Genomic DNA, 118,071 nt, shown 5'->3' on the forward strand with positions numbered 1-118,071 from the left:
CTCTTGGTGAATTACTACAGCAGGAGCTCTCCAGCCTCGCCAGCGGCCCTACAGAGGTGGTGCCTCAGTAAAAGCCGGCTGTGGCCAGGAAGGACTTCCTACCTTAACCCATAGCCTAGATGCAGGAAAAAAGGAAGGCGGGGGGGGGGGGGGGGGGAGTCAACAATCCTTAAGCAGGGAAACCCACCAATCTCTGGGCTTCCCGCAAAACCCCACCAATCCCTGAGCTCCCCAAAGTCAGGACTTGAAATCCCACCAATCCTTAATCTGGAACTCTCTGCCCTGAAAAGCTCCACCCCTAAGAAATCCTATCTAAGCTCTGCCCTCTATTTAATTCCGTGCTGTCTGCTCCTGGGAACAGAGGGCAGCCACCCCTGGATTTGTTCTTCACACCCAGGACCCTCCAATAAATCTCTTTCATGAGATTTTTCAAGGCAGGATCATATCAGCATCCAAGCAGACATTATGCAGAAGGAGCTGAGAGTTCAACATTTTGTTCTGAAGACAGAAGACTGGCTCCCAGGCAGCCGGGGGTGGGGGTCGGGAGGGAGTCTTAAAACCCACACCCACAGTGACATACTTTCTCCAAGAAGGCCATACCCACTCCAACAAAACCACACCTCCAAATAGTGCCACTCCCTGGGCCAAGCATTTTCAAACCACCACAGGCTGTCTGGGGATAATCTGTAGTGGGCTCCCTCTAACACTAAAAGCCCACCAGTAGGCACATAGGAGGAGGAGATAAGGGTTATCTTGCTAGTTCAGGCGTGATGGGTACTACGATTGGGTGTTAGTGCTGGAGAAATGAGGAAGGCATCCTGGTATAAGTACACTGGTGTGCATTCCAAGGAGACCACAAAGAATCAAGGACTTCCAGGTTCAAAGTCTTTTATAGAAAACCGGTTTGGAGGCAGGGGGACCCAGGCTCTGTACTTGTTTGAATTGCTGTGACTCTCCAAAGCGAGAGGTCATACATAATGAGAGATTGACCCAGACCCAGGCTGAAAGATTTACAGCCCTGGGAGTGGAGAAAGAGATTTGCAGGAAGCCATATGAAAATGGGATTGGAGACACGTAGATTTCGCACCTCTGCCACTGACTGCGCCAAGCTTCAGAACGCCAACCCAGCCCTGGCCCGCGGGGCGGAGATGCTGGGCGGGCCGGGCACACTTCGCAGTAACGCGAGTCGGGTTACGGCGGAAGGGCGGCCGGGCGGAGGGAAGGAGGAGGCCGCGCGCAGCGTCCTCTAGGACTAAGACCAGGCGTTCCAGGAGGTGGCCTCGAGTGGAGCCTCAGCAGATCCTCAGCACCAGAGAAGACTACCGCAGACCCGAAGCCCTCGGAGCTTCCAGGGAGCGCGGGAGCGCGGGGGCGGTCCCACGAGGCTGCAAGAAAGGCGGGATCCAGGCCGCGCGTCCACTCGAGTGCAGTCGGCGTCTCTTGACCATCCCGCCCTCCCACCCCCCGCGGCCCCTGCAGAGCCGATCCGGAAACAGCCGAGCGGATCCGGAAACAGCCGAGCGGACCCGGAAGCGGGAGTGCCATCACCAGTGAGTGCGGGAATCCGCCGTTTGGGCTGAGACGATGGCAGCTGCGCCAGCAACCCTAGGTGAGAATCGGGGGCACCGGCGGCCAGGAATCGGTGCGGGAGTTGCGCCGCTGCGCACGTGGGGAGCAGGGGGCTGGGGGCGGAGCCGAATGCGACTGCTGGCGGCAGCCGGCCAGCGCGGAGGCTCGGGAAGGGGGCGGGGCACAGCGCCCACCGGGGTGGGCGTGGCCTACACGGTGGGTGTGTCTGTGGGTGGGGCAGGTAAGGGGGCGAGGCGGGGCCACTGGAAGGGATTGGACGGTCGAGCCAAGTTAGTTGGGACTCCGGGAGGGGCAGGACCAGGGGAATGGGATGAGGTCCTTGTAGATGGAGAGTAGGACTGGGTTACTGGACTGCTGGGTGGCCTGAGGTGTTAGGAGATCGGCAAGCCGTGGGAATAAATCTTGGTCACTGTCCCCCCCACTCCCCGCTCCCCACAGCGCTGGATCCCCAGCCCCAAGAGAAGCAAAAGGATGCATCCGAGTCAAGTGAGCTCAGTCGGCTTCGTGCCGAACTGGCCGGTGCCCTGGCAGAAATGGAAACCATGAAGGCTGTAGCTGAGGTGAGCGAGAGCACCAAGGCGGAGGCAGTGGCTGCAGTGCAGAGACAGTGCCAAGAGGAGGTGGCCTCCCTGCAGGCCATCCTGAAAGGTGAGGCACCCGCTCCCAACACAACCCACCCGACAGCCTGTCTGCCTGCGCCCCTCTAGCAGGGAATGCAGGGCGAGGAGGGCTTCAGATGAGCTTCAGGTAGCTCAACAGAGAAAAGACTGTGTCCCAGAACCTGAGTGCCCCTTTCTATTTTGCAGAGAAACACCACAAGTGTTGTCAGCAACTCTTGTCAGTCACAGCTAAGTGTAGCAATCATCTTTACCCATGATACCCATGGGTATCATTTCTTGTTCTTGCTGACATAAGATCAGCCCAGAATACGAGCCAGAAACTTCGCATTTCTCTGAACCACCCTCATTTTCCTCTGGGCCTCGAGGCTCGAAACTCAGCCTGTTGTCTCTGAGCTTAGTCCTATGATTTCCCTTCCTTCCCAGGTATCCCTACAGCACCCTACACAAATACATGCATCTCCTTCCTTCTCCCCCTCTGTCTCATGGCCTCTGTGGATTGGGAGACACCAGCTTTCTTGGTCCCAGGTCCTCTGCCTTTTCCTGTTCTCCTCTGGGCAGAGGTTAGAGTGTCCTCAAGGATGTCAGACCTGCCCCTACTCTGTTTCCTGGCAGTAGTATTACTATGGCATGCTCTATTGGACTGCTGCTCCAGCCCCTCAGATCTCCCTCTATGGTCTGCCCTTGACCTTGGATTCCATAGTAAAGGGCCTGAAATTCCCTTCCCATCCTACCAGGCCTGGGAGTTTTATCTGTAATCCCAGCTCTGAAGGTTGGAGATTGGCATATCCCCAATAGCTTGCTGGCCAGCCAAGACAGAGCGCTCCAAAGTCAATAAGATACCTTATTGGGTCCAGGACAGCCAGGGCTATACAGAGAAACCCTGTCTCAAAAAAAAAAAAAAAAAAAAAAAAAAAAAAAAAAAGATACCTTATTGGAAAAAATAAGTTGGAGCAAGTAAGGAAGACACCTGATACTGACTCTGGCTTATGTGAGTGTGCACACACAAGAGAAAAAGGAATAGCCTAAGTTGTAACAGTGACTGCTCTCTATTGAACACTTACCATATGCCAGAGACAGAGCTAAATACTCTATAAAGTAAGCTTTTTTCCTTTTCTTTTCTTTTCTTTTGAGGCAAGGCTTAGGCAGCCTCATACTCTGTATGCAAACAACAACTTCTTCTCCTTCTTGAGTTCAGGGTCTCTCTCTCTCTCTCTCTCTCTCTCTCTCTCTCTCTGTGTGTGTGTGTGTGTGTGTATGTGTGTGTGTGTGTGTGTGTGTGTGTGTGTGTGTGTGTGTGTTGAGATGTAGGAGTGTCATACCATGACATGGTACACATGTTGGGCAGGAGGACAACTTTGCAGATTCATTTCTCTCTTCCCACCTTTCTGTGGGTTACAGAGATTGAACTCAGTCATCAGGCTTTCATGACAAGCACCGTTAACCACTGAACCATCTTGATGGCCTTAAACTCCTGAATGTCCACCTCCCAGGATTAAGGCATGTACTACCACGCTGGGTTTTATCCAATACTGGGAATCTAACCCAGGGCTCTGTGTATGCTTGGGAAACACTCTACCAACTGAACTACATCCCCAACCCTGTTTTATTTTTTGTTTGTTTGTTTTTACTGGCAGGATCTCCCCCCCCCCTTCCCTCTTGCTCTGGCCCCCTGCTCTGTAGGTTTTTTATTTGTTTCTCATTACCGATGGTTGTGAGCCACTATGCGGTTGCTGGGATTTGAACTCATGACCTCCGAAAGAGCAGTCAATGCTTTTAACCTCTGAGCCATCTCACTAGCACTACTGGCAGGATCTTACCACTGTAACTAAAGCTAGCTAGAATTCATTTTATTGTCCAGTATGGCCTTGAACTCAAAGGTAAACCACCTGCTTCAGCCTCCCAGGTACTAGGGTTTGGAGTAGGAGCTACCATCCTTGGCTGTATATAATCTTTATAACAAGGTCTTTGAGAAAGGAGTCATTAGCTGACTGTTTACAGAAAAAGCACAGAAACACAGACAGGCTAACTTTCACAGAGTGATATAGACACATAGCAGCAGATTTGAACCCAGGAAGTCTGGCAACTTCTATATCTAATGTTAGTATATGTTAAGTTAGTGGGCTGGGACCAGTGAGATAGCTCTGTGGGCAAAGCCTGATGACTTTACAACCCCAGAACCCACAAGGTGGAAGGAGAAATCCTCCTCTCATGCTGGTCTCTGACCTCTACCCTTACAGCAGAAACAGAACCAAGCCCTGAAAATTATCCTCTAACCTCCACATGTGTGACCTGGCACAAGATCACACACCTACACAAATAAAATTAAATGTGTGTGTGTGTGTGTGTGTGTGTGTGTGTGTGTGTGTGTGTGTGTGTGATTTTTGTTGTTGTTGTTGTGATGTTTTGTTTTTTCAAGACAGGGATTCTCTGTGTAGTAGACCAGGCTAGCCTGGAATTCAGAGATCTGCCTGCCTCTTCCTCCAGAGTGCTAGGAGTAAAGGCCTGCACCAACACTCTCGGGCAGAAATAAAATAACTCTAAAAGTTTCATATAGTTTGTGTATGTGTGTGTGTGTGTGTGTGTGACCCTGACAGAGGACAACTTGTGGGAGTTCCTTTTGCTGAGTGGGTCCTGGAGATGGAACTCAGATTATTGGTCTTGGCAGCAAGCACCTTTATCTACTGGACTATTTTCCTAGCCCATAAATAAATCCAAAATAAGTAAATGAGCTGGGCAAGGTGCTGCACTCCTTAGTCTCAGTACTTGGGGGATATCTGTGACTTCCAGACCAGCCTGGTCTATATAGTAAATTCCAGGCCAGCCAGGGCTACATAGTTAAACCCTTTCTAAAAAAACCAACCAAGCAAGCAAAAAATACCTCAAATATTGGCCAGGCATGCTGTTGCATATCTATAATCCCAGCACTTAGGAGTCAGAACCTGAAAGATCTCAAGTTTCAGGCCTGCTTTGAAAAAAGACAAAACAAACGAATAAGTAGCTGAGAAAATACAAAAGGTTAACGTGTACTTAACATCACTGCCATCTGCCGCTAATCTGTGGCTTAATTTCCAGACCTCTGAGTATGACGCCTTGAGAGCCATGTATGTCACCTTTTTTGCCTTTCCCTTCACCCTTTGCACACCATTATACTTGGGCTCTTCTGGTGTGCCAGCATGCCCAGACACATCAGCCCATGCTGGTCCTGTAGCTCTGTTGTCCCTTCTTCTTCTCTACCAGCACCCTGTCCTGTCCAGGCCCAGGGGACACCCCCACTCCATCCCCTGGGATCCACAGCTTAGGAATGGACCTTCTCACCCCACATCACACTCCTACTGTTGTCATGGCTGTGTTCACCAAGCTGTGAGCACCAGGTGGTAGGCCTGTCTGGTTAATCCCTGTATTTATAATCACTAATATCAAATATTGATTTTCCTTCTTTCTTTCTTTCTTTCTTTCTTCCTTTCTTTCTTCCTTCCTTCCTCCCTCCCTCCCTCCCTCCCTCCCTCCCTCCCTCCCTCCCTCCCTCCCTCCCTCCCTCTCTCTCTCTCTTTCTTTCTTTCTTTCTTCTTTCTTTCTTTCTTTCTCTCTTTCTTTTTTTTCCCCCCCAAGACAGGGTTTCTCTGTGTAGCCCTGGCTGTCCTGGAACTCACTCTGTAGATCAGGCTGGCCTCAAACTTAGAAATCCTCCTGCCTCTGCCTCCCAAGTGCTGGGACTAAAGGCATGTGCCACACTACCTGGCTCAAATATTGATTGTCCCAGACATAGGAATCAGAATAGTTAACTAGATCTTCAGCATTTATACAAATAACTGGGCAGTTTGTGTTTCTGCAGATCAGATTGTTCAATTTTTTTTTCTGTATGTATTTGTACAAGTATGTATATGTATGTGTGCATACAATGTGCACATGTGCTTGCTTGATGTGAAAACCTGAGGCCAGTGTCAGGTGTCTTCCTCAATCGCTCTCTGCCTTATTTATTTACTTAGTTATTAATTAATTAATTTATTTGCAGCAGGGTCTCTTACTGAATCTGGAGCTCAGGGTTAAGCTAGGCTGACTGACCAGCAAGCCTGTGTCTGCCTCCTCATCTCTGGGGTTACAGGCACACGCTGTTGTGCATGTTTGTTTTAACCTTGATTTGTATTTTATGTGTATGGGTATTTTGTCTGAGCATACATCTGTGCCTGCAGAGGTCACAAAGGGTGTTGGATCCTTTGCAACTTGAGTTATAGGTGGCTGTGAGCAGCTATGTGGATGCTGGGAATTGAACCATGAGTTCTCCAGAGAAGCAGCCTCTGAGCTTGGTCTCTTAATATGGTACCTGGGGTTTGCACAAGGTGAGCACTTTACCATCTGAGCTGGCTCCTAGCCCTACATTTGTGATACATTTCCCCTAGAGTTTAGTTTGGTTTGCTTGATTGCAGGCCTCACCATGTAGCACAAGCTAGCTTCAATTTTGTAATCTTCCTCCCTCAGGCTCCCATGCACCGAGATTACAGGCCTACCATAATTTGTTTTTGTTTTTGTTTTTGAAGCAGTGTCTTTCTACATAGCCCTAGCTCTCCTGGAATTGGCTCACAGAAATCTCCCTGCCTCTGCCTCCTGAGTACTAGAGCCACCATGCCTGGCTTTCTGCTACCACAATTGATTCTTCAGTTGTACACTTTACCCCTGAGTAAGTCATAGCGAAAGTGACAATAGCCATAACAAGAATTCCAGCTTGCTGGATGGTGGCAGCGCACACCATTGATCACAGCACTCAGGAGATAGAGTCAGCCTGGTCTACAGAGCAAGTTCCAGGACAACCAGGCCTATGTAGAGAAACCCTGTCTCTAAAAAAAAAGAGAGAGAGAAAAAAAAGAAAAAAAAGAAATCTAACTCATACCACAATCAGTGTCTGCAGTTTCTGTCATAGGCTGTGTGCGGAAGCAGAGCCTTGAACTGTATCTGACATGTCTTGGGGTCCAGGTCTTGTTTTAGCCACAAAATCAAATATAATATCACACTGTTCTGAGAGAGGGAAGCAGGCATTTGGGGACCGTAGATACTACCCATCAGCCAGCTGTTGGCTATTTGGAAACTGTCAGTGACCAGTCTGCCCGACTTGACTATCTTACAAAGCATCATTTAGTCAGCTCTCCCATTCACTACAAGCTTCAGGCTGTGTCTCAAGGTATTCCGTCTGTCCTTGGTTTCCACCATGCCAAGGCTAACCATAAAGGTCACTTGCTCATATTTGAGTGAATGTGTTACCAGTGATTTGCAAGGAATGCTTTCGATTTTCTCTCCTGCACACAACAGAAAAATCTCCCGCGAAGGGACTTTTCCACTTGGGTTATGGGGAGCCGTAGTTTGTTTTGTGTTTGCTGTGCTTGGACAAGGTGGACTCTGTTTTTGTTCTTGGCCCTTCTGATATATTGCTTCCTTTGTTTTTACTAATAACAAGGCCTCTGGCAGTGGTGGCTCACACCTTTAATCCCAGCATTCAGGAGGCCAGCCTGGTCTGTAGAGCAAGTTCAAGGATGGCCAGGACTGTACCAAGGAGGAAAAAAAAAGCCAAAACCCAACCCAAACAAACAAACAAAAATTAAAAAATAATAGTAACAAGGCCTCATACTTGGCTGTTTTTAGTAAAAATATCCTGTGGTCAGTTCTTCAGTTGGGATATATCTGAGCAGTATATTGTCCAATTGGTCCTCACTATATGCCAGATGTTTGACATCTCCTATATGTCCTCTTAGTTCGTCAAACACTCAGGGTCACGCACTCCTTTTTGCTACTGAGGACCCTGGGCGAGAGGTGCTGAGGTCTTGCCTGGGGCCATTTCTGCCCAGCTCATAACTACTGTGGTTGATCACCTTGGAGAGGGCAGGCACCAAGTACCCACCCTTCCTGCCCACAGACTCCATCAGCAGCTACGAGACCCAGATCGCAGCCCTGAAACAGGAGCGGCAGCAGCAACAGCAGGACTTTGAGGAGAAGGATCGAGAGCTGGGCCACCTCAAACAGCTGCTGGCCCGGGCCCACCCTTTGGACTCCTTGGAGAAGCAAATGGAAAAGGTGGGGGTGGGACAACGGCCTGCCCTATCCCTGGGGTTTGAAATGATAGTGAGCGTTGTTGTCCCATAGCCTGTCATTGGACACAGTAATGATTCTGGGTAGAACACAGAGCTTCCCCATTGTTGAAAGCTTAGCAGGATCCTTGCTACAAGTTTATTTACCTCTAGAAACAAGGTCAGTCATGCAGAGGAAGGAAAGTAACCCTTTCCGTGCCAGACACTGTACTGAGTGCTCACCTGTTTGAGCTCCTGCAGTCTAATGCTTTCTTAACACTTATTAATCACAATAGGAAGCTGGGTGTGGTGACAGATACTGGCAGTCCCAGCTGTTTGGGAGGCTAAGGCAGGAGGATGGCTTGAGACTAGGGCTTCAAGAAAGCCTGGATAACATAAGACACTTAGTGTTTGTCTCTCTGCCTCTCTGCCCCTTTCCTTGCCTGCCCTCTTCTCTTTGAAACAGGATCTTACTGTGTAGCTGAGGCTGGCTTTGAACTTGGCAAAGGCCTCCTGCCTCAGCAACTCAGTGCCGGTATTTATGGGAATGCACATCCATAGCCAGCTAGAAACCTGGAGTGTGTGTGTGTGTGTGTGTGTGTGTGTACATGTATGTGTACATGGGTACATGCATGCAAACATATTTCATGCGTTCTAGGCAAGCACTCTTTATTTTTTTAACACCTGCACATTGTGGTGCATATCTATAATCCCAGCATTGGGAAATCTGGGCAGAAGAATTATGAGTTTAAGGCTAGCCTAAGGGTACATAGTAATTCCTCCATCTCAAAGACAATAAAAAGAATTAAAGTCTGGGTGCATATATTTCCATATGATCCCTCTTATTAGCGGTATGTGCTCATACCTTATTTGATCTCACAGAAGCTTTGTGAGGTAGGTATTTAGTTAGAACCCAAAGAAACAAGCGCTAGAGTATATTTCCTGCCTATGAAAACAAAGACCCAACAGGAGCCCAGGGCTAGACTAGGGCTGTGGTTCAGTTGCTAGAGTGGTTGACTAGCATGCAGGAAACCCTGGGTTCAGTCCCAGCACTGCCTAAAACCCTGCATGGCGACACTTGCCTATACTCGGAGGAAGGAGGATCAGAAACCCAAGTTCAAGGCCAGCTTAGGATGCAAGATCCTACCTCAAAAATCAAAACAAAACCAGGGCCATGGAAAGAGAGGCTTTGACGTACTGCTTCCACTAGGAGGCGCTGTTTGCAGGTTTGGAGGCCGGCTGCCCCACACTCCGCTGGACTGTGTAGTTGGCCTGTGCACAGCGTGTGTGTCCCAGGGCTTCACATGGCTTACCCTGTCTGTGGCACATGGAATGTTAACTTAGTTTGTCTAAGGAGAGTTTGGGGGGATTCAAGAGGTTGAAATGGAATCGGTTGAGAAAGGTGGTAACAGATGAAGCATGACTGGCTGTTGCCTGGAGATGTATCGGGGTGGGACCGGTTTTTTGTTGTTGTTTGTTTTACTGACCCCATGCGGATCCCAAGCTTGAAAGGAGACAACTAAGAAATGGTCCTCTTTATGATAAGGACAGGAGGAAGGGCAGGGGTGTCAGCTCAGTCTTACGAGAGAAAGCCTGTCGGGTACGGGCTGCATGGGATTGGAAACCTACAGCAGCAGTGGTTTAAGTAAGATAGGAAGTTGGTTTGTTTTGTTTTTCATCCTTTAAAGTCCAGACTGATGGAGCAGTTGAGCCAGCCGTTAGAAACTCAGGCTTCTGGGACTGGAGCGAGAGCTCAGCAGCTCAGAGCACTCACTACTTTTCCAGAGGATCCAGGTTCAGTTTCCCCGCACTTAACCTGGTGGCTCACAACTGTCCGTAACCGTCGTTCCAGGGAACCAGCTGCCCTAGTCTGGCTTCTGAGGGCACACGCAGTGTGTGTCTATATGCCAGCCAAACGTGCATATACATAAGATGAAAAATTAAAAATTTTTAAAAGAGAAATGTAGGCTTCTGTATTGCTGCTTGACTGTAGCTGGTAGGTCGCCTCACAGTCCAAGGTGATTGCTTGAATGCCAAGCAATCATAGCCACGTTCCAGCCAGCAAGATAGGATAAAGAAAGGCACACCTTCTTATAAGGAGATGGTCAGTAAGTTCACGCATGGAGCTTGTGCATACATCTCATATGTGATCACTTTTAGTTCCAGAGCAGCTGAGGTGTAGATGGTATCGGAAAACTGGAACCATTTTCAAACTGTGCCCAGTTAAAATATCTGAGGTCCTGTGATATAAAAAGGTGCATGTTGAGGCCAGGGGGGACTGGGGTGGATTTGTCCCCCAAACACTTCCATACATTTATGAAATTCTCAAAGAATAAGTAAAAACGGTTTTAAACGATGGATGTTGCGGAGGAATTTTGTAAGAATAAGAGGAAAGGAGGAAGCCAGTCATGGCCTTGGCTCCTTTCCCTGGAAGCACTTAGAGCCCGCGTGTCCTGGAGTCTTGAGTGGGTGGTATAACCATCAGGAAGGATGAGAACAGTTAGTGGGCATTGTTCATGATCAAGGGGCTGTCACTTCCCAATGCCCCCGTCGCTCCAGGCTCATGAAGACTCGGAAAAGCTTCGAGAGATCGTGTTGCCCATGGAGCAGGAGATTACCGAGCTGAAGGGGAAGCTGCAGAGGGCGGAAGAGCTGATCCAAGAGATCCAGGTGAGGGCTAGCCGGAGGTGCCGAGGGAAGGAGGGGTGCCCAGGACGCTGGCCCTAGCTTCTTCCCTGCAATCCTCCCTAGAGACGACCACGGCAGCCTGCCTCCCTGCATGGCTCCACAGAGTTGCTCCCTCTGTCGAGGAACCCCTCACCCCCACTGGAACCCTTGGAGGAGCCGAGCGGAGACGCCGGCCCAGCCGCCGAGGCCTTTGCCCACAACTGCGATGACAGTGCCTCCATCTCTTCCTTCTCCCTCGGTGGGGCCGCCGGCAGTGCCTCCCTACGAGGCCCCCAAGGCCTCAGCCCTGAGCAGGAAGAGACTGCTTCTCTGGTGTCTACTGGCACTCTGGTCCCTGAGGGCATCTTCCTGCCCCCTCCTGGGTACCAGCTTGTTCCAGATAGCCAGTGGGAGCAACTGCAGGTAGAGGTGAGTAGACTGGGCTAGGTTCTGTGAACATTCCTGTCTCCCTGGATATATGTGGGCTTGCACTAAAGAAAGCTACAGTGGAGAGGCCAGTGGGGTGGGGTGGGGGGAGGTCCCCTCCCAGCAAGGGAACTTCGGAAGGGCACGTGCACGGGGTGCTGGAGAAGATCAGCAGCTGGGCCGGTGTTATGTTATGGTGAGAAGTGTCAAGAACAAAACTGAAAAGAGTCCGAGTGTGGCTCAGTGGTAGAGGACTTGCCTAGCCTGTGCAAGACCCTGAATTCAGTCCCCAGCAGAGGGGTGGGGAGGAGTGCATTGCTCAAAAGATGACTGCTGTAGAAATTATTTCATCTCAGCCCCAGCCAGGGCTTTCTACCCCGCCTTTGACCCTTTAGTTCCAGATAAAAGACACACACAGCTTTTTTGATTTACAATAAGCCTCTAACAGCACAAGAGCTGGGCGCTTACCTACCTCTAGGTTGTCAGAATCTACTTTCCTATCGATAAGCCCGGAGTCATTGCTTACTGCTTACTAAGTCTCATCTGGGCTGCGCTTAACTCTGACTGGCCAGCCCTCAGAGCCCTGTTTTTATGGCTCGCCTCACCCATGGCTGCTTCTCCTTCCTCTTGCACCTCTTCCTCCCATGGTTCTCGGACCCCAAACCTGGGAAACCTAAACCTATGTCTCTTTTGCCGAGCGAGCTATTGGCTTTGGTGTCTTGTTTGTTTTTTTTTTTAAGATTTATTTATTTATTTTATTTATTATATGTAAGTACCCTATAGCTGACTTCAGACACTCCAGAAGAGGGAGTCAGATCTCATTACGGATGGTTGTGAGCCACCATGTAGTTGCTGGGATTTGAACTCCGGACCTTCAGAAGAGCAGTCGGGTGCTCTTACCCAGTGAGCCATCTCACCAGCCCCTTGTTTGCTTTTCGAGACAGGGTTTCTCTGTGTAGCCCTGGCTGTCCTGGAACTGGCTTTGGTGTCTTTATTCACCAATCAGAAATAATTTGGGGGCAGGGTCACTTAGGGTTTAGTGCAGACTCCAGGTCTTGGGGGTCCCACACTTCGCATTACAATACACAGTAAAAGTCAAAACCTCCACAGATAGCAGCAGAGACGGAGATGAAATGTCTCTCTCCGTCTTCCCACTCAGGAGAGCAGCGGGACCTCCTGAGGGATGGATGGGTGGGGAAGGGAAGGGTAGGTACTATCCCTGCCAGCAGAGCTGAAAAGTGAGTGAGGTCTGGGTCTGGCAGGGGCGGCAGCTGCAGAAGGAGCTGGAAAGTGTCAGCCGGGAGCGGGATGAGCTGCAGGAAGGACTAAGACGGAGCAATGAAGACTGTGCCAAGCAGGTGAGTTCAACCTCCGTGCCAGCTCCACATCATCCCCTGGCCTCCTGCTGCTGCATCCCTCTCCTTTCCCACTCTTTCCTCCTCAGATGCAGGTGCTCCTGGCCCAGGTCCAGAACTCAGAGCAGCTGCTCCGAACTCTGCAAGGAACTGTGAGCCAGGCCCAAGAGCGCGTGCAGCTGCAGATGGTGAGTGGGCCTGGGGTAAGAGGAAGGGTCAGGACCACCCAGGGCCCCAGAGGGCATGGAAAAACAGGACATCGGTCCTGCTGTCCCCCCTCCTGCTGTCCCCCTCTTCCACCCACCCCCCCCCCGCCCCATCCGGCTGCTCTCACTAGGTGAGTGAAGATTTTGGGGGCAGCCTGACTGGTCAGAGCTGTATAATCTTGAACTAAACCCACAACCTTGAAGTGTGCTCCCTACTGTCTGTGAGCTGAGCCAATGGAGCCTAGGCTGCAGAGTCAGAAGAGCCGAAAGAAAAGCGACACTGAGCAACCCCACTCCGAAGCGTGTGAGGGCCATGTGGTCAGACGAGAAGTCAGAGATCTGGAAATGTGTCTATTGCCTCCTAGTTTTAAAGTTGGCAATTATTTTAGTGCTTAAAAAAGCGTGTTTCGGGCTGGTGAGATGGCTCAGTGGGTAAGAGCACCCGACTGCTCTTCCAAAGGTCAGGAGTTCAAATCCCAGCAACCACATGGTGGCTCACAACCATCCGTAAAGAGATCTGACTGGAGTGTCTGAGGACAGCTACAGTGTACTTACATATAATAAATTTAAAAAAAAAAAAAGCGTGTTTTGAGAGAAACAGAGAAACCCTGTCTCGAAAATAACCAAAAAGAAAAAAAAAAAAAAAGATGTGTTGCTGCCAGAGGTAACACAGACTTACCTGTCGCAGCTCTCAGAAAGCTGAGATCAGAGGATCACCAGTTTAGGCCAACCATGACACACAGTGAGACTCTGTCTCAAAGCAGGGGATGGGTGTGGGAATGGGAAGGTGTGGGGGCAGGGAGTGCAGCTGGAGAGATGGCCTAGCACCTAAAAGCGCTGGCTGCTCTTTTCACAGGACCCAGGTTTAGTTCTCAGCACCCATGTGGCAGCTATAACTATAGTTTCAAGAGATCTGACATCCCCTTCTTGCCTCCATGAGCACTAGGCTCACGTGCGGTGTTTAGATACACACACAACACATATATAGGCAGACACTCATGAACATGAAACAAGCCTTTAAAAAATATACCATTTAATGAAATACCCACAGTGGGCTGAGGCTGCCAGTGTGTCCACAGACACACAGACAGAATCTGAAGAGCTTAGAGACTGAGAGGGGAAAAAAAAAGTTTCTTCTTGAACCAGTCGGTGAGGGTATACAGCCTTAATCCCAGCATTCAGGAGGCAGAGACAGGAAGATCTCTGGGTTTGAGGCTAGCCTAGTCTACATAGTGAGTTCCAGGAGAACCAGCAGGTCAGGAGGCCAGGGCTTTCTAGATGTCAGTCTAGCTAGCCATGGGATTTGGGGGTTAGCCTCTGGGACTACAGACACCCATCTGTCTAATTGCCTTGTGCTTTGAACTGTCCCTAGGCAGAACTGGCCACTTCTCACAAGTGCCTGAGCCAAGAGGTTAAAAGACTGAATGAAGAAAATCAAGGGCTCCGGGCTGAGCAGCTGCCATCCTCTGCCCTTCAGGGCTCAGAGCAGCGGGAGGACCAGGACGAGGCCCTGCCAAGCTCCATACAGGTAAATCACACCAAAAGCCTAGTGTCAGCAAACTGTGGCTGTCTCCTCTTCAAGGGGACCTGAGGACAGACCCTGCTCGCTTGTATTAGCTGTATCTGGGACTTACTTTCTTCATCTGATGAATAGAACCATACTGTCTTCCCAGGATTGGCATGAAGAAAAAGAATTAAAAAGTGCTGGCCAAAGTGAAGGGGACAGTGGTTATGTTTGCCATTTTTACTGCACCCCTTACTGTCCCCACTGCTGGGGTTAGCCACCATACCACAAGTGCTGAACAAGCACTGTATACTTGGAGCATACTTTGAACCCTTGACTTTTTTTTTTAAGATTTATTTATTTATTTATTATATGTAAGTACATTGTAGCAGTCTTCAGACACCCCAAAAAGAGGGCATCAGATCTCATTGTGAGCCACCATGTGGTTGCTGGGACTTGAACTCAGGACCTTCAGAAGAGCAGTCAGTGCTCTTAACCACCCTTGACTTTTTGAGACAGGATGTATCTCTGCAACAGGCTGGCCTCCTGAGTGTGGGATCACAGGTAGGGCCTGCTGGCCACACAGCTGTTTGCTGTTTCTCAGCGACATTGGGTCCTGAAGATTGAGTTCCTCAGAGTCTTTGTACCTGTCCTCCATGATAGGCTCTGGTTTTTGTTTGTTTGTTTTTCGAGACAGGGTTTCTCTGTGTAGCCCTGGCTGTCCTGGAACTCACTTTGTAGACCAGGCTGGCCTCGAACTCAGAAATCCGCCTGCCTCTGCCTCCCGAGTGCTGGGATTAAAGGCGTGCGCCACCACTGCCCGGCTAGCTCTGTTGTTTTAATGTATAAATAATTTGTTCATAAACTAGTTAAGTCAACTAGTTCCTCTTCTACCCTGAGAGTTATCGCTGACAGCCATGCTAGTATGACCCCGTATCTTCAGTTTCTCGCTTTCCTGTTCTTGTTTGGTTGGTTGGTTGGTTTGGTTTGTTGAGATGCCCTCCTATAGTCCAGGCAGCTTGGAATACCCTGTATGCCCAGGACGCCTTAACGTCTGATTGTCCCACTTCCACCTCAGGAGAGCTGGGGTTACAGGCCCACACTACCATCTCTCCTCAGGTGTTTGTTTGATTGGTTGGTTGGTTTGGTGTGGGTTTTTTGTTTGTTTGTTTGTTTGCTTGCTTGCTTGCTTGTTTTAAAGGCAGTTTCTCTGTGTAGCCCTGGCTGTCCTGGAACGTAATCTGTATACCAGACTTGCCTTGAAATCAGAGATCCACCTGCCATGTGTCCTGAGTGCTGGGACTAAAAATGTGCACCACCACCTGGCTCTGTCCTCAGTTTTTACATAATGCTATAAGTCAGCCCTGGGGCTTTATGCCTGTGAGGAAGCACCTTAACAACAGAGCCACATCCCAAGTCCTCCCTATCCTTCTTACTGCAGTTTTCGTTACATGCATGATGGGGTTTATCTTGAGTTCTTTGGAGGCTTATAAGTATTCTGAAACTTTCTACACTGTTTTTGAAAGTCGTCTTCTTTTTTATTCTTTTTTTAATAATACTTTCTCTTTTTAAAGATTTATTTATTTATTATATGTAAGTACACTATCACTGTCTTCAGACACAACAGAAGAGGGCGTCAGATCCCATCACAGATGGTTGTGAGCCACCATGTGGTTGCTGGGACTTGAACTCAGGACCTTCAGAAGAGCAGTCAGTGCTCTTAATCACTGAGCCATCACACTAGCCCTCTTGAAAGTCTTCTATATCATGTGGTAGTTATAGTCTCTCATTCCTTTGTCCCCCTGTAGATCCACAGTTTACTACCCTCTCTGACTGTGGCATTTGGTTTCCTGGCTGTTTTAACTCCCTCTCCCTCCCTCTTCCCACACTCTCTTCTTCTTTTTTTTTTTTTTTTTTTTGTTTGTTTGTTTGTTTGTTTTTTGAGACAGGGTTTCTCTGTGTAGCCCTGGCTGTCCTGGAACTCAACTTTGTAGACCAGGCTGGCCTGGAACTCAGAAATCTGCCTGCCTCTGCCTCCTGAGTGCTGGGATTAAAGGCGTGCGCCACCACTGCCCGGCTCCTTCCCACCCTCTCCACCTGGCCAGTAGTTCCTGCTCTCCTCTTCTGCCCTGCACCCAGCAGGCCCCTGTGTCTCTTGCAGGAGCTACATCTGCTGGTGCAGAATACCAGGCAACAGGCGCGGGCCAGGCAGCAGGCACAGGAGCATGAGGCTGAGCGCCTGCGCATTGAAATTGTGAAGCTGCGGGAGGCACTGGACGAGGAGACAGCAGCCAAGGCCAGTCTGGAGAGACAGCTGAGGGTGCAGCGAGAAGAGACAGGTAAGGGAAGACAATCAAGCTGCCACAGGGCCTCCTGGATCAGGTATATGGGCATCAGGAGGAGGTGCACTGGAGATTCAGTCCTGATCTCTTCTCTCTCACTCCTACAGACGTGCTGGAGGGTGAGTAGGATCAGCACCTTGTGGAGGGTTACCACAGTAGGGCTGGGACCATGTGGGCCTGACCTCCAGTCTCCTTGCGCCTTGACTTCCCAGCCTCACTGTGCAGCCTGAGAATAGAGACGGAGCGGGTCCAGCAGGAGCAGCGCAAGGTGAGTGGTGCCGGTGGCCTGGCTTGAGTAGTACAGCTATGTGGTGATGGCTCTCCTCACACCCTTCATGTCTCCCTCAGACCAGGTGGCAGGAAGCCCCGCAGCAGCCACCTGGCTCCAGCCAGAGGAGGCCAGAGTCTGGTGGTATTGAAGGGACACCAACGTGGGTCACCCCATGGCTGTGGCCACCCATCTAGCCCCAAGATGAGTCAGGCCCCAGCTCCACATCTTGTCCTTGCAGGCCCAGCTCACGGATCTCCTCTCAGAGCAGAGAGCCAAGACACTCCGGCTGCAGGCTGAGCTGGAGACCAGTGAACAGGTGCAGAGGGACTTTGTACGGCTGTCCCAGGCCCTACAGGTATAACCTGGCCTTTCCTACCTGGCTGGTATGGCTCTGAGTGACTTGTCCTGGGTCTCACCAGGACAGTCCCTAATTAGGATCAGTCCTTTTTCTAAGTCTAGCATGGTCTTTCCCCCCTGAGCTAGACCTCATAAATATGGATGCTCTCTTGCATGCCTTGCTGTATGACAGATTCATGCTGTCAGCCGCAGCGATGGCCCACAACACCCAGACTTCAAGCCGAGCCCCTGGGACTCATTCCTTTCCTTGACCCCATGTAAACACAGGTTGATTCTGTGGAGCTGACTTGGGGCTGGCTGGTCAGGCAGGGACGATTTCCTCCACGGGGCTTTGCCTATCTCCCACCCAACCACACAGGTACGCCTGGAGCGGATCCGCCAAGCAGAGACTCTGCAGCAAGTGCGTAGCATCCTGGATGAGGCGCCCCTCAGGGACATCAGGGACATTAAAGACTCTTGAGGGGCCAGGCGAGAGGCTTCCCTGCTGGGGAAGCTGCCCCTTTCTCTACAAGAACTATGAGGCATGGACTGCAGGTCTCAGAACTGGAGTCCCATCAGCTGCAAACCTGGATGGTGGTGTCCCTAGGGCCACTACTTCCACCCAGGGTGGCTGGGCCTGCCCTCAGGGATGATACCTGGAAAAGGGTCCCAGCCTCCTTCCAGAACCAAAGTGCAGGCTGAGCCAGGTGGCTTTCGGGCTACCATGCTCCCTCATGGATCCAGCTCTCCCACCCTGTCACCTCAGGCCAGTAGCCAGTCCCAGTCTCTGGCACGCCCAGCTTGTGGCTAGAAGCTGGTGGATTCAGTGGGCTCCTCGCACAGAGGCCCTGGGACATACAACTGCTTTCTGGACTGTACGACACTAAGGTATTTGTCCGTAGGCACCTGAAACAGGCCCCAAGATATAAGGAAGCAAGGCCAGACTTTTCTGTCATTTATTTTCAATAAATAAGCAATCAGCTAGTCAGTTGCCTTGTGCCTGCAAGCCCCGTGAGTTCGGGAAGGGGATTTACAAGGTTCGGAGGGAGAGCGGGTTGCTGAAGGGGACGAGGGTGGAGGACTTTATTTATAAACAGAATTGAGGGGGAAGAAGGGTCAGTGCCTCAGCTTTGGCTGAAGATGCATGGCTATTGGGGTGGGGAACACAGGGCACAAGGGCTGGTTACTTCCTTCTTTCGTCTTCTGGATCTGGAAGAAGAAAGGCAGGGGATGGAGCAGGCGGGCACAGGAGGGAGAGCTGTATCTCCTTGCGCATCTCCTGCACACTCACCTGGAGGGGCCTAAGGGCCCCTTTCCCTACTCACCTGTGATGTGCCAGACCCCAACCCGCCCCCCAGCCACCACCGCAGCCCCAGCAGCAGAGACAGCCAGCGCGACGCAGCGCAGCGCATCCCAGCCCAGCAGACTGGACGGCCAGGACACAGCCTCACAGCTGCCAGTGCCCACAGTAACGGCATGGCCCTCATGTGGAAGCGGGCAGTGGCAACAGCAGCAGTGGCTCCAGGGAGAGCTGCGAGCGCGCGCAAGTGACCGCAGGGGTGCGCATGGGCTGGTGGTGGGCGAGCGGCAGGGTACAGCAGCTGGGGCAGGGCGGGTAGGGAAATACCTGTGACACGGTTCAAAGACATGGAGGAGGGGGGTGGTTATCCTATGGCCAGAGAGGACAGAGAGAGGCCGTTATCAAGAGGGAAGGAGGCCCTCGGAGCCAGGGGGCTGAGCAGGTTGGGAGAAAATCCCACCAGTCATAGCTGGAGTGGGGACAGGGCTTGGGTTGCCCTCCCTGGGGGACACTGGTCCCACCAGGGCTAAAAAGAACTTACCTACCTACCTACAAAGGAAGAGGGGGATAGATGACTTATGGCGCGTGTTCGCAGCGCAGAGGGCAGGGGCTCTGCTCAGGACTGGGTACAAGGAAAAAGGGATGTCCCTTACCCTCCAGATAGTTCCGAGCAATGAACTTGAGAAGCTCATCCAGCCCGATGACTGGCAGTGAGATCTTGAGGACCATGAGCCACTGGGTAAAGTCCAGGGCCCGGAGCTTGAAGATCATCTGGGAAGAGGACAGCAGGCATCAGGAATGACAAGTGCTTCCTCAGAAGGAAAGGGGGCCAGGGTGGCATAAAATACCACGCCCTGTGAGCACCCTGTGGACACATGCTCTGCATGGGCTCCCCCGGGGCAGAGAGGTGACAGCTCACCGGCAGGGGGTCGACATAGAGGATGAGGAAGTGGAGGGACATGGACAGGCAGATGGAACCCAGCAGCCAGATGTTCACCCAGGGTGGCATCCGCAGTAGGGACTGGTTCTCAGACAGGCTAGAACAAAAGGCCAGGCAGATGGAGAGACAGGGATACAGAGAAAGATGTGGTAAGGCAGAGTGGAGGGAGAAGAGAGGCGGGGAGAACATGAAGGCACAGGGCCCACCCAAGTGGACAAGGCCTACCTGTTGAGAGCATTGCACATCTCGATGGTCACCAACACAGACAAGGCCATGGTCATGGGCTCGGGGGCCTCAAAGACCTCACAGTCCAGGCCATCGAATTCAGGGTTGTGCTCAGTGCACTGCATGAAATGAGTCTATGAAGGAAGAGACAGAAGCCTGAGCTCCACAGAAGCCTTCGGCACACCCTCTCAGGGCCCACCTCCCCAGCCTCCTTCCTACCAGCTGATGGTAGCTGACATGAGGCCCGTCCTCTGCATACAAAAACCACCAGGCAGCTGCTCCTACAGTGGCTGCACCCACATAGCCTGTGGTGGGGAGAAGAGAGGAGCTGGGGTCAGGGCTGATGAGTTAAGTATCAGGAAGACCTCACACAGCTGGAGACAGCTGGCTTTGGGCAGCTTGAATTGGGAAAAGCTGGTATCAGGGACGAGGTTGGTCCCAAAGGCTGGGAAAGGTGGTTGAGTCCCTTCTTGCTTACCCCCAATTGCCATGTAGCGGAAAAAGAGCCAGCCACTGATAAGAGGCTCCTTGGGACTCCTGGGGGGGCGGTCCATGATGTCCAGGTCAGGTGGGTTGAATCCCAGGGCAGTAGCCGGGAGCCCATCAGTCACCAAGTTCACCCAGAGCAGCTGCACAGGGATCAGAGCCTCAGGCAGCCCCAAGGCTGCTGTCAAGAAGATACTGGCAGAGGAAGAAAGTCATGCATTCATTTGTTTCAAGTCCCATGATCAACCCCCTCAGCCCTGGGTTGTTGGTTTTTTTTTCTTCTGGCTGCTCACCAGACCACCTCGCCCACATTGGAGGAGATGAGGTAGCGGATGAACTGCTTCATGTTGTTGTAGATGGCGCGGCCTTCCTCCACGGCAGCCACGATGGTGGAGAAGTTATCATCGGCCAGTACCATTTCAGAGGCCGTCTTAGCCACAGCAGTACCAGATCCCATGGCAATGCCAATCTCGGCCTTCTTCAGAGCAGGGGCATCATTGACACCATCCCCTGTCTGAAGACGGAAGGAGAGAGTGAGAAACTCCAGGTTCCAGATGCCTTCTATTTCCCCTCCTCAGACTCCATGCAGAGTCTCCCCCCACACACACACCCAGCATGCGTGGGGACACTCAGAGCCTTGACCCGGGCAGCCCTCTGCGACTTCTCACCATGGCTGTGATCTCATCGTAGGACTGCAGGTACTCCACAATCTTGGACTTGTGTGAGGGCTCCACACGAGCAAAGCAGCAGGCGCGTCTGCAGGCCTCCCGCTGCTCGGCCAGGGGCAGATCGTCAAACTCACGGCCAGTGTAGGCACGGTCTGTCACTTCCTCATTCTCCGAAAAGATGCCAATTCGTCGGCAGATGGCAATGGCTGTACCCTTGTTGTCCCCAGTGATCATGATCACTCGGATCCCAGCATCACGACACAGCTGGATAGAGCCTGTGACCTCCTTGCGGGGTGGATCCAACATGCCCACAACACCAACAAACGTCAGGTCCATCTGGAAAGATGGTGACATGTTGGTCAGGGAGGAATTTGGGACAGACAGGAGGAAGTTCAGAGGAAGATGGGCAGTACTGTTGGTGACGCTGGGGCCTGCTGCCTTGGTACCTGGTGTTGGACATCAGTAGGACCTTGGAAGCACAGGGCCAGAAAACATAATTCCTGCAATCCTTATAATGCCTGCCCTGCATAGACTGGCAGTGCCAAGGCCTGCTGCAAAAAGCCTGCCGAGTCAGAAAGTGATGGCACACACCTCTGATCCCAGCACTTGGGAGGCATAGGCAGGTAGATCTCTGTGAATCCGAGGCCAGCCTGATCTACAAAGTGAGTTTCTGGACAGCCAGAGCTGTTATACAGAGAAACCCTATCTCAAAAAAAAAAAAAAAAAAAAAAAAACAGACTGACTGACTGACTGACTGACTGATTTAAAAAAGGAGAGCTGGATCTGGGTGTGGTGGGTACACCTGAGGTTCCAGCACCCAGGAGGTCAAGAGGAATTCATGAATTCCTGACCAGGGAGGGCCAGCCCTGGCTGCATCATGAATTCACGATCAGGGCCAGCCCTGGCTACATTACAAAACTCTATCTGAAAAACAACCACAGCAAAAACCAAAACAAAGAAAAAATAGAAAAAGAAAAGCTACATATTAACACAGTGGCTTGTGTCTCCTAGCAGAGCCCTTGTTGGCCAGTCACTCTGAGCACACCCTGTTACCTGGCAGGCCATAATCTCCTATAAATGCAGGCAGTGAGCTTTGGGGGTTATTCAGAGTCCACAGCAAGAAGTGCATCAGTTGTCTCAGACACTGCACCGGGTGACAGTGATTCCCACAGAGCACGGTTAATGCAGACTGTGGCTGCAGGTGCGGCTGGGACGGAGCACACCTGCCTGCCCTGGGTTCCAGCCCCAGCACCACACTGGGCAGCACTGGACTAAACGACCCTGTCTTCTTTTCTTGGCTTTTGTTTTCGTTTCTGAAACGGAGCCTTGCTTTCGAGGCTGGCCTATCTCAGTCTACTGAGGGCCGAGCTACTGAGTCTGACTGGGCTAGGTGTTTCATGAAACCGTCACACCTTCATGCCTTGTGATTTGGGGATCCACAGGACACAGCCGTTCATCTGACACACTGTACTAGGGAATGAGAATCATGGCAGCAGGCAAGAGGGAGCCACTGGGGAAAACTGTCTCAACACAAGTCCCAGGACAAGAAGAGACCCTTCGTGGCTCACCTCATACTCCATGAACTTGGCTGAATCATCCAGAACCATCTCCTCGCGTTTGGGGGGCGTGTCGCGGGTGGCCAGCGCCAGGCACCGCAGTGTGTCCCGACCAGTGCCCCACTCCTTGATCACAGACATGATCTTCTCCTTCACGGGGCCTGTCAATGGCACACGGGTCGTGCCAACACGCACATAGTTACAGCGGTCGATGACCCCCTCGGGGGCACCCTAGAAAACCAGAACAGAATTCCGAGATCCCTGCCTGCCTTCCAGGGTTCAGAAGGCCGCCATAGGAAAGGGCCCCAGCGTAAGAGAGAGAAGATCCTGACCTTGACAAACATCTTGTTGCCCACGGCAGCCCGTGAGGACTTAGCTGGTGAACAGTAGACAGACATAGACTTCCTGTCTCGGGAAAATTCCAGGGTGAATTCCTTCTTCATGAGTTGGCGGATCACCTGGGAGGCAGAGACCAGATCCCTTTAAAACAGCCCCAAAGCATCTATGGTGGAGTAAACTCTACACTGAGGCCGGGCCTAAAGCAAAGTCTGTTACAGACAGGACAAGCGTAGAAGTCCTGGACTGGGGCCTACCATTTGGACAGTGGGCTCTTCTTCCTATTTGTAGTGCTGAGGCTAGAACTCACGGCTCACACATGCCAGGCAAGTGCACTACCACGAGCCACACCCAAAGCTCAAGTGTCCAGTTTAAAGCACATCAGAAACAGAGTGGCCTTGCACGCTGCTGCCCAACAGAGCATTCAGTGACCAAAGAAACGTACAATCTGCCCCGTCAGATGTGGTGCCAGTGGGATATGTGGCCAGTGAGACCAAAACTCTTGAAACAGGGTCTCCAGGTTGGCATTGGACTCACTGTAATTCTCCTGCCTCTGCTTCCTAAGCACCTCTATTTAATTTTAATTTAAACAACACATGTATTGTTAGACAGTGTAGGCCTAGTACTGAGCACACGGTGATAAATAAGAGAGAGCCAAGGCCAAGCGTGGCCGAGCATGAATTACACCTGTAACTAAAGCTGGAGGAGTGCTGTGAGCGCAAGACCAATCTGGCCTGTGCAGCATGGCTTTATCTCAAAACAAAACAAAAGGAAAGGAAATAATGGCAGCCTTTATTTGCCAACTATATTGCAGATGGGACTAAGGCTCTAACTCAGTGGTAAAGTGCCAACCTAGTATGTAAGAGGCTTGGGGGCTCAGTCCCAGTATCACAGATAGATAGATAGATACGTGCATAGATATATATATACAAACTCTTTACAGAATCAAATAGAAATAACAAGAGCCAGGGAGGCAGCAGTGAAAACATTTGTCTTATCAGTCATGAAGCCTCAAACTTAATACTTAACACTGAAAAACAAAAAAACAACTTTCATTTTTTTTGTGATATTAAAGCAGAGATGGCTTAGTGGAAAAAGCGTTTGTGACACAACCTGATGACCATGCAAGCCTGAGTTGGAGTCCAGAACCACCGTGAAAAACAAAAAACAATTCCCAAAAGGTCTCTGACCTCCACATACACACCATAGTACATGAGCTCCCAGCTACATATCATACACTCCCATTGTACACAAATACAGAACAATAAACAAAGCAGCCATGTATATCTCACATATACAAGAAAGGAAAATTTTAAATTAATAAAAAAATTGTTTTTGTAAAGGAAAAAAATAAGGCTGGAGATATGGTTCAGTGGTTAAGAGCACCGGCTGCTCTTCCAAAGGACCCAGGTTCAAATCCCAGCACCCTTATGGCAGCTCACAACTGTTTGTAATTCCAGTTCCAGGCGATTTGATACATTCACACAGACATTACATGGAAGCAGAACACTAATGTAAATAAAATTTAAAAAGAAAAGGCAGTGGTGATGGATCCCTTTAATCCCAGCACTCAGGAGAGAAAGGCAGCTGAATCTCCGAGCTCAAGGCCAGCCTGGTCTACAGAGTGAGTTTCAGGGCAACCAGAGCTATAAAGAGAAACCCTTGTCTTGAAAAAAGAAAAAAAAAATTGCCTAGCACATGTAAGTTTCTGGATTCCACTTCCTAGGACCAACGACAAAACAGAGAGATAGAGGAAAGCCACCCATGGATGTACATACTGTTAATGTCAACTCTTGAAGGCTGAGGCAGGAGGATGTCAAGAAAGAGAGATGTGGGTAGCATTATACTCAAGAGACCAGCAAGTGGTCACAGCAAGAGCCCAATGAGTGCCAGTACTGTCCCTGTCCCCTGGAGTGGACCTCACCACCCTGTGGGATGGACGGCTGCACAGCCCAGAACCCACACCAAGACCTGAGAGCGGACAGAGACCAAGGTGCTGTGGCTTCTGTCCAACCTTGGGTCACACAACAAGAGGAAGTGACCTCCCAGGGTATTGTAGCCAGACAGCACTAGCTGTATGACTGTGGGGAAAGGGGATTTCACCAGAGCTCAGCCTGGATTAGAAAAGCAATGGGTAAGACCACTGGGGTTCCAGTACAGACACAAGGCTTTGTCTGAGTTAGCCTAGATCTTGGGGCTAGGCCTATGGAGGGCGTCCCGACTCACCGAATTGCAGGCGTTGGCCCGCTCCACTTTAGAGAGGCTTCTCACTTCCGTGTTGAATACGTTCATCTTCTCCACCAAGGTGGTGAGAGCAGTCTCCGTGGCCTCGCCCACCTTCTCATAGACACCTTTGGTCTGAAATGGACAGAGGAGGAAGAGGAAGTGCGTGTCTAGATACCCTGTCCCCTGTCCTCAACCAACACATCTTCGTCTGGATGGAACGAGAAGAAGCCAACCACCCCTTCTTGCATTTATGTTTGCTTCCTAAGACTGCTTTCCACGGGATTGCCCAGGAAGGAAGCACGGACTCAGAACTGCAGAAATGGAAGGGTCAAGGCTTCAGGTGGGTGGAGGGGGAGGTAGAAGATTACCTCATTAAAGTCCAAGGAGGAATCATTGCAGAGGGCACAGATGGTAGCGAGCTCCACCAGCCCATCATACTGCCCTGCTCGGACTGGCTTATCATTCTTCAAGCTGGCATCAAGGTAGGGAGGAAGGCAGGAGAGAAACGATGGAAAACAGAGCATGATGAGATGCAGAGAGCGGGGAGAAGCAGACAGGCATTGGGAAGGAGAGATGGAGGATTGGGTGGGAGAGATCAAGGTTGGGAAAGTAGGGAGAGAAGAAGGAAGAGGGAACGAACAGGAGATCGTCCCCCGAGAGACGTGGGGGGATGCACACAGCACTAAGGAGATTCCTACATGACTTACACCTCTCCCTCAGGAGCATAAGTAGAGCCAGTGATGGAGAACTCGTTCAGTGAGCAGACATCCCCATCCACCTTGTCAATGATGAACATCTGCAGGGAGAAGGACCACACAGATATTCCACATCCCTGAGCAGAGACACCTCTAAGTCCAGACTAAGCAAATTTCCAAGCATTTCCCCCCAATTCCCTTCTCCTTGACCCTCTCTGTACTGTTCCCTGTCATTCCTTGTTTTGCAATAATTCTTCATGTTCTTCATCAGTGGCCTAAAAAAACAACGGTTACTAGCTGGGCGGTGGTGGTACACGCCTTTAATCCCAGCATTTGAAGGCAGAGGCATGTAGATTTCTGGGTTCAGGCCAGCCTGGTCTACAAATTGAGTTCCAGGATAGCCAGAGCTACACAGAGAAGCCCTGTCTCGAAAAAAACAAAAAAAACAAAACAAAACAAAACAAAAACAGGTTACTGAACTAGGTGCACGCCTTTAATCCCAGCTCTTGGGAGGCAAAGGTAGGCGGATCTCTGAGTTCTAGGCCAGCTTGTTTACAGAGCTAGATCGAGGATATTCAGGGATACACAGAGAAACATTGTCTCAACAAAATGAAACAATACCACCACAGTTACTGAGGGCTACCCTGGGCCCTGCTCAGGTCAGTCCACAGATGTGTGTAACAGGTGTAGTGGGACTGGGGCCAAGTGCACCGGTGAGCAGCGGCTTATTTATGTCTCTAGTCACCGGCGGGGCTTCCTGCAGGAAGAGCTAAAAGTGTGGGTTCTTTTGCTATGACATTGTGCTGTAACTCATTTTTATAGGACAGGAGCCACGTCCTACAAGCCTGTGGTCTGGCTGTGAAGCCTGTGTGTTAAAAGAGAGGTGGAGAACATGATATTCAGGCTGGCAACTCAATCTGCCAACGTCCACTTCACCTCCACCCCACTAGAAACACTTTGTTCTTCACCTTTTAAACATTTCATTTATTTCCTTATTTTTTTTTTTTTGTTGTTGTTCATTTACTTTTGGAAACAGGGTCTCTCCTGCTACTCACAAGACTGGCCTGAAACTCCTGGAAATCCTCCTGTATCAGGCCTGGTTACTTACACCAGGCATTCATTCATTCATTCATTCATTCACTCACTCATACATTTCTGTAGTACTGGGGCTAGAACAGAGGGTCTTATGTAACTAGACTAGCTCTCTGCCACGGAACTAAAGCCCCAGCCCTACAGAAAAGCCATTTTTACATCAAAGACACATTATTCCACAGAACTCTGTTTAGGGCAGGGGAGGAAGGCATTAGTGGATAACACCTAAAAGCCCTTGAAGCCCAACATGGTAGTATAGACCTGAAATCCCAGTTCTTGAGAGACGGAGGCAGAAGAATTAGGAGTTCAATGCCAGTGTCATCCTGGGCTGCATAAGACCTCATCATAGGAAGACAGGGAAGGGGGGAGGAGGGGTAGATACTCTTGGATAGCAGGAAAAAAAAAGTCAAATCTCTCTCTTTTTTTTTCCCCTGACGTGTAGCATTTCCTTCCTACATGGTGAAAGGAGATAATTAATGCACACACTATGCACACACGCTCTCTCTAAAATAAATAAATAAATTAGTGCCAGGTGGTGGTGGTGCACATCTTTAATCCCATCACTTGGGAGGCAGAGGCAGGCAGATCTCTGAATTCAAGGTTAACCTGGTTTACAGAGTGACAGGGCAGTCAGGGCTACCCAGAGAAACCCTGTCTAGAAAAACAAAAACAAACAAGCAAACAAACAAACAAAACAGGTGAACAAAAAATAAATAAAGGTTTTTAAATTTTCTAAAGAAATGCTGTTGAGAACTAACATGATCAGGCTCGCTGGCCCTGTCGTGCAGTGGAGGGAGGGGTGGGGTGGGGGATGGGGTGTGCTGGCTGCACAAACAGAAGTTAAAGAAGTTAGAACCACACATACTTGGATTTGGAACCCAATTCTGCACACCCCACCCTATGAGACAAAGTCTCACTGTTGCCAGGCTGACCTCAAACTCGTCAAAGTAACTGACCCATGCCCCCAATATCCCAAGTCCTTGGGACTCCAGACACACAAGGCAAGCTCTAGCTGGCCTTTAAATATGTTTGCAGGGCAGGCCACATGCACAGTGCTCCTGCCTTCGCCTCTTGCCCAGGGAGTGTAGGCATGCACTACTGTGACCAGCTCTGCTATTTACAAACTTTCTATCTTTTGGTGGACCCCCTAAATTGCCCTAAACCTCAGTTTACTTTCCTGAAAAGTGAGGTTAAAGAGACTGTCCCTGAATGGTCTGATGTGAAGGTCAGAGAGGTATATGGCCCAGGGACCAGGCTGTAGTGTTTAGGTTTTGTGGTTTTGGTTTTTTGTTTGTTTGTTTGTTTGTTTTTGTCAACCTGACACAAATCAGAGTCACCCAGGAAGAGGATACTCAACTGAGGGGTTGCCTCCATCAAATTGGCCTATAGGGACATTAATGACTGATGTGGAAGGGCTCAGGCTACTGTGGGCAGGGTCACCCCAGGCAGGTGGTCCTGGGGTTATTAAGGAAGCAGGCTGAACAAGCCAGTGAGCAGTGCTCCTTGTTCTTCTACAGTCTCTGCCTCAAGCTCTTAGCTTGAGTTCCTGCCTCGACTTCCCTCAATGACAGACCGTAAGCTCTAAGAAACAAACCCTCCCCTCCCAAAGCCGCTTCTAGTATTGATTTATCACAGCAACAGAAAGCAAGCCAGTGGACAGCGTTCTTCCATGGTTCCTGCCTCTGCTCCTGCCTGAGTCTCTGCCCTGACTTCTCTCCATGACGGTCTGTGACTGGGATGTCTAAGCCAAATAACCCTTCAACTCAAGCTGGTTTTAGAGTTTTATGAAAAGAACAAAAGACAAACTAACATGGTTCTTCCCCTGGTGGTATTTAATTTACCCTCTGGCATCCCCCAGGCCATGCTAAGAAGCCCACCTTGAGAGAGCACATTCCACCCCCAGGCAGGCTTCAATATAGCCTCTGCTTCCCTGACCTTGCAAACTGACATCTGGTTGGTGGTGAGGGTCCCTGTTTTGTCAGAACAGATGACAGAGGTACAGCCCAGGGTCTCCACAGAGGGCAGACTCCTCACGATGGCGTTCTTCTTTGCCATCCGGCGGGTACCCAAAGCCAAGCAGGTGGTGATGACAGCAGGAAGCCCTGTGGGGACAGAGATATCATGAGTGAACAAAGCAGGGGGAACAAGGCCTACTGTGGCTGCTACCTAACAGTCACCAGAGCTATCAGGTCCTTCTCCAGGGGACCCATCATAGTTATTTTATCTGGAGTTACTCCTTGCTGTGAGATAGCACATGAATAAGAGACGACTGCCTTACCTTCTGGGATGGCCGCCACAGCCAAGGCCACAGCAATCTTGAAGTAGTAAATGGCACCCCGGAACCAGGAGCCCCCATGGACAGGATCGTTGAAGTGGCCAATGTTGATAAGCCAGACAGCCACACAGATGAGAGAGATGACCTTGGACAGCTGCTCCCCAAACTCGTCAAGCTTCTGCTGCAGTGGAGTCTTGTCCTGCTCGGTGGCAGCCATCTGGTCTCGGATCTTGCCAATCTCAGTACTCACACCAGTGGTGGCCACGATGCCTACAGCCTTGCCGGCTGCGATGTTGGTACCCTGGGAAGGTAAGGGGTAGGGTCAGGCCTCTTCTCTTCTTCCTCTGACTTGCCTCCCTCTGACACCCAGGCCCTCTGGCTGAGTATGACCGCTTACTGAGAAGAGCATGTTCTTCTTGTCCTGGTTGACAGCTCGGGGGTCAGGGACAGGGTCTGTGTGCTTGATGACAGACACAGACTCTCCTGTGGAGAAAGGGCCAAAGAGTCTCAGGTGTTGTCACGTGCATCTTCTTAACATCCTGACCCCTTCCAATCAGCAAGCAAGCACTCCGGTAGAGGTCTTGCCTCTGGAGGAAGGTGCTTGGGACAGGTAGGAGGTCCATTGCCTTTAGAGTTAAAAGACACTGAGCAAGCCTAGTGTGCTATGTGACTTTGGTAGCTTGACTTCCATTTGCTCCCCATGTCCTGGTGGGAACCAAATAAGGCCGGTGGGTGTGGAGCGTCTGTCTACTGCATAGCACATTCCTGGAAGACAGAAGTCCTCACTACCGGTGTGGCCACCCCACCAAGGACAAGAACTCAGATCCTCCTCCTGTGGGCTCAGTTTGCACTGTTTCCTTCCCAGAGTTTAAAGTGTATCCAAAGTCCACACTCTATCCCCAGAATCTCTCATCTGAGGGCTTTTGGGAACATTGGAGAAGATAAGACAATTTGCATCAAGGTTGAGTTCCTATGTCTGTATAGAAGGTGTAGGGTGGCAAAGGCTACGGAATAGAGTCAAACATCCTCTCCCATGCTCCTGTGACAGAATGAAGGCCATGCCACACTGATAATGCTACCTTAGAAGCAGAAAGAGGTCCTCCTGCAGGATGTCCTCTTTCACCTACCCAAGACCTGTTCTCTGTCTACCTAGCTCCTTCCTCATATGCCCTCCCACCTGAGTCCACCTACCTGTCAGGATGGACTGGTCGACCCGGAGGGTGGTGGATTTGATGGAGAGGATGCGGATGTCTGCAGGGACTTTGTCCCCAACTGCAGAGAGAGGGGTGAGTTCAGCTAGGAGCAGAGTTTACATTCTTCACCATCTATCTCCTTCCTATCATCCATCCTTCAGGTCCTACAGTACCCAGCCCTGCCTTTCACAGGCCTTCAGCACAAGATTTCCCATCTTGCTCTACCCCCACCCCAGATGATACTATTCCATTGTCCGACATTGAATGTGTCTCTTCCCACTGGCTGTGAGCCTGTGAAGGAAGCCCACAGAGTTCCTGGTGGGTAGTATGTGCTCACGAAGTGTATCCTCAGTAAAGGACCATTAGGGACAAGCCAGCTGAAACCCAGAAAGAGAAGCCAGAGGAAGGTAAAGAAAGAAACATAGTGATGTAACTCAGAGAAAAGAGGGTGACTTGGAAGATCAGAGAGCGAGGCTGAGAAAATCCAGGCCAAGCGAGAGTGACAGTGGAGCCTGAAGCTGCAGAGTGCACAGAGGGACTTGTGAGGGAGCGTTCCTGACTGCAATGCAGGGCTTCACAGATGGGGAGTGGGAAGCCAGACTATGAAAGCCCCACCTTGGGAGGTGCGGGGGAGGACACTCTGCCAGACTAGAGAGGCCTTCTGGGGGACACACACACTCCTCCTCAGGTCTCTGCCTAAAGCCACCTTGGTCCCATGGGTGGAATTGGGGCAAAGTTCACTTGCTTTCCTTTCTCTTGGTTTCTAAGGTCCCTCCTCCAGTGTCAGAGGAAGCAGGAGGAGGGAAGAGGTCGGCAATGGAGTCAGACCGAGACACTTGTCACTGAAGCCCAGATGGTATTTATAGACATTCATGGCACTGACCCCAAACTGTCACCATAGCAGGACTGCCCTGTCATGGAGCCGAGGGGTCTTCAGCCCACCAACTTCCCACCCTATGCTTCTCCTGGTGGTGACATGGTATAGAAGGTGACACAGCATGAGGGACAGAAGCTTAGAGATACACATTCACCAGGCTAGGGACTGAGAGAGGTGGCAAGTCCTACTCAGGTCAAATATAAAAAGCGCTGAAGGGGGCAGAATCCTAGTAATCTTAGCTACCCAGCCGCACCCCTCCCTGAGCGGCATTAAGTGTCCCTGAGGGGGCAGGGCCCTCCTTGAGCGCCCTCCTCATAGGTCCCGTGCTCCTAGCTGGGAGAGAACTAGAACCACCTTACATGGTGGTTGGGGTAGTCATCCCCCCCACCCCACCCCCACTCCCTTCAACTCTCATTCCTTCCCCTTTGAGAGGCCTCAAGGACACTGAGGGGTCAAGACTGAAAGCTGACCACTGGTGGGTGGAAGGAGAGGGGAGCCAGGCCCGGGAAGGGGTGGAGATGGGGACATTGGCTGGGACTGGCTTCCACCTGTTGCTTGCAAGTGTTGGTTGAGGGGAGGGAGGACGGGGGTCTGTCTGCTGCCTGGGGACAGGACTAGCTGTTCCTATTGAGACTCTAGTGGGGAGGGTGCTGTGGCCTGCATGTCCTGGAGTGACCCCTGAGGAGTCTGGGATGGAGAAGCAAAGCCACCATCCTCATAGATAGCAGTGTCAGGGCTGGCAGGTCCCCTGACCCAGGTCTGCCCTTCTGAACCATCCAGACCAGCACTTACCGGCCACCTCCACGATGTCCCCAGGAACGATGTCCCGAGCCTTGATCCTTTGCACTGACTTTCGGTCAGCCCGATAGACCTTTCCCATCTCGGGTTCATATTCTTTCAGCGCTTCGATAGCGTTCTCTGCATTCCGTTCCTGAGGAGGAGGGCGGACAAGAACAAAGTCAGAGAGAAGGTCCTGGAACAGGGTATATGCAGGAAAGGCAAGGGACACAGAAGTGGAGGAGGAGGAACAGGGATCCTAGCAGAGATAGGGCTAGTAGAGAAAAGACTGGCTTATGCAGGTCCAGCTGACAGGAGGGGCAGACAGAACCCCACATACAGCAGGGCTGCGTTTGTTGTAGAAAATGTGGCGGTGGCTAAAAACAAGTAAGAGGGGTTTGGGCCGAGAAGAAAGGGATTTAAAAAAGAAAAGCAAAACAAACAAAAACAAAACAGAAAACAAAGTAGTGATATGAGTGGAAACAGAAGCCAACTAGTAATTTACTGAATGCCTACTGTGTGCCATGTCTACTGTGTGCCATGCACTTCCAGTTCCTTTTCAATTGCATCAAGCCGGAGGGGCACAGTTATGAGTCCTGTTTTTTTCTTTTTCTTTTTCTTTTTTTCTCTCTCTCTCTTTTAAATCAGGGGCTCTTTATGTAGCCCTGCCTGACCTAGAACTCTCTATGTAGACCATGTGGGCCTCAGACTCACAGAGCTCTTCCAGCCTTTGCCCCTGCAATTGTAGGACTAAGGGTATGTGGCACCACATCTGACTTTGCCCCCTCTCCTTTTCTTTCTCTTTGTAGTGGGGTTATAAGTGTGTGCCACCCTGCTTAGTCCTCACTAGCTTAGAAAGAACTAGAGAGACTCCTGCCTCTGTCTCTGGGGCGCTGAAGGGCTCTGCCACTACACTTAGCTCACTAGCCCTCTTTTACAGGTGAGGAACCGGGCTTAGGGATGTGGTCACACAGTAAGCAAATGAGTCTTTCAGCTTTTTCCAACACTCCCTACCGAGAGGACCAGAGGAGGGGGCAAGGCTGGGGGAATGGTGTTGGAGACTGGAAGGAAACGTGGCCCCTTGCTCAGTGTTGAAACACGAGGTCGAGGTCGGAGGAGTGGTCAAAACTAACCTGCCAAACCCCCACAATGGCGTTGGCAATGAGGATCAAGAGAATGACAAAAGGTTCCACAAAGGCAGTGACGGTTTCTTCGCCTTCCTCAAACCAGGCCAGCACCTGAGAGAGGACGGGAGCTAAGGGGCCTGTGGGAGGCTGAAGCCCCACATTTACCGGAGGCTCCTCCCTTTGCCACAGAGCCGCCAGCACACAGACCCAGCCATCCTTGGGCTGTTGTGCAGACTGGCAGTGCAGCACACACATACACTTGGGGATTACCTGGGAAGGTTTTCAGGTTTCCCTGACCAAACTGTTGGCTTGTAAGCAAACCTCTGGGGACACCCAGGGTCAACCACCCTTACATCCACATCCATCCCACAGGGACCCAAGCCCAGTAGGAAAATCCCTGTGATCCTGGAAGGGCCCAGCCCACCCCCAGCCCTCCCTCCCATACCACCAAAGCATGGAAGCTCCAATTTCATGAGAGAACAGGAGGGAGGTAGGGTTACAGGCCTCCTGCACCCACCCCACCCCAGCTGTTACCACTGCCAGGCAGCAGTCACAGGCAAAGGCCAAGGAGCAAATCTGAGGCAAGAGGGGAGGCTCTGCCAGCTTAGGCTCAGGAGCACATGCAGCCTCCACAGTGTTGGTTTTGTTTGTTTGCTTGGTTTTTTTGTGTTTTGGGTTTTTTTTATGGTTTTCTCTCCTAGGTCTTATTTTCCAACTAAGATGCTAAAGAAATTCTAAAAATGCAAGATGGACTGCAGGGATGGAGGGTGACAAGCAGCCAGCAGCAGGAGCTATGAATGCTGGAGATGTAACAAGGGGATGGGGTAGCCTAAGGCTCTGAGGGACCTGGAGACACCGAGGTAAGGATGAATTAGGCTGGATAAAAAGAAGTCGGCACCAAGCTCCAGGCCCAAAGGAAGTGGCATGTGGTCCAACCTGGAGACAGCTGAGGGGTGAGGGGTGGAAGGGTTGGTAAGGTCTGCAGGGCACCCTGGCAGTCAGTCGCCCTTGTACCAAATCTTTCTCTTAGTCAATCAGTACCACAGGTTGGAGAGGGCAGGGCAGGATCGGTGACGCAGAGTAGGGGACCAACCAGGACAGGCTGGGAGTGACAGTGGCCCCATAGTAGACATTGTAACCCTCACTGAAGCAGGGAGCCTATGCTTGGGGGGGGGGGGGTAACCTGAGCTCTTGAAGCCCTTGAAGCTGGGAGGGTGGCTTAGCTTCAGTGTTTTGGCTGAGAACACTCTCAGGGCTTAAAATAAAACCTCTCTGCAGGGGAGGAAGCACCCCAGCACCCCACCCCCAGCTCCTGCCTGGAAAACAGGGTGGTCAGGGCTTGGACGAGGGCATCCAGGATGGTAAGAGCCACAGGCTGATCCCAAGGCCCACATCATACTCAGACAGCACTTACAAAGGAAATGCAGGCAGCCAGGAGAAGAATCCGCACAAGCAGGTCTTCGAACTGCTCTACCACCAACTCCCACAGAGACTTGCCTGGGGGGTGGGGGGACAAGAAGAGGAGTCCCAGGGTTAAGGGATGAGTGTCCGTGGATGGGGATGGGCCAGGGTCCAGAGTCTAGAGTGCCCTGGTCCTCTAGGTTGATAGGCAGCCCAGCTTGGCATGAGAGAAAGAGATGAAACAGCCCAAAAGGCTCTTCAAATCTGTGGCAGCTGTTCCAGGTGGGGAGGACTCAGGGAAGGTGTCTGGAGTCTTGACGCTTAAGCTTTGAGGAAAGGCTATGGGTCTCAGTAAGGAGAAGGCGGGGAGTCGGGGATGAGGGGCATAGGAGGGTCAGGGTAACTTACCTTCCTCAGCAGGGAGCTCTACCCAGGGAAAAAGAAGAAAAGAACAAATTCAGTGGGGGCCCATGCCCCATGCCCCCACACCCCAAACTCTGTGGCTAACATAAGAGAATCAGGGTATCAGAAGGGTGTCCCATGAGGCTCAAGGTCACCCTATGAAACCTCCCCAAACTCCAGATTTTAAAACTTTTCTTTAGTATCCTCCTTCTTCTCCAGTCCTGCTCCACCTTATACACTTTGGAAGAAGCAGCTCCCCTGACAGGGGTAGGAGGGCAGCCATACCAGCTTCTCCTCGGAGGGATACTTACCATTGGGGCCGTATTTTTCCAGATGTCGCTTAACTTGGTCTGGGGTAAGGCCTGTGGTCTCGCTCACCCCGAAATAGGACAAACATTCCTCTGTGGACTTGGAGTGCGCGGCCTCCATTGTGCTCCCTTCCTGGGGGCCAGGGGGTGATGTGTTTCTTCTTAGGGGCCTCTCACTTGTGGGGGGACTTCTTCAGCTTATCCACCTGCCTGTTGATCTGGGCTCCTTCCTTTTTCTTGCTTGCCCCCCCCAGATTCTTCTCCTTTCCACGAAGTTCTGACCCCAGTCCTACTTGCGCAGCCGGCCACCCCCCCAGCCCCCAGCTGGTCCTTATGAGGGAGTGGGGGGGGCAGGCTCCCCCTTCCTCCAGGTCAGGGATTGGCTGGCTGAGACCCCAGCAGGAGGGGTCAGGAGAGAGAGAGGTTTCTGCTGACAGAGAGGAACAGTGGGGCTGCAGCCTGAGGTGTCACTCACAAGGGACGCAAAGGTGGCCCCAGCCTCAGAGAGGAGGGGGGAGTAAAGTCACTTTCTATCATCCGCTACTGACCCCACCCCCAGTTGCCTCAACTTCTCCAGTTACACTAAATTCTCAGTTCCAAGCCCACCCCTGAGCAGATCTTTCCATAAGCCCTCTTGGCCCTTAGGCCTTATCACTCCTTAGCCTGGTCTTGACATCATGAACCCCTTTCCACTGTCACAGTCTCCTCCCCTGCCTAATGTGTTTGGTTAGCAGAGGAAGTTCTCCAAGCCTTTTGGGGGATCAAAGGAAAGGGGAGCGCATCTTTGGGGACAGAGGAAGTAGCTCTAGAGAGATACAGGGAACCAGGGAAGGGAGATAGTCAAGGGGACAGTGCAGATGGTAACCTTACCCTAGGGAGGGGTTGCTGCAGCCATCAACAAGGGATTTAGTGTCCAGGCCCTGGTAAGCAAAGCCAGGACTGTCTGTCTCTCCTAAACTCCCCCCACCACTACCGCTTTAGCTCAGCCTCTGGGAACACAGCCTTTAGCTCCCCTGTGAAACTGGCAGGGAATCCCCCCCACCCCACCCCGAAGAAAATGGGACACCCAGGCAGCCAGGTAACCCAAGAGGCTACGGAATGTGCTGATGGAAGAGGGGGAGGGATGGGTGTTTCAGGGTGGGGCAGGGGGAGTAAGGATCTCCCCACCCTACACTAGCCTTCAACCCTAGGGCTTCATGGTGACCCCCCCAGAAGTGTGGGGTTCTCTGAAACTCTCACCCTGATGCAACAGCTCACAGAGGGAATGGGGATCAGGGCTGGCAGGAGTGCTCTGGAGCTGGGCCAGCCCCAAGCCAGTGACTGAGAGCAGGACCCCTGAGGCTGGATGAAGCAGAGGCTCTGGAAGGGAGGGGAGAAGGTATGGAGAAAAGGGGACAGAACAGAGTTGGGAGCAAAGAGCACAGACTTCCTAAGCCCAAAGAGAAGAGGGAAAAGAAACAGCAGGGTTCGGGCAGTGGCAGTCCTGTGGGCGGGGCCCCAGAGGCTGGGTGCAAAGCCACAAGTTGTTGCTGAAGGGCTGGCCTGGCCTGGGTGTCAGCTTCCTCCAAAGAGCAGCTGCTCTGAGCCACCCTTCCCCACCCGCTTCATCATTGGGGTATCTTTTGATTTCCACCCAAGCAGCTGCTGGAGGAGGAGCAGCCGGGGTATATGGGCCAGGCTGCAAGCAGGGGGAAACTGAGGCAGTAAAGTTTCCATGGGACTAGAGATAGAAAGGTCAGTGAGGACCAGCAGCACTGTAGCCCTGGAACACAGGTCCCACCTCTACCCAGGCCTCAGTTTCCCTGAAAGAACCAAGGAGCAGGTCCCACACAAGGGCTCCAGTGCACAGACAGAATGATAAGGCAGCAGAGCCCACAGAACAAAAAGAAGCCCCACTTGTTGGGGTGACCACTGGCCAACACCGAGAGATAGAAATGAAGGGCTGAGCCTCGGATTCATCCTGCCTTCTGCCCAGACTTGGGGGAGGGGTGAAGTCAGGACAAGGTGTTCCTTCCCACCCTCTTTTCACAGTTCCCACAAACCCCTCCCTCGAGGTAGAGTCCTGCTGTGACCCGAGGTGGTAGGGCTTAGACAATGAGTGAGAATCTAGGGGTCACATAAACAGGCATTTCTGCCTGGCCCAGGACCCTCCATCTGGGGCCAGAGGCAGGCTCAGCAGCCATGATGGCTCAGGCCCTAGCTGGCTTCCCCCCAGCAGCACCTGGAGGAGTGACAGGGGTACAGGCTTCCAGCAGCAGGAATGCCCAAACATGGAGAGCGAGCGGGAGCAGGGACACTGAGCTTCAAAGCAGTTGAGTGAGGAAAGAAGGCAGGCTTTACAGGACACTCCTGCCAAAGAGGCTCTCTGAGGTTACTCGGTTCTACCTCTCCCAGCTTCCCAGAGAGATAAATGAAGGCTGGAGAGAGAAAGCTACCGGCCCAGAGGCCTAGAGCTGCAGGACAACACTTTTGACCTGGGGTGGGAAAGAGCAGATGAGGTCATTTCACAGACTACTTCCCAAGGCACCAAGACTGATGGTGTCCTTGCTCCTGAGTTCTGAGACTGAGGGAAGGCCTGGCTCTGAGAGGCATGAGAACAGAGCCTGGCCCACTCCCAAGTTCCACATACAAGACTTACTGGGGGGAGGGGGGTCTCACTGTCTCCTAGAAGATCTAGCCAGAACAGGTTAGTCTAGGGGTATCTTTTTGCCCACCTCAGGATGGCAAGTCCCTGAAGGTGGCAAGGCATGGGGGGAGGGGAGCCCTTGAACACCAGTTGCCATGAGATTAGGAGGGGATCAGGCCTTCCCACAGAGGTGCTACAACCCTCACTGGCCATTGGCTAGCTCCAACAATCTCACTTGGAGAACACAGCACCGAGGTCTCCAGCTGCCTTCCACCCAACCTCCACAACAGGGCCAATTCAATCCCTAGTCAAGGCCACGATTTGGGGAGCTCCAGGGATGATGTAAAGTAAGAGCCAGCAGGCTTCCCCCAGTCAACCCCCATCCTCGGTAGCCCGTGAGCTCAGCTGTCTCCTGTCCGTCTCCTCACAGAACTAACACAGGCCCAGAATAGCAAGGTCATGAGCGTGGGTAGGGCCTCCTGGAGGTGGGGCAGAAGCTGAGGGACAGAAGATCGGCTGTTCCACTTTCCCAGGGGAGGAGAGTGACACTGGAAGGTGGCAGGGGGAAACACAGTAGGTGGGAGTCATCAGATCCTGCTTGCCTCACATTCACACACACACACACACACACACACACACACACACACACACACACACACACACACACACATATCCCACCCCTAAGCTGGGAAGCCAGGACACCCCCGTTGGAAAACACAGATGCAGTGCAGAAAGATGTGTTTAGGACAGGGTCTGTATTTAAAAATGGGAGTTTGATGGTAGTGATCAGTCACTCCATGCCAACCAACAGCTCGGACCTCAGAGGAGCGGGGTAGTAGGGACAGGGAATGTGCAGAACTGGACCCAGGCAACTGGAACTTGAGACTCTCGAGGGAAGCCTCGAGACGAGTATTTAAGTCAGACAGAAACAATTAGGCCAAAACATGTCTGCAGCACCAACTAAGCTGAAACGTCACATGACACAGAGGCTGTCAGGGCCCAGAGTCGCTTGCCTTGCCTTTAGCTTCATACAGCAAACGAGGCAGCAGCAGGCCTCACAGCCAGGACAGTCCTGGTCCTGGGCCCCTCTGTAGACTGCACCGCTACAGTCAATCTTCCCCAGCCCTGCGACTTCAGCATTTCCTGCCTGCTTCATTCCTACGGTAAGAGTTTCACTCAAAACAATTCAGTGAAGTAAAGGCCTTTGGTGACCCCATCTTTCACTATCTTGTCCCAATAAAAGAACAGACTGGCAGGGCGTGGCAGTATAATTCCTTCAGCACACAGGCAGCTGAAGCAGGAAGATCGTACGTTTAGGTTACATAAGACACCGTCTTAAGAGATACCATCACCCTGAAAACAGAACATGCTGGAACCCACAAAAGTACTGCTGAGCTCTACATTGAAGCACTCAGCAAACCAAGGGGACCGGAGCAGAGAGGTGGTTCTGAAGGCCTTGACTAGAGGATGAAAAGGCCTGGACCCAGGCCAGCTCTTTGGCCTGAGCTCAAGAGACAGCTTTATCCGCCCATCCCAGGTCCTACTCCAAATATCAGCCACAGCCATCATGATGGAACTGAGATAAACCCTTTATTTATTTATGCTTTTCCATTTTGTTTAAAACAACAACAACAACCTTAATATAACTGACAGCCCTTCCCCCTCACCCTTGGTTGGGTTGGGGGTTATTAGTGGGGAAACAGCCCCCAGGGATGGGGCTGACCATAAGAGCCCCTCAGGGAGGTAACGGAGCCCAAGTCCTTGGCCTGGGGCAAGGGCACCTGTAGTGTGTAGTAACTGGGGACTTAACAGGGCTCATGAACCTCAACTTGTACCAACATACACACCCTTGGCTGACAAGGGTCAGGAAGCATGTAGGGAGGGGACTCCCACTTTCCTCTGTGTTCCTACCCAGCTCAGTCTCACAACTTAAGGCTGGGAGCAGGAAAATGGAGGGTGGGCAGGTATCTCACACAAATGAGTACTGATTATTAATGGCTCGGGGGTGACCCCCTTCTTCTCCGTTGCCCCCTAGTGGTAGCTGCTGGAGCTGTACCATTAGGGACACCTCCAAGTCCCCACTAGAGCCAGCACCACCCTGAGCCTCAGTGCCTGGTGCTATGGCCTCTTCCAATTCAACCATGGGGACCAGCTCAGCCACGGGGACCAGCTCTTCCTGGACCCCTCCACTGCCCGCTTTCTCTTTCTCTTGCCTCTCTTTGGCTGCTGCGGCTGTGGCTGCCGCAACTTCTGGCGCCCCCGACGCCTCTTCTGCCCCAGGATGTGGGGGATCTGTCCATGGAGGGGGTTCAGAGGGCTGGGCTGGGTCACGGGAGGTGCTCCGTTCTGGATAAGAATGGTGAGAAGACATTGCTTGTGGAAGGAAGTGAGTTCTTATGGTGACCTCCCCTTTGCTTGTCCTCCCCAAGGAGCCATGTGCTATCTCCCCCATGTCCCATCTCCTGAGCAACCCCCCTCCATGGAAGATGAATCATGGGCGGTGGTGAGAGGACCACACTTACACACAGTCACTCGCTCCGAAGGGCAGGAGGGTGGAGGAGGCATCGGGGTAGCATCGGTCGCCCTCGCACACCCCTGCATGGCTCCCAGCCTGCTCCCGGCCTGGGGGAGGGGAGGGGAGGGGCAACGTGGGGACAGATGGGATGGTGGGTGGGGGAAAGTGAGAGATCAGACAGGGACATCAGACATCAAGGGAGGAAGGAGGGGATCAGGCCATGAATCCCCCAAAAGGCCAAAGACAAGGCCGAGGAGGATGGGTCCAGGAGACAGACAATGATGGCGCGGAGGGTCCAATGGAATGGGAATGCAGCACCCAGCTCTCCACTGCCCCTGCCCCAAGAGGAGCCTCTGCCTGCATCCTGTCAGCCTTCTGCTTCCCTTCTAGGTCCCTGCCCAGGTACCTGACTGCCCTGCTCCCCACTAACAGGGCCTTTCCTCCACCCCCCCAACCCCGTCTTCCTGGCACACACACCTCACTTCTTGGGTGCACGGGCACCTCCTCCCCTGCAGACCTGCTCTGCTCACCCTGCTGCCGCTGGGAGGGCACATAGCTGACAAGGACAACATCACTGGAGCCTCCAGACTCCAGAGGGATGGGGTGCACCCGGAAGTGCTCAAGCATATCGAAAATGGACTGGAACCACAGATGTTGGACCCGGCACTGTCCCTCCTCATTTAGTGACAAGCGCAGGTGCTGAGGGCAGGATGACAAGTGAGGTGGGAGTTAAAGTCCCTGTCAGTTAGACATCCTTCCTCCCCTGCACAATGGGATCCCCAGATCCCCAGATTCTCCTTCAGGGCCACTCACCTTGGCCTTGCCCTGGAAGTTGAAAGTGAGGACATATTCACCACGCCTTGTCTCACTCTGGCGTACCAAGAAGACACCATGGGAGCCAGTGCCTCCTTCTAACACTAACTGGGCAGCTTTGAGTCGAGAGAGCATGCCGTGGAACCAAGGATAGCCTGAGAGGGGCTGATCCCCCTCACCCCCCTCTGACTCCCCTTGGAACAGGAACGATCCTTCAGGAAGGAGAGAGAGGGAAAAGCAGGTGTCAGAGGCCTCTCCCTAGCCCAGTTTTCCCCTTGAGACACCAGGTCACTGGTTCTTCCCCGGCTTGATCCCTCCAGTTCCAATACAGGATCACAAACCAGACACAAATACACATGCACCCAATACCTGTGGCTGCTTCTGGAGTATCCAGGGGAGGGTAGGGGGTAGAGAGGGGATGAACTGTCCCTGCTGGAGGCCCCTCCTCAATGGGAATTCGAGGAGGCAATTCTGGAGGAAGCAGTTCCATCGAATCAAAATGGGAGGCAGCAATGGAGGCAGAACTAGGGGAGAAGGACGCCGATGGCCGGTCTGAGAGGCCCCCATAAGCTCCTGAAAGAAAACAGAGGGACCAAACTTGAGAATGACACAGGTTCTGCTCCTGCAGGCCTGGGCTCCTGCCATCTCCCCATTGGCTGTCCACTTGCGTGCCCAGCCCCCGTGCCTCTGGAGGAGCGACCCTGATGGATTGTCACGATGGTTCTGACTTACACTGCTTGTACGGCTGAGGGACCAGGGTTATTTCGAGGAGGTCCTAGAATCCAAATGTGCCTATGTCTTTTCTGAATCAACAGCTGAAAGATTATTGCAAAGGTTGGTGGGGTAGGGATAGAAGCCCTGAAAAATGTCCACATTAGAAAGGAGCCCTCTGTCTCTTTTAGACTAGAACTATCATCTTGAAGCACATCAAAAATGTCAGGAGGTCCATTCCTGTACCGAGGGCCTCCGAAGACTGAGGCTACAGCTTGCAGGTCAGCCTACAGCAACAGAAGACTTGGGAACACGCTCCAGTGACTGTCATCTTGTGATTGCCTAGCAGGAGCCTTCCCCTTCAGGCCAGAGTCACGTGACTTTCACCTGCGTTCTTCCCTTTCCAAGCATCCTGGTGCTCACTCCCATGTCAGCTCTCAATAAGGTTCCTGGCCCTTGAAGCTACTCTCATCTCTCACCTCGGTACAACATTCTGTCAGTTTCATCTCCCTTGTTCTCTTCCTCCTGAGTTCCCATGATGCGCCCTGCTAGGAATGCTCAGAAGACACTAAGCAGACCACCCCCCCCCCCCTTAGAAACCTGCTTTTTATTAGGAATAATGTCTTACCAATTCAGTTAGAGTTAACCCATGGAGACCAAAGAGCCCACTTGAAATACCTGAGTTCCCCATCCACCCCAGAGCCTAGCATGCAGCCAGCGATACACTAGAGCCTGACTGAGCATCTGTCAAACATCAGGCCTAGACCAGCAGACACATCACCACACTGCTTAGAAAACAGCCACGTCAGAACCTAGATTAGCACAGCAGCACGTCTTTGTCGGCAAACTCAGGAAATCCATTTCCTCCCTGTGGTCTCGGTTACTTGCAATCTGATGTAAGGTCTATGCTAGCTCTAACAATCCAGTCTGTAATAACTTTCTTGTTGACTGAACGCAGCCCTTGTGCCAGGCACTATGAAGCCAAAACTCAAGAGCCAATGGTCAGGAGAAAAGGGTAGAATAGAGGCAGTCTACAAGGTGAGCTGAGCCAGACAGATATTTTTCTGCATGTGTCAGTGTTTGATCAGGATGAAAGAGGAGGTGCGCACTTGGAAGGCAGAGGCAGGCGGATTTCTGAGTTTGAGGCCGGCCTGGTCTACAAAGTGAGTTCCAGAACAGCCAGGGCTACAGAGAAACCCTGTCTCGAAAAACGAAAGGAAAGGAAAGGAAAGGAAAGGAAACGAAAGAAAGAAAGAAAGAAAGAAAGAAAGAAAGAAAGAAAGAAAGAAAGACAGACAGACAGACAGACAGACAGGAGGTACAAAGGCCACTGACATATGCTGAGATACATGACAAGACTGAAACAAAGATGTCCACTAAGTACTCTGGAAGCCTGCTCAAGAAAACCATTACTTCATTCTAGACAGAGTGGTGGCCTACTGGAAGGTGGCTTATGAAAAAAAAGGTAACAGAGCTGAGTGTGAAAGGTTGGTTATGGGGCCATGCAGGGTGGTCACTGTAATGATTTTAAATGGCAAACTGTGACTTAAGAGTTCATGGTATGTTCAGAGACAAAAGACAAGCAGTCAGTAGGTCATAGGTAGAGCAGCTAGGGAACAGAGCTGGCCCAGCAGCTCACACGGGCTCGACCTTACCCTGCGACAGGCGGTCGTTACTCTCGCTGGGTCCCAGCAGCAGATCCTGGCTAGGCAGACTCTCTGAATGATTCAGGCAGGGCAACTCCAGGCTGTCTGTGTTATCCTTTGTGAAGAAGGAGGTCCCAGGGGCCAGGGGAAGGGTCATGGGACGGGGGCTGATAGCAGGACAGGGTCTACAAAGACAGGGAAAATGGCGCTGGGGAAAGTCACCAGGAGAGACAGAGGTGCCATACCACGTCCAGATCCCTCAGAAAGAGGCAGGCTTCTTACCCGGGGCTTAGGCATTCCTGGATGTCAGACACCCAGGCCTTCACATGAAGCGCATCACTTGTCTCCAGGATGTACTCTGAAGGGCCTTCTACCTACAGGGCCAAGAGGTGGAGCTTTAGCAAGGGCAGTGGGTAGGAGGCCTACAGGCCACATCCAACCCTGAGGAAAACAAGAAACCACAGCCCCAGGAAGACTCAAAGCCCCCGACATATACTCATCCTGCTGCTGAAGATATGTGCCTAAGTCTATCAAGAGCATTTTCTCAAGCACAGGTACTCTCTGGGGACAGAGCTTGGGGTTCCTACCTTAACCACAAACGTGTTCTCCCTGTCAGGCATCTCTAGGGCTGTGGCTGTGCGGACATCAGTAATAGTAGAGCAGGGAATGCTGAGACGGGGTCGGGACGCCTACGCGGGAAAGGGAAGAAGAATCAGTTTTTGGTGTGTCAAATCTAACTGTATCTCCCTCCATTCACCTACCCTTCCTTCCTAGGTAAGGTGAAAAAGTAATAGTTCTTTGGTCTCAGATCCCCCCATGGCAACTGAGAGCCCACAGTTAGCACTGAACCCAGGACAGCAATATTGTGTATGTGGGTTAGTAACCCCACAGCTATCTGCAGAGCTGAGCCTCCTCTCCAGCCACTGTCACTTTCAGCTACCCACCTTCCTGTGGGCTCACCTTGGGTGGTACAAAGAACTCCAAGCGACTTCCTCCTCCTCCTTCTCCTTCACTCCGGAGCAGTAAGCGACACTTTTGCCACTGAGGCTGCCCTCCTCCTCCTGAGGTCAGCCCAGCTGCCCCTCCTCCACGACCCACTCCTGCTGGGTCAGGGGCAGCCTCTTCAGCCCCCATGAAACTCAGCAGCTCTTCTCTCTGTATCATTCCTGCTCCGTCTTTCAGGGTTCCCCCTCCACGACTTAGCCTCAGCCTCTCAAATCGATGAGTCCATCTCTCCCCAGGGGATGTGCCATCATTAGCCAATGCCCTACCAACTGTCCCAGCACCACCCGAGGAGTTGGAGTTGCTGTTTCCACCTAGAACTGGAGGGCCGGATGTGGTCTCCAGAGGCCCAGCTTGGGAGGGCGAGTCAACGGCACCCCGCCACTGCAGGATGCCTCGAACAGAGCCTCTGACTGAACGGCCCACTGAGCGGAGGGAGAAGCGCTTCTTGAGCTTTGGCTTTGAGGATGTTGTAGAGGAAGGGACTGAGGAAGGAAGGGGGCCAGCCAGGTCCTCAGAAGATCGAGAAGGGCCCAACACTGCTAGGGGCCCACCCACCCTGCAGCTCTCAAGGGACAGGTCGTGTGATGGTGGGATTTCCACACCAGGGCTCAATGGAGCCAGGACAGGTGGGGAGAGTGAGCCCGAGGCCCGAGCCACCTCGGCTTCGAAGTGCTGCAGGAAGAGCTCAGCAAAACGGCCAGAAAAAGCGGCCTCTGCTCCCGGCTCTGCATACTGTGGGTGGGAGGCCAGGTAGAGGCGAAAACGTCGGGCAAGATCCAGGGCAGCTGCCCTCGCATGGGACTCACAGAACTCTTGCCAACTTGGGGGAGGGGGTGGTGGCAGCGCTGGCGGAGAAGGGAAGACCCCATCCTCTGGGGAAGGGGCACCATTCATGATGGGCCCCAGGAGGAGGACAAGGGAAGCCTGCGGGGAACAAATAGGGAAGCAGCCAGAAGACACGGGATGTGCGGCAACAGCTGTAGAAAGAAGAGGCACATACACTGAGTTACTGTAGAAGTGAGATTGAGTTATATCTCAGCCCAGGCCAGGGACTCCCCTCCAGGCTCCTCAGAGAGCAACAGGCGAAGAGAACTAAACTGTTTTGCCCTCTTCAAGATCAATAACCCTCATATACCCCAGGGATGAAGGATGCTAAGCCCAATCCTGCTGCCTTTGTCACCCCTCTCCCTGTTGTGGGACCCAGGAAAGGGCCTTGGAGCATCTTACCCCACAGGGGACTCTTAAGATCACTGCCATCCCTTCTCTAAGACAAAACCTTCCCTAACTATCACACATTTTAAGTGTGCCATTCCAGAGGGCTCTACAAGGTCATTTTACCTTTCCTTAGACAACTTACTAACCTCTTACAGATGAGGAAACGGAGATTCAAACAGAGATTCAAACAAGTTCCAGAACTCAGAGTCTACCGCATTTCCCACTGCACAGTTCTAGTCTCCAGGGATATGCTGGACCAGCCTCGACCACAGCTCCCACTGCTCTGTTCTCAGGGGACCAAAGGGTGCAGGGATTACACCCTTTAAAGACCTTGCATCATAGGTCCAATGAGTGGAAGTTGGACTGAAGGCTCAGTTGTCTTCGAAGCTGATCCTATAACCCAGCACTTAAGCCCTGTGGGAAGACTTGGATTGGCTGAAGGCCAATCTCTGGGTTGCCCCTACAGTCTAGGGCTGAGTGATAGCAGCGCTAGAGAAAAAGAGATGGTGTGTTGGGTCAGGACAAGTCTTTACTAGCCACAGAAGTAAGGCATCGCACGGAGCCGGGGCTCAGGAATTTTCACTCCCTGGGGAGTGTACCTGTGAGTTTTGGACTCAAGCCCCAGCTCAGTCCACCTGTTAGCTGTGTGAACCTAGCTTTTGTCTCTGTAAAACACAGTTACTAACCGCTACCTGCTACAGTTGTCAGGAGAAATGAAATGACAAGGAACATGTCTATGCTTTCCACAGTAAGCACACAAGACATCACTGCCACTGTAACTATTTTTTATGGGGGAGGACAGTATGATGGGTCCCATTTGCGCTCCAGAAAGGAAGCGCTTCTGCGGGTGCCCCAACTCTTACATCACAGCTAGAAAGTGACAGAGCTCCATATGTAATTTACAACCGGTGGCTCTTTGGTGAGTGGTCCTGCCCTATGATCGACTGAAAGGAGACACCTCTGGACGGCTCAGGAAAGTCTACCCAAACTATCAGTGATGCCAGCCTCTTCATCAAGCCTACAACCAAGCTGCAAGTCAGAGACCCCCCCCCCCTCCCCTTCCTCCTTGGCCTTTCCTACATACTCCGATGGCTCCAACCACAGGGACAACTCCAAACCAGGGAGAAGCAGCCAGGAGATGCGGGAGTCACAGAGCACAGGGGAATCGGGGCCAAGAGGCGCAGGCACGGCAGAGACAGTCCCCAGCCAGAGGCTACCTCGGCTCACACAGGCCCACCCAGCCCTCAGCACTACTGGCCGACCCAGCCCCCTTCAGGCCCGCTGACCCTGCGGTTCCTGGACTGGTGACTCAGTTTCTCTTCTGCCAAGACGGCTCAGTCACAGTTTTCCGGTGCACCTGCCTCTTGGCTTAGTTCTGACATTCCAGAAGGGCGGGTGGTGGAGGGTGCAGGCTGCGCTCCAGGTTCGGACCCTCCGGGCCCCGTGGTTAATCACTCGGACCCGATCCTAGTCGTTGGACACCCTCCACAAGCCCCTGGGCCGGAGCCTCCGAGGGACCAACTATCTGCTGCCCTCTCGGGAGCCGAGCACCCCTCCAGCCCCGAGCCCCCACGCCCACCCCCGCCCAGGCTTCTCAGACGACAGGGTCGAGTCCGGAGAGGAAAGAGGCACTTGAAGAGGGGGGTTCCGGTTCCGGTCCCACCTGCATCTCGGTCCCCGCGCTTAGCTCCGGCGGCGGCAGCGGCGGCGGCGGCGACGGCCGCAGCTCCCGCTCCCTGTGCCCCCCGCCTCCGCGACGGGCTCCCAGCACGCGCTTCTGCGCAGGCGCTGGGACGGGTTCCCCGACGCGGAAGGAAGCGACCATAGAGAAGAGCAGTAAGAAGGAGGGCACCTTCGTATTCACTTCCGCCATCGTTCTCGGCGCCGAGGTTTTCAGGAGCTACGCCAACACAGGTCTCACTAAGCTCCCGTGGCTTCGGCAGTTGTACCTAAAAGGAACCACTGAGGCAGCTGTGGGAAGGCGTTGGGTCCGTCATCCGAAGCAAATTCTAGACAAAGGCGAGAAGTTAACCATAGAGAAGCCACTTGAGCGGAGAGAGTAGCCGCCCACTAAAAGAAATCAGCGAGATGATAAAGCTCTTTGAAGAGCTGGCTGCAGCCTAGAGCGCCTGGCCCTGCATCGAGGGGTACACGGACACCGCCCCCAGGGATCTGGCGAGCGATGTAGCGGTGACCTTGGGAGGCCGAGTGGAGTGGGCGGAGCCTGAACTTAACGACCTTGGTCTTTTAGGGGAAAGGGACAAGGTGGTCCTGGAGGGCTCTACCTTAGACGGGAACTAAAGTTGGGACAGCAATAGTGAGGTCAGTTTTGGACATGCTTGCGGGTCATCAGTAGGTACATAGAGATAGAGCTTGAAGTTCAAGAGAGGCTTCAGGGCAAGTTAGAGGGATGACGAAGTAAGGTACAAAGTGCTGTTGAGACCTTGCGCACAAATACCTTCTAGCAACCCAAGCTCGCATTGATCCAGCGTCACTACAGCTGAAGTAATTGAAAAGGCCAGAGTAGATTGGGATCATTGACAGGGCCCAAAAGATTATGTCTATAGCTTGTCATCTGTGATTGTACTCTACTCGTGCGGTCGGTCGCTTTCACCCACAGAGGGGCTCTAGTCTTCTTGGTGTGGCAAGATGGTTTTCCATAGATTCAAATTTAAATCCTAATAGTTAAGCAACTCAGTGTAAGGAGTATCACTCTTTCTAAGATCATCAATAAAATTTTCAGAATTAGGCTAGTGAGATGCCTTTTCAGTAAAAGTGCTTGTGTTTTCTATGCAAACCTGATTAGCCAGAATTCCCTCCCCATAACCCACTGTGGAAAGAGAAAGGATGTTGGAAAGTTGGCTTCTGACTTAGAACATGGCACACACACCACACATGTGTGATACCCCCCCCCCATCACATACACATAAACAAAGTGGTAATAAAATGTAAATAAGTCACACTGCTGGAAAGAGAGCTAAGTGATTAAAAGACTAGCAGCTCTTGCAGAGGCCCCGCAACCACATGGTGGTTCAGAACTGACTATAACTCCAGCTCCAGGGGATCTGATGCCTTATGACCTCAACAGGGACACGTACATACACGCAGGCAGGCAAAACGCACATATAAGATAAAATAATATTAATTTTGGAAAATTTAAGCCAGGCAGTAAGGAGCAATGCCTTTAATCCCAGCACTTTGGAGGCTGAGGCAGGTGGATATCTGAGTTCTAAGCCAGCCTGGTATATACAGCAAGTTCTAGGATGGCCAGGGATAAACAATGAAAACCATGTCTCAAAATTTAAAAAAAAAAAAATTAAAAATCTCCAAAGCCAACTAGCTGACTAGATCAAGTGCTATCCTGGAACCCAGAGGCAAGTGACCCAGAAGATGGATATAGATAAAGAACTTGTTGCACATAACGAACGTTTGTCTAGAGGTGCCATCTTGCCCCCATGGAGTTAGAAAATCTTAGAAAAAAACAGACAAGTTCTGGTGTACTCAGTCTTTTGTTTTTAAAAGATTTTTTAAAAATTATGTTCCATATCTGTGTGGTTTATCTGTATATAAATGGCCCACTGCAAGAGTACCATGTGCTCCTAACTACTGAACTCTCTCTCCAGACCTGTGGCTTAGCCAGTCTTAAATCACCCAGGCTGTATCACAGCACTAGGCACCAGCTCAGGATTAACTTTGTCAGGTCTTCATTGCCAGGATTATCTACCTTTGTTACCATTTTAAAGGAAGAGGCAAATGTAGAGATCCCTTTCCTGTGACTGTTTCCCACACCCTCCCTCTAGCGAACCTAGTCATCAACTAGCATAGACAGAGTTCAAGAACACAAAAGGGGGCTGGTGAGATGGCTCAGTGGGTAAGAGCACCCGACTGTTCTTCCAAAGGTCCGGAGTTCAAATCCCAGCAACCACATGGTGGCTCACAACCATCTGTAACAAGATCTGACGCCCTCTTCTGGAGTGTCTGAAGACAGCTACAGTGTACTTACATATAATAAATAAATAAATCTAAAAAAAAATAGGATTTGAAAAAAAATTAAAGTTACAAGTGATAGTCTCTATAAAAAAAAAAAAGAAAGGTACACACACACACAAAAAAAAAAGAACACAAAAGGGCAAATGGCTATTGATAAGTTTGGGTATGTTCTGTCTAAACTGTCCGGCCTTTTGGAAGTGGGGCAGGGTCAGTGTTGAGGATCAAACCCAGGGCCGGGAACGTGCTAGATATTTTGCTGCTGAGCTACTTCCCAGAACTCAATCAGAGTTTTCGAAGTGATTGAATTAGTCTGATATTGTAGTCGCTTGGTCACAGGCTTGGTTGGTGTGCTCAGTAAACTGAAGTTTTTGTTTGTTTGTTTGTTTGTTTGTTTTTTATTAAAATACCTATCTAAACCTGCTATAGTGACCTGAGCCTTTAATCCCAGCAGGCAGTCTGAACTCTATGGGTTCAAGGTCTATTGGTCTACATAGTGAGTTTAAGGACAGCCAGAGCTATTTGGTAAGACCTTGATTCATAAAATAATAAACCAAAACCAATATAGTTGTATTCCTGTAGTTGGCTACTGTATCAGCACAGGGAATGTTCTTGGGTAAGTAGGTGGAGTTGTCTATTAGAGATGGAGTCATAGGTTGAATTGCACAAAGCAGTGTGGTGACCAGACAAAGGACGTGTAAGGGACGGGGCCTAGGACATCAGCAGAACAATAAACGTTTAGCAAGTAAACAAGGAAGGATTAGAAGGAGCTGGGTTGTATTTCCCAGGAACATTAGAAATGAGATTTGTGTTCTAGCAATTTGTTGGAAGAGAGGCAAAGGAGATCCACTCCCCCCAAAGTGCTACTAAAAGAAACCAGGAAGGGATCCAGCTAAGCATGTGGTACCTAACAGTGAGTAAGTAGTTGATTTGCATCTACAATATAAATTATTCCTCAGATTTGCCCCAGTTATAGGAAAGCTAGGTCTTTGACAAACCAGCCTTCATGAGCCACTGACCTACGGCTACCCTGGAAGGTGTCAGTTCCTGGGCACTTGGGTTTTTTGGGTTTTTTTTTTTGCTTTAAAAAAAAAGATTTATTTCATATATGTGAGTACACTGTCACTGTCGTCAGACACACCAGAAGAGGGCATCGAACCCCCATTATAGATGGTTGTAAGCCACCATGTGGTTGCTGGGATTTGAACTGAGGACCTCTGGAAGAGCAGTCAGTGCCCTTAACCATTGAGCCACCTCTCCAGCCAGCGCTTGTGTTTTTAAGACAGAAGCCTCCAGTAGCCTACATGAGCAATAGATACTGAGCTAAGCAAGATGACTCATGCTTATTATCCTCAAACTGAGGAGGCTGATGTAGAAAGAGTGAAGTGAGTTTGAAGCCAGCCTGGGCTACTTAGTAACTTTTAGGCCAGCTTGGACTATGGAGTGAGACCCTGTCTTCAGGAAGTAGAGCCAGGCATAGTGGCACACAGGTTTAGTCCCAGCATTCTGGAAGTAGAGGCAGTCAGATCTCTGTCGGTTGAAGACCAACCTGGTCTACACAGAAATGTCTGGGTCAACCAGGCATGCATAGTAAGACCCTGTCTTGAAAATAAATAAAAAGGGCTGGAAAGATGGCTCAAAAATTGAGAGCAGTTGTTTTCCTTGCAGAAGACTTGAGTTCAATTCATGGCAGATACAAGGTGGCTCATAATCAACTATAATTCCAGTTCTACATACACACACTCAGGCACACACATAGAACAAATATTAAAAGATGAATAGCACACGCCTTTAATCCCAGCACTCGGGAGGCAAAGGCAGGTGGATTTCTGAGTTCGAGCCCAGCCTGGTCTACAAAGTGAGTTCCAGGACAGCCAGGGCTATACAGAGAAACCCTGCCTCGGAAAACCAAAAAAAAAAAAAAAAAAATTAGCCACGTGTGCTGGTACACTATAAGTGTTTTTGAGACAAGGTCTCACTGTGTAGTCCTATCTGACCTAGAACTCACTGTGTAGACTGGAACTCACAAAGATCTGGCTGTCTCTGGCTTCTGAGTGCTGAGATTAGAGATATTCAACACTGTGTCTGACCTAAACAAAATTTAAAAAACCAACCAAACAAAAAACAGGCAAGCAAATGAAATTTAATTTTTTAAAGTTCCAGTTGCTGAGTGTGTCTGAGCACAAGGTTCCATAGACATCAGGGAACAACTTTGAGGGGTCAGTTCTCTCCTCCTGCCACGTGGGCCTTGAGGATTAACTTGTCAGGTTTGGTCGTTGGTCCGGCGATTGGTACCTTTACTGGCTAAGCCATCTTGTCAGCTCGACTTTAGGTATTTAGGTGTCGGTTCCTGGGTCCCTGTTTTATGGCATAGGTCTCCAATAGCATGAGTTATAATATTTGAGCCAGGTACGATGACTCATACGTGTAATCCCAGCACTTGGGAGGCTCATACAGAAAGATCAAGGTAAATTTGAGGCCAGCCTGGGCTACATAGTGACTTTTACGCCAGCTCAGACTGTATAGTGAGACCCTTTCTCTAAAATAAATAAAATGAGGGCAGGAGAGGTGGCTCAGTGGTTGAGAGTACTGGGTGTTCTTCCAGAAGAGCCGGTTCAATTCCCAGCCCCCATGTAGCAGCTCCAACTGTCTGTAAATATAGTTCCAGAGAATCTGACATCCTTTTCTGTCCTCTTGGAGCATGAAGTACACACATAGGACAGACAGACAGACAGACAGACAGGCAAAACCCATACACATAAAAATAAATAACCCAGGCAGGTATAATGCACACAGCTTTAATTCCAGCACTTAGGAGGCAGAGGAAGGTAGATTTCTGTGAGTTTGAGGTCAGCCGTGTCCGTATGAAAAGTTCATCCCAGGCTAACATCAAGACCCTTTCCCAAATAAATAATAGCTACATTGGGTAGTTCATAACTATGTGTGGCCGGGTGTGGTGGCACACGCCTTTAATCCCAGCGCTTGGGAGGCAGAGACAGGCAGATTTCTGAGTTCGAGGCCAACCTGGTCTACAAAGTAAGTTCCAGGACAGCCAGTGCTATACAGAGAAACCCTGTTTCAGGGGGAAAAAAAACAAAAAACAAAAACTATGTGTGACTTTAGTTCCATGAGAACAAAACTAGAGTCTCCACTTGACTCTTAGGGTACCTGCATATACTTGCATACTCATGTTCACTGGAGGACTATGCGTGAAAGTTCAGTTATGGCATCAACAACCCTGGTGTCTACCAACAAAGGAATGGATAAAGGAAATGTACTATGGTTGGGACAGCTGACCCCCCCAGTGCACCTAGGTTTAATCCCCAGTCCCCACACTGGGGCTCTATAACTAGAGTACCCGGAGGTCTGGCATTCTCTTCTGATCCCCAAGGCTGCTACGCACTCATGTGATCCACGAGCATACAGACTGGGAAAACTCACACTAAGACAGAAAACGTGTATGTGATGAGGGCTGGAGAGATGGCATGGGATGCTCTTCCAAAGGGCTTGGTGACTCCCAGCACCCACATGGCAGGTCACAACAGTCTAACCCTAACCCTCTGTGAGCAATGAAGTTTTTAAGCCATAAAGAGCAAAGTTGTATTGTTTTCAGGAAAATGCTGATAACTGGAAAGAAGCACTAAGTGAACTAAGTCTCAGGAGGACAAAAAGCTGGTGTCGGTCCCCTGGGTCCTAAGTTATACAAAGATACACAAGGAGAGCAGACGGCTTGAAGTGAGACAGACCTGACTGGGAAGAGCGAGGGCTGGAAATGCTCACAGTACTCTAGCTGTACGAAAATGTCCTTAGGGCTGGGTGTGATCCTCCACCTGGGAAGCAGAGGCAGACAGATCTCTGTGAGTTCAAAGAAAAAATGTGGGCTTGGTGGGCTGGAGAGATCGCTCAGTGGTTAAGAGCACTGACTGTTCTTCCAAAGGTCCTGAGTTCAAATCCCAGCAACCATTATGACAACTTGTGACCAACCCACCTTAAATGACAACAAACATCCACCATCCACCCATCTCATGAATGAGGGTATTGTTCTCCTAAAGATTGATTCCTGCTGTCAGAAAGCAATAGCATTACTGGAAGTGGGGGTGGCTAAGAAAATTTGGGCATTGTTAAAGCTAACTGTATCATTTGCTGTCTAGACTCTGTGTGATAGAAAGTGCAGGCATTAACTGAAGTCCTGGATGGAACAGTCTGTGAGGCTGGACCATCATAGCTAGGCATGTGAAATTGTTCTGGATGCAGAGTTTTGAGGGAACAGCTTCTGAGGCAGCCTGTGAGGAGGCTGGATCGCCTGGGCTACTTGTCATCAGTGTCTGGTCCTTTTCTGTTGTCCATTGTATGATGTATTTATATATATATATTAATTTTCCAAACTCTACAAAATGAAACATGTAATCTAGTGATATTTCTCTAAGGTGTCATTATCAAATATAATCTGTATTCTTAACTCAGCCTAAGTTTATCTAGCATTTCTATGGGCTGCTATTCTACCTCTTTGTCACAAGGTGGCGGTATAGACTTCAGGTTGGATTCCTCGGAAGTTTTGTTCAAAGGATCATTAGATCTCTCTGTTTTATCGACTCTAATCTAGCATTCAATTTTTCACCCCTCTCTTTATCTAGGTCTGTTTTATTCTGATCTTTCTTAAAGAGGATATATAAAATTGTGAACACTACTGACAATTATTTCTGTGCTGATAATCGAAACAAAATTATATGGGATCGAAATGCCATTACCATTGTGACCTCCATTTTAAACAGAAAATAATTTCTTCTTAATCACTAACTCTCTCCTTCCTTCAGAGACTTTAGCTTTTAAGCACACTTACAAACTATCTTTATTTATATCCCCTTTGCTCTCCTTTCTTTGGAGACTATTCACATTTACAGAACATTTTTCTTTATTTCCCTTTCTCTCTCCTCCCTTTGGAGACTTTATGCAGATTTACCGAACATTTTTTATTTATTTCTCTTTCTTCTTCCTTCGGAGACTTTATTTTTTAATATTCAAACTCAGTATTTCTTTCTATGACCGTCTCTGTTCAGTTTCTTTTCCCTTTTACTGTTTTCAAATTTAATTCATTACCCTTTCAGAAGTTTGGGACTTCAGCCTTTTAGTCTGGACTTGGAGATCAGCTTGCTGGCCCTGGTGCCCTTCTGCGGCTCAGCTAGCTCCCTGCACTGATTGCCGGCTCCGCCCCTCGGCTTGGTCTAGCGGGTTACCCTACCGGTTCCGCCTAGTGCCAGCCCTGGACATGCCTCTCCAACGGACTATATGCTTCGTGGCTGCAGGCTTTTCCTAAGGGCGCTCGCCCCGCCCCGCCCCGCCCCGCCCCGCCCCGCCCCAGCTCCAGAAAGGTGGAGCCAGCAGCTGCACCAGGATGCGGCAGACCTGAATTGGGCTGCAGTCTCTGGGAAGTTATTCTAGCTGGACCATGGCTCAATCCGCCCCTCCGCGCCAGGGGAAGTGCACTGTTCTCTATCTGGCAGCCGGCTTTGCTGCTCAGCAGGGGTTTTTAGGGGAACCACCCTCAGCCGGTAGCCTTTCTGGATTTCCCAATCCCACCTTGCGCCTACCTCAGAGACTGTCACTGGGAAGCCGTGTTGCTTCAGGAAGTACTTGTTCCCAGCCTTCCATCCACGACTTTTGCAGGCTCTCAGCTCTGATTTCTAGCTCCATCTTCAATGCACCAATTATCACCAGACTGTCTCTAGCTGCCAGCCACCCAAGTAATGACACAGAGACCATTTATTAATTATAAAAGCTTGGATTTAGCGAGCTTGTTCCCAACTAGATCGTAAATGAAATTAAATCTTAAATTAACCCGTTTACACTAATCTATGTTCTACCACGTGGCTCACTACCTCTCCTCAATACCAGTACCTGCTTCTTCCTCCACATCTGGGTAATGAAACTGACTAGCAAATCTCCCGCCCAGAGTTCTTTCTAGGAGTTCCTAGCTCTGCCCAGAAGTCTAGCCTATACTCTCCTGCTTTGCCTTAGACCTTTCAGTTCTGTATTAAGCCAGTGAGAAGGTAAAGGAGATGCTTACAAAACACCGAGAGAAAAGGAAAAATACCTTTCCACACTGCAAACGAGATTAACCCAGGTGTCTACCACAGAGCTAAATAATAAATTGTTTGGGGTGGGGGATGGAAGGCCATTCCATTTCAAGATCATCTTCCAAAAATGTTAATGGTTCTACACACACACACAAAACTTTCTGTTATTTTTTCAAAACAGGGTTTCTCTGTATAGCCCTGGTTGTCCCAGAACTTGTTCTGTAGTCCAGGCCAGCCTTGAACTCAGAGATTTGCTTGCCTCTGCTTCCCAAGTTCTGGGACTAAAAGCTTTCACCAGCCTGGCTCACAAAAACCTTTTAAAAAGTTTTAGTTTAGGGGCTGGTGAGATGGCTTAGTGGGTAAAGAGCACCCGACTGCTCTTCCAAAGGTCCTAAGTTCAAATCCCAGCAACCACATGGTGGCTCACAACCATCTGTAATGAGATCTGACTCCCTCTTCTGGGGTGTCTGAAGACAGCTACAGTGTACTTACATGTAATAAATAAATAAATAAATCTAAAAAAAAAAGGGAGAGAGAGATATCAATTGCTTTAAAAAAAAGTTTTAGTTTATTCATTTATTTACTTACATGTGTGTGTGTGTGTGTGTGTGTGCACGCGTGTGCGTGCGCGCATACAATGATGCTCATGTGAAAATCAACTGTGGAATTTGGTTCTCTCCATCCAACCACATGGGCCTCAGGAATTGAACCCAGGTCATCAGGCTTGGTGGAATCATCTTTACTCACTGAGATATCTCACCAGGCCCTCACCTTTTCATTGGCTTTCTTGAGGCAGGATTTCCTGCATCCTACATCAGTCTCAAATTCCCTATATAACAGAGGGTGGCATTGAACTTTCCACCTTCTTACCCCCTCACCCCCCAAGGCAGGCTGTCTCTGTGTAGCCCTGGCTGACCTGGAACTCACTCTGTAGACCAGGCTGGCTGCGAACTCAGAAATCCGCCTGCCTCTGCCTCCCAAGTGCTGGGATTAAAGGCGTGCACCACTACTGCCCAGCCACTTTCCACCTTCTTGTTCCTGTCTGTCGAGTGTGCTCCTGCCCGTCAGTGCTATGCCAAGTGCTGGGACTTCAGCCATCGGCTGACTAAACCAACTCAGTCAACAGGGTCTCCAGCGAAGGAGGGAGGATTAAAAAGAAAACAGACAATTAGACAACACTGTAACATGACTCCAGTCAGTTCTGAGGCTGAAGCAGGTTTATATTTTTCCCAGTCTGCTTTTATATCATTTTAATTCCATGCAGATAATAAGGTCAGTTCTAGGTTAAGGAACAAGCAAGGCAATAAACTAAATACTGTGATCAGTGTTTCAAGGGGCTTCTCAGGATGACCAAGATATCTGAGCCTACTTCCCTGTCCTAGTCCAAAGTCAAAGTCTTGCCTGAAGCCCACTTCTTTGTTCTAGCCCCCAATCAGATTCCTGCCAAGTTTCTAGAAGCAGCCCCAAAAGCTCTCCACAATTGGCCCAGCACCAAATTGCTCTAAGTCTATAGCAAAATCAATGCAAACCCAGGTCTAGAGTTCTATTTAGTATTAAAGCTGCAGATATAAGACTCAGGCAATCTGAGACACTGACAAACCAGACTCTGTTTTGTGTGTTCCTTCCTTGCATCTTTTTTAGTTGTTTGGGTTTTTGTTTTGTTTTGTTTTTCAAAAGAGGGTTTCTCTGTGTAGCCCTGGCTGTCCTGGAACTCACTCTGTAGACCAGGCTGGCCTCGAACTCAGAAATCCGCCTGCCTCTGCCTCCCAAGTGCTGGGATTAAAGGCGTGCGCCATGACTACCCAGTTTCCTTGGAATTTTTTTGAGGCAGGGTCTCATATTCTAAACTGGTCTTTGCTTTACAAGATATGGAGGATGGGCTGGAGAGATGGCTCAGAGGTTAAGAGCACTGACTGCTCTTCCAGAGGTCCTGAGTTCAATTCCAGCAACCACATGGTGGCTCATAACCATCTGTAATGGAATCCAATGCACTCTTCTGGTGTGTGTCTGAAGACAGCTACAGTGGACTCATATAAATAAAAATAGATAAATTAAAAAAAAAACCCAAGAGGTGGAGGATGACCTTGAACCTTGACCCCGAGTGCTGGGATTCCATGCTGCCCCCACGCTGGGTTTAAACCTAGTCCTGGAAGTGTCTAGCCTCTGTACAGTCTTATCTAGGCCTAGTGCCTTCAACCTCTGAGGCTTACTTACTGATGAATAAACTCACCTCTTCATAGCTCTCTCTGAAGTCTGGCTGGCTAGTTCAACTTAACAGTTCTGGCTCAGACTCCTCATCAAGCTGACTGATTCACTCTGGCTTTTCTCAGTTTCTCCTGAATTGTTCTGCTTGGCCTCAAACTAACACTCTGGCAATCTGTTCTGGACTTCTGGCTCCTTCTCACTCTCTGGCTCCTTCTGTCTTCACTGTGTCTAGCTTGGTCTCTTTCTACAACCTGCTCCCTGTAAAACTGCCTCATTTCTTCTCTCCCCCCCCTTTTTTTTTTTGGTTTTGGTTTTTGGTTTTTTTCGAGGCAGGGTTTCTCTGTGTAGCCCTGGCTGTCCTGGAACTCACTTTGTAGACCAGGGTGGCCTCGAACTCAGAAATCCTCCTGCCTCTGCCTCCCAAGTGCTAGGATTAAAAAGGCCTGTGCCACCACTGCCCAGCCTGGATTCGTTAGATAAAAAAAAAAAAAAAAAAATCACAAAGACTGAGGGGAGTCTAGCACAAGATTCCAGTAACACTCTATTGTCCTTTATCTTTACCTTTTCAGAGTTTCAATCTGTGCTCAGGCCTTAGGACTGGACTTCCTGCTGCAGTGTCTTAAGTGCTGGGGTCACAAGTGTGTACCTGTATCTCCTTCCACTTGATTTTTAGAAGAGATGTGATGTAGCTTGCTTGTGCCTAGACATCTCTCTAGGGATGGAATGAGGGAATCTACAGCATTTGGAAAAGATACTGTCAATTAAGCTGATAGGGTAAATTTCAGAAAGAAAGACAGAGTTAAGAAGCTTCTATTATTTGTGAGAGTTGAAGAAGCTGTGCGAAAAGATGAATGTGACAGTTAAAAGTCATTACTATACTTACACTTATTCATTAGGGGGCTGGAGAGATGGCTCTGTGGTTTAGAGCACTGACTGCTCTCCCAAAGGTCCTGAGTTCAAATCCCAGCAACCACATGGTGGCTCACAACCATCCGTAATGAGATCTGATGTCCTCTTCTGGTGTGTCTGAAGACAGCTACAGTGTACTTACATAGAATAAATAAATCTTAAAAAAAAACAAAAACAAAAACCACTTATTCATTAGGGAACAAACATTTGCTGGGTATACAAAAGATTCAACTAACAGTAAAAAAAAAACTTCCTTTAATCCCAGCACTGAGACAGGAGATTTCTCTAGAGCTGGAAGACCAGCCTGGTCTACATAGGCCAGCCAAGGAGACCCTGTCTCGGAAGGTAGTGGGGAAGAAGGAAGAAAAAGGAAAGAAAACTGCTTGTCAAGCGTCCAAAGGACTATTGGGGGAGGAGGGTTTGACTTCAAAATGTTAGAAAGCACAGGATCCCTGCAAGAGATATGGGGGCAGTTATTTAATGGCCAAGGACTGGAACTCCCGGGACTCCATCCCTGACTCTCGTTAATTTTGCCTCTTACAGGCTGGGAGATCTTCTCTCTGGACCGAACCCAGGCGAAGCTAAAGCCTGTCACAAACTGACCCAAGCCCGCTGCCCTGGAAACCACAACACCCATAAGCCTTCGGGGGCGCTCGTGCATTATGGGGCGCTCCGCATTTTCCTCCTAAAGCGGCCCCCTCAGGCTGAACTGTGGAAATTCCCCATCGTCCCCCGCGAGACACCAGAAACCCCCTCTTCCGCTCCATGCCCGGATATCAGTGGCCGTGGCCATAGAAACTGTCTGCTAGAGGCTCCTAAACTCGCTGTCCGGACCCTCATTTCCGCCGGAAGTGATCTGCAGTCCCAAGTGCCCGTCCTTCCCTGCACGCGCGGGCCCCGGGTGCCTAGTTCCCGGTCCCGGTCACCGAGTACTACCACAATGGCGGCAGCCACTCTATTGCGAGCGACGCCCCGCTTCAGCGGTGAGGGGGCGGGTTGGACGCAGGCAGCCCGGAGTTGCGAGGGGCGCGGAGGGTAGCTGGGTTCGGATCCCTGACTCCCAAGTGCCTTTCCCCGCAGGTCTCTGCGCCAGCCCGACCCCATTTCTGCAAGGTCGGCTGCGGCCGCTGAAGGCTCCCGCATCACCCTTCTTGTGTCGCGGCCTAGCTGTGGAGGCCAAGAAGACTTATGTACGCGACAAGCCCCATGTGAATGTGGGTACCATCGGACATGTGGACCATGGCAAGACCACCCTGACTGCAGCCATCACGAAAAGTGAGTAGGGTTGGGTTGGGTTGGAGGCGTCGGGCAATGTCCTGTCAGCTGGAAGAGTCAGAACTAGAGCGTAGGGTGGGTGTCTTGTAGTCCGCTGAACTTTAGCATGGCTCCAAGAGACACTTGGGACGAAGGCTGGTGGGAAGATGCAGGAGACAGGTTTCCCTGTACAGGAAGAGCTCTGTGAGGCATAAAATGAAAACTGTGAATGGTTTCCATCCAGTGTAGAGTGGTCTGTAAAGAGATGCTGTCAGCGAAGAATTGGAAGCGTCTGTGATGAGCACACACCTTAGGAAATTCTCTCACTGTCTTACAAAGTTATCTTTCCTAGAATTACATTTGAGATTTCCTAGAATTGAGATTTAACAGAGATTTATCCTTCCAGATTGTTTCTGTATGAGGGGTTCAGGCGTGTGCCCCGAGCCTTGTCTGTAGCTCTGACCCTGAGTTGAGAGGTGTGTTCTCTTCCTCCGGTAGTTCTAGCCGAGGGAGGTGGAGCTAAGTTCAAGAAGTACGAGGAGATAGACAATGCCCCAGAGGAGCGAGCTCGGGGCATCACCATCAATGCAGCCCATGTGGAGTATAGCACTGCTGCCCGACACTATGCCCACACAGACTGTCCTGGTCATGCAGATTATGTTAAGGTGAGGGTTGCTGGGGACAGCCAGCACCTGCTTCCGTTCAGTGGAGGTGTGAGGGGGGGAGGTTATAAAATAGTGGCGGTGTTTGAATATAAGAACAAGGATTTGTGGCTGTGGGTGGTGAAGACATGGCAGAGAGATGGAGATCTTCACAGCTACTTCTCATTAGAGGATGCATGTTGAAGAGGTCCCTGAACTAAGCTGACCTTCTTCCTCTTCCACCCAGAATATGATCACAGGCACTGCCCCCCTGGATGGCTGTATCCTGGTGGTGGCAGCTAATGATGGCCCCATGCCCCAGACCCGAGAGCACTTACTGCTAGCTAAACAGGTACTGGGGTCTGAGTGGGATGGACATCCGTGAGACGTCAGATGGCTCAGGAGAGTTGCTCAGTCTCTTGTCTTGCCTGCAGATTGGGGTAGAACATGTTGTGGTGTACGTGAACAAGGCAGACGCTGTCCAGGACTCAGAGATGGTGGAGTTAGTCGAGCTGGAGATCCGGGAGCTGCTCACCGAGTTTGGCTATAAAGGAGAGGAAACTCCAGTCATCGTAGGCTCGGCTCTCTGTGCCCTTGAGGTGAGCACAGCACAGGCTCCTGTTGGTAGAGGACGGGGTAGAGCTTTGCTCTGTACCTGGAAACTTAGCATCCTGTGATAGGAACAGAAGTTTCAAGGTCTTGTCATGTCTCCAACAGCAACGTGACCCTGAGCTAGGCGTGAAGTCAGTGCAGAAGCTCCTGGATGCTGTGGACACCTACATCCCAGTGCCCACCCGGGACCTGGACAAGCCCTTCCTGCTCCCTGTAGAGTCAGTCTACTCTATTCCTGGTGAGGCCCGTGCTCACGTACACCACTCCTCATAGGGGTCATCTGACCCTGGGTGACCAATAACCCATCCTGTTTCTTTCCAGGCCGGGGCACAGTGGTGACAGGTACATTAGAGCGTGGCATTTTGAAGAAAGGAGATGAGTGTGAGTTGCTGGGACATAACAAGAACATCCGCACTGTGGTGACAGGTATGAGAAGATTTCAGATCCAAGGACGTGGTCAGAATGGTCCCTTCCCATGTAGCTCTTATACCTTCATTCTGCCTCAGACCCTCTTCTCTCCTGTCTTCTTCCTTGTAGGCATTGAGATGTTCCACAAGAGCCTGGAGAGGGCTGAGGCAGGGGATAACCTGGGTGCTCTGGTCCGAGGCTTAAAGCGCGAAGATTTGAGGCGTGGCTTGGTCATGGTCAAGCCAGGCTCCATCCAACCCCACCAGAAGGTGGAGGCCCAGGTGAGGGCTCCAGTGCTGAGTGGTTTCCCTTGCTTAGAAGCAGGACTTGTAGCTAAGCCATTCCATCCTTACTGCTTCTCTCCTCTAGGTTTATATCCTCAGCAAGGAGGAAGGTGGCCGCCACAAACCCTTTGTATCTCATTTCATGCCCGTCATGTTCTCCCTGACCTGGGACATGGCCTGTCGAGTCATCTTGCCTCCAGGGAAGGTATGTTGAGGCTGGGGGGGATATAAAAGGAATAGAACTGGGCTGTGGTAGCCCATGACTTTAATCTTAGCAGCTGGAAGGCAGAGGCATGTGAATCTCTTGAGTTCAAGGCTGGTGTAGTTAGTATACAGAGCTAGTTCCAGGGCAGTTAGGGGTACACAGCGAAATCCTGTCTCAAACACAAGAAGGGCTCAGGAAAATCCTGTTGACTAAAACTGCGTAATACCAAATTCCCGATTATGGTCCCTTTACTTTTTCCATGCTGTTTGCGTGTGCCTAGCAACTAAATGAAACGTCCCAGATTCTTCAACCTGTTGAGCTTTCCCATGATTTTGAGCCCCATGGGTGTCAGCGGTTGAAGGTACACAGTGAAGGTATCCTGATTGCCTTGCGCTTCTCCTTCTATTAGGAACTTGCCATGCCTGGAGAGGACTTGAAGCTTAGTCTAATCTTGCGGCAGCCCATGATCTTAGAGAAAGGCCAACGTTTCACCTTGAGGGATGGCAACAAGACCATTGGCACTGGCCTTGTTACTGATGTACCAGCCATGACTGAGGAGGACAAGAACATCAAGTGGAGCTGAGTCTGGACTTCTGCTCAGGTTATTGAGCTTCAGGCTGCCCTGGTCAGCGTTCCCACTGTGGGCATAAGGCTGCCCTGGTCAGCATTCCCACTGTGGGCATAAGGCTGCCCTGGTCAGCGTTCCCACTGTGGACACAGGCTGTATCCAGGCAGAGTACACCTCTGGACATTTCTCCTGCTCACAATGAGTGGCCTGTCAGGAGAGGGAGGCAAATAAAACTGTCCCATGGATAACTCAGCTTGTCTTGTGTCTTCTGTGTGGATGTGGAGGAGCGCTGGATTTGAGTACTGCAAAGCCATTTGAGTTTCCCTAGCGTCACATCCATTTCTGGCATACAGGGCAGGCAAGCTCAGGCTCAAAGCCATTGTCAGTTCTTAGACAACTTGAGAAAAAGTACCCAATTCAGTGAGCTTTGTGTGACTTTACAGCAAAATACAACTGTTGTGTTCCCAGATTGGGGACAAGTTTGGTTATCATTTGGAGGCACCATGGGCTCAGCTCAGGTGCTAATCGTTTCTTTTGCTCTTCTGTGTCCACTAGGTTAATGGCTGGCTTTTGTGTTAAGTACAAACTTAACCTTAGCAGACTTGTATCACTTGTATTGTGTGCTTGGTCAACACTGCTTCCAAGCAAAGACTTTTGAGTTCATCTCAGTGGTAGAACATTTGCCTAGCTTCCTGGGCTCAATTCCTGGTACCAAATATGCAACAACCAACCCCCACCAAAAAAAAAAAACCCAAACCATAGCTAGCTAGGCATTGTGGCCTGTAAGAAGCTGATAGGATATATGGGAAAACCACAGAATCATCTAGGGCAACTACTGATGTCATAAAAATTTTGAGGTACCTACCCAAAAGTGACAAAATAGAATCTTCCCATGAGTGTTTAAGGACAGGAATAGCTAGCAGTACCCTCCACTTCTCCACATAGTGAACACCTTGTGGCTTTCCAGTTTCCCCTGCTTCCCTGTGCCATGTGTCCTGAGGGCAGTATCAGCCTTACTTTGTCCCTTTCTCTCACCCAATACTGTCATGCCCAAATTCTGGGGGCTTTTCTCTGCCCTCAACACAGCACATGTTCTCTGTATTATGGCCCAAAGGTCCTACAGCCCACTAAGGACTACCCAAGTCCTTGGCAGGCTCAGATTACAAAACTCCAAACTATCTCCTATGGAAGGGGAAATTTACTTTTAAGAATCAAACCCATAGGCAGGTTAAGTTAGTTTAAAATTTTATTTTTTTATTTTATTTTTTTTTAATTTTTTTATGTAATAAAAAGTAAAAGTCCTTGAGGCATCTGTCTGTTGGTCTCACACAGAACACTCAAGTTAATGGAGAAGAACAGGGGGCCCAAGTCTGAGGTTATAAATAATAGAAAATAAAAGATCTTCCGTCTCCAGGGGGCGGGGGGGAATAGATGAGAGGATGGGAGGACAAGACTGGGTAGGACCCAGCTGGGGCAGAGCAGGAACCTCCCCCACCCCCGTTGGACCCCAGCCCGGCCCACTTGAAGGACCCCTCCCATTCAAGGTGCTTGGCAGGAATTCCCCCAACTCCCCAAGGGAAAGGGGTTGGGGACGGGGCTAGGACTGGTCCCAGCTGCTGGGGGGAAGAGACATAGATCACTCTTCCCTCCACTCATGGAGGTCTCAGGTCGCGGCCAGGACAATCTTCAGTTCCCCGGGGGGTGGAAGGGGAGCTGCTGGGAGGGATGAGATTGAACTGGTTGGAGGGGAAAGAGAGAGAGCAGGAGCATTAGAACCCGAGCAGCTGTCCCTCTGTCAATGCGTCCAGGGGGTGAGGGGTGTGGGGAGGAGCGGCCTCCTCGAGGAGTCTCAGGGGACTGTCAGAAGCACAGGTCAATCGCTGTTTCCCAGTAGGCCAGAGCCCTTACTCAGTTGCCCAGCTCAGCCCCCCACGCCCCAGTCTGGCCCTGTCTGCTGCGCTGACCTTACCTCGGCTAAGTCAGGAGACAGTCGGGGTCACTGAGAGCTGGGGAGGCAGTGGGGAGGGGGGCTGCTGGATCACAACTGAGCGAGGACGGAGGGAAGCAAAGGACAGAGCCAGGAGCAAGCCCCTGGCGGCGGCGACTGTGGCTTCTGCCCACCCTACATACTTCACAGACAGGTGTGGGTCGGCGGGCGCCCTCTGGGACAGCCCTGCCTCCAAGACCCCTCAATCCCCACCCAGAACCCGTGCATCCTGCCCCACCTGCAGCCCCTCAGCTCTTCCATGCCAAATTCCCCCAGCTAACGAGAACTCACGAATCCTGTCATCGGCTCCTCCTGGAAATCCAGGCGCCTGGCCAGGCTGCTCACCTTGGGGGTGTCCGATGTAGGGGTAGGGTGAGGGTGTGGAAGCTGAGAGTGCAGGCACCCCACTCGGGGGCACCGCGCCTTGGGGGGGCCCCCCATGGCCCTGGGGGGGGTGCAGCAGCATCACCTGGGGCGGGTGGGGAGCCCCAGGGTGTGGGGGCGGGGCTGCTGTGACTCCAGTTTGGACATGGGCCTGTAGAAGAGAATTAGTTTCAGTGCCCCCCAGCTCAACGAGAGGTTCTGAGATCCCTTATCAAAGCAGCACTGCAAAGTGGAACAGGTACACAACTACCCTACAACAGCTCAGTTCATTCTCTGGCAAAGACACAGAAACACTAAACCCCTGGGTTCCTACCTGGGTAACATGGGCCATGTTGGTGAAGCCGTGGGGCAGCTGCTGGTGGGGATGGATGGCATACACAGCAGCTGGCTGGGGGAAGCTGCTTTGAGGGGACTGGGCAGAAGGTCCCGGTGGTAGAGAAGGTGGCGTGCCTGTTAGGGCCCCTGGATGGTACAGATTCTGCTGTGGCTGTCCACTGCCCAGGTGAGGGGCCTGCCCCGCCTGGTGCTGCCAGAGTAGAAGTGAGGTATGAGTGCCACCCATTCTGCTATGCAGACAAAGCACAAGCTCGCTCATGCCACTTCTCTACTGGAGAATGACCCAGCTCTTTTCAAGCCCTCTTCCAGCCACCCATTCCTGGGTCAACCACTCAGACCTCCCAACCAAACCCCACATTCAGGCACCTGAACGGGACTGGGGGCCGCATGCTGGGATTGTGGCTGGCTCCCAGTAGGTGTGGTGGCCGGCTGCGGCTGGTGGCCATGGAGCTGCGTGGCATGGTGTGGATAGGATTGGTGAACAGTGGCTGCAGCAGGAAAGAAGGGAGACCGAGTGCTGAGCACACCAAATGGATACATATATCCTGGTGACAAAGTGGGCACCACAACTCACCATAGAGGGCTTGGGGGGTAGGCTGCTCTGCAGCAGGGTACTGAGGAGTGGAGGACGACACGATGGCCTGGGGATGGCTTCCCGATGTCAACATTCGTGGATTACTTTGAAGCATAGGGGCGAACACCGGCTAAAGAAACAAAACAAAATGCTAAGCAGACCTGCTTGGAACGTCCTGTCAGCTTCCATGTGCATAGGAGCATGAGCCTCAGTAGTGGTTTTAAAGACAGTAACCACCTTAATTCAGAGGGAAAACCCGAGAGCAAAGGTTCAATGTCCTGTTACAGGAATTCAAGTGGACACTGCCAACCCCACAGCCACCACTACTCAAAATAACCCTGCTTCCCCCCATCAGGTTGGATTTCAGGTGTTCGTTACCTGTGAAGGGTAGTGTGCCATGGGCTGCATCATGGCAGGCTGGCCTGGGAACTGCTGTGGGTTGTAGGGGATGTAGGAGGAATAGGGTGTGGCAGCCACCAGGGGTGGGCCAGCAGCAGCAGCAGCAGCCTGCATCATTGGAGGGGCTGAGGCTGGTTGGTGTTGGTCAGAGCGCTGAGGAGGAAGTGAGCCTGTGGGTGGAGAGTAAACAGTACAAAGCTCAAGCAGCGTTAGCCAAAAGGTACTAGGCAGTCCCAGCTCTTCTTCCCAACCCTGCTCACCTTTTGCACCCCGGTACTTGCCCTGCTGCCCAGGCACGGAATTGGATACAGGATATGGATACATCTGAGGCGCCTGAGAAAGATCTGGGGCTCAGCAGGTGCTCAGAACAGCCTGAGCTGGACAATCAGCACTTTTCTTGGGCTCACTCTCTCCTACCTGTACAGCTGGTCCCATGTGGATCTGAGGTATATATGAGATGTACTGGGGACTGTAGAGCCCACTCTGGCCTGCTGTCAGCACCGGTATAGAAGGTGTTGAATGAGTACGGGGCCCTGGTGAAGTTGGAGTACTGGTAGATTTGTTCTGTAAGAGACAAGAGGAGATATTTCTGTAATCCCACTTCAGCCTTTTTAAATCCACCTGTGTCAAATATATCCTACACTTTCCCTAAGCGCTTCATAGCAAATCACAAGATGGACATTCACAAACTAAGAGAGCTCTAAGTGGTTGTGTGAAATCTCGAAGCCCCATGAGTACATCAGTTAAAGCCACGTCAGCTGATTCCTTGGAGCTCATAATCCTAACCCTCACACACCCAACACACCAAATAGTAAGACCTAAAGTAACTTGTCAGAATCAATAAGCAGCCTTCATCACTCAGCCCTGGAGATGTCACTGTTTTTCCCAAAGCAGTCCAACTAACTGCTCCTGCCCAGACTGACAGTGCCATCTCACACTATGGGACAGCACGCTATCCTGACAGTCAAGTCCTCTCCTGGAGTACTGCTCTACTGTCCCCTCAAGGAGACCCAAGTCTACAAGAAATAGTCCCAGCTTACCACAGACAGCAGAGGTTTTGTTGGATTGAACTCCTTGGCGTTGGGGTTCAAAGTAGACTTCTTCACTTGTCTGTAGAGAATGTAAACCAACTGAGTCGTGCCCTTCCCCAGCGGGTAAGCACCAAAGATCTTCACACCACCCACCACTAGCACTACTTACTCAGTAACAGGGCCCTCCTCTTTCTCATCCCCCTTGATGAGGCCCACTGGAGGACTGCCGGTTTGGCTGGGACAAGGTGCTGGGAGCTGCTCTGGCCCCTCAGTCCCTCCTACTCCTGCCATGGGCACTTTGTCTTCCTTATCCAATATGGATTCTGTCTTAGAGGAGACTGGGGATCCCATAGGATCTGAAGTCAATAGACCATCCACCTCTTTCTCCTTTCCTTTGGCCTCTTCTTTCAAGATCCGGGAAGGAAATGGATCCAGGCCCGTCTCAGGGGAGCTACTAGGTTGAAGCTGAGAAGAAATAATTCACATATTACAGTGTGCACTCCAGACCCGGGCTTTTACCTCCTCCATTCACTCTTGCTGAACTCATCGCTCCCATTCACTTTGCCTGTGCCTTACACATCCCACAGCTCCCACAGCTTAAATCCCAGCTCCTTCCCATGCTTCACTCACCTTAAACTGGGCCCCAAATTTTCTCAGTTCTTCCAACTGAAATCGTTTTTGTTCATTCTGAAGGCCAGGGACTGAGAAAAAAACAGAGAAATGAGAAAATACGTTTTTTTCCCCCTCTGAGGAGTCACACAGGGCTAGTTAGTAATCCAGAAATAAGAAACCAAAGAATGAGCTGTTAAGAATCTTAAAAGATAAACGAGGGCTGGAGAGATGGCTCAGCAGTTAAGAGCACTGACTGCTCTTCCAGAGGTCCGGAGTTCAAATCCCAGCAACCACATGGTGGCTCACAACCATCTGTAATGGGATCCAATGCCCTCTTCAGGTGTGTCTGTATTCATATACATAAAATAAATCTTAAACAAACAAACAAACAGATAAATGAAATCGAAGGGCAAATGGACACTACACTGCTTCCAAAGGGAAACGCTCCCTCGAGTAAATGGGACTACAGAGTAAAGTTGCCCTCACCTTTCCCAGCTATGCGGGCCAGTTCTTGGGCTTCCAAATTCCTACTGGGCTCCTTGGTTGGGAGTTCTTTTACTGAAGAAAAAGAGGCAATTAGATCCTGCTCTCAAGTCATACCCACAGTTCTCCAGCATTTACAACCGGTTCTCACCATCTGTAGGGGTCAGGGAGAGTTTTGGAGATGCCGGGGAAATAGAGCCTGCACCAGGATCCACAACTGATGATGTCACAGGGATGGAGGCAGAGGACGCCACTGCCGAACCAATGGGAGGCTCAGGACAGGAAGCTGAGACTGGGGCAGGGGCAGCAGACTTGGGAGACCGTGGAGGGTACATCCGGCCCACTGGAAGAAAAGGGAGAGCTACACGATAGTTATTGCTGGCCAGGAAGTAGTGCATATAGGGGGAAAACCCATAGAAAATTTACAAGCTTTTTTTCACCTAGAGGCACAATTTCCTGTGTTAAGCCCAGGGCAGGTAAGTAACACAAAGGCAATGGTTTCTCTGGGTAGTTCAAAAAGACTGGAAGTGGTATAACTTCTCCTGTTCTAAAATGCTGGTTAAAAAAAAAAGTCTCAACAAAACACCTGATAACCAGCTACAACCCATAAACTGACATGTTAGAACCAAAGAAAACTAGAGTTCTTTCTCAAAAAGATTACATTAAATCCAGCTGAATGTCTTTAACCCCAGCACTTGGGAGGCAGAGGTAGCTGTACCTCTTAAGTTCAAGGCCAGTCAGCCTGGCCTACAGAGTTCCAGGACAGCCAGGGCTACACAGAGAAACTCTGACTTGAAAAAGACAAAAACAAAACAACAAAAAAAAACTGGAATGATAAAATCCAAGACCCTGCCCGACACCAAGCATCTACAAACTACCGCCCAGCATTTCAACAACTTGACTCAGTTACTACTGCCTACCTCCACAAACTACCCAAGCCTGCAGCCAGCCTCACTGAAGCTCTCTACCTGCAGATGTTGGAGGAACAGAAGCTTCTCCAGAAGGCCTATTGCTGGGTGAAGATAAGGTCTTGGCACCTCTCAGAGGCCGCTGTGCCTTGGGGGACATGCGGGAAGGACCTGTTTTTCAATGTTAAGAAAAAGAAATGTCTGCTCATCACAAGAACACAATACTTCATCTTGCTAACCACTTAAAATCCTATTAATCACCCTTCCCACTTTTCTACCACAAGTATTTGTTAACCTACCTCCATTGATACCACGTGCCTCAGACCCAGGGCCAGGACTGCTGTTGTCAAGATGGTGAGGGCCACGAGGTGGCAAAGAGCTAAGGCCAGGGCGCCCTCCTCGAGAACTGCTGCATCGAACTCCTCCCCGGGGACCTTCTCGAACTCGCTGAGGCAGGGGGATATACTTCCCCTCCCTGGGGAAAGACTTAAGTAAGGACAGGAGACTCCCAAATCCACACATTTTAACAACATTAACCCCCACACCCAACTCCAGTGTTATCACACTTGACAGTTTAATGTAGCTATGGGTTATGACATTATTCTCCACCCACACCCAAGAGGCCAAGAACACAAGTTTTACCACTCTTCACCTTTCAGAAAGGCCAAGGGGACACTTGAGATGCTAAGCATACACAGCTTCATTTTGTGATGGATCAAACAGCACACACAAATACATTTAAAAAACCCAATAAGCTCTACTGTTGCTGCAAATTACCAACTTTCTAGGGTTCAGTCTAAACCACAAAACTGGGATAACCTACACTCAGTAAGATGGCGAAGTTTAACAATTAACTGTGTATAAAAGCTCTTGGCCCAGGCCAAGATCCCACTGTAACCCACAATGGTTACCTGGATACCAAGCTGGGGCTCTCCCGCCCAGACCCCTGCCGCTGAACAGCACTGTGCTTCTCCTCCTCTGTTCTCCCATCGTCATTTTCCATAGCAATCCGTAGGCGGTACTGGGGACTAGACTCAATCTCTCGAGCCAACTGGGCCGCTCGAAGCTCCCGCTGCCGAAACTCTTCAGAGTTGTCCTTTTCTAAGGGAACCCTGAGAGTGCACCCACATAAATCACCATCCCAGTGCGAGGAAACAATGAAAACACAATGAAAAAACACACTGCTGTAACTAAATCACTAGTTCAAACCTGTGGCATTTCAGCTAATAATACTTCAGGGTTTTTGTTTTTTAGTAGCATTAAAGGATGAACCCAAGGCCTTACAAATGTCAAACAAGTGCTACACTACTGAATTTATCCCCAATTCAGTATATAGTCAAGACAGCTGATAAATCCTAGGCAAAGCACCAGGTATGTTCTGATTCTGATACTTTGTGGGCCCAGATTAGGTCAGGCTGGCCAGCAGCAAGCACACCCCCACCCAGCTGGTTTTCGCTTTTCCGGCAGGAGAACTACAAAAGGTTGACCATCACACTCATCTTTTGTTTGTTTGTTTGTTTTTGTTTTTTTTGAGACAGGGTTTCTCTGTGTAGCCCTGGCTGTCCTGGAACTCACTTTGTAGACCAGGCTGGCCTCGAACTCAGAAATCCACCTGCCTCTGCCTCCCGAGTGCTGGGATTAAAGGTGTGCGCCACCACGCCCGGCCACATTCATCTTTTTAAAGGCTTGTTGAGGACAGAGCTCAGGTCCTGATGCTCATATAGCATGTACTTGACGACTGAGCCACATTCCCAGATTAACAAAAGTTGTTTCTATTCACAAGAAAGCAACTCAACAGGCAAACCAGGAGGGAATACTACTTACAAACCAAGAAAAACACTAGGCAACAACTGTTTCATTCAGAGATCTGCCTTACTAAATAAACAGTAAGCCCCCACACAAGCTCTACACACCAGCCACCCAACTTCACCACCCTCAAACTTCCAAAATGCTTACGTGTAAGAAGATAGACTGCTGTCATAGGTGGTCTTCACTCCATAGTTCTCCTCATTAAATTTGAACATCTCATTGGGATCCCATCCATTAGACTAAGAGAACACAAAGAATGTTTAAAACTCAGCAAAAAAAAGGAAAAATGGCATGCCATTTCCTCTCCACCATGTTAAAAACTTCAACTCCTGTACAAACTATACACACTGACATGCATTCAGTGACAAGATTTGTTTATGAGAAATGATCCTCCTGTTTCCACATTCTAAACTCTGCAATTACAGGTGCTATCATGGCTCTCTATATACATGCGTTGGCTTAAAAATAAATAAAAAATAAAAATAAAAAACCCTCGGGGGGCTGGAGAGATGGCTCAGTGATTAAGAGACTGACTGCTCTTCTGAAGGTCCTGAGTTCAAATCCTAACAACCACATGGTGGCGGCTCACAACCATCCGTAATGTGGACCTGTTCCTGTGGGATTGTAGGTATGTGAAAGTCTGAGGACGATCTGCGAGAATCTGTTCCTTTTCACCACTTGGCTTGGTGGCAAGCACCTTTATCTGACCCACCTTGTCAGACTAATTTAGAACTCTAAGCTCATCGAAGAAACAGAATGAAGAAGCATGGATATATACAATAGTCCTCCTATACACCTCCATTTCTCTCCTCTGCTTTTCTTTAAAGACTTTTTGTTATGTAGCCCAGATTGTCCAGGACTTCACAATTCTTCTGCTACAACTTCCCCAAGGCTGGATTAGAGGTATGGGTTATACTATGCCCACCTTATACTTTTTACTACAATTACAAGTGCTGCCACGGAGAAACTTTAATGGTTTTCAATGCAGAGGATGGGAAAACTGACCAAGAACAACCTCAAAACAAAAGTGAACAAACATAGCCCAACAGAAAATAATGAACGTCCACATCAGCAACCCATGTTGACCACAACTCAGCCCGCCTGTTCTCAGGAAGGGAGAACATACCATATCGGATTCCAGATCGTAGTCGTCACTGTTGCTGTCACCGCCCTCCCAACGTTGAAGCACCTTCTCTTTGTGTTCTCCATTCACCTTAGAGTTCATGGCAATGGCTGAGTCAGTGAACTTATCTGTTGGCAGAGGGGAGCAACAGAGTCAGGTGATGGGCCCACTTCTCATCCTTACTCCCCACCCCATGCAGTTTAACAAAATGAAACTAAGAAACACCAGATTTAGTTTATGGGAGCAGGGAGAACTATTGAAACAGGTCTATCTAGATGGGGTGGTGAATGCTGGTAATGCGAGCACTCAGAAGCAGAGGCAATTTGATCTCTGCCAGTCTAAGGAGGCTAGCCATATATACAAAGACCCTTCCTTCCTCAACAGAAAAACAAAGCCCCAATCTAATCTAAAAGCTAAACTTGAAAACATGAAAAAAGGAGTACCTACACCGCTAGACACATTCACTCGACTCTATCAGGCATCAAGCTATGTGCTCAAGAACTCAAGTCACCTCTACTGAAAAGTAAATCAAGTCAACGTGTTCAACCTGCGGGCTAGCTCTCGTCAGCTTCTTGACACAACAGTTCAGAGCGATACCTTTAGTAGCATAATTGAAGTCAACATTTCGGAAGTGGACAAGCAGAACGTCGCTTGGTTTAAACACCATGGTGTCCACAATGTCTTCCCGGCGAGGCCCACCTGCTGGCTCAGATGCTTTCCGATGCACCGCGTCAACTGCCAGTTCAAACTACAAAAGCCCCAGTCCAACATGGCAGGGTCAGTATCAGAGGGAGAAGATGGATTCGCTCTTAAAGCTTTCTAGTCTTTCAACGTCAAATGCCCATGTCACTCTGTATTTCCCAATGTCAACCAGAGAACTTAGCAAAAGCCTCAAAACTGCCCGCTGTCACCCAACACACACTCTCAATCTCACTCTCCTTCACAGCTTCAGAAATTCCTAATTTGAGTACACTGACCTTTGAGCTCAGAGTCTTGAAAATGCCCTCGTAAGTGGTGCCATTTTTCACCTTTACGTCACAAGTAGAACCCTAGCAAGGTGAACCATTTAGTCATTTTAAGAAACTGAAACAGCATATTCCTCAGACACCCAGGTTAAAGCTGTTACTTACCACTACAGCTGTCAGGAAATGCAGCATCCTGGAATTGTTATAGACACCTTCAAACACCTGTCACACGAGAAAAAAGTAAAGGGCAGCAGGTGAATACTCTCTTCTCAGATTGTCCCACACTGTCTGTCTTCCGAGTGTCTTTACAGGAGGAAAAGAAGGCACTCACGGGTGACTGTGGGGGTCCCTTTCCGGTGGTCTGTCCCCTATTAAAAAAGAAAGAGAGAAATAGTTTTAATTAGTAGTGAACCCTAGACCAATGTACCAGGTCAACTTGCTGATTTAGGCTATAGACTGATTAACAAGCAAGACTTTTCAAGTTCTCACATTAAAGAAGAAAGTAGGCATTAACTGCTAAAACATTTTCTCCGAATTCAAGATTTTAAAAAAGTCAACAAAATATTCAATAAACAATAGCTGTCAAATGTTCCTAACAGTCAGTGCAATACAACCTGACTTCCTCTAAGGGACAGTCCTTCACTCTTCCGATAAACCACTGCTATAGTATTAAACCAACAGCACACTTCAGCTGTGAAGGCGAAAGCCCGGGCATCCCAAACGCAGCACCTCTGAGCTTAGACACATTACCTCCCAAAGGAAAAAAAGCTTTCAGGAGCCTTGGATTCCAAATCCCAGGAGAAGTATATTCTCCACACCCCACCCTTTCGCCCTCATTATTTTCATTCAGCCTGTTACCCACTCTGAAGGGATCCCCAAACGCCAGGTAACACAGCTCCTCGACGGCTGATGTAACCGGCAGTTGAGGAGGGCGAGGAGGGGGCCGTTGGCTGGGCTGGGGGACCGCGCAGCCGCAAAAACCATCCACCGGGATGCCTCGCCCGGTCTGCGCCTGCGCACTACAGCCCATCGCGCTCCACCACCCGCTCTAGAACAGAAGCCACTGCGCCTGCGTCCAGTGCCTCTTTCTATCGCATTGACACACCGAGAAAAACCGAGGGCACCCACTCCCCACTCACCGACACCAAACGCCCCTAAACCCTCCAAATAACCCCTCCCTCCTCCGCCTCTGCTCTACGTGTTACCGGGGCAAGCCAATGCCCGAGTCATAAGACAGCATCCGCGCGCACGTACGCCCGGGGAGCGCGCGCGCAGGAGCTTCCCAGCCCGCAGTCTTCCCAGTAGCCGCTGCTTCCGCGCCCCCGCCCACCCCGTCCCCCTCTCACTGGCTACACCGGGAAGAGGAGGGAACAATCCGCTCCCAAGTCCCTCCCTCCCCATTGGCCAAACTGTGGGCCGCGCGCCCCCCCCCCATTGGCTACAGTCGGGGACCCCTTCATGCAGCTGACTCCCCATTGGCTGAAGCCGGGGACCGCGAGATCCTTCGTGGTAATGGAGCTAGGGACCCCATCACCTCCTCAACCCCCCCAACACCCTTTGCCGACGGAGCTGGCGGGATGCGCCCCGCCTCCCCTCAGGGCCCAGACCCCCAAGAGGTGACTAGGCCCAGAGAGCCGAGCGCTGCCCCCAGGCTCCTGGAGACCTCCCGGAGAGCTTTCTCTCCGACCTGTTGGCACGAGGGTCCACCCCCTCCTTCACGGGGTCCTGGGCCCCCAAGAGCCCCCTCAACAGCTCCAAGCCGGGGCGCTGCCTCCCGGGCTCTCCCTAGCCAGGAAGCCCCGTCCTCACCTGACGCTGCCGATAGCCACTGCCCCTGGCCTTTCTTGATGCTGCGGCGGCGCTGACGCCGCTAAGATGCTTTCGGCTCCGCGGCGAAGTCCGCTGCCGGCAGCGGCTGCAGGCCCCAGGCACGGAGAGACCGCTGCGGGAGGCCCCGGGGGAGCCGCGGTGGCGGTCAGCGGTCCCGGGAGGCCGCCGTTGGGAGGGCTGGTCCCGCCGGGAGACCGGCGAGCCACGGCCTGTTGCGTGGGGGGCGGCTGCTGGGGTTGGGAGGTCTGTTGTGGCGGCTGAGGCTTCAACATGATGGCAGCGTCCGGAAGAGAAATAAGAGGGAAGGGAAAGAGGGCCTGGGGCCGGGCCCCTGCTGGAGAGCGCGGGAAGCGAAAGAGATCGCCAAGCAGGGGACCCGCCGTTGGCGGGCGGGGGGAGCCCCGCGGTGTCAGGGGTGGATCGAGAAGACGGCGGCGCGAGGAAGCGCCGCGAGGCGGAAGGGGAGGGGGGATCTCGCGGGCCGGTGGACAGCGAGAGGGCGCGAGCCGGCCTGGCGCGCGTGCGCGTCGCTGGAGAAGGAGAGGGAGGAGCGCGGGCGGAAGCGCCGGCGGGGGAGGGGCGCGGGGAGCGCCGCCAGGCGGTTAGTTCCGGAACAGAGGAGAGGCTCGAGCCGTGGCTCCGACCGGCCTAGCCCCTGGGGCGGAAAAGGAGCCGCGCAGGCGCTTAGCGCACCTCTAGGTTCTGAGCCACCTTAAATGCTGGCGGCCGCGGTTGCTTCACAACGAGGGTGGGCGGGGCCAAAGCCGGGAAGGGGAAGTGCCGGCGGACCCGCCCCTCCCACGCCGCCAGCGTAACGTCAGAAAGTCTCCGCGGTGGTGTGAGGTGTCACGTCGTAGCGTGAGGTTCTTCCGCCACTGGGTGACCGGTGGGCGGAGTCTCGGGAGCAAGAGAAAAAAAAAAATCCCTAGGACTGGAAAAACCTAGTACAGGTAACTTAAGGCAGGTGGGTTTTTAAAGGTGCTGCTCTCCATCTTAACTGCTTTAAAATATTAATGAGCGTCAGAATGACTATTCTGAGCATATGTGCATCCCAACAAATGTGCCCAATTCTAAATTGAAATTCAGTGATTCTTTCAGGGAGAGCGACCCCCTGAACAGTAGCAATACAAGCCGTCTGAAAGCCAGACTGACTAAGAGTATATTACAGAATCCAGCTGCATAGCAAGACACGGTTAGAAAACCGTGGTATAGTGCTTGCCTATTAAGGCAGCCCTCATTCAAAATTAGGGCAGCTATGGTGCTTCAGAACTTTAATTCCAGTACTAGGAAGGGAAGGTAGGAGGATCAAAAGTTTGAGGCTATCCTGCATTGTATAATAAATATCAGGTCAGCTGGGCAGACCCTGTTTCAAAAGGAAAAGTTGATGGAAAAGTCCATGCTTTGGGTAACTAAGCCACTCAAAGCTCAAGCTAGTGGAAGATTTATATAATTTGAGCAAAGGTACTTGGTAAAACACAGAGGGCAGGAAAATGGATTTCTATACAGACGAAATGGATCTGACAGGACATACGAAAAAATGGAGCTTGATTGGAGCCTGAAATCCTCACTCTATAGCTGTAGCTGGCTTTTAACTCCTTGTGTATACCATGGTGGTCTTAAAACTCACAGAGATCTGTCTGCCTTCTGAGTGCTATGATTCAGACATAAATCAGCACAGCCAGACTTTGTCATGGAATGTTAACCTAAAATCCCTTTATTGATAACATAATCCAAAAATTAAATCTAGGATTGGGTAGACACTAAGAAATTGAATATAGCAGTACAGATGAGTCCAAATCTACACTTCAGATTAATAACCCATCATAAGCGGAAAAATGGAATTAATTTAAAGTCATCCTCAAATATTTAGTCTGAGGCCAGTGGGTCAGGTGAGAGTCGGCATACACTTCCTAAAAAGTATAGGAGCAGGGGAAAGATAAATAGGTCATTTGGTAGCAGTGTACAAAATAAAAATGTATGTGTGGGTGGTTTGCCTTGCAGGTATGTTGGTGTAGAGTGTGTGTGTGTGTGTATGTGTGTTGGTCTTGAAGGCCAGAAGCAGGTATCCGGTCCCAGGGACTGGAGTTAACAGTGATAAGAAGCCATGCAATTGTGTTGCTGAGAATCAAAGCCAAGTCCTCTGGAACTGAGCCATCTCTCCAGCTCCCAGATTTTTAAATTTTATCGTAGGCATGTGTGTGCTTGAGTGCATTATGCATACCATGTAGGTTGCTAGTGGAAAACTGACTTCCAGGCAGCTAGGGTGAGGGTCTTAAAGCCCACACCCACAGTGACTATTCCACCTATTCCAACAAGGCCACACCTCCAAATAGTGCCACTCCCTGGGCCAAGCATATTCAAACCATGACAAATGTGTATTGTTTTCCAGAGAACCTGGGTTCAATTCCCAGAACCCATGTCAGACAGCTCATAATTGCCTGCAACTCAAGCGCCAGAGGGTTTACTGCCTCTGTTTTTTATAGGTACCTACAAACTTGGCATCAACTCACACAGACAGACACATGGATGATTGAAAATAAAATCTTAAAAAAAAAAAAAAAGAAAAGAAAATCTTTAAGGAAAACCCCTTCAAGCCAGGCAGTGGTGGCACATGCCTTTAATCCCAGCACTTGGGAGGCAGAGGCAGGTGCATTTCTTGAGTTCGAGGCCAGCTTGGTCTATAGAGTGAGTTCCAGGACAGTTGTGGCTATACAGAGAAACCCTGTCTCGAAAAACAAAAAAAAGACCTCTTGAGTTTCATTGACGTGTTAGGCAAGCAGGACCCACACTCTCCATTTACCGCCTGCTGCCGTTGTTCCCTATGAGCATTTGAATTTGAAATCTGTTTTTAAAATTGAGACAGGGTCCGGGCGTGGTGGTGCACGCCTTTAATCCCAGCACTCAGGAGGCAGAGGCAGGCGGATTTCTGAGTTCAAGGCCAGCCTGGTCTACAGAGTGAGTTCTGGGACAGCCAGGGCTACACAGAGAAACCCTGTCTCAAAAAAAAAAAAAATTGAGACAGGGCCTGGTACAGCCACCACTTGCTCCACTCAGTTAAGACTTGGTAGAGACAAAGGACCATTGATCTCCAAGGACATACTTCTTTCTGTTCTGCTCTGATGCCCTCCTTGGGCCATATCCAGGTCACTCAGGCTGTGTGATAAGTGGTTTTAGCTGAGTTTGTCCTGTCTAGATGCCACTCTCTTTGCTTGTCTTAGGTAAGGCATATGGGCTCATTGTGTTGAATGCTGGGATTGCTAGTCAGATACAATTTTTAAGCAGCTGGTGCCCAGTGCTGCTCCTTGTGGTTGTGGCTAGTCTCATCCTGTAGCCTCCAGTGGTCTTAACTCTCCATTTTATTTACTCTTATTTTATGTGTATGAGAATTTTCTCTGTGTGTATATTTGTGTACTGCATACACAGGTGGTACCTTCAGAGGCCAGAAGAGGGTGTCATATATCCTAGGACTGTGATTACAGGCTGTTGTGTGTTACTATATGGGTGCTGAGAATAAACCTGGTTTCCTTTTAGGAACATCAAGCATTCTCAACAGCTGATCCATCTCTCTAATCCTTCTATCCCCTTCCCCCACACCCTTTATTGCTATGTAACCTAGGATACCCTGGAACTCTCAAGAGATCTGTCTGCCCTTGTCTCCCAGGTGATGGGATATGTGCTTTTATCCCAGCCCTCAGGAGGCAGATCTCTGTGTGTCCCAGGCTGTTCAGGATACATAGCAAGACCCTGTCAAAAACAAAAAGTAACTGAAATAAAATAAAAACTTCCCAACTTGGAAGAGGGAAGATTTTGTATATCAACTAACACAGCCTACTAGCGGAACCTTTTAGGTTGGGGAAGCCCTAAGGTCTGTTGCTGTCCTACATCAGGTAGCATGGAACTCTGCAACAATGTAAACCTCCACCAGCACTGGCAGCAAGAGCTACCTGAGCCTCACTGGAGAGACAGTCCCACCTGTGCTGGTGGGGATAAGCCCCTTTCTTGAGTGTCTCCTCCACTTCCTTCTCAAGCTCTCCCATTTCTTTCCCAGTAGACATCCAGGCTCAGTCTCCATAGTTACAACCCATGGGGCAAGCAGTGACAGAAGCAGCAGATGACTTCTTAATTTATTTTAACTTTTATTATTGTATGTTGCCCTCCCTTTTCTTCTTTCTTTTTTCTTTCTTTTTTAAGATTTATTTATTATTATATGTAAGTACACTGTAGCTGACTTAAGACTCACCAGAAGAGAGCATCAGATTTCATAACAGATGTTTGTGAACCACCATGTGGTTGCTGGAATTTAAACACAGGACCTTTGGAAGAGCAGTCAGTGCTCTTACCCTCTGAGCCATCTCGCCAGCCCCCTTCTCTTATTTTTTTGTGGCAGGTTCTCACTGTGTGCCCCATGCCAGCCTTGAACTCTTGATCCCCCTGCCTCAGCCTCCCAAGAATTGGGATTGTAGTCGCGTGCACAGCTGAGGATTCTGGTTGTCGACACTTTAACAACTCCCCTACCATCTATTTCCACTCTGTTCCCTGAGAGTCTTCATACTCTCAGGAGTCACATTAGCTTTTTCTGGCACCATCCATCAAGTTCTGAGTCACATTGTACTGGACCTGACTCTCCTCAGCCTCTGCTACCCTCATCTCATCTCCACTCGTTCTGTAAACGCAGCCTCAAGGTCAGTCTCAGGGCTTCCAGAAACTCCAACGCAGTCCTGAAATAGCAGTTGACCAGGAAACAGAAAGGGATAAAATTTAAGAATTTAAAAATTGCAAGGAAGGCTGGGAGGTAGGAAAGTAACGCATGCTTTTAATCCCAGCACTTGGGAGGCAGAGGCAGGTGGATTTCTGAGTTCAAGGCCAACCTGGTCTACAGAGTGAGTTCTAAGACAGCCAGGGCTATACAGAGAAACCCTGTGTAAAAAACAAAAAACCTTGAAAAAAAAAGTTTTATGCATAAAAATCTGAGCTTGGTGTTGTAAGAAAAATGCTTCAGGAGGCTGGTGAGATGGCTCAGAGGTTAAAAACACTCACTGCTCTTCTGGAGGTCATGAGTTCAAATCCCAGCAACCACACGGTGGCTCACAACCATCCATAATGAGAAACATAATAGTAATAATAATAATAAACCTATGGGCCAGAGCAAGCGGGAGAAGGGAAGGTGGGGGGCGGGGGGATGCTTCAGATATCATTTCTAACCTTTCCATCAGTATCTTTTTTTAAAAATCCCTTTTTCTGTGTGTGGGTTTAGCACCATGTGCCTGGAGTGCCAGATCTCTTGAAACCAGAGTTGCAGATGCCTGTGAGCAGCTGTGTGCATATGAGAGTTAAAGCTGGGTCCTCTAGAAAGTTAGCAAGTGTGCTTAATCACTAGTCCTCTCTCCAGCCCCCTCATCCATATCTGGACTGACCAAAATACGAATGTCCCCTGTCAAACCACTCCAGTGAAAAACAGCCTGTGTAATCTCAGACCACACCTCCAGACTTAGTGTAAAACCCTACTATGAAAATCTGTAAATCCACTATGTCATGAAGAACCCACACTTAATCCTCTATTTTTTGGTTTGGTTGGTTTTTGTTGGCTTTGTTATTGTTGCATACATTAAATCTAAGCACTTGGAAGGCAGAGGCAGGTGGATCTCTGTAAGTTGCGGGCCAGCCTGGTCTAATTGGCAGGATCTAGGCTAGTCAGGGCTACACTGTGGGGCCTCCTTGCAAAAGAGGAAAAAACATTTTTTTAAACTGCGTTTTGCTCATTTGTGTATGGAGGACGGGCACACCATGGTTTCAGTGGAAGCCAGAGGATGGGTTACAGAAGTTGGTTCTTTCATCCCACATGAAGGGTTTAGGGCCTGGCACTCAGGGCGGGTGGTCTTGGTGGTAACTGCCTTTGCCTGCTGTGCTGGTTTCCACGGTTCCTTGTTAGATTCACACAAATCTGCAAAGGCCAAGTTTTCCTTGAGAAGAAACTTCCCTGATTTCACGTTTGCAGCTCCCAACCCCCTATGATTGCCTAGTGCTCACTCAGGGCGGCAGTGTAGCCTTGTCCTCAAGGCTTTAGGAGGTCTTCGGTCGCTACTGCTCACATCTATCCTTTTCTCACTGTGGGACCCTCATCCACAGTGCTGCTTCTCATGGCTACATTAGAAGATGTATAAAACTGGATGGCTCATCGGATTAAAACGCCTGTGGCCAAGCCTGACAGCCTGAGGCAGATCATGGGGTTCACATGGTAAAGGAGAGAACCTGCACCGTGCACCACCACATTATTTCCCAGCCCCCAGGTCCCCAGAACAACAACAAAAAGATATTTTTTTTTAAAGATTTATTTTATTATTATATGTAACTACACTGTAGCTGTCTTCAGACACACCAGAAGAGGGAGTCAGATCTTGTTACGGATGGTTGTGAGCCACCATGTGGTTGCTGGGATTTGAACTCTGGACCTTCGGAAGAACAGTCGGGTGCTCTTACCCACTGAGCCATCTCACCAGCCCCAAAAAGATATTTTTTAAATGCTTGGGATCAAACCCAAGGCAGTGCACTTGCTGAGAAAAATCCTACTATTGTGCTGCATTCCCAGCCCTTTGTTGTTTGAGGCAGGAGTTTGCTGTGTAACCCAGGGTGATATTGAACTCTTCAGCCTTCACCTTCCTTTTCCTAAGTACTGGGAATTGTAGGTGAGCACTGCCATGCACAGCTAAGCCCCTAGCTAATTGTCTGTGTTCATGTGTGTGTACATGCACACGTGTATGCAGATACATGTATGTGCACTTGTGTGGATGCATTCACGTGTGTACATGTGGAGGCCAGAGGACAACTTGGGGATCCCCATGTTTTTTCCTGAGATAGGGTCCCACTGGATTGGAACTCCTATCACCCGGGCTGGTCTCACATCCCCTATGTAACCAAGGATAACCTTGAGTTCCTGAGCCTCTTGCCTCCGTCCCCCAGCTGCTGGGGTTGCATGTGACCACTCCTGGCCTTCCGGGTGCACCGTAGCCTATCCACATGGTATGCAGAGGCCAGAGCAGGGTAATTGGTATATGCATGACCTCAAATGTTCACCATTTGTTTTTACTGAGAATATTCAAATATTTTATTTAACAATATTCGATTAGTTGTTGCTAACCACAGTTGTACTGCTATCCCACTGAGACAAAATGTCCTTGCTGTGCACTGTGCCCCTCTACCCCTTTCTTCCCTCAGGCTCTGGCAACTCTGCCACAAGCTCTGATTTGAGGCTTCTCCACAGTGAGAACATGAGATCTTTTTGTGCCTGAGTTACAGTCCTCTTTAGTTTAGTTTTTGTAATTTTTCTCCTTCTTTTTAAAAAATGTATATGTACACGTGTGTGTGTACATGTTTTGAACATGCATGTGTGTAGGTACACAGCATGCATGTGGAGGTCAAAGGAGAGTGTTGGGTGTCAGCCTTCACCTTCTTCCTTGGGGATCCCCATGTTTTTCCTGAGATAGGGTCTCTGACTGGATTGGAACTCCTATAACTCTGGAGACAGGGTGTCTTGTTTGCCACTATGCACACAGGATGCTGGCTTCTGTGCCATCAGAGGATTTTTTCTACCCCCCACTGTGCTGGAGGAGCACTGGGCTTACAGGCTCGAGATGAGATGCCATGTCCAGCTTTCATGTGGTTCCAGGGGTTCAGGTGCAGGTCCCCCTGCGTGCATGGCAAGCACCTTAACTGCTGGGCCACTTCTCCAGTCCTATCTTTATTTTTTAGCTCTGTCCCCATCTGCTCTCCAGAGCTGGATCTTGTTTTGAGCAGAATGTTGAGATTCATTCACTCGTTTGTTCATCAATGTTAACTATTACATGTGATGAGCTATGGGAAGCAGAGGGAGCCTCAAGTGAGTGTGTGCTGCTGATACAGGCATGACCATGTCAGTGAGCCCACAGACCCATGAGAAAATGGCAACGCTTTTCTCTGGTCTGTGTACAGACATTGATAGTGTGTGCAGAAGATGTCCACCATGGCTTTCGCCCCCAACATATATTTACAGCCTGAAGACCGCTCCCCTAAAGAGCCTGGCCTCTGTTCAACTGCATACACTAAACATACTAAACACTCAGAGAACCAGCTTTCTGTACATGTGTCCATTCTTCATGACTTCATCCCCTCCAGCCAGCTCAAACCTCTGAGGCTACAAGCTAGCAATACATCAATTGTATTGATTAATTGTGACAGTTGATACTAGCCATCATTGCCAAGTGATCCTACTTAAGGAGAAGCAGTTATCCTTCAAGCAAATGACGTTTTCCTTAAAGGAAACTCTTTTCCCTAATGGCCATTTTGGTAGAAATGTCAAAAGACCAGAGTGCCAAGGGAAATGTAGACACTAAAGGCAGTTCTTACAAGATTTCAGATAGGAAGTCAAATGTTTCCTGGGAAGCGAGCTTAGAGGCTATTGTGATTTGAATGAGTAAAGTGTGACTTTATAGACTCCAGTGTTTGACCGCTTGGTCTGTAACTAGTGGCGCTGTTTATGAAAGGTCAAGATCTTTTTCTGAGGCCTTGATGGAGCAAATGAGTCATTGGGCTGGACCTTGGATCTGGCTCCTTCCTGTTCACCCTCTGTAGAGTGTGGATACAGTGTAACCCACCAGGTTTCTGCTCAGCTGGCCTGCCTTCCTACTGTAATGGACTGTATCCCTCTGGAACTATAAGCCAAAATAAAGCTTAGATTATTTCAATCAGAATATTTTATAGTGACAGGAAAAGTAATTAAGACAGAGGTCAGCCATGTTATATTCTGGAAAGACTCTGGATATATTCTGCCCATGTCCTGAAACTTTGTGAATTACCCACAGTGGGTGCTATGAAACAAACTCAGTTCTTAAAGATCAGGAAATGCTCTTGAGCCATCTCTCCAGCCCATGTCCTAAAACTTTGAATGAGACATGTTAACTTTCCCTAAGGAGACATAGCTCCAGATAGGGCACTAAGGCAAACCAAAGTGCCAGTTCTATCAACACCCAGCTTAGTGAAACAGTGAGTTTATTGGGGTTACTTACAGGTATAAATGAAGGGTTAGTTATAAGGGCAAAGATGACCAATCCCAGTATGGGTGGTGACTGGTGAAAGCTGTGTCCCTGGGTGCTCCCTAAAGGACTTTAAAACAGTGCGGTAGGACAGAGTGCCCTCTTCACAGCAGTACTTAGAACTGGTATAACCTTGGGTAAGAGCCTGGTGAGTTTCAAGACTTTTCCTATGACTAGGAAATTGTCTCTGCAGTCCTCTGTCTTTGTTTACTTTTTGAAAAATTTTTTTTGGTGGGGATTTTTATGTTTGTTTTTGAGACAGGTTCTGTGTGTAGCCCTGGCTACCCTGGAACTCACTCTGTAGACTTAGAGCTCTGATTGCTCTCTTCCCCAGTGCTGAGACTAGGGATGCCTGCCATCAAACTTGCCTTACGTTTTGAATCTTTTTTTTTAAATTACTTTATGTATATGAGTACAATGAAACTGTCTTCAGACACACCAGAAAAGGGCATTGGATCCCATTACAGATGGTTGTGAGCTACCAGGTGGTTGCTGGGAATTGAACTCAAGACCTCAGGAAGAAGAGTCAGAGCTCTTAACTGCTGAGCCATCTCTCCAGCCCACTTTTTGCCTGTTAATGCTTCAGAACATAATGTTTCTATTCAAAGAAAACTGCTCCACAACAAAGGCTACATTTAAAATTGCGGGTGCTGGCTCTGAAGGTGAAAGAAGAGGCAACGGGCTAAGGAATGTGAGCAACCTCTAGAGGTTGAAGGAAATGTGGAAATAGGTTCTCCTCTAGAGCCAGAAGGAACTCAGGCTTGCCAGCTCCTTGACTCTAGCCTTGTTAGCCCCAACACAAGGTGATGAATTTGTACTGTGAACAGCCACAGCCGGGCATGGTGGCACACGCCTTTAATCCCAGTACTTGGGAGGCAGAGGCAGGTGGATTTCTGAGTTCAAGGCCAGCCTGGTCTACAGAGTGAGTTCCAGGACAGCCAGGACTACACAGAGAAACCCTGTCTCCACAAACAAAAACAAACAAACAAACAAAAAAGAACAGCCACTAATTCTGTAGTGACTGTATTTTTATTTATTTATTTATTTTTGGTTTTTCAAGACAGGGTTTCTCTGTGTATCCTTGGCTGTCCTGGAACTCACTTTGTAGACCAGGCTGGCCTCGAACTCAGACATCCGCCTGCCTCTGCCTTCCAAGTGCTGGGATTAAAGGCATGTGCCACCATGCCCGGCGTGACTGTATTTTTTTTTAATTTTTTATTAGGTATTTTCCTCATTTACATTTCCAATGCTATCCCAAAAGTCCCCCATACCCACCCCCCTACTCCCCTACCTACCCACTCCCACTTTTTGGCCCTGGCGTTCCCCTGTACTGGGGCATATAATGATGATATCACCATCACCACCATCATCATCACCATCACTATCATCTAGACAGGGTCTCAGTATGCAGCCCTGGTTGGCCTGAAACTCACAGAGATCCTCCAGCTCTTGCATCCTGAGTGCTGGGGTTAAAAGTGTGCAGTACTACCCCTGGCTCCTTGGTTTTGCTTTTGAATGAGCGAGTTTATTGAGTATATAGCAACAAAAGCAAATGAATAAATAGTAAGCAGCAGGTAGAAATGATAGACAGCAAAATATCAAGGCACATGCTCAAATCATCCAATATGGCTAGAGCAACTCTATTGAAAAAAAATATATATAGGGAACGTCCTCCATTGGGGCTTATAGAAATGAACCAGGAAAGCCCTACTGGAGCGGCAAACTGGAGTTCCAGATAAAGAGTCCCTGGTGGCAGAGTGCTCCCTTAGGTGAGACTTCCAAGTAAAAGAACAAGTACCAGCAGATAGGTAAACACCATCAAACCTGGGGTTTACCAAACAGCTGTTGGCTGTTTCAAGGATAGGATGTTTGAGCTGTCCCCACTGTTTTTCACTGTTCCTGTCACAGAGCCAGGGGTACATCCCCATCCCTATCTCTGGATAAGGGGTCTTTTTAATTTAGTTTAATTTTTTGACTTTTGGTTTTATTTCTAGGACAGGGTCTTACTGTGTAGCCTTGACTGGCCTGGAACTCATTATGTAGACCAGGTTGGCCTCAGATTCAGAAATTTACCTCCATGTGCTGAGATCAAAGGCATGCACCATGACCAGCAACAAATGGTATTGGAGGATAGGTGACAATAAGTGCCCTGGTGTCTTAGCACTTGATGCTCTTACCAAGTAATACACATTACTTATGGTTACTGTTTACTGTTCATCCATTTACAGTGTGAGAGAGGAGAAAGGTCAGGAAGCAAGCCTGAGAGCGGCTTTGTTTGGTTTTTCAAGATGGGGTTTCTCTGTGCAGCCCTGGCACACTCACTCTGTAGACCAGGCTGGCCTCAAACTCACAAAGATCCACCTGCCTCTGTCTTTGGAGTGCTAGGGTTAAAGGTGTGTCCTACTGCTGCCTGGCTGTTTGATAGAGTTTACAGTGGCAGATGAGGGGAGGGGGACAAAGAAAGCATTAAAGGGAAACATAGGCTTGCCTTGGACAGGGGCTTTGACAGCAAGACCCTAGTCTTCAGACGTCTAAGGTACAACAGTGCAAACTCATCTGAGAAAAAGTTCATTTGAAAAGAGAGGTTCTGGGCTGGTGAGATGGTTCAGCGGGTAAGAGCACTGACTGCTCTTCTGAAGGTCTTGAGTTCAAATCCCAGCAACCACATGGTGACTCACAACCACCTGTAATAAGATCTGACAGCCCTCTTCTGGTGTGTATGAAGTCAGCTACAGTGTACTTTTTTGTTTGGTTGGTTGGTTTTTCAAGACAGGATTTCTCTGTATAGCTCTAGCTGTCCTGGAACTCACTCTGTAGACCAGGCTGGCCTCAAACTCAGAAATTCACTTGCCTCTGCCTCCCAAGTGCTGGGACTAAAGGCGTGTGCCACCACTGCCCAGCCAGCCAGTGTACTTATTTATAATAATAAATAAATCTTTGGGCCAGAGGGAGCTCAGACTGAGCGAGTAGAGGTCCTAAAAATTCAATTCCCAACAACCACATGAAGGCTCACAACCATCTGTACAGCAGAGAGGTTCTAATCAGAGCCTCCCCCTTAGCAGGGCCACCTAAAGAAATGTTTCAGACAGGCATGGTGGCACACGCCTTTAATTCCAGCACTCGGGAGGCAGAGGCAGGCGGATTTCTGAGTTCGAGGCCAGCTTGGTCTACAAAGTGAGTTCCAGGACAGCCAGGGCTATACAGAGAAACCCTATCTCAAAAAACCAAGAAAAAAAAAATGTTTCCCCAGATTCAACCTTAAAAACACAGCGGCTGTAGCAGCCATGGTTCAAAAGGAACATAATGAGTCTAGAGCAGAGCCTGGCATTGTCCTCACTGTGCTGGTTTTACAGTGTTGGAAAGAAATAATGTCCGTGTTGCACAAAGGAACTCATGAACCAAGTAAACAACAAGGAGAAGAAGGGTGCACCAGAACCCAAACTGCCTGGGAGCACGCTCTGCCACGTCAGCCTGTACCTTATTCCTAATGTAGATGGTGACCGTGTTTCTTCTCGTTGTTCTGGGTTGACCTCACAGCCTGATGTGATGAGCTAATTGGAGCAGAGGGGAAAGGAAGGTCCAAGCCTTTCTCGGGCTAACTGCCTTTGTTGGGAAAAAAACAAAAAACAGAAAAAGCTGACAGCAGTCAGGTAGAATGCCAGAGTTACAGAGTCAGAGATGGCACCAAGGTCCCAGAAATCTGATGAGGGCAGGTGACATGCAGCACACTCAGATTCCTTGCGTGTACCTCTTGAGGGGACTCACTTTGTAGACCAAGCTGGCCTCGAACTCAGAAATCCGCCTGCCTCTGCCTCCCGAGTGCTGGATGTCTGTATGTGAATCTGTGAGAGTAAAGCCTACGGTGCAGGGTGCTGGGACTGTTAGAAACCGGGACTTCCACCAAGGAAAGCTGCAGGCATCAAGTGGAGAGAGCCAAGAGAGAGCTTGTATTGTGAAGAGCTAGAGGAGCAGGGCTACCCATCTATTGGAACCTATAGGATGCCATGGTGGGTCCTCAATGCTAGACATGGGGCTTCATGAGTTGGGTGTTTGTCCTGTTTGGTTTCAGTCATGCTTCAGGCTGATCTTCCTTCCATTTGAACTAAGACTGCTTACTCTGTGATGTATAATATAAATATGTAACTTGACATTTTTGTTTGTTTTACTTTGCCTTATATATTTATTGAGACAGTCTCACTATTTGCCTTGGCTAGTCTTGAATTTAGTGATCTGCCTGCCTCTGCCTCATGAGTGCTTAGATTGAAGGTATGCATCACCTGCCTGGCTTGCTGTTTGTTGTGACCCTCCCTGCCTTGAGGGGACCGCATAAAGGGGGCGGGTTTAAAGCCCTGTGAATACAAACAGAAATGACGAACTGCTGAGAGCAGCTTCAGAGAGATGATCGACTTTATGTGGGGTGAATCAAGGGCTATATAGTTTTGGGGAATCAGGTAGAAATATCCAGGGTGGGCAAAGGTCATTGGCTGAAAGCTAAGGTTCAGAGATGCCTCATTAGCATGGGGAGGCATTCCAGGAATCTCAGGTGCTTGTTGAACACATTCTTATTTCAAGAAAGCTGGCTGAACCAATAACCTAACCCAAACTAGGTCACATTCCATAGAAATAGAGTATGTGGTCTGGGACACCCCCCCTCCCCAGATTGAGAAGAACAAGCCCCCACTGACAAAGGGAGTCCACATTTTACACCAAGCTCAGGGCTTCCCAATAATGTCAGACTTCCACCTTAGCAGCAGGGCTCTCTGACATTTGTTTAATAAAGAAAAACAGGCTGAGTTAGGGTATATGGGGTATACTACAATCCTAACACATGGCAAATACAAACTGAAGAATCAGGTGTTCGAGGCCATCTACATAGTGAGGTTAGGCCAGCCAGAGGTAGGTGAGACCCAATCTTAAAGACAAGAGGAGAAGAAAAAAACAGAAAGAAAAAGGCAGTGTAGATGTGTCTAGAGACTTGGAAGTTTGACTGTCCTATGTTCTCCAAAAAGACTTTGAGAACTTGGTTGGAGATTTGGAGGTTCTAGCAAATACACACAAGCTGCTCCTGTGCTCTATTTAAAAGTATTTATTCTAAATTATGTGTATGTGTGTGGGTAAGTGCATATGAGAGAAGGTGCCTCAGAGGTCAGAGGCACCAGACACTCATGGAGCAGTTGGTAGCTATCTGATGCGAGTACTGTGAATTAAACTCTGGTCCTCTGCAAGAGTAGTCTACACTCTGTACTGCTGAACCATCTCTCCTGTCCCTGCTCACATACCACTGACTAAAGAGCATTCTTCTCTATTGGGAAAGATTGGCCACTTCAACTGAGTGGACAGCTTCCAGGAGGATGCTTTTGTCCTGGCAAGAGATGAGGGTATCTGCCGAGCTAGCCAGATCAACTAAACCAAGACCGTGCGAGAACTGTTGAGACTTTGTGGACTCTTAGAGATAGACTAAGTACTTTTGGCATTAAGAAGGAGCATGAGGGGCTGGAGAGATGGCTCAGCAGTTAAAGAGCACTGACCTCTCTCCCAGATGTCCTGAGTTCAATTCCCAACAACCATATGGTGGTGGCTCATAACCATCTGTCGTGGGTTCTGATGCCTTCTTCTGGTATGTCTGAAGACAGAGACAGTATACTCATATAAATAAAATAAATAAATCTTGAAGAAGAAGGAGAAGAAGTAGAAAGCATGAGACTTTAAGGTCAGAGAAGGACTGTTGTGGGTTTTTTTTTTTTTTTTTCGAGACAGGGTTTCTCTATAACCCTGGCTGTCCTGGAACTCACTCTGTAGACCAAGCTGGCTTCGAACTCAGAAATCCTCCTGCCTCTGCCTCCCAAGTGCTGGGATTAAAGGCATTCGCCACCACTGCCCAGCCTGAATGCTAGGATTAAAGGTGTGTGCCACTACAGTTTCTGTTAACTGCTGCTGCCACCACCACCACCCAGCAATTGTGTGGTTCTTTTTTTGTTTGTTTGTTTGTTTTGGTTTTTTTGAGACGGGATTTTTCTGTGTAGCCTTGGCTGTCCTAGCACTCACTTTGTAGACCAGGCTGGCCTTGAACTCAGAAATCCACCTGCCTCTGCCTCCCAAGTGCTGGGATTAAAGATGTGCACCACCACCTCCTGGCGTGGTTCTTTTAAGAAGTATTTTATTACATCTGTGTGTGTGCCACAGTGTCCACAGAGACCAGGGGACATTAATGGTGCTCTTTCTCCCCTTCCACCATGTGGGTCCCAGGAATCAAACTCAAGTTGCCACATTTGGCAGAAGGCACCATTACCTGCTGAACCACCTTAACAGCCCTTTAAACATCCTTAGTAGAAATACTTGGGTGAGCGCTGGCCGTACTCCTCACTGGCTGCAACACTCAGGAGAGCCATCCTTGAACTCACCTGGGAAGCACAGTAGAGAGGGCCTTGCTGCTGTGGGTTTGCGTGAAGCAGTTCCAGGTGCATGAGAGCCAGGCCCACCTCAATATCCACCATCTATGAATGGCTGGAGCAGCTGAAAGGGCCACTCCTAAGATTCAGAGCTGCAGGATCTCCATGGCATAGGGCAATGACAAAATATGCAGGAGGAGTCCCAGTGAGGATCCATATTGAGTATTGATAGCATAGCAGAAGGCAGAGAGAGGCCTCGAACTAGACCAAGGAATGACTCAGGGCAGAGAATGTTTTGTCCACTGTGTATTCAAATGCTAATTTCAGTATTCCACAGTGCTGGGCAGACTGGACTTTGGTATTGTTATCACTAAGAAGCCTCTCCTGACTCATAGTCTATAAACATTTTCTCCATCACCTTTGGTTAAATGCGCTGAATAGCCAATAGCTAGGCAGGAGAGGAAAGGGTGGGACTTACAGGTCCAGATGGGGGAGGGAGGGGAGGAGAGAGAGTGGGATCTCAGGTGAGGACCACTGGAACACAGATGAAGAAGGAGGTGCCAGAGCAAGACTAAGATGGCAGGTGAGAGGCCACGGGGCTAGGAAGGAAGCTGGGCCAGCATTGTTGGGTTAGAATAGTTTAGAATCTGCCCAGCTATAATGCCTGAAGTTTTTTTTTTCTTTTTCTTTTTTTTTTTTTTTTTTTTTTTTTTTTTTTGTTTTTCTGAGACAGGGAATGCCTGAAGTTTTAAATAAATATAAATGCCTGCCATTATTCAAAGCAAGGGCAGGTATAGAAAAGTCCTTACTTTTACATCTGGTGCCAAACGTTTGCTAGAAAATCCAAGCTTAGAGCCTGAGTCAAGTCTGAGGTGGAAAGGTTTCCTAGTGAAAGGGGAAGGAACAGGAGACAGCGAAAGTGCTTTGCTCCTTTAAGAAGCCCCTACTAAGCAGAAAAGCTAGCTCCTCTACCAGAGCTTCAGGGCCATGTAATTTTCTTCAAGCACTGCAGGGTTCCAGAAAAAGGTTAGAGTGTGCACTAGAGAGAAGTGGCCTGAGGACACATGCGAGTCGGGCCAAGGGGTGTGTATGTGTGAGTGTACTTGGCACATGTGCTTCTGTGAGCCAGGGGGGTCTCCCACACAAGGTAAAGCTGTGACCCCATGCTGCCTGGGAAGCTACACTTCCACCCAGAGCTGAGGCCAGTCAGTTCAGCTGACCTAGCAAGCCAACAGTGCCCACAGGCATACAGAGCCTGTGAAGCCCGGCTTAGAGGACAGGCTCAGCACAGCATGGCAGGTCATGTGGGCCCACACTGCTGGGATGCACCCATGAGTGAGACACTGCAGCTATGCAGTGGCCTGTGAGGGTGGAGAAGCTGGCAAACAGCCCACAGCTCCAGACTTCTTCACTGAGCAGAAGGGTTGGGGCAGTCTGAGCTGTAGGCTAAACAGCAGAGGGAGCATTGGAGACAACATGCAGAAGAGACCTGAGCACCGACAAGCCTCTGAGCTGGTACAGTAACTAGCAATCTCCAAATGTGAGTGCTTATATAAGCCTAGATACAGAGATAAATAGTAAGTTTGGAAACAGTAAGAGAAAGTCTCCAAAGAAAGGATAGAGAAAGAAAAATAAGTAATAATATTCTTAAATATGCTTAATAAAGTGAAATCTCCATAAAAAGGAGAGAGTTGAATTAAAAAATATTTTCCATGTTAAAAAATGAAAAACATGGTAGAAGAGGGCTCTTGGACACTTTATAATTTCATTTAATTATGAGCATACTAATAATTTTATTTTCAGTAATGACTGCAATTTTATATATCCTTTTTTATATTTTTATTAGGTATTTTCCTCATTTACATTTCCAATGCTATCCCAAAAGTCCCCCATACCCTCCCCCCTTTATATATCCTTTTTAAGAGAGATCAGAATAAAGCAGACTTAGAGAAGAAAAAGATAGAAAAATGTGAGAGTGGAGGCAATAGAAAGGAGATTGGGCTCTACCTGCAATCCCAGATCTGTACTCCATTCCCCAGGCCACAGCTCAGTCTGCCTGCCTCCCTAGAAGCTTGCATCCCTGGAGGCCTGTTGCCATCAGGACAACCTACTATATCTGCAATACAAGAGGCCTACTGGCATTAGGGACTACCATCTCTACCTGCAGCCCCAGAGGCCTGCTGCCATCAGAGTCTATCAGGCCTGCCAACATCAGGGACAACCAGATGGCTGAAGGCCAACATAAGAACACAATCATCAAAAGCCAGGGCAATATGGCACCACCAGAACACAGCTATCCTACTACAGGAAGCCCTTAAATCTAATCTTATGAAGATGATAGAGGCCTTTAAAGAGGAAATGAATAAATCCCTTTTAAAAATTATAAGAAGTACAATCCAGCATGTGAAAGAAATGAATAAAATTGTTCAAGACCTTAAAATGGAAATAGAAGCAATAAAGAAAACACAAACTGAGGGAATCCTGGAGATGGTAAACCTAGGGAAGAGAACAGGAACTACAGAGGCAAGAATCACCAACAGAACACAAGAGATGGAAGAGAGAATCTCAGGCATAGACGATATGATAGAAGAAATCGTACATCAGTCACAGAAAATGCCAAATCTAAAAGTTTTAAAACAAAACATCCAGGAAAATTGGGACACTATGAAAAGACCAAACCTAGGAATAATAGGAGTAGATGGAGATTCCCAACTCAAAGGACCAGAAAATATCTTCAACAAAATCATAGAAGAAAATTTCCCTAACCTAAAGAAAGAGATGCCTATAAACATACAAGAAGTTTACACAACACCAAATAGATGGACCAGAAAAGAAAGTCCTCCCATCACAAAAAAAACAGAAAACAAACAAAAAAAAAAAAACAACAAAAAAAAACCCCCACAAAAATCTACAGAACAGTGAAAACATAAAAGCAGCAAGGGAAAAAGGCCAGATAACAGAAAGGCAGACCTATCAGAATGATAACTGACTTCTCAACACAGACTCTAGAAGCCAGAAGGACCTCTACAGACAGTAGTCAGTCCAGACTACTGTACCCAGCAAAACTCTAAATCACCATAGATGGAGGAAACAAGACATACCACGACAAAAGCAAATTTAAACAACATCTTTCCATTAATCCAGCCCTATTCTAGTAGGAAAACTCCAACACAAGGAGGGTAACTACACCTAGGAAAATACAAGAAATGAATAATTTCACACCAGCAAAACCAAAAGAAGAGAATCACACACACAACCAACACTAAAATAACAGGAATTAGTGAACATTGGTCATTTACACCTCTCAATATCAATGGACTCAATTCCCCAATTAAAAAAAACACACAGGCTAACAGAATGGATGTATAAACATGGTCTATCATTCTGCTGCATACAAGAAATATACCTCAGCAACAAAGATTGATACCATCTTAGAACAAAGGCCTGGAAAACAGTTTTCCAAATGTATGTACCCAAGGAATAAGCTGGAGTAGCCATTCTAATATCTAATAGAAAATAGACTTTAAACCAAAAGAAATCAAAAGAGGTGGAGGGCACTTCATACTCATCAAAGGAAAACTCCACCAATGACATCTCAATTCTGAACATCAATGCTCCAAATGCAAGGGCACTTACATTTGTAAAAGAAACATTACTAAAGCTGACACCACACATTAAACCCTACATGTTAATAGTGGTAGACTTCAGCACTCCACTCTCACCAATGGACAGGTCATCAAAACAGAAACTAAACAGAGAAATAATGAAATGAACAGAATTTATGAATCAAATGAACCTAACAGATATCTACAGAACATTTCACCCAAACACACACACACACAAATACACTTTCTTCTCAGCACTTCATGGAACCGTTTCCAAAATTGACCATATAGTTGGACACTAAGCAAGTCTCAACAGATACAAGAAGATTAAATAACACCTTGCATTGTATCATATCACCATGGATTAAAGCTGGACTTCAACAGCAACAAAACAACAGAAAGCCCACAAACTCATGGAAACCAAACAACTCTCTGCTTAATGCCACTGGGTCAAAGAAGAAATAATGAAAAACTTTTTAGAATTCAATGAAAATGAAGGCACAACATACCCAAACTTATAAGACATGATGTAAGCACTACCAATAAAAAAGTTCATAGCACTAAGTTCCTTCATAAAGAAATTAGAGCCGGGCAGTGGTGGCACACGCCTTTCTTTAATCCCAGCACTTGGGAGGCCAATCAAACTCAGGGCTGAAATCAATAAACTTGAAACAATGATACAAACTTTTTCAAAACGCTACTTTTAATAACGGTTCTTAAATATTTTAACCTCCCTTCTATCCCACCACCCAACAAGGTAGTGGAAAAGAAAGGTTATTATGATATGGGGGGGAAGTGGACCTGTTTAGCACTGGCTCTTTGGAGTAAATCCCATCTGCTTTGTTAGGAAATTAGCAGTTCAGTTCACAGGTCAGCAGTGGCAGCTCAATCTACTCACAGACACTTCACAGATATACCAGCAGCCCTGTTCAGTAGTGTTGGGGTGGCAGCAGTGGTGGCACAACCTAACAGGCCTCAGCCAAATCAGCAGGAGGGACCAAGACCACCAGGGGCACAAGGGGAAGTTCTCCACTGTGCCTCTCTTAACAAAGAGAAGATCAGGAAGGATGTGCATTGCAAAGTTAGCTCTATAAGCAAGCCCCTCTTACTGTCCATTGAGTCTTGTTTATACTCCCTCCAAACATCACGTGTCCTACACGAGTCTGGCCACACCATGTGTCTTGTCTCAGTATGTGAGTCTTTCTTAGCAAAACTCCACATGAGTCCGTATCAGCTGACACCACTCTGTCAATCATCCCAAATCTGCGAAATGGCAAGAAGCTGCCAGAACCACCACAAGTTTTTTGGTGCGTTTTTCTTTATGGAGCCATACAAATGGAGCTCAACTACGAAATGGAAGGTGGACCAACACATGAATGTCATTAGCGAAGAATCATCACTCGTCCTCTCATGTACTTGCTTTAGCAAAACATCCTTTCACCTGTGTCTGCTTCAGGAAAATACTCCCTCATGTATTTGCCTCAGCAAAACACCATGTGACACAACTGACTTTTCAAAGAACCCTTGAGTTCCCAAGAGCTGGTTCTTTGAGAAAATCAACAAGATAGACAAACCCTTAGCCAAGCTAACTAAAAGACAAGAGAGGGGGGAGGGAGAGGGAGAGGGAAAGGGAGAGGGAGAGAGAGAGAGAGAGAGAGAGTTTTCAAAGAAACAATCAGAAATGAAAAGGGAGACATAACAGATACTGAGGAAATTCAAAGAATCATCAGGTCTTACTTCAAAATCCTATATACTCCACAAAATTGGAAAATCTAAATGAAATAGTTGATTTGATTTTCTGGATATGTTCCACTTACCAAAGTTAAACCAAGATTGGGTAAACATTCTAAGGAGTCCTATAACTCCTAAGGAAATAGAAGCAGTCATTAAAAGCCCCCCCAACAACAACAAAAGTCCAGGGTCTGCTGGTTTTAAGTGCAGAATTCTACCAGAGTTTCAAAGAAGAGCTAATACCAACAGTCCTCAAAATATTCCACAAAATAGAAACAGAAGGAACATTGCCAAACTCATTCTATGAGGCCACATTCACCCTGATACCTAAATCACCCTGATATACAAAGACTCAGCAAAGAAGCAGATTTTCAGACCAATTTCCCTTGTCAACATTGATGCAAAAAATACTCAATGAAATGCTCACAAACTGAGTCCAAGAACATATTAAAACCACCATCCATCATGATCAAATAGGTTTCATCCTAGGGATGCAGGGATGGTTCAATATATGGAAATCTATCAATGCAATCCACCATATAAACAAACAAATAAAAAATATGTTCATCTCATTAGATGCTGTAAAAGCCTTTGACAAAATCCAACACCCCTTCATATTAAGTCTTGGAGAGATCAGGGTTACAAGGCACATACCTAAACACAATAAAGGCAATATATAGCAAGCCAATAGCCAACATCAAATTAAATGGAGAAAAACTTAAATCCACCAAAAACCAGGGACAAATCAAGGCTGTCCACTCTCTCCACAGCTCCTTAATATAGTACTTAAAATTCTAGACAGAGCAATAAGATAACTAAAGGAGATCAAGAGGATACAAATTGGAAAGGAAGAAGTCAAAGTATTGCTATTTGCAGATGATAAGATAGTATATATAAATGACCCCAAAAAATTCTACCAGAGAACTCCTACAGCTGATAAACACCTTCAGTAAAGTAGTTGGATACAACATTAACTCAAAAAAATCAGTATCCCTCCTATATACAAATAATAAATGGGCTGAGAAAGAAATCAGGAAAACAAACCCTTTTACAATAGTCAAAAATAATATAAAATACCTTGGTGTGTCTCTAACTAAGCAAGTAAAAGACAAGTATAACAAGCACGTCAAGTCTCTGAAGAAAGAAACTGAAGAAGATCTCAGAAGGTGGAAAGATCTCCCATGCTCATGGATTGGCAGGATTAACATAGTAAAAATGGCCATCTTACTAAAAACAATCTACAAATTCAATGCAATTCTCATCAAAATTCAACACAATTCTTTACAGACCTTGAAAGAATAATTCTCAGTGTGATGGTTTGAATATGCTTGGCCCAGGGAGTGGCACTAGTAGAAGGTATGGCCCTGTTGGAATAGGTGTGTCACTGTGGGCATGGGCTTTGGCTTTAAGACCCTCATCCTAGCTGCCTGAAAGTGAATCTTCCACTAGCAGCCTTCAGATGAAGATGTAGAACTGTCAGCTCTGCCTGCACCATGCCTACCTGAATGTTGCCATGCTTCCTGCTTTGATGATAATGGACTGAACCTCTGAACCTGAAAGCCAGTCCCCACTTAAATGTTATCCTTATAAGAGTTGCCTTGGTCATGGTGTCTGTTCACAGCAGTAAAACCCTAACTAAGGCACTCAGTTTCATATGAAAAAACAGAAAACCCAGGAGAGCTAAAACAATCTTAAACAATAAAAGAACTTCTGGAAGAATCACCATCCCTGATTTCAAGCTATACTACAGAGCAATAGTAATAAAAACTGTGTGATATTGGAATAGAAACAGACAGGTTGATCAATAGAGTCAAATTGAAGACCCAGGAATAAACCCACATACCTATGGACACTTGATTTTTTTTTTTTTTTTTTTTTTTGGTTTTTCGAGACAGGGTTTCTCTGTATAGCCCTGGCTGTCCTGGAGCTCACTTTGTAGACCAGGCTGGCCTTGAACTCAGAAATCCGCCTGCCTCTGCCTCCCGAGTGCTGGGATTAAAGGTGTGCGCCACCACGCCTGGCTGACACTTGATTTTTTACAGTGAAGCCAAAACCAGACAATGGAAAAAAGAAAACATCTTCAACAAATGGTGCTGATCTAATTGGATGTCTGCACATAGAAGAATGCAAATAGATCTATATTTATCTCCATGCACAAAACTCAAGAGGATCAAAGACCTCAACATAAAACCAGATACACAGCCGGGTGGTGGCGGCACACGCCTTTAATCCCAGCACTTGGGAGGCAGAGGCAGGCGGATTTCTGAGTTTGAGGCCAGCCTGGTCTACAGAGTGAGTTCCAGGACAGCCCGGGCTACACAGAGAAACCCTGTCTCCAAAAACAAAAACAAAAAACCAAACCAAAACAAAACCAGATACACTAAATCTAAAGAAGAGAAAATGGTAAATTGCCTCGAACACACTGGTACAGGAGACAACTTCCTGAACAGAACACCAATAGCTCAGGCACTAAGATCAACAATTAGTAAATGGGACCTCATGAAACTGAAAAGCTTCTATAAGGCAAAGGATTGTCAATAGGACAAAATGGCAGCCTACAGAATGGGAAAAGATTTTCACCAACCTTGTAGCTGACAGAGTGCTAATATCCAAAATATATAAAGAACTCAAGAAGTTTCACACCAACAAACCAAATAACCCAGTTAAAAAATGGGGTATTGAGAATTCTCAACAGAGGACTTTCATCTTTTTTTATTTTTTTTTAAGATGTATTTATTTATTATATGTGAGTACACTGTAACTGTCTTCAGACACTCCAGAAGAGGGCATCAGATCTCATTATGGATGGTTGTGAGCCACCATGTGGATGCTGGGATTTGAACTCAGGACCTTTGCAAGAGCAGTCAGTGCTCTTAACTGCTGAGCTATCTCACCAGCCCAACAGAGGACTTTCAAATGGCCAAGAAACACTTAACAAAACATTTAATATCCTTAGGTCATCAGGCAAATGCAAATCAAAACAACCCTGAGATTTCACCTTACCCCTATCAGAATGGCTAAGATCAAAAACTCAAGTGACAGCACATGCTGTTGAGGATTTGGAGAAAGGGGAACTCTCCTCCATTGCTTGTGGGAGTGCAAACTTTCACATCCATTCTGCTAATCAATTTGGTGGTTTCTCAGAAAATTGGGAATAGTCCTACTCAAGACTCAGCTATACCACTCCTGAGCACCCAAAAGATGCTCCACCATATGACAAGGACACTTGCCTTGTTGTTCATAGCACCTTTATTTGTAATAGCCAGAATCTGGAAATAACATAAATGCCTCTCAACAGAAGAATGGATAAAGAAACTATGGTTCATTTACACAATGGAATACTACTCAGCTATTAAAAACAAGGACATCATGGATGGAACTAGAAAATAACATCCTGAATGAGGCATCCAGACCCAAAGAATATGCATGATATATACTCACTTATAAATGGATATTAGCCATAAAGTACAGGATACCCATGCTATAGATCCAAAGAAGCTAAATAAGATGGAGGGAATAAGAAACCCAAGGAATAAGAAGAAGGAAATAAGAAGCTCAAGGGAGAATGCTTGAATCTCACTCAGAAGGTGTAAATAATAAAATAGTGATCAGAGATGATGGAGAGAGGGAATTGGAGAAGAAATGGGTAGGGGAAGGGGGCCATCTCTTTTGGGGAGGGAAGGCCAGGAGAGTAAGACACGGAAAACCAGCAGCTGGCAAGAGGTGTGGGCATCTCTAGGACATGTCAGAGACCTGGGATGGGGGAGGCTCCAGGGAGTCTATAAGGGTGACTAGCTGAGACTTCTAGCAGTGGGGGATATGGAGCCTGAAGTGGCCACCTCCTGTAGCCAGACAGGATACCCAGTGTAGGAATAAGGAAAGCAACCCACCCACAAAGCCTTTGACCCAAAATGTATCTTACAGGATGTGCAGGGACAAAGATAGAGCAGAAACACCAACCCACCCCCAAAACCTTCAACCTAAAACTTGGCCTGCCTATAAGAAGTGCAGGGGCAAAGATGGAGTGATACTGAGGGAATGGCCAACCAATGACTGGCCCAACTTGAGACCCATCCCATGGGCAAGAACTAATCCTTGACACTGTTAATGATACTCTGTGATGCTTGCAGACAGGAGCCTAACATAACTGTCCTCTGAGAGGTTCCAGCTAGAGCTGACCGAAACAGATGCAAAGACCTACAGCCAAACATTAGATGGAACTGTTTTGTGGAACAGTTGGGGGAAAAATTGAGGGACTCAGAGGGGACAGGAACTCCACAGGAAGACCAACAGAGTCAACTAACCTGAACCCTTGGGAGCTCCCAGAGACTGAACTACTAACAAAAGAGAACACATAGGCCAGGCCTAGGCTCCATGTACATCTGTAGCAGATATGCAGCTTGGTCTTCATGAGGGACCCCTCCCAACAACCGGAGCAGGGCTGTTCCTGAATCTGTTGCCTGCCAGTGGATCCTGTTTTCCCCAAGCTGGGCTGCCATGTCTTACCTCAGTGAAAGATGTACCTAGTCCTGTAGTGACTTGATGTGCTAGGGTGGAGTGATTCCCAGGGGAGGCCTCCCCATTCTCAGAGGAGAAGCAGGGGAGGAGGTTTGTAAGGGGGCACTGGGAGGGGTGTGTGTGATTGTGATGTAAAGTGAATAAATTAATGGGGGGAAAATAAAAAAGAAGAAGAAAGAAAAGATCCGAAAAATCCTTGATTCAGAACAAAGGAGTGTCAGAGGAATCTAATCTAAAGCCTACATCTCCACCTTGTGGTAAAATTGCAGAATGCCAGCCTGCTAAATTCCTAGATAAGATTTATTTATGCTGAGGAATACAGATTCTGTTTAATGATGCTTAGAGCAATGGCAAATAATTGATTATATGTTTTATTTTGTAAAGTTTGGAAAATTAAGATACATATGTTAATACATCATACAATTGATACTTAGTCAAGAATTCAATATGTTTCTGCCTCAAGTTTTAAAAGGGCTGACTCTGAGATTACACATTTATGAGAGGTGATGGGTATCTTGGAAATGCCTTTACAGATTGAAGCTGATGAAACTTTGACATGTGTATTCACTAGAATACAATAATATTTTAGACATTATGGCATGAAACATATTACTGGCATATCTCACAATTTTACAGGTCAAACGAATGTAAAAAGATCTAACTACACTTTAAAGGAGACACTCATAAAACAGAAGGAGAATATGGGGTAGATGACATATTGCTTTATTAACTTTAAGATTTTAAATGTAAATAAGCAAAAACAACAGCTGCTGAGAGACATTGGATTATGGAAAAAAACTGCTGGACTAGATCAGCACATGGATATGATCTCCTCGGATTGAAGGCAGGAAACGTGTTGTGTTGGGGAGAGGTTTTGTCTTTGTTTCCATGGAAATGAATAAAGATTGGATTTGATCCAGGGAGACCTCCTGAAAATCCTGGTTGCAGAAATGAAGAAAGAAACCAAGAACAAAACAGGTAAAATGAATTCTGACCCTTCCCTATGGGAACATCTCGGAGCCTGCCTGCGACGTGAAAATGTCTCTGCATGGCCAATAGATGGTGTTGACTACTGGCTCCTCAGGACTTATCATGCCATCTTTCAGATGGCATGGATGAAAATTTATATGACAGCAGTCCAAACAGATTCATAAAGAAAGACAGAGGGGCTGGCAAGATGGCTCAGTGGGTAAGAGCACTGACTGCTCTTCCGAAGGTCCTGAGTTTAAAACCACATGGTGGGCCAGGCATGGTGGCGCACGCCTTTAAACCCAGCACTCGGGAGGCAGAGGCAGGCGGATTTCTGAGTTCGAGGCCAGCCTGGTCTACAAAGTGAGTGCCAGGACAGCCAGGGCTACACAGAGAAACCCTGTCTCGAAAAACCAAAACAAAACAACAACAACAACAAAAAAACCACATGGTGGTTCATAACCATATATATTGAGATCTGATGCCCTCTTCTGGTCAGCTACAGTGCACTTATGTATAATAATAAATAAATCTTTGGGCCAGAGCAAGCAGGGACTGAGGGAGCAGAGTTGACCGACCAGAGCAAGCAAAGGTCCTAAAAATTCATTTCCCAACAACCACATGAAGGCTCACAACCAATCTGTACAGCTACAGTGTACTCACATATATAAAATAAATAAATAAATCTTAAAAAAAAAAAAGACAGATGCCTTCTCTGCTCCAACATTGACCAGCAAGTCATCTTTAACTGATTTTTGCATGATGGTTTTGAGCCACCATGTGGTTTCTGGGAATTGAACTCAGGACCTCTGGAAGAGCAGTCAGTGCTCTTAACCACTGAGCCATCTCTTCAGCCCCAATACTGCATATTTCATACATGTGTTAATGCAAAAAATGGATATTACCTTTAAAAGCTTACAGAGCAAAGGAACCAGACAACAAAGAAGACAAGACAAGTAGCCTAGGTGATCGGGCCTCACAGGCTGCCTCAGTAACTGTTTCCCAAAAAATCTGCATCCAGAACAACTTCAAAATGTTCATGGTCTAGCCTGACAGACTGTTCCATCCAGGACTTCTGTTAATCCCTGCACTTTCCCATCACACAGAGACTGATCAACGAATGATACAATTAGCTTTCCTAGGACTTGGCCAATATCCCAATTTTCTTAGGGCTCCCAAAAGATGCTGTCATCCCCCAGACAGCAAAAAGCAGTCTAACGAGGACAATGCCCCATTCCCAAAAAGTGGGATGGATGATGGGTGCTTGTTGTCATTTAAGGTGGTGTCTTACTTAGGGTTTCACTGCTGTGATCAGAGGCCATGACTAAGGCAACTCTTATAAGGACAGCATTTAATTGGGGCTGGCTTACAGGTTCAGAGGTTCAGTCCATTATCATGAAGGCAAGAACATGGCAGTGTCCAAGCAGGCATGGTGCAGGAGGAGCTGACAGTTCTACATCTTCATTTGAAAGCTGCTAGTGGAAGATTCACTTTCAGGCAGCTAGGATGAGGGTCTTAGAGCCCACACCTACTCCAGCAAGACTACACCTCCTAATAGTGTCACGCTCTGGGCTGAGAATATAGAAACTGTCACAGGTGGGTTAGCCACAAGTTGTCAATGGTCGTGGTCAAGGAGGAAAAAAAATAAAGGTTAGATTTGGGCATTTCCTTCTCTCTTTCTCTTTCCTGCATCCTTCTTTCTTTCCTGTCTAATGTTAGGGGGAGAAACGGGTTGATATAGGGAGAAAAGGGTAGATTTATTGAGATTTTAAAAATAATTTTTCTTTGGGGGAAGTTGTAGGGAGCAGGTACATGGAGATGGGGAAGTGAGTGGGACTTGGGTGCGTGGTATGAAAATCATGGCGAGTCAAAGAAAAGTTAAGTCTTAAAAAGAATACTTAGCCGAGTGTTTTATTTGTCGTTCTGTTTTACTTTAAACCATAATCCTAATGCCACTATTACTATTAGGTATATTTATTTGTGTATTTATTCATTTACTCTGTGTATGTATGTTTCTGCTGGTACAGGTCAGAGAACAACTTGAGAGAGAGTCACTGATCTCTTCCTGCATATGGATTCCAGGGCTCTCACGCGGTCCTCAGCTTGGCAGCGTGCAGCCTTCTCCACTGGGTCACCTTGCCAGCCTACTGTGTGCTTCCTGAGTGTAAGCTTTCTAAAGTTTTATTTATTTATTATTTATATGAGTACACTGTAGTTGTCTTTAGACACACTAGATGTGGGCACTAGATCCCATCACAGATGGTTGTGAGCCACCATGTAGTTGCTGGGAATTGAATTCGGGACCTCTGGAAGAGCAGTCAGTGCTCTTAACCTCTGAGCCTCAGGGTGTAAGCTTTTTAGAAGACAATATTTCAGTGTCAGATAAAATAAACCTATGTATGCTCTTAATAATTGTGTGCTTGTATGTGAGACTCTGTCTCAAAATACATATATTTGAAAAAAAATATGAAGAGGGCCTTTAATCCAGCACCCTGGAAGCAGGGACATGCAGAACTCATGAGAACTTGTGAGTTCCAGGCCAGCCAGCGCTAAATAAGATTCTTTTTCAAAAACAGTTTTTCTGTATATGTGTTTGGCTTCAGTTTTACAGTGATATGTGACTTCCAGTGTCTTCTTCCCCAAACACAGACAGTCACATGGCATCATGGGATGTTATCTGTGCTCCCTGTGACTTGGAGAGGGGCATAAAGCAATTATCAATAATTATTTGACATACCATCGCAAACACTGGGTGTATAATTTTTTTGTTTTTTGTTTTCCAGACAAGGTCTCATTATGTAGCCGTGGCTGTCCTGTAACTTGCTCTGTAGACCAGGCTGGCTTCCAACTCTTAGAGATCCTCCTGCCTTTGCTTCTGCGATTAAAGGCCTGGGCCACCACCACCCAGCAGTGCATGATGTTATTTAGAAGAGAAGTAACTGTTCTTACTTGATTGTTTTTTTTAAAATACTATTCATTTATTTTTTATTTATATGAGTCCACTGTAGCTGTCTTCAGACACACCAGAAGAGGGCATCACATCCCATTACAGATGGTTGTGAGCCACCATGTGGTTGCTGGGAATTGAACTCAGGACCTCTGGAAGAGCAGTCAGTGCTCTTAACGGCTGAGCCATCTCTCCAGCCCCTCTTACCTGACTGTTAAGGGCACTTCCACATATTGCTGTGTCTCAGTCTTCATCTGTCATGGTTTATGACCAGACGTTGGTTTCAACGCTAAGAGGTGAAGGGCCTGTCTGCTTAGCTTCTGTCAACTTGACCCAAACTAGAGTCACCTGGAAGAGGAACCCTCCACTGAGGACTGGCCCATACGCAAACCTGTAGAGCATTTACCTGATTAATTGTGGGTATGGTAGGCCTACCAGTGTGAATAAATAGTGCTAACCTGTGGAAGGTGGTCCTAAGTTGTATAACAAAGCAAGCTGGGGGCTGGGAGATGGCCTAGTGGTTAGTACTGGATGCTTTTTCAAAGGATCTGAGTCAGATAGCCAGCACTCACGTAGCTAACAAGTCTTTGTAACTCCAGTTTCAGGAAATTCTGACTCCTGTGGGCATCACATGCATATGTGTAGATATCCATACAAGCAAAACATCCATATACATAAAATATTAAAAATAAACGAATCTTTAAAAGAAAGCAGGCTGAGCGAGCCATGGGGAAGAAGCCAGTTCGGCATCCTGCTCCATGGCCTCTGCTTCAGTCCTTGCTTCCAGGTTTACTCCTTGAGGTCCTGCCTTAGCTTCCCCCGATAATGGACTGTAAACTGTAAGCTGAAATAAGCCCTGTGAGTTAATATCCAAAATGTACAAAGAACTCGGGAAGTTAGACTCCAGAGAGCCAAATAACCCTATTAACAATGGGGCCCAGAGTACTTGCTGCTCTGGCTGTGTGCTCAGTTCCCAGCACCCACATGGTTGTTAGGCCTAGATGGAGTGTTAAGGCCTAGGTAGCAGTTACCTGGCTGGCCTGCCGCTATAAGGAAACTTCCTCATGTTGCTGCTGTTACTAGGAAACTTTCTAATGCCAAGATTTGTTTACACATTCTGTTATGTTCTGTGCCCTTGGGAACCAATCATGATTGAAGTCAGTAGAACTGCTTTGTGTAGTTACCTACAGTCAGCTTGGACTTGAACCAATCAAACAACCAACAGTACCTCTTGCACCTGTGTATAAGCTGCCCCTAGGGTGGACCCCAACATAAGAGAGACACCTGCATCAGTATAAGAAACTATTTGGAATAAGATTTCATGTGAGTAGTGGTTGAGTAAAGTTTAGGTTCCCAAGACCTTCCTGGGAAGTGACATCCTACTTGGCAGAAAGAGACATGTACTTAGGTAACTGGCATCTGGTTGGCAAGTTAAGACATGACTGTTAGACAAGTCCCATCCTGGTAGACAGGTTAAGACATGAATATTAGACAAGGCAGTCCCCTGCCACAGTTGAACGCCCCAACCAATGGGAGCAGGGTCAGTGTATAACAAGGACATCATCCTAAGGAAAGCCCCACCCCTAAATCCTGATTGGTGGATAACTTGGCAAAGATGTTTGTGGATTTGGGGCTTAAAAACCCTGTAGAATCTTAACTCAGAGTTATGGTTCAGTTCCCAAACCTAGTTCATGGCCTTTCCATTTTACCTAGGCCTTACCAACCATGTGGGTGCTGGGAATTGAACTGGTGTGCTCAGCAAATGCAACAGGTGCTCTAAACTACTGAGCCATAACCTCAACCACCTGCCTCGTAGCACTCTTTCGGGTTTGTTCTGTTTTGTTTTGTTCTATTTTTCGAGAACAGGGTATATAGCCCTGTCTGTCTTGGAACTGGCTCTGTAAGCAGGTGGACCTCCAACACAGACATCCTCCTGCCTCTGCAACCCGAATGCTGGGATTAAGGCGTGTGCCACCATATCCTAGCAAAAACTTCTTTTTTTTTTTTTTAAAGATTTATTTATTGATATGTGTAAGTACACTGTAGCTGTCTTCAGACACACCAGAAGAGGGAGTCAGATTTTGTTATGGATGGTTGTGAGCCACCATGTGGTTGCTGGGATTTGAACTCAGGACCTTTGGAAGAGCAGTCGGGTGCCCTTACCTGCTGAGCCATCTCACCAGCCCGCAAAAACTTCTTTAACTTAAAATGTTTATATACAAAAATAGCAGGGCTGGGCCTGGTTTGGGCCTATAATCCCAACACTTAGGAGGCAGAAACAGAAGGATTCTATGAGTTCCAGGCCAGCCATAGATATATAGGGAAATCCTGTCTCAAACAAACAAACTAAAATAAAACAAAGCTACCTTAACAGTGGGTGGGTCCTGTGTGACACATTTTGATGTTTATAGTACATGTGAATCCTGGTGCTTGTGGACTCAGGTATGGTCCAGACAAAACCCTAAATACTTTAAAATAAATTATTACAGTAATCATCTTGAGGCTGGAGAGATGGCTCAGCCATCCAGAGCACGGACTGTTCTTCCAGAGGACCCCGGTTCAACCCTAGCATTCACATGGCAGCCGAAGCTGTCTGTAACTGCAGAGGATCTGACACCCCCATACAGACAGACATATGTGTAGGTAAAACAGCAATGCACATAAAAACAAACAAACAAACAAACAAACAAACAAAAGTAATCATCCTGAACCAGGCAGTGGTGGCACACACCTGTAATCCTAGGACTACTTGAAGCTAGAGGCAGGTGGATTTCTGAGTTCAAAGCCAGCCTGGTCTACAAAAAAAACTCCAGGACAACCAGGGCTACACAGAGAAACCCTGTCTCTGGGGAAACAAACAAACAAACAACCCCCTCAAAAACATATATACAAGCCAGGCTGTGATGAGGCACCCAGCACTCAGGAAGCAGAGGCAGGTGGATTTCTGAGTTCCAGGCCAGCCTGGTCTACAGAGTGAGTTCCAGGACAGCCAGGGCTACAAAGAAAACCCTGTCTAGGAAAACAAAGAAAACAAAACAAAACAAAACAAAACAAAGCAATCCATCTAGGTAAAATCACTTATGTTGGTGCCTGTCATATGAGCAGATGAAGACATAACATTGAATAAATCCCAAGTGACATTTACAGTAAGGGCTGTAAATGATCTTGTTACTTACAAGGCTAAGACAACATTGCACATTAACCCTTTAATTGCTGGTTGCTCTTAGAATTTGAAAACAACTTCTTGAATAAAACTATGTGATTCAAATAAAAGCCCAGGACATAAGTTCTGAAATACCAAAAGTTAGGCAAATGAAAACTTCTGTCAGATGCAAACTTAGGAGATTAACATTGAAAAAAAAATCACTAAGTTATATTTAGGTGCCAGTTTAGAAGTAATAGGTTTCATTTAACTTACCTTTTCTTTTCTTTCTTTCTTTTTATATGTATATGAGCGTGTTGCCTGCATGTATGTCTCTGTACCACCTAGCTCTGGTAGAAGTCAGGGTGTGGGGTGCCCTAGAACTGGAGTCACAGATGGTTGTCAAGTGCCATGTGGGTGCTGGGAACCTAACCCAGTTTCTCTGCATGGGTGCCCAGCGCTCTAATTCACTTGAGCCTTCTCTCCAGTTCCTTAAACCAACCTTTACAAACAAAGTTAAACATAACACGTAGAAAGATGGACTACAAATCGTGTGACAGTTGCTAGCCAGGAAGCGAGTTTATAACATGCTTACAGTAGGAACCTGCTTTAAATCCTTGGCATGCGTTGTGCGGCTTGGATGAAAACGGCGGGCATCGGACAGGAGGGGCCTTAGCCCCGGAAACGAGCACCGGGAGGAGCGGGCGCGCTGACCACAATGCCGGCGGTGCGGTGCCGGGAAGGCGCAGTGGGAGAGCCTAACCCAGAACGCTGGTGACCTGGCTGTTGAGGGAGGGCGGCGTGATCGGAGCGGAGGAACCCAAGGCAGTCGGAAAGCAAGGCTGCGGTGAATAGCGGGCAGGTTTGTACCCCGAAAACAGCATTTTGGAGAGGCTGAGCCTTGTCCTTAAGCCTCCTTGATAGGCACCGGCGCGGAGAAGTGTGCACTCCAGGGAGTTAGTGCCAGTCGGTCGGTACCGGAGAGAGTCAGGGCAGAGGCAACCGACAATGGTAGAATTTTTTTTTTTTTTAAATAGAAAAAGCAGCCCGGGCAAAGGGGAGGAACAGCTTAATAAAAGGTTTGGGGAGTCGCGGGGAGGCTGGAAAAAGTAAGGGAATACCATTTGCTGCTACTGTGTATCTGTTTTCTTTGAATACTTTCAGACTTATTTGAAAGCCTTTTAGGAGGAGCACTAAGACTCTGGCTAGACACTCTGCCGGGACAAAGCATATTGAGATTATTGTAAAAGCCGTGTAAGAGAAGAGGCCCTAGGGAGTTGAGACTGAATGGCACCCATGAGGTGCACTGATGAACAAGTGGAAAAGAGCAAGAGGGACAAGGGTCCTGGAGCCCCAAGGCCAGAGGTAAAGTTGTGTGTCCTCCCAACGTGTACGGTCCTGAACCAAGCCGCGTGACCTAGCGCTGCTCTTCTTAGCTGGTCCAGAGACAGTTATCCTGGAAACTTGAAATATAGAGACAGCTCCGGGAAGAAGGGAAATACCCAACATATAATCCTTCTTTTCAGTGAAGGGGGATCCTGTTAGTGGTGGGTGTGAAAGAGGACAGAGACAACGACAGATAACCGAGGACTAAGGAGTTTGTTGGAAGAGTTATTAACACTATGGACATATAGAGAGAGGGTCGACAGCAAGATAGAGGCTCTGAACAGGGTTCAGGCCCGGCACTGGAGGCATGATGGGGTCTCAAGAGCGCAGAGCCTGTGGGGCAGGAACGGAAGTCCGCTGTAGCTCTGATGATGAGGGGTTTACAGAAAGAGCCTGCTGCAGCCGGGCTCTCTGATTCCCAGCTAGGATGCAGGTAAGGAGGGGGAGAGCATGGTGTGGCACTTCTTTGGTATAAACTCACTATTCAGGTGAGCGAGCGATCGTGGTTAGGTAGGGAGTCACAGAAAATGTCTTAGTAGGGTGTTTGTGGGTGTCCGCTGAAGGGGAAGAGCTGCCACAGAGCAGTAACTAGACTTACCCAGGACAGCAGTCTGGCTACTCGACAGATTGCTAAGGGAACCAATAAGGAGTTGTCTCTACGTCTTAGCCAATGTTCTGTTGCTGTGCAGAGAAACCATGACCATAACAACTCCTAAAAGAAAGCATTTAATTGAGGCTTACAGTTTCTGAGATTTAGTCTATTAGAAGCATGTAGGGCCGGGCGTGGTAGCGCATGCCTTTAATCCCAGCACTCGGGAGGCAGAGGCGGGCGGATTTCTGAGTTCGAGGCCAGCCTGGTCTACAAAGTGAGTTCCAGGACAGCCAGGACTACACAGGAAACTCTGTCTCGAAAAACCAAAAACAGAAAAAAAAAAAAAAAAAAAAAAAAAAAAAAAGAATGTAGAGTATTATTTTAGTAGCTGTCAAGTCTGGCTTAGAAACATTATGTCCATATTAGTTCATAAATTTGAACCAAAATTTGACATGCTCCAAAATATCATTCAGAATCATCAGAAAATGTACCTAAAATCTGTTTTGGAGTTGTTTTGCTTTGCTTTTGTTTTTTTTTTTTATTTTGCACATGCCTTTAGTCCCAGCATTGGGGAGACAGAAGCAGGCTGATTTCTGAGTTCACAGCCTGCCTGGCCTACAGTGGGGTTCCAGGCCAGCCAAAGCTACATAATGAGAGCTTTTCTCAAAAATTAAACATTTTGTTCTATATGTATGAGTGTTTTTGCCCTGGTATGTATTAAGTGAACCATATGCATGCAGTGTTTACAGAGACCAGAAGAGGGAGCCAGTTGTGGGTGCTGAGAACTGAACCTGGATCTGCTGCAAGAGCAACAGGTACTCTGTCTTAGTTAGGATTCTATTGCTGTGAAGACCACTGCAACCCTTATAAAGAAAACATTGAACTGGCTTACAGTTTCAGAGGTTTAGTCCATTATCATCATGGCAGGACATGGTGGTGTGCAGGCAGACATGGTGCTGGAGAAGGAGCTGAGAGTTCTACATCTTGATTCACAGGCAGCAGAAGGAGATTGTGTACCATACTGGGAGTAGCTCAAGCAGAGGAGACCTCGAAGCCCCTCCCTATAGTGACACACTTCCTCCAACAAGGCCTAGTAGTGCCCGTTGCCAAGTTTTGAAACACATGAGTCTTTGGCAGCCATACCTATTCACATCACCACGTGCTCTTAATTACAGAGTCGAAAAAAATCTGTCTGGTTGTTTAGAATTATTTTGGGAGTTGGGGAGATGGCTCAGCAGCAAAAAATACTTGCTGTTCTTACAGAAGACCTGGTTTCAGTTCTCAGGGCCCACGTGGTACTTCATACCCACTGTAACTGTTAACTGACTGTAACTCCAGGGGATTCAACACCCTCTTGTAGCCTCTGTGAGTATCAAGCACAAACACAGTGCCCTTACACACACATAAGCAAAGCACTCATACACATAAATAAACTTTTAAAAATGTTTACTTTTAATTCTGTGTATATGGGTGGAAATGGCAGGTGAAGTTCAGAGGCACTGGGTCTCCCTGGAGCTGGTTTTACAGGTAGTTGTGAACCACTTGATGTAAGTGCTAAGAACCAAACTCAAGTCCTCTAGAAAAGCAATACACACTCCTAACCATTGAGGAATCTCTAGTCCCTAAATCTATCTTGTTTGTTTTTCGGGACACAGTCTTTCTGTGTAGCCCTGGCTGTCGTGGAACTCACTCTGCAGACCATGCTGGCCTCAAAGTCAAAGATCAACTGGCCTCTGCTTTCCAAATGTTGGTATTAAAGGCGTGCACCACCAGTGTCGAAATGTGTTTTACTGTGCGTAAGATCCTGCAGTGGTGCTGGTTGTAGTGGTGCATGCCAGTAGGATTTGCTGAAGGAGGCAGAGGCTGGGCTACACATCTAAGATCCTGCAGTGGAAATAAGACAAGGAACAAGGGCTGTGGATGATCCATGTCCTCCCACTGTTCCTTGGAGGGCTGTAAAGAGGCAGGTGAATTCCAGGGAGGGAGGAGTGTGTAGACACTGCTGCAGCTGTGAGGGGGTGATAGATGCTGCTGCAGCTGTGAGGGGTGAGAGACACTGCTGCAGCTGTTAGGTGGTGATAGACACTGCTGCAGCTGTGAGGGGATTATAGACACTGCTGCAGCTGTGAGGGGTGAGAGACACTGCTGCAGCTGTTAGGTGGTGATAGACACTGCTGCAGCTGTGAGGGGTGAGAGACACTGCTGCAGCTGTGAGGGGGTTATAGACACTGCTGCAGCTGTGAGGGGTGAGAGACACTGCTGCAGCTGTGAGGGGGTGATAGACGCTGCTGCAGCTGTGAGGGCTGAAAGACACTGCTGCAGCTGTGAAGGGGTTTATAGACACTGCTGCAGCTGTGAGGGGTGAGAGACACTGCTGCAGCTGTGAGGGGGTATAGACACTGCTGCAGCTGTGAGGGGTGAGAGACACTGCTGCAGCTGTGAGGGGTGAGAGACACTGCTGCAGCTGTGAGGGCTGAGAGACACTGCTGCAGCTGTGAGGGGTGAGAGATACTGCTGCAGCTGTTAGGTGGTGATAGACACTGCTGCAGCTGTTAGGTGGATATAGACACTGATGCAGCTGTGAGGGGGTTATAGACACTGCTGCAGCTGTGAGGGGTGAGAGACACTGCTGCAGCTGTGAGGGGTGAGAGACACTGCTGCAGCTGTGAGGGCTGAGAGACACTGCTGCAGCTGTGAGGGGGTTATGGACACTGCTGAAGCTGTAAAATTCTTTTTTACAGTCTGTTCCCTTGGTGTTAGGATTTCGTAATAATTTCATTTATTTTATGTTTATGAGTGTTTGCCTGCTCGTACTGTCTATGTACCATGCGCATACAGTGTCTGAGGAGGCCAGAAGACAGCATCCTATCCCTGGAAACTGGAGTTACAGGTGTTGTGAGCTGCCATGTGTGCTGGGACTTGAAGCAGAGAACAGCCAGTGCTAGTAAGTGCTGAACCATCTCTTTTGTTCCCAGCCAAAGGGTTTTTGTCTCCGGAGGGAGGTTCTCACACTGTGCAGTCACAACTTCAAGCCAGGCGGAGTCCACCTTACACATTTTTGCCAAAATCTGAATTTTCCTCATTTGCAGGAAAGGCTTGTGTAAGGGACTGATACTTCTATCAGTATCAGCATCTCCCCATCTTCTAAGTTTAGGCTCTGCAATCACCAGAGCAGAGAAAGACAAGGCTATTTTCTTAGGCTTCCAGGGAAGGGCGTGTGTGATATCAAAGAAGGCATGGGCTTGTGGAGATGCAGCTCCGTATGATGGAGAGTCTTGGATGTCAGCATGACTACATCTGGAATTAACTAAAACACAAGCAGCTCTGTACAATGATGACCCCACTTTTAATTTGTATCTTTTGAGATTGAAAGAGCCCATCTCAAACTTGTGCCACAGCTTCTGCTGGCAGCTTTTATAAATTACACCGAAGAAGGAGACTTGCTCTCAATTCACCTGCTTGCTCTCACTCTCAATGGCAAGTCCATTCCTTCAATGGCATTAGAGCCTACATCTTGACAATTCTGGCATATACTGAAGAGCAGCTGAGACAGCCAGCCTCACAGACTGGACAACCATTGGATTCTTGGACCTTCTGTTGGTAGATCACCATTTTGGACTAGCTTACCTATACAGCCTGTAAGCCATTCTAATAAATCCTATTCTATCAGTGCAGTTTCTCTAGAGAACCCTGACTACGATAGACTTTGCTACCATGAGAGTATAGCAGTGATGGGCCTGACATCCTGGGTTTGGGGAGGATTGAGGTAGGACTTTAGAACTTTGGGCTAGAAAAGCCATTGAGTGTTCAAAGCTTAGTGAACTGTTCTGTGGGAGCTTGGAAGATAAGAGTGTTGAGGGCAGAGCTGTGCATGGTGGCACATGCCTTTAATCCCACACTTGGGAGGCAGAAGCAATGTAGAAGAAGGTGGAAGCCTGCCTTGTGAAGTTCTAGAGAGAAGTTTGAGAGTTCCTTAAAGAGTCTGTCAGGAGGGTCAACTGCTATTTTTAATTGAGAATCTGTGGTTGTGGTCAGCTGAGGCTGAAGAATTAGCTGTGATTAACAAGAGACCAGCACCACTGAAGCAAAACCTCTGCTTTCCTGGGACAATTGATGCTCGTCAGCCAGGGCTAAGAAATTAGCAGTGAGACCATGGCAGATGAGCCATGGTGGTGCACACCTTTAAATCCAGCACTTGGGAAGCAGACATAGGCAGATCTGTGTTTGAGGCCAGCCTGGTCTACAGAGTGAGTTTTAGGACAGCCAGGACTACACAGAGAAACCCTATCTTAAAAAAAAAAAAGACGAAGAAGGAAAAGGAGAAAGAGGAAGAGGTAGAAGAGGAGGGGGAAAGAAAAGAGAAGAAAAGGAGGAGGAAGAAGAGGAGGAGGAGGAGCATCACTGAGCTGAACTCTGGGAAATATTTCCTGAGAGCCAGCACACAGAAGTTGTGTTCCAGAGGCAGCCAAGGTTGTACCTCAAGCTGTCAGCAAAACTTCCTTGGTCATGTGTAAATCACCCTGGTGGCACTGGTTTTGAAGGCATGAAGGGGACATGGAGAGCAGCTAAGGCTCGGCACTGTGAGAGGCTAGGGAAGGCCATTGGTGAAGGTGCAGCTTCAGTGACAGTTGAAGGCCTAGGATTGAGGGAGTCATGCAGAGAAGTTGAGGCCTGGCACCATGAAGAAAGCCCTGAAGATGCTATTGGTAAAGGTGCTTCCCAGTTGCAGCAGAAGACCCCAGCATTTTGGAGATCCCAGTGTGGTGAGATGACCACCAAGAACAGCAGTAGTCATTAAATGGAGGCAGCAGGAGCCTAGAAAACAAACCATGTGTGTTGCAGATAGCTGAGCCAAAGAAGTGACCCACCCAAGTCCTTTGGAGGAGACTGGAAGACTGAGTAGACTCCAGACAGTAGACACTGGGTTATTTACTGGGGGAGGGACGGTAGCCCCAGCTGTTGGTCCTTCTTGTTTGTTCTTCATGGGGCAGTTGGGGTGGGGGGGGCAGAGAACGTCGCTGGGGTAAGACTTGGTCTTACTAGATATTTAGGGTTGCTGTACAGTAATAAAACATTTACATATCTTGAGTCTGAGTCACTTTGCTTCTGTAGCTGACCTGCCTGTCTGAGTTGCTGAGGTGAGAAACTTTAGTACTTCAGCAAGGGATTAAATAAAGTAGACCTTGTTCTCTCTCCGCAGGAAATGTGCAGCCTGCTAGCCTGCTAGCTGAAGTCCCAGGAAGAAAAAGGGACACTTTGAAAAGTAACTTTAGCTTTTATTTCTAAGTTCTTAGTTCTCAAAAAAGTTTCTATAAAAGTTCTCCAGGTACTGGAGAGATGGCTCAGCAGTTAAGAGCACTGACTGCTCTTCTGAAAGTCCTGAGTTCAAATCCCAGCAACCGCATGGTGGCTCACAACCATCTGTGATGAGATCTGATGCCCTCTTCTGGTGTGTCTGAAGACAGCTGCAGTGTACTTACATATAATAATAAATAAATCTTTGGGCTGGAGTGAGCAGAGATCCTGAGTTCAATTCCCAGCAACCACATGATGGCTCACAACCATCTGTACAGTTACAGTGTACTCATATACATAAAATAAATCAATCTTTAAAAAATATTAAGAAAGGATATACTGAGCCAGCAAACTGGTTCAGCCGGTAAAGGCATTTGTGACAAGTCTGGTGACCAGAGTTCCATCCCCAGAGCCCACAAGTTTGAGGAAGAAAACTGACTCCCCCTGATCTCCACACTCATGTCATAGCATGTACATGCACACAGAGAGAGAAAGGCAAGTTAATTTTAGCACACACACACTCACAGACAGACAGACAGACACACACACATGACAGAAACACTTCAGGCCTTTGTATGTTATGTTTTGTTTTTCAAGGCAGGGTTTCTCTGTGTAGCCCTGGCTGTCCTGGAACTCACTCCGTAGACCAGGCTGGCCTTGAACTTAGAAATCTGTTTGCAGTATATCCCACCATCTCCCAGCCAAGCCAATTTTTAACAGTCACCCCTGAAAAGGAATTGGACCCACATACAGAATTTACCTGGCCTTATCTCATGAGCCATTAGTGTGGGTCATAGAGGAATAGGTAGGCAGCTATCTAATTAAGTAGTAAATCTTGTAATACCATTTGCCTGCCCTTTCTGAACCTGGCTGTTTTGGGTCACTGGGAATTAGATACTAATTATTTGTATAGAGCATCACAGGAATCTGGGTCAAGCTCCAGTAATTTAGGGATTAATTGCTAGAGTAGGGAATATTGCTTTTTGCTTTTGGCCTATTTATTTTTAGCATACCTTTTAAAGAATCACATTTACTTCGTGTGTGTGCATGTATATGCACAGTATATGTATGTGTATAAGCGAATTTGCACGTGTGTATGAGTGTGCATGTTTGCATGTATGTGCATATGTATATGTCTATGTATGTCTGTGTGCGTACTATGAGCACTCGACAGTGCTATTATGGAGGACAGGCCTAACTTTTAGTTTTAGATCCCATTCCACCAAGTGGGTCCAGGGATTGAGGTCCAGTCATCAGGCAGGGCATCAAGTGCCTTTATCTGCTGAGCCATCTTTCTGGCCTGTGTTTTGTTTTTTTAGCTTTGTGTCTTAGGGTTTCGATTGCTGTAAAGAGACACCATCACCAAGGCAACTCTTATAAAGGACATTCAACTGGGGCTGCCTCACAGGTTCTGAGGTTCAGTTCATTTTCATCCCGGTGCTAAGCAGCATCCAGGCAGGCATGGAGCTGGAGGAGCTGGGAGTTCTACATCTTGTTCCAAAGGAAAACGGGAGAAGACTGGCTTCCAGGCAGCTAGGGTCTCAAAGCCCACCCCTACAGTGACACACTTCCTCCAACAAGGCCACATCTTCTAATAGTGCCACTCAATTGGGCCAAGAATATTCAAAGCACCATTCTTTGTTTTTACAAATAAAAAGAAACAGGCAAGTGTATTTTATTGTGTCCTTGTCAAAGAATTGAGGTGCCAGGGAGGTAACCACCTAGTGTTGCGTCCAGATGCTCTTTAGCTCTTCTCGACTGCAGGCACTAGATAATGCCTAGGAGGAATGCCCTTGGGGCAAATCCAGGTCACAAGGACAGGGAGGAAAGGGTCTGAAACTGCTGAAGCTCTGATCAAAGAGCTCTCTAGTTTTTGTAAGATAACATATAAAGTGTGGAAAAATAAAAATGGTCATGCCTACGCAAGGTGAGGCCTCCCAGACTAGGCAAACACTGCAATAGTAAACTGTATCTCCGGGCAGTGTGTGTTTGACAGGTCTCACTATTCACTGTGTAGACCAGGCTGGCCTTAAACAGAAGTCTGCCCACATCTGCCTCCTGAGTGCCGCCATGTCTGGCTATCCTTGAGCGTGAGTGTCTCTTGCCTCTACTCCTGAATTATAGGAGCACAGGCCACCACTCCCAGCTTCACTGACTTCAACAGTTAGGAAGAAGTTTGTGACCCCGGGGAAAGACTCTAGGCTCAGTCTAACTGTAATTAAAGATTTATTTTTATCTGCTAGCAGGATGAACAGTAGGAGGCAAATTTGAGATATCTGTGAGAAGGGGGTTGAGAGGATAATTTTAAAGGGGAAAACTACAAGAAGACCTTCAGTATCCATGCAAGCAAAAACTAGTCTGTTCTCCAAATTAAATTGAGTCACTATGTTAAGGTGACATGTTAATGGCTTTTTAATAAGTGTTTGTTGCTTCCCTCTTAACCCAGCTAGCTACCAAATAACTGAGGCGGGATTGTTAATTTAACAAGCTTTAAGGGCACAACTGAACAGTATCACTCTATTTTAATCCTCTAAGCTAATCTGGCTACCCCCCAAGTCAAAACCCAGTGATACTTGCTTCAGTACTGGTCTGGCCCTCTGGGCTCCAGGTGTTTTCTCCTGGACACTCCCTGTGGCAAGTCCCGCTTCCTTGCTCTATTTTCCCCTCCCATAGCTGGGAGGAAGTCTAGCCCTGTTCTTCCCCCTGCTCAGTCACTAGCTGATCAGCTTTTTTATTAGTCAATGAATCAGAAAATATTTGGGGAGCAATGTTTGCAACCAGATATGGGGGCACAGAAATCAGCACTAGAATAATACAAGGATAATCTTTACACAGTGCACGATAACATTATGCTTACACAAACAATCTTTGAGTATCTGTGTAAGCAGTTATTCATACCAAACTATTTAGGCATTCTCTCTCTGCCTCGGTCTCTGTGCCACCACTCCTCCCGACCCGACATAAACATAGGTCAGATCAGAAGAGATTAAAAGCAAATATTTGCTGTTGAGATTTGTTCTGCTTATATTATAATGCTAAATACTGGCCCCCCAAGGCCT

General features: G+C 48.6%; 5 protein-coding genes and 2 long non-coding RNA genes across 51 annotated transcripts; 3 read left to right on the forward strand and 4 right to left on the reverse strand.

The window, feature by feature from the left end:
- The first annotated feature begins 875 nt into the window (after nucleotides 1-875).
- Nucleotides 876-18,360, forward strand: Rabep2 (rabaptin, RAB GTPase binding effector protein 2). Of its 3 annotated transcripts, NM_030566.2 has the most exons (13): nucleotides 1,220-1,609; nucleotides 2,029-2,238; nucleotides 8,113-8,270; nucleotides 10,823-10,933; nucleotides 11,015-11,359; nucleotides 12,619-12,714; nucleotides 12,801-12,899; nucleotides 14,290-14,445; nucleotides 16,583-16,760; nucleotides 16,871-16,882; nucleotides 16,976-17,031; nucleotides 17,273-17,389; nucleotides 17,750-18,360. In NM_030566.2, exons 1-13 carry the CDS (start codon nucleotides 1,585-1,587, stop codon nucleotides 17,849-17,851), a joined length of 1,665 nt encoding a protein of 554 aa, NP_085043.2. In that variant the 5' UTR covers nucleotides 1,220-1,584; the 3' UTR covers nucleotides 17,852-18,360. The 3 variants fall into 3 exon arrangements, 2 of the variants coding, with proteins under 2 accessions (XP_030098840.1, NP_085043.2); XR_378268.4 differs by lacking the exon at nucleotides 16,976-17,031 and having other exon boundaries at nucleotides 876-1,609; nucleotides 17,750-18,358; XM_030242980.1 differs by lacking the exon at nucleotides 8,113-8,270 and having other exon boundaries at nucleotides 876-1,609; nucleotides 17,750-18,358.
- Atp2a1 (ATPase, Ca++ transporting, cardiac muscle, fast twitch 1) lies at nucleotides 18,311-35,556 on the reverse strand. 2 transcript variants are annotated; one of them, NM_007504.2, is made up of 23 exons: nucleotides 35,258-35,526; nucleotides 34,953-34,970; nucleotides 34,558-34,640; nucleotides 33,150-33,254; nucleotides 32,032-32,170; nucleotides 30,361-30,441; nucleotides 29,567-29,652; nucleotides 29,173-29,470; nucleotides 28,830-28,996; nucleotides 25,815-25,903; nucleotides 25,476-25,578; nucleotides 25,108-25,239; nucleotides 22,878-23,003; nucleotides 22,558-22,776; nucleotides 20,990-21,325; nucleotides 20,615-20,835; nucleotides 20,314-20,516; nucleotides 20,055-20,140; nucleotides 19,836-19,969; nucleotides 19,590-19,707; nucleotides 19,324-19,441; nucleotides 18,998-19,039; nucleotides 18,313-18,579 (listed from the first exon to the last, which is right to left on the reverse strand). In NM_007504.2, exons 1-22 carry the CDS (start codon nucleotides 35,373-35,375, stop codon nucleotides 19,035-19,037), a joined length of 2,985 nt encoding a protein of 994 aa, NP_031530.2. In that variant the 5' UTR covers nucleotides 35,376-35,526; the 3' UTR covers nucleotides 18,313-18,579; nucleotides 18,998-19,034. The 2 variants fall into 2 exon arrangements, with proteins under 2 accessions (XP_006507331.1, NP_031530.2); XM_006507268.2 differs by lacking the exon at nucleotides 18,998-19,039 and having other exon boundaries at nucleotides 18,311-18,579; nucleotides 35,258-35,556.
- Nucleotides 35,557-39,445: 3,889 nt separating this feature from the next.
- Nucleotides 39,446-49,103, reverse strand: Sh2b1 (SH2B adaptor protein 1). Of its 17 annotated transcripts, NM_001289540.1 has the most exons (11): nucleotides 47,449-47,583; nucleotides 45,932-46,068; nucleotides 44,526-45,547; nucleotides 44,153-44,254; nucleotides 43,848-43,939; nucleotides 43,575-43,750; nucleotides 41,578-41,781; nucleotides 41,209-41,420; nucleotides 40,926-41,094; nucleotides 40,403-40,502; nucleotides 39,446-40,226 (listed from the first exon to the last, which is right to left on the reverse strand). In NM_001289540.1, the coding sequence occupies exons 3-11, from the start codon at nucleotides 45,462-45,464 to the stop codon at nucleotides 40,208-40,210; spliced, it is 2,013 nt and encodes a 670-aa protein (NP_001276469.1). In that variant the 5' UTR covers nucleotides 45,465-45,547; nucleotides 45,932-46,068; nucleotides 47,449-47,583; the 3' UTR covers nucleotides 39,446-40,207. The 17 variants fall into 17 exon arrangements, 15 of the variants coding, with proteins under 15 accessions (NP_001276469.1, XP_006507548.1, XP_006507550.1 ...); XR_003946424.1 differs by lacking the exons at nucleotides 40,403-40,502; nucleotides 45,932-46,068 and adding an exon at nucleotides 41,941-42,023 and having other exon boundaries at nucleotides 47,449-47,594; NR_110346.1 differs by lacking the exons at nucleotides 45,932-46,068; nucleotides 47,449-47,583 and adding an exon at nucleotides 41,941-42,023.
- Nucleotides 49,104-56,792: 7,689 nt separating this feature from the next.
- Nucleotides 56,793-58,967, reverse strand: Gm46001. Its single transcript, XR_001778288.1, has 3 exons — nucleotides 58,935-58,967; nucleotides 58,613-58,784; nucleotides 56,793-56,975 (listed from the first exon to the last, which is right to left on the reverse strand). It is a non-coding gene; the product is annotated as a predicted gene, 46001 (long non-coding RNA).
- Nucleotides 58,968-59,723: 756 nt separating this feature from the next.
- Tufm (Tu translation elongation factor, mitochondrial) lies at nucleotides 59,724-63,184 on the forward strand. Of its 3 annotated transcripts, none has more exons than XM_006507719.4 (10): nucleotides 59,724-59,943; nucleotides 60,041-60,235; nucleotides 60,713-60,879; nucleotides 61,103-61,207; nucleotides 61,290-61,454; nucleotides 61,573-61,705; nucleotides 61,789-61,809; nucleotides 62,005-62,156; nucleotides 62,245-62,364; nucleotides 62,774-63,184. In XM_006507719.4, exons 1-10 carry the CDS (start codon nucleotides 59,901-59,903, stop codon nucleotides 62,945-62,947), a joined length of 1,275 nt encoding a protein of 424 aa, XP_006507782.1. In that variant the 5' UTR covers nucleotides 59,724-59,900; the 3' UTR covers nucleotides 62,948-63,184. The 3 variants fall into 3 exon arrangements, with proteins under 3 accessions (XP_006507782.1, NP_766333.1, NP_001157185.1); NM_172745.3 differs by having other exon boundaries at nucleotides 59,808-59,943; nucleotides 61,789-61,893; NM_001163713.1 differs by having other exon boundaries at nucleotides 59,808-59,943; nucleotides 61,789-61,893; nucleotides 62,005-62,364.
- A 976-nt stretch (nucleotides 63,185-64,160) lies between these two features.
- On the reverse strand, nucleotides 64,161-80,272 carry Atxn2l (ataxin 2-like). 23 transcript variants are annotated; one of them, XM_006507723.3, is made up of 24 exons: nucleotides 75,353-80,272; nucleotides 73,875-73,911; nucleotides 73,709-73,765; nucleotides 73,556-73,627; nucleotides 73,176-73,326; nucleotides 72,582-72,706; nucleotides 71,603-71,694; nucleotides 70,558-70,758; nucleotides 69,946-70,121; nucleotides 69,707-69,817; nucleotides 68,890-69,099; nucleotides 68,742-68,813; nucleotides 68,274-68,344; nucleotides 67,813-68,108; nucleotides 67,653-67,722; nucleotides 67,030-67,176; nucleotides 66,873-66,945; nucleotides 66,592-66,782; nucleotides 66,214-66,343; nucleotides 66,006-66,127; nucleotides 65,617-65,829; nucleotides 65,265-65,454; nucleotides 64,902-65,061; nucleotides 64,161-64,668 (listed from the first exon to the last, which is right to left on the reverse strand). In XM_006507723.3, the coding sequence occupies exons 1-23, from the start codon at nucleotides 75,643-75,645 to the stop codon at nucleotides 64,907-64,909; spliced, it is 3,255 nt and encodes a 1,084-aa protein (XP_006507786.1). In that variant the 5' UTR covers nucleotides 75,646-80,272; the 3' UTR covers nucleotides 64,161-64,668; nucleotides 64,902-64,906. The 23 variants fall into 23 exon arrangements, with proteins under 23 accessions (XP_006507786.1, XP_006507788.1, XP_006507784.1 ...); XM_030242516.1 differs by having other exon boundaries at nucleotides 64,167-64,668; nucleotides 68,890-69,081; XM_006507720.3 differs by having other exon boundaries at nucleotides 64,167-64,668; nucleotides 65,211-65,454.
- 4930456A14Rik lies at nucleotides 74,887-104,466 on the forward strand. 2 transcript variants are annotated; one of them, XR_869939.3, is made up of 3 exons: nucleotides 74,887-75,052; nucleotides 103,678-103,814; nucleotides 104,434-104,466. It is a non-coding gene; the product is annotated as an RIKEN cDNA 4930456A14 gene (long non-coding RNA). The 2 variants fall into 2 exon arrangements; XR_869938.2 differs by lacking the exon at nucleotides 74,887-75,052 and adding an exon at nucleotides 76,259-76,323.
- Nucleotides 104,467-118,071: the final 13,605 nt, after the last annotated feature.

The sequence above is a fragment of the Mus musculus genome, chromosome 7 (assembly GCF_000001635.26).
Source record: "Mus musculus strain C57BL/6J chromosome 7, GRCm38.p6 C57BL/6J".
Taxonomy (NCBI): domain Eukaryota; kingdom Metazoa; phylum Chordata; class Mammalia; order Rodentia; family Muridae; genus Mus; species Mus musculus.

Bases quoted from the DNA above. Each gene is read 5' to 3' on its own strand.
- Atp2a1 (XM_006507268.2), bottom strand. From the start codon at position 35,375: ATGGAGGCCGCGCACTCCAAGTCCACAGAGGAATGTTTGTCCTATTTC. The intron at 25,904-28,829 runs GTCAGGGAAGCA...TTCTCCCTGCAG, and splicing joins ACCAGATGTCAGTTTGCAAG to ATGTTCATCATTGACAAGGT. The intron at 22,777-22,877 runs GTCAGGATCTTC...CTGGTTTTCTAG, and splicing joins GCAACAAGATGTTTGTCAAG to GGTGCCCCCGAGGGGGTCAT.
- Sh2b1 (XM_006507481.4), bottom strand. From the start codon at position 45,464: ATGAATGGTGCCCCTTCCCCAGAGGATGGGGTCTTCCCTTCTCCGCCA. The intron at 41,782-43,574 runs GTAAGGTCGAGC...GTTTTCTTTCAG, and splicing joins TAACGACCGCCTGTCGCAGG to GAGCTTATGGGGGCCTCTCA. The intron at 40,227-40,925 runs GTGAGCAGAGCA...ATTCTTATCCAG, and splicing joins GCCCTCCCAGCGGCAGCAGG to AACGGAGCACCTCCCGTGAC.
- Rabep2 (NM_030566.2), top strand. From the start codon at position 1,585: ATGGCAGCTGCGCCAGCAACCCTAG. The intron at 2,239-8,112 runs GTGAGGCACCCG...TCCTGCCCACAG, and splicing joins CCTGCAGGCCATCCTGAAAG to ACTCCATCAGCAGCTACGAG. The intron at 17,390-17,749 runs GTATAACCTGGC...CCAACCACACAG, and splicing joins GGCTGTCCCAGGCCCTACAG to GTACGCCTGGAGCGGATCCG.
- Tufm (NM_172745.3), top strand. From the start codon at position 59,901: ATGGCGGCAGCCACTCTATTGCGAGCGACGCCCCGCTTCAGCG. The intron at 61,706-61,788 runs GTGAGGCCCGTG...GTTTCTTTCCAG, and splicing joins GTCAGTCTACTCTATTCCTG to GCCGGGGCACAGTGGTGACA. The intron at 62,157-62,244 runs GTGAGGGCTCCA...TCTCTCCTCTAG, and splicing joins ACCAGAAGGTGGAGGCCCAG to GTTTATATCCTCAGCAAGGA.
- Atxn2l (XM_011241775.2), bottom strand. From the start codon at position 75,645: ATGTTGAAGCCTCAGCCGCCACAACAGACCTCCCAACCCCAGCAGCCG. The intron at 69,818-69,945 runs GTAGGTTAACAA...ATTGAAAAACAG, and splicing joins GGCACGTGGTATCAATGGAG to GTCCTTCCCGCATGTCCCCC. The intron at 66,946-67,029 runs GTAGGAGAGAGT...GATCTTTCTCAG, and splicing joins ACATGGGACCAGCTGTACAG to GCGCCTCAGATGTATCCATA.